Source organism: Ambystoma mexicanum, chromosome 2p (assembly GCF_040938575.1).
Source record: "Ambystoma mexicanum isolate Mex_15411 chromosome 2p, UKY_AmexF1_1, whole genome shotgun sequence".
In the NCBI taxonomy this organism is placed as follows: domain Eukaryota; kingdom Metazoa; phylum Chordata; class Amphibia; order Caudata; family Ambystomatidae; genus Ambystoma; species Ambystoma mexicanum.
In genome coordinates, this window is record NC_090923.1 from 656,600,934 (window position 1) to 656,745,112 (window position 144,179).

General features: G+C 45.8%; 1 protein-coding gene across 1 annotated transcript; it reads right to left on the bottom strand.

The window, feature by feature from the left end:
* Window positions 1-22,282: 22,282 nt before the first annotated feature.
* LOC138566655 (ADP-ribosylation factor 6-like) lies at window positions 22,283-96,054 on the bottom strand. Its single transcript, XM_069644211.1, has 2 exons — window positions 95,809-96,054; window positions 22,283-23,068 (listed from the first exon to the last, which is right to left on the bottom strand). Exon 2 carries the CDS (start codon window positions 23,031-23,033, stop codon window positions 22,506-22,508), a length of 528 nt encoding a protein of 175 aa, XP_069500312.1. The 5' UTR covers window positions 23,034-23,068; window positions 95,809-96,054; the 3' UTR covers window positions 22,283-22,505.
* Between the last annotated feature and the right edge of the window lie 48,125 nt (window positions 96,055-144,179).

Consider the following 144,179-nt stretch of genomic DNA (forward strand, 5'->3'; position numbering starts at 1 on the left):
TCAATTGTGACCCTTTAAATTCGAACAATTGTAAACAAACAATTTGGGTAATACCTCGTAATGAGGCCCAGTGGCTTGCTTCCTTCTTGGGTCCTCGCAATGCCAGAGTTGCTATTCACAATGTTTGTTCTTCCCCCACTCTTCTCACATGGGGTGTACCGCAGGGTTCCTCACTTTCTCCCACTCTCTTCAATATTTACATTCTTCCTCTCCTCATGATGCTCGATGACCTGGGTGTCTGGTATACTAATTATGCCGATGACACCCAGGTCATCATTGAATTGTCTGGTACCTACGTGCAGGACGTTGAGGCCATGAACGCCATTATTTACTCATGGATGCTGGAGAATTCTATGGCACTCAACACTGATAAGAATCTCAATCTTATCATGGCCTCTAAACATATGCTCATGAACCTTTCCTCGGAATATGCCTCCTTTGTCATCTCCAATGTCATCATGCCTGTTGCCAAGAGTGTTAAAACTCTGGGCGTCACGCTTGACGGCGAGCTCACCATGAGGCATCATGTGACTAAGACCTGTGCCTCCTGTGGCTGGATTAATAAGCAGCTGGGTTATTTGCATCCGTTCCTGTCTGTGAACAACATGTCCATTCTTGCATCTCGCGGATCAGCTACTGTAATAGCCTTTTGGCGGGCAATGCTCAGTCTAATCTTGCCGCCCTGCAGGTGACTCAAAATGGTGCTGTCGAGACGGCAGTCCATCACCGAAGCCAGACGATCCCTGCACTGGCTGCCCACTAGCACCGGGTCTGCTTTAAGATCTTGACCCTCACTTTCAAGTGTCTGACCCTCGCAGCGCCCGTCTAGCTTGCTGAACGCATCAAGTGTTACATGCTATCGCGATCACTTCGGTTCTTTGACCAGGCAAAACTCATTCAACCTAGATTTCGTTTAGTCAAATTTGGGAAGACAACCTTCGATATCGTGGCCCCAGTGACCTGGAACTCCATCCCGTTGGCTCTAAAAAAAAAAAAAAGATCACGTTGCTGGTCACCTTCAAAAAGAAATTAAAAATCTCTCTCTTTACTTCTCCTTAGATCCAGTTGTTGCCTTGTCTGACGCTGTTTAACTGTTTTTGTGATGTGTCTTCATCATTGTCCTTTATGTGCACCTTGAGGCCTCAGGGAGATTTGGCACGGTATCAAGAATTAAAATAAATACATTTTGGGTGGACATCGTCAGATTGGAGAGCAAGAACTGCTAGAAAAAGCAAACCAAGAAGCAGGTCCTTTCCTGCTACGCCCCTGGAATCTGGAACAATCTAGTGACTCACTTAAGGCTAGTCCCCCTTCCACCTACACTCCAGGTAAGGGCTGAACTCCACTCTTCAAAGATCATCCCACCAAATGCTAAACTCCCAATTTACACAACTAATCCTTGTCTCTCTACGTCAATGTAACTTCCTCCCACTTCATACTATCCAAACCCACCCAACCCTCTCCTTTGCAACTGCTACCCTCTTTTCAGCAGAGCTCATGGTCCATTGGTTTGTAATATATAATATAGAAGGGGCAGGTTAGGCCTGAATGCACACAAATTAATAATTCAAACACTTGACAGCCAAGAAAATACACTCTTTGCATTGTAAATTGGGTGTTGGCTAATAATCTCAAATTCCTAACCACTAGGGTAGGTTCTAATCAAATCCAAACTGAAGTCATCCAACAGTTAGAGTTCCAAGCATCTTGTGGGCCACTTAGGAAATCCATTTTTTTTTTTTAACTGCAGTCAAAGCGGAAGTTCACTCTGAAATGTTATTGGCCCAATCGATCACAGATGTATTTTTGAGCATACACAAGATAGTCATAGGCCCCTGAGACAACGAACATGGCTAAATTACCTGTTCTTTGGGAAGGTACCCACTTGAGAGTTCACTGCCACACTTTAGCTCACTGTACCTTTCACAGAAGGGAAATATCAATTTGCATATCGTTCTTTGTCCCGCCCACACGAGCATTACAGCACCGAAATGCTGTGGCAATTCTCTTCTGAACAAGATTATCAACAGCAACCCCAGACATGCGTTTCAGCCTTGTTGGGCCTCATCAGTGAGGTGGAGCTGTGCCTCACTGAGCACAGTGAGCAAGGGGTCCATGTATGGATGACCCTAGGAAGTCCCTTAAACAATCATAAAACAGGCATTTCAGTGGTGGACTCACTCATGTGGGCAGGACAGGTATGCAAATGGGTATTTTCATATCAGTCGCGCTCCAAAACATGAGCATGATATAAATAAAATATATCATATTTCCCTTCTGTGAAAGGTACAGTGAGCTGAAGTGTGGCTTCAGACTCTCGAGAGCTTACCGTCCCAAAGAACAGGTCGTTTAGCCATGTTCGTTCTCGCAGAGAGGGGCCTATGACTATTTTGTGATTATTTTTCAGCATATATACTGATTGTTAAAAAAAAAATCATGTGCATCTTACCTTCGTTTTTGCCACATTTACACATGCAAAACTGAGGGGTCAGTACCGCCATCTTCTGCTAAACTTAGCCGTTGATCCATTGCCCTAAGTTCAAGTGCCCTCACGGCAGTAATTCAGATCACCCGCCCTTCAAGCTGTCATCACTAGATGCTTACACCCCTTTTCACAACAGCAATGCATGTCTCACGTCAACGTCCTCTGTGCGCAATCTATTGATGTGTCTCCATGGAAATGACAAGACGCCTGTTTCCTCAATAGGTATAAGCAAACCCTTTCTGATCAGACAACATTGGAGATTCTTTTGCCTTCATGTCAGTCTATTTCATTCCGAGCCTCCACAACATCATTTTGCTCGGTCCAGCTATCTACCAAGTACGACATACTATTAGGTACTTATACTTCCTCAAACAAATTAACTCTGCAATCGCTTTTTATGTAATCATTTTTTATACATTGTACAAATGTCTTCAAACCATATTAAAATTCCATATTTACATGACTTCTTTCTTACATTTGTCAATGCGAAATTTCAAAGTTTGTGCCTATTATTCTTGTCTTTGCACTATAGCTTTTTGTAACACGGCTGTTTCTTCTCTTATTTTTCTTTTACATAGCATTTTAAAGTAATACCTCATTTCATTACTGCATACAAACAAAAACTTTATTTTCCTCACTGTTGATTTTATACTTGAATATTCAGGAATTATGGCAACAATTCTGCCCTATCTGGATGAGCCCGAATATTGAGAAGAGGAAAAGGTTGAAAGAGAAAAAAGCCGAAATGATGGCGAATCTAATGAAAGCTGTGCTGATCAATCACCTAAGCCAGATCCCAGTCACATAGAAAACGTTTCCACCTGGTGCAGCCGCCATCCTTGTGAGGTGATGCCATCTTTGGTGGAGAACTGCTGTTGCTGAGAAATCTCTGGCTGCTTGGCCTACATAGCCGAAGAAAACACACCACCACTATGCGTTACCCAGCTTCATAACTTCAGGGCAGCCTGCCTTACAAGATCTGCGTTGCGAATCACGATGGTCCATATGTGCGAACCCTGAGAAATAGTTTGCCCTCATAATCCAAGTAACGAGTACATTTACTCTTTATACGCTGTATGTTTGACAACCGAGAGCACCCACATTTTATGTTGTTCTCTTTCAACATTGTAACTTCGATGGTTCACCGACGATCGAATTGTTATTATATCTGAAAACATTTATTTTTATCAACTCAAGCCAACAGTGGTCGAAGTGGGCAGTAGGGGGCTCCTCTACTTTTTTTAAAATTAAGTTTTACTGTTCCCATAGTTTTATTTTCAAAATAAACCGTTCCGGAATGGTTTAGTTTTCAAATAAGAGTGTAGTAAGAAGTTGAAACTTGCACTTCACTGAACATTCCCTTAAACAGGTGCGTTTATGGGTTTGGAGCGGGGGCAAGCCAACAGGGAACATAGTACCACTACTTCTTTTCGTACACTTCGACCACTGCAAGCCAAAGTATTCAACATTATATTTAAAGCCTAGACAATTACATTTCTTTCACTTTAAAGTTAAAAGCAATATTTCCCTATGTTCCAAAATTATTTTACTGGAATGGGCATTCACATTTCTAATTCACCCCTACTTGAAAACAAAAGTATTAGGTACTTTAAGCATAACAATGCATTATTCTTTAGAAGATAGTGCTAACAAAAAAGATGCAATTATTGGATTCAGTCAAGTAAACTACTTCTGTATCTCTTACACAGATGGTACTGGCTTGTGGCCTACTGAGAGTTTACATGGTCGATTCATGGAAGACTGGGATTCTGCGTTTGATGAGTAATACCTGCCTGTGTGATTCGAGTCATTCATGAGAAAATCCCTAGTGACATCCGGACAATATGAGGGATTTATACAGACAACACTTCAACCACAGCAGTACAAAAATAAATGATGTAATATGAACATTTATTAAAACTTAATTGTAAGTGCCAAGCATGTCAAAACATCAAATATTTATAAATGTATGCTATAACAAGAACACTAGAAAAAAAAACAAATGATTCCGCCGGAATGTTACTAATCAGTATTGAAATAAGAGGAAATTTAAATTGGCAGTTACAATGAAGTTGCTAAATAATCACTTGTTTAATATGGGCAGAGAAACAATAAAAGGTTAAGTATGACGACAATGTTTCAATTAGTAGTAAGACACATGTATTATTCATTTGATGTGTATATAATAATAGGAAAAAACAAGTTAAATAATAAATTTAGTAGTTGACTGAAGCTCAAAGTACGATGAAGAGTCCACGAGAGTAAAAGACAGAAAAATGTTGTAACCTACACTGTGTATAGAAAAGGGAAAGAAAAAGGGAAGTGAATAATGTGCTAAACCAGTGAGATAGTATAGAAAATACAGCATCCAAAACAGGGGAGAAACCAGATATTATAAATTAATTCAGTGTTACATGCACTACAATTTTGAAAAACATATGCATGTTTTAATCATGCTCTAGAGAGTTCATTTCTTATTGGGTCTTCTCGACGTGAGTGAAAAACCATCACTAACATGTCTTCGTAGGGTCTGTCAAATTTATAAAGCCAGAAATATCAGATGTTCCCACTAGTTTAACATTTCGGTAGAGATATTATTGAAAACTGCCTTCATCAGGACTGGATTAGAGACCCATTTATTATAGCTCGATGCAGAGGGTCACCACTGGGGTGTAAAAAAAAAAATTTTAAAAAAAGAAAATCAAAAATCACAGGAACAGGTTCTGAAGGCTGCATTGGCTGATTGGTTGTTGGATGGGTGTGAATGAGTTGTCATTTTTTCCTTTTCGTTTCCTTTCCTTCTTTTGTTTGGTCACAGTTGTGAATCCACCTGTATTTAATTGTTGCTCCCCAGATAAATTGACAATTGTTTTGGGTCTTATGATATTGTATCAATTTAAATACATATTTTTGATACCTTTATACAATAATATCCTCTGGAATCTCTGTTCAATAAACTTTTGCATTGGCTGCAGAGCCTGTGCTGCAGATTCCGGGAACCAAAGAATGTTAGCTGAATGAGGCCTTCTGGTTCGAGTCCGTTCATATTCGGAACAACATATGACACCTCCCCATACAGTGTATCTGGGAATCCCTCGAGTAGGAGTATATAATGGATGGGTCTTTGTTATCAAATGTTAGGAGGGGGATAGTGGCCTCTAAATGGGATCCATTTGCTGCCTATAGCGCTTCCGACAAAGATGCCTCTTGTGACTGCTCATTAATGTATCGAATTCAGACACTCTCAAGGTGCTTTCACATTGGATTAATTGAATTAAGAATGACTGGGAAACACTTCAGATGCATTTCAATGGCTGCAGGGCCTGCTTTCATCGGTCTATGATTTTGGCAGTGCTTCTGTTTGGAGACATCCAGTCTGTCACTGCATTTGCCACACGGACGGTGAGAATACAAAATGCTATAAACAAGAAGATCATGAAAGACTAACCCAAGAACACTTTGAAAAACAGCAGTTACTGGACCAAGCACAAGTCGGCTTCAGACCCACAAGAGGAACAGAATCGGCACTCCTATCCATTTGGGACAACCTAAAAACAAATGTCGACTTAAACACAACCGCAGCCCTGATTCTGCTCGACCTCTCAGCAGCATTTAACACAGTAAGCCATGACGCTCTCATCAAGAGATTAGAAGATATAGGTATAACAGATTTAGCACTATTCTGGATCAAAGCATTCTAAGCAAACAGAACAGAAACTGTATGGATAAAGCCCTTCAAATCTACTCCACAAGTTAACGACTGGTGTACCATAAGGTACCTCACTATGACCATTGTACTTCAACATCTACCAGACTCCACTAATCAAGATCTTTAAAATATACAATCTTATGTGCTACAATTAACTACGCAGACGACACTCAAATCATCTACAAAAATCGAAGATGCACAAGCAGAACACTCAACTCTAGGAGAATGTCTAAAACAAATCTATGACTGGATAAGCACCAACAACCTAAAAATCAACCCAGGAAAGACAGAAATCATGATTATATCCAAAAACCAAGTGACACCACCTCCATACCGTGGCCGATAGAAGTGGGAACCGCACCCACACCATCAAAGGTACTCAGAAACCTAATGGACAAAGCACTAACCTTAGAACCACAAGTAAACGCAATAATTGAGAAATGCTTCTTCCTCCTTCACTCAACAAAAATAATCCTACCATTTCTGTCCTTCATCCACAAAACACTAAAATCGTCACCATCACATCAAGAATCGACTACGCCAACAGCCTCTACCTCAGGGTTGCCGGAAAACCTCCTAAAGAAATTACAATGCATCCAAAACGCAGCAGCCAGACTCCTTGTCAAACTATTTAGAAGAGATCACATCAGCACTAAAAATGCTACATTGGCTTCCAATCAAACAACGTATCGCGTTCAAAACAATGTGCATAACACACAGGGCAATCAGCAAACAGGGAGCAGAATTCCTGCAAAAGAAAATAACCATCTACAAGCCAACAAGACTCCTCAGATCAAGCAATGAAATCCGCCTGGAACCAAAGCCATACACCAGGAAAAAAACTAGGGGCCTCCTCTTTCTCCCACCTGGTGGCAAAAACCTGGAACAACCTCCCGAAAGGAAAGGAATAAGAAACACCAAAGACCACCTCAAATTCAGAAAACTACTAAAAACCTGGCTCTTTAACACCTAATAACAGACGGAAATGACTGAAATAATAAAACAGGAAATGCAAAAGGAACAGGCTGACAGAACCCATGACGGTACAGATAAGACACCTAGAACCGACAGAGGGAAACACCCACAAGAACAGGAGAGACAATGCTAGGTGGAAACGACCACGAGCGACAACCCAATCAGGACAGAACAATAGCTAACAAGGCTGACACAAACGGGCACTACTACCAACCCTACCTGCTCAGACAGAGCGATGAGTACGAGCGTAGGTCGCACGTAGATAGATCTGAGGGAATCGGTTTGTATCACCCACAGACTGGGATGCAGAGGCTGGCCTCAGTAAGAACAGAGTTACAAATGTAGAGATTAACTAATGCAACATAATGACAGAGATGAGAGACAGCTTTATCATGCTATCACTGTAAGGAATACCTGTTGTCTAAATCTCGAAAGACACAATAGGAGTGTGCGTTTTCTCTAGACAACAATGCTAAAAACCAAAAACCTCACCCCTCTTCACACACCGCTGAAACCCTAATTAAACACAACCATATCTCTTAAACCACAGCAACCCGCACGCACTTCACCACACCGCAACAACAAATGCACCACAGACCCTCACACAACAGCACACGACGGACTCCGACCGGATACCACACCAAAAAGCTTAACGAATGGCGTTAAATGAACAGAAGCTGCCAACGGCACATCACAGCTCCCTTGCGCTCTCTCCAAACTTTGTCCTACTAACGAGCCCTAATCTACCCCCCTTTCTTTCAGATCCGCCAGAGGCCCACTCCGGTGGCAATAGTGCGCAGTACAAATATCCTTTAACATTAACATAGCTGACAAAAGAAGTGAGCGTAACCGAAAAGTCACAGATTTTGATCTCATCATCAGATCCAAAGTCAGCCTTCTTCCTTTCGACAACCAGTGAGCCGGTGAGCTAGATAAAAGGAACATCCTTTATTCAAATCATTACACAATTGAAATAGAGCAGCAGCAATCGAATACAAAAAATATTAGAATTCATGGAGGACCTGCAGGGGTGCAATAGATTCACCTCTCCTGAATTAGACAACAGAGTCACCAGCCTGTGGAGTACAGCTGACGTGCAACTGCATAGGATTGTGCAAGCACTGTAAAACATTACGATGATGTGACATTTCTTTTGAAGGTAAATAGTAAATCCCTTCCAGCCTAGAACCAGTAATGCGTAGGTGGATAAATTGCCCCAGAAACAATTAAGCAGATAACTAGATTTTCACACGGGGGCGTGGCTTGGGCAGCTATGGAGTAGGACGTGCTTCCTGAGCAGCTCCGGAGGATCCGACATATGATCCGTGAAAACTACCTTTAAAAACGTGCCACTGGTTCCAGGATTGACCACACATGCATGGGAACGTGTGTTCTGCTCACTGTATAAAGACCGAGAGAATCATAAGTGGGATTCTGGAGGAATTGCTCAGCGAACGACGGCGGCTGCTCGGGCCATTGTCACACAAGATGGCCGACGACAAAGGAAACGAAACTAGAGCACCTGAAGAGGCGGAATAGAGGCGGCAGCCGCGGGGAAAGAATGATGATGGCGAAGTGGAGACGGAGCGAAACCCCTGTGGCGGTGAGCCTTGTGTCGCGATGGCTTGTGTGCTGACCTGGAAGGCAGGAGCCCGGGGGCAGCGGGGGTGCGAACAGATAGGCCGCACTACGATAGGCACGGGAAGCGCTCGCTCGGCATTGATGAGCAGTAAGCTGCGGCGAGAGGCAGCGGATGGTGCGACTGCTTGAAGATCACTATAACAGCCGAGAAGGGTGGAAAAGACAGTCGGGGCGGCACGCGGATGCTGAATTGCGACAGAGAGGCCCAATGAAGGCCGCAAAATGTCAGCGCGAGGGGCCGTGGGCAAGAATAAGAATAAACAACCCACAATGGATATTTTTGCCAAAACACAACATTCTCCTGCGGCCATCGCACCCAAAGGCCCGATGGTACCAGAGGAGGGCACCACAGCGTCTGATAATCATCAGATTTTAGAGACCATCACGGAGCTGAAAGACTCTTGGGGGGTTGCGATGCTGGACCTGCGCACTTCCCTGGAGGCTAAAATTGAAGCGGTGGGCATTGAAGTCTCTCTGCTGAGGTAAGATGTCAGGGGGCTGGCGGAACGAACAAGCAGCCTGGAAGGTGCGGTGAAAACGGACACCAGCATTAACAATGCAAAGGAGATCCATGTCCTTAAACAACAGGTGGCTAACTTGGAGTCTCGAGCAGAAAAAGCAGAAGGGAGAGCGAGGAGAAACAACATTCGTGTGGTGGGCTTGCCGGAGGGTGAAGAGGGCCAGGACCCGACAGACTACGTCGAGAACCTACTCCTACAAAGAATTGGGGCTGGCAAACTCTCGCAGGGATTTGCAGTGGAGAGTGCACACAGAGCCCTTATGAGGAAGCCGAGACTAGGGGGCCCTCCAAGGACGATAATCGCCAAAATATTGAACTACAAAGACCACAAGAAAATACTGGAGTACTTCCGAAAAGGTGAAACAATCGAAAGGGCCTCGAGCACCATCACGGGGTATCCGGATTATACTATGTTGGTCCAGAGGCAACGGTACAGCTATGTGACCATCAAAAGGAGGCTTCAGGCGGCTGGGATAACATATATGCTTCTGTACCCTGCGAAATTGAAGGTGGTGCACAAGAGCAAAATGTATTTTTTTGACACTCCGGAAGAAGCAACGACGTGGCTGGATCTGCAGGGCTGCCCGGAACAAGACACGGAAGGGACCCAAGATGGACGCGATAAGTGACTGGGATACGGTATGCATACTGTTAAGGTGGCGAGTGAGCATCCCAGGGGTGCCTAGACGAAGGCTAAGAACAATGGGTGCGGCTGTAGGAGGCTGATATTTTGATAAAATACCGCTGCTTGTAATGGACTTGAAGGACTGGAATATAATGGCGTGTACATATATTCAAATTGTATAGCAATTGTACATCAATCCGATGTGCCATAGGAGCGGCAGGGCGAAAGCACCCTACCCCCTCCCCCCCGAATTATAGTTGTGGTAGTAGTAAGTTGGCCACTAGGGCAGCCTCACCCTGCGGCGCTTCGAGTACAGGTGAGAGCCAGAAAGAGCTAGATGCGGGGGAGCCTGAGATCCAGGGATGGAGCTGGGCAACAGTTGGGGGGTGTGATGTTGGGGAAGGGACGGAAGGCGGGAGGGAGGGGGAGCGGGAAGTTTGGTGCGTTTTTGGTTAAAGGGAATTTAGAATGGGATGCGAGCCTATACAGATTGGATTGGAATTCAAAGTCAAACTGCACCTGTGGGACAGGCCTGGGGGACCTTAAGATACTTACATGGAATGTGCGAGGGCTCAATAGCTACTTAAAAAGGAACAAAGTTATGTTGTACCTGCGCAGGCAGAAAATAGATATTGCATTGCTACAGGAAACCCACCTTACACGAGAGAGGATGGACACGATCGCAGGGAAGTGGAAAGGGGTGCTGGTGGGCTCATCGTACTCTGCCTATGCAAGAGGAGTGCTTCTATGGGTGGCACCACATGTCCCTTTTCAGTGATTGCAAGTGGTGGTTGAGACAGACGGGGGGATGGTTATGCTGAGGGGACTGGTGGAGAACAGGGAGATGAGCATTGTTAACACGTATGCCCCGAACCAGAACACATCGGCGTACATTAGGACATTGAGTGCGCACCTGAGCGCATGCGTAGGAAGCGCGGTGATCTGGGGAGGGGACTTCAACTGTGTATTGAACCCGAGGGTGGACAGATCGGATGGGAAGATGGACAGACTGGCCCCTGCAGCTAGGGCGTTACAGACATTGCTGGATGACTTTGGGTTGGAAGATGCATGGAGAGTGTGGCACCCCAAGGAAAGGCAATATTCACATTATTCTGCCCCACAGCAGTTATCAACGAGGCTGGATTATGTCTTCGCATCACCTGTAATGATAGCAGAGATTGTACATATAGAGTATAAGGCCATGGTCCTCTCGGACCACTCGGCCCCGATTCTCGCATGGCAATACTGCCCCCTGAGGGCGAGTAACCCGACATGGCGCCAACGAGCAGAGGCGTTGCGGGACCCCTTTTTTAGAGAGGACTTGAGGGAGATCGCAAATTATTTTGAAACGAATACTGGGAGCGTGGACTCTGCGGGAACACTATGGGAGGCCTTCAAAGTTGTCATGAGGGGTGTGGCCATAGCAAAATCCAAGGGCCTACAAGGTGGGGTTTTGGCTGAACTGCAGGAGACGGAAGAAAAATTAGAAGAGGCCTTAAAGGGCAGAGAGGATACAGCGGAGAAGCTTAGGCGACAGCAAAAATGTGCGGAATATTGGGAGAGATTGTGTAACCTTAATTATAAAAAATACATAGAGAGACAGCATACGGGAGGTGATAAACCGGGGAGACTTTTGGCGTGGTTATTAAAGAGTGAGACCCCCAAAGTCACAATCAGAACTATAGAGAGAGAGAAGACGGTAGCGTAGTGGACACCCAGGAGGGAGTTAATCAAGCGTTTGTGGATTATTATAAAGTATTATACGGATATGATGGGGAAAGTAGCCGCTCTATGATGGAAGAAATGCTCGAGGATATGGGGTTGCCCAAGATAAGCGAGGAGAGAGAGGAACTAGACACCCCGATCACCTTGGAAGAATTGGGGGAGGTGGTGAGGCACTGCTGTCATGATGCCTACCCCCAAGGAGCCAGACCGGGCCCAGCAACCCGAGGTAGACATCATGTTCCAGAGGGAAGTCCCAGCGGCCCCAGGTAGGGGCCCTCTGGACTCAGTCCAGGCGCCATAGCCGCCAGGCTCATAAAGGATGACTTTGTGTTAAGAAGTGCTTGGTGTGAACTTACCTGATGCAGACCGTGCTGCAACATCCAGGCCACCTAGAGGCCTGAATGGGACTATTTTACCTATGGGACTACTTTACCACACGGGTGTGGCCGGAGGAAGAATACATACCTTAGAGGAAGAATACATACCTGGAACTACTTTGAAGGCTATTTAAGCCACTGCCAAGCAGCAACTCACGCTTCGCGTTGTTCTGCACCTAGCAGCTGGACGCTCACCGTGTCTGCTCCTGCATCCGGACTCCAGCCACGCCCGACAGCATCCTGGAACACCTGTAAAGGGAGAAGAGAGGAGAACAGGAGAAAGAAGAGACATTACCTGCTTAATCCGCATTCCAGAGTCATATCGCCGACGATCCTAAAGGGAAGACATTCATTTTTAAAAGCACATCGCATAGCTCGCTGCAGCGCAGCATTCCACTCACCTTTACTAGGCGCCTTCTTGCCCATCAGCGACCATCTGGATCTTCCGCCGCATTTCAGCGCCTAAAGGAGAAAAAGACCAGAACAAAGGTGAGCTAGGGAAGAGAATAAGAAAGGCTTAATTTCCACCATAAGACTTACCTGTTGGGTCAATCCCTCTTCACTTCGGGTCGGCGCGTTTCTTCGGCATTTCCGAACCCCGGCCCCTAAGGGGAAAAAGACACAAGCATTAGTGCATTAATGCCAGAACACTATAGGAACCACTCTTCAAAAACTCACCAGAATTTTCCTTCGACGGTTCCATTCCCTAACTCGGAATCTTCATTCAGCACCTGAAATAGAGAAAACAGACAATGGTTATTTAAAGCTTGAACTTGCAACAGAATTCTTACGATACCTTACCGGAAAAGTCAAGCAAACCTGAACTCTCACCAATCCGAGATCCAGTGAAGTAACTGGATAACAACGCGCCCCTGCATCAGAAGCAAGATGGAGGGCTCGTCCTTTCAGAACCTAAGGTGAGACTTCACGGGGAATCGCAGAAGGGTTTCGTGGAGGTTGAGAAGGGGAGTGGGAGGCCTACGCATTATCCCGCAGATTGTTAATACTCCCTTTTCACACACAGAAGGATATTTCTACGAGCTAGACAAGCCAGATTTGGGGGTCCGGTCCATTCCATCTTCTGAGTCCTGCGCATCACCCTAGAAGAGGCCACAGCAATCCAAACCAGGCCAGCGCCTCCCTGGGAGTCAGGTGAGCGTTACAGCTGTCTACTAGTAAAACCCCAGGGACAGATGGGCTCCCAAGTGAATTTTACAAAGTATACATAGAAGAGGTCCTCCCCCCACTGCTAGAGATGATAAACTAAGCGTTCGAGAAGGGACGCTTACCGGAGTCACAGAGAGGCTGTCATAATACCTCTCCCCAAATCTAATAAACCTGGACACAGCTGTGGTTCCTTTAGATCCTTGTCAATGCTGAATCAAGATGGCAAGATGTTAACTGCTATCTTAGCAAATAGACTGAAGAGGGTTATTAGAAAATTAATACATCCAGATCAAACGGGCTACGTCCCCCATAGAAACATTACCAATAATCATAGGCGACTCCAGAGAATCATTGAGTTTGGCAGAGAAAGTGATGAGGAAATGGCAATCGTGTCCTTGGATGCGATCAAGGCCTTCGACTCCGTTAAATGGCCATGGCTGCTGGCGGCCCTGAAGCACTACGGGTTAGGGCCTGGATATGTAAGGTGGGTGAAAATTGTATATAGCGAACCGCTGGCTAGAGTTAAGGCAGGATCTGTGATATCGGAGAGGTGGCAGCTCAGCAGGGGTACTAGGCAGGGATGCCCGTGGTCCCCAATGCTCTACATACTGGCCCTGTAACCTCTAGCAATACATCTGAGGCAGCAATATGACACCATAGGCATCGAGGTGAAAGGGGAGCGGCATTTGATCTCCCTATTTGCAGATGACATGCTGCTGTACGTGCGATTCCCAGAAGAAAACCTCCAGTACATTCCGGAAGTGCTCGGGAGATTCGCTGTGCTGTCCGGCATAGCGGTGAACCCCCAGAAGTCTAGCTTGTTCCCATTAGGGTGGTACATGGGGATTCCAGCGGAGCGGTTACCTGTATTGCAGGTACCGTGGGCGGTTAGCACATTTCGGTACCTGGGGGTAGACATATCACACCGTGGAGGAAGAGCATAGGTGCAATACAGAAGTAGCCATCAAGAAAATCGAGAAGTGCATGCAGTTTTGGGCAAAGCTGCCTTTGGCGATGATGGGGCGGGGAGCAATGCTAAAGATGGTGTTCCTGCCGAGGCTCCTACACTACGGGAACATAACATACCTGATTCCTAAGAAGTTCTTCACCAAATTGAATAGCATGTGTAGGGACTTTTTGTGGCATGGCACGCGAAACAGAGTGGCGTTATGGAAGCTTCAGAACTTCCATGACAGAGGAATAAACTTGCCAACTATGAGGCGTACTATGTGGCAAGCCAGTTGCAGTATGTTACCAAATGGCTCTCTGATGAAGGGACCTTTGAACTTAGGCTGTTTGGGCATGATTGTGCACCTTTTTATTTGAAAGAGATGTGGGTACCCAGGGCGGAAATGGTGGGGCGCCCTAAAATGATGCTACTGGGGTGGAAGGTGTGGCGCAGGGCATGTCAAATGATGGAGGACCCGTCCCCAGGCTCACCGCAGATACCATTGGTTGTATTGACGGGGGCAGACGCTCAGCTACGAATGATACTCAGGAACCACTGGGAACCGGCTGGGGTGGCAACAATGGGTAATATTTGGCAGGCGGGCTCAAGTATTACTTTTGAGGGGCTGCGGGAAGAAACTGAGTTGCACGAGGGCCAGTACATTACGTATCACACAGTGGTACAGTGGATTAAGAGAACATGGCCTGAGACTGTTGGAGGAAGAATTAGACGCCACCATAGACGTGATATATGACATAGCTGAGGGGGGTCACGAGATTTCCAGATTGTACGAAATGTTAATGTCTAAAGTGAGGAAGGAGGTCACGCAGTTGAGACTCGACTGGGAAATGGCGGTCGGGGCCCCAATGGGAGACGGGATGTGGGAACGGGCGCAGGGAATCATAAGGTGGGGTCTAGAAACACGAGGCTGAAACAGATTCAGCTGTACATAACACACAGGGCCTATTTGACGCCTGGGTGGATATCGAGGTTTGAAAATGCAGGGCGGCAAGCATGCCCCAAGTGTGATGAGAAGAACGCGGGCATGGTGCATATGTTCTGGGCATGCCCGATCATAGAGCGATTCTGGAGGGGAGTGAAAGAGAAACTGTAAGAAAAAGGGTCAAGATAGTAGTGGATACAGTGTGGGCCTGTCTGCTGGGGGGGGTTCCCCAGACCACAGAAGCTCAGGCATGCAAGAAAGCTGCGGGATCTGGCTTATGTGCTCGCAAAAAGAAGGATTGTCATGGGATGGAAGTCATGCCATGTGCCAAAGATAGAGGTGTGGTGGAAAGACTTGCAAAAATGGGCGGAAGCCAAAACCATGGCATGGCAAGAAGCGAGTAGGACAGGAGGGGCGGGGGGGAGCAGGAGAATGAGTCCCTGATGGCCAGCAAATCACTGATAGCCGAACTGTTTGGGTCATTAGCTGACCCGGCAGAGCCTGTAGAGGAGGGGACCGAACCACAGGATGCGGCAACTGAAGGTTTAATGCAATAGACTCGTAAAGGGGGGAGGTTTAGAGCGAGTAGTGGTTAGAAGTTAAGAAAGTGTAATGAAACTGTTGGAACACGCACTGTTTGTTTGATTGTTTGTAAAATTAAATATTTTTTTTTTTTTTAAACTAGATTCTCACACATGCTTGAGTTGGGATTAGCCTTTCACTTCTAAACGGGCACTTATTCGCTAGCACCATCTGTTGAACAAAAGGTTGCAGACATCCTTGGCTGGGTGACAGATGTTTTCCAATGTTGACTCTTCCTGGTGCATCGAAAATATTTGTGATTTTCTATGCACAGAGGTATTCTGTGACAGCACCTACCTTAACACCATCTACAGATCTTCAGAGCTCAACATCAGGACAGCTATGATTTAGAGAAAGCAGAATATATGCACCCTTGCATTTGCAGATGATGTGGTGCTGACACTGCTGATCCAGATATATATGTGACTTCATGGCCATGCCAAACATTTAAATGCTGCCCTGCCAAGCATAAGGTGCATGGTTAATCTCCCTGGCAACGTCAACTCATTTGGTCAGCAAGAGGGAAATTATCTTTGAGCGATCATGTCAGACAAGTTAAAGTAGGCAACATGTTATTTTATTTATTTATTCATTCATTCATTCCTTTGTAAAGCACACATAGCCCAAAGGCAACTAGGCGCTTATATTCAAACTACAGAGGTTGGACAGGTCAACAGTGCCATAAGCAATGAGACATGGTTCAATGCTAGCTCTGTCACTGCATTTGACACACTACTTTCCGAGGGCTACAAACTCCTCTGCAAGCTCATGTCTAAACGGTCTGGAGGCAGAGCGGCCCTTGTCTATACTGAATGGGTCCCTGCTTCTATCATACCCACTCAATCCTACTCTTCAGAATGTTTTGTCTGAAAGCTTTGCGTCTCGCTACCATCTACAGGACTCCTGGGCCAATCTACCCCTTCCTTTCGGAGTGGGCGGACCTCACCTCCTCTCTTCTAGCCTCTACCTCTACGCCTTAAATATTCATATGGATTTTCCTGATGGGGTCAACTTACTCTTCTGCAACTTCTGTGACTTCTGTGACTTTTTCCCCCCTCGCCATCCTTCCATCTGGCCCAACCCACTCAGCCAAGCCCACCTTGGACGCACTCATCTCAGCTGACATCCCCTTGTTTAACCCACACACTTCTCCCCTCTCCTGGTCTGTCCACGCACTCCTCTCCTTCCATCTGGAACTGCTGGGCTTCCAGGCTAAGCCTCTGCCCGCCTCCTTCTCAGTCATTCGACCGATGAAGTGAGTGTCAGTAGCTCCTTATTCATAATACAGCAACAATTGTGCCCTTAGAACTATGAAAGGTTTTTTTAAAAAAAGAATTGACCTGGATTTCGTTTGCAACATTTTATAATTACTGTATGGCTACAGGTAGATTTGTTCTTCACTTCACACACAATGGAATTTTACCTAGTTTATAAAATGAAAAATGTAGCTTTTATGCTTTTGTATTAACACGTTTTGATTTCTTTTCTTCGAAATAAAGATTGGCCTCAACAGGCTGATCATGCCAAGATCAGAGAACTGGACTTTCACAAATGGGTTTCTTTTCAGACAGTTGGGGTTAGCTTTACTCTTCTAAACAGGCACTTTTTATCTCAACCTGGTAAAATGCAATCTGCCGAACAAAGGACATCTCTGGCTGTGTCTCAGAATTTCTACAGGGTTTGACCTTTGTGACAGCGAAGATAGTTTTAAAATAAGACCACCAGATATACAAAACCACAACTATATGCAGATCTTCAGGTCAACTACGGAGCAGATGACATTTACAGAAAGCAGAATATTTGCTTGAGGATTAACAGTGGTTTTCCCCATGATCTAGGTTGGGTTCTGCAGTTACAGAAGCAGTCTAAATTAAGGAGAACAAAGATAATTAAGCCTCATCTTGGATGGGTTGTAAACAGGGGACTGAACCCATACTCCAAACTGTACAGAGTAAGGGCGGCAAGTGCAGTGCCCCCTTTCTTTTGCCCGAAATGTGTATTCTGATGCAAGTGATGCATCACATGTTTCATAATGCACCATTGTATCTGCCTATTACAGGGGTCTGCAACCTCAGCTCTCCATATGTTTTAACTAGGACACCCATGATCCCTCACCATTTACTATGCTGGCTAGGGCTGAAGGTAGTTGAAATCTTAACGTGGAGAGACAAAATTCAGAAGCCCTTAGCCTAGTGCGACGGCTGCAGAGCCATAAGTAAATATGTGGCTACCCAGTATATGTGCAGTGGGCTCTAAAGAATCATCTACACTGAACAGTTGTGGTGCAATTTGGACTCACATGCATGGTGCAATTTTGGCCCCATTGAAACATCAATGGCACTCAAAACCAGGATTGAATGGAAGATCCATGACTTCAAATCGAAGCACTCCCACTGCATATTTCCACTGACCCCACCCCCGTCTCCCATGCAGGCTGGGTGGGGTTAGAATTTGCCAACCTCATGCCAGCACTGGTTAGGGACAGTATAGGGTGTAGGGGTGGGCCAAATGATGTCATGGTGAGGGAGGCACGATGCACATCTGGTCTCCAGTCTCCAAACTTGACCCTCCCTCCGTTCTTGACTTGTTTCGTTGTTGAACTGCAGAGCAGGGCTATAGAGGAAAGCCTCCACCCACCATGGGCTAGCAGCACAGGTGGTGGTGGTTCAGGAGTAAAAACCCACGAAAATTAATAGGAGGCAGCCCAGGATTGTTCGTCCAAGTTCCCGTTTGCCAAGTAAGTGCTCCATCTTGTCCGATTCCACTCCAGCCCCACATTGACATGTGCAACAGGAGTACCTAGTCTGTGGTCAGAACGTGCATGAGAATGGTATGTGAAATAGTAATTGCATATGTGTGAGAGACGGTCGGGTAGCAGTGTTTCAATTGTTCTTCAGGTACACCTGCTTCACCCACATTTAAGGGTGTCCTTTTTAGGGCCTACTAAGCCACTGGTAGAAAGCGCCTCTCCCAAAAGGCACTTATGATCTGCAGGACACAGGCAGGATGAAAGTGGAAAGGGGCGCAAGTGAGTTCTCAAGCAAGCTGATAACCGTAGATCCCTGTTACATCCATTTGCTTTCGATTATAGTGATTCGACCCCCTCAGACTCCAGCATTTCAGAACAATCGCTCTACCACACAAGTGCAACAGTAACCGTACACGCTTCCCTTCCTGGAGCTCACAGCAGCACTGTACGCATTCAGTCGCATAACAAAGATTCTTGCTGTACACATGACAAGTCTTCTCCCATATACACACACTTTGTGCAACACAGGCTTTAAACTACCTCAATCATTTCCCTAAATATACAAGGGTGGCTGGGGGCAGATGGGAAATGTAACTCTTCCCCCACTTAAGAAGCTTTTTGGCGAAATACTACATTTTCAGTTTCATTTACTCTCTCTACACAAACACGTGAACCCCACCATCCGTATTTAATAATGAGCGGTTTTAAGTATTCATTACTTTTGGTTCACTCAAGCACACCCCGCGCTATCATTTCACCTGCTCACTTTCCGAGAAATAAACAAACTCAGTAGAGAACTAGATGGACTTTGCAATCACCTGCCATGTTGGCACCCCCAACCCCAGTGTATATTTATAGCTAATCAGCCTAATACTGTGAAGAGTTACGTGGCATCTATGGTACAGAGGTGGGCGATTCCTCTGCGTATAAGGAACTTAATCTATGGGTCTCATGTAAAGCATCTGAGCCATCCCTTTGTACTGAACCCTGGAGTGAAGGTGGTGGTAGTAGTAAGTCATATCAGCACTCACCGTTACTTGCCACATGCAAGTCAAACGAGGAAATCAAGTCTTTGGTGCTCCTGAGCAAAGGTATTGTGCTGTAGAGTGCTTGCAGAATCACAATGTATGTGTAGGACTCAAAGAGGAGGTCAAAATGTTCTTGCTCAGGGTAAGGCATCAGGTGGGCAAAAAGATAGCAGAAAAGGACATTGGTCTCCTCTCCGGGTCAGGCAGCGCCATTGTTTCAGCTCCTGGATAATCCTGTGGCATATATATTTCAGCCAGCATACTACAGAACGCAGATCATCTGGCTGCCAAAAAGTGCAAAATGCAGACGCTTCCTGAATCGTATGCAGGGGTATGTAATGAGCAGTTATCCAAACGCTTTGGTCCCTCCCCACTAACTTCTGGCTAGGGCAGATGGGAGTTCGGTGCAGGCCTCCAAGGCACTATGCAGATGAATTGGATTGATCTTTCCCCATACATGGACATTTGGTTCTGCAGCCAGGCCATGTATGTGACAAATTAAGCAGAGTGAGATCAGCTCTAACTTGCCCCGACTGTGGACTCTTGCAGGATGGCATTGGGCTCGCAAACATATGGGGTGTTGGGACACCATACACTGATTAAGGGGTCTCCCACTGGCTATGTACATATTAGCCAAGATATCTCCAACCCAGATAGTGGTTTGAGAGCATCTTTATCGCACTAACAAATACACAAGGTTTACAATATAGAACATACCAGATCAATTGCATGTAGCCTCTTGAACCTATTCCCAATCTTGTCTTTTATACCGATTACTTGCAGCTGCCGAGGTATTTGCTGTCCCCCAAGAAAGCAGAATCAAAATGGACAAGTCTTCAATGCAAGTTCCAAAAGGCCTAACAGTGCCACTCCAATCTCATTGAATGAGTAGGGTACACCGAGTGAACTCAGACACGCAGAACCCCAATCTAGGTTTTACCCAATTTCAAACCAACAGGGTGCTGTAAAAAGCACTAGTTGAACCCATTATTTCAAAAGGTTTCCTCTAGGAGAGAACCCTTGCTACACTCAGTCGTTTGCTTATTGCTGGGAAAGTGTTGCGCCTCTCCAGTTAAAAAATTCCACAGGGAGCACTGGTGCAAATAAGGCCCTTTAAGTACCCTTTAACTACCCAAAATAGAATTACTCTACGCACAATTGTATGGTTCATAATCGTGTCCCATGCCAAGGAAATTAAAAAACAGACTTTGGGCTACCCAGAGTAGGGAAGGACAGTCTGAAGTTTGCATTACCTTCACAGCTCCATCATCACTATAACCGAATTAATAAGAGCACGTTGGTTACCTCCTCTCCATCCAGTGCGTTTCTGCAGAGCGTACTCAACATTATTATTTTTTCTTTTTTAAAGACACAATTAGACACCCTTCCGCATCCCCAGAGTCATGGGAGACACAACCGACAAACTGAATAGAACTAGTGAAATCGATGAACCGAATGAAGTGGATGAAAGGAATGAAGTGGATGAAAGGAATGAAGTGGATGAAAGGAATGAAGTGGATGAAAGGAATGAAGTGGATGAAAGGAATGAAATAAATGCAGTAGGTGTAATGGATGCTGCGGATGAACCAAGGGAGTGGATAAACGGATGAAATGGATGGAACGTATAGGGTGTATGGAACGGACAGAGTGCAAGGAACGCGCAGAATGGACAGGGTGCGCCAAACACGCAGAATGGACAGGGGGCGCCAAACACGCAGAATGGACAGGGGGGGCGCCAAACGCGCAGAATGGACAGGGGGGGGCGCCAAACGGACACGGGGCGGATGGAACGGTAGAGCGGATGGAACAGGTAGAGCGGAAGACTGCATGAAATGGATAGAGTGCATGCACAAATAGATAGAGTGCATGGGATGGAGGGAGCACGTGGGACAGATGTTGCGCATGGGATAGATGGAGCACGTGGGATGAAGTGCATGGGACGGATGAAGCGCGTGGGACGGATGAAGCGCGTGGGACAAGTGTAGTAGTTGGAACGGATGAATCAGACGGATCGGGTGAAGTGAATAGATCAAATGGAGTGGGTGGTGCGGATGGAACGCATGGACCTGATGAAACGTATAGAGTGGATGGAACGGACGGAACGGATTGAAGGGACTAAACTGGCAGAAGTGGCGGAGAGGATGGAACGGACCGAATTGATGGAACGGACAATGGGGATGAAGTAGATGGGAGTGCACAGAATGCAGGGAGTACATGAAACGGATAAGTGCATCGAATGGATAGACTGCATGGAATGGACAGAGTGCATTGAATGGATGCAGTCCATGCACTCCATTCGTTGCTTCCACTCCATCCACTTGTGGAACGGATGGAGCTCAAATGTTCAGTAAGATATCAAGCACCTTGCTGAAAACCACCATACCTCATCACCACACTTACTCTCTCCTATACACCACCACTGAAATAGAACACAGTGATACTACGGCACATTCGGTATAGTTGTTCTAATACTAACTCGCGCCGCAAACTCCTCATCGCCCTAATTAAACACAGCTGGCTCACGACACCTGCTAGCCTATGCGTCTCCTCAGGCCTAACAGTCAGAAATCTGTCTGGGTAACAAACCACCAGAATGAACACATATTCCTGATCTCCCAACGACCACACCTACCGCTAAGAAGCAGCTATCATGCAAGCGCCACACCAGCTGCACACATATTCCCCTGCACCCACGCACCTTATCTATCTCTCTCTCTCTATAATACATAAGGCGCTATATAAATGCAAAGTAACATAACATAACTCCGAGACCACCATGCGTTTGACAAAATAAAATCATGTACCAATTTCTTTTGTAGCATTTCTGAGGAGATTGTGGCCTCAACTTTTAATGTTAAAAAAATAGAATAACTCTACAATGATTTGTAAATTGCCAATGCCTCAGCACTCTTGCCAGCTATCTTTTGGAGATTTCTTGCTACATCATTATTAAAGCAGATTAAAAAAAGAAATTACAATGTAAATAAGAAAAGTCTCATTAGTTGTGGTTGCTTCTGTACAACGCTAGGCCTAAGACTTGTAATTGGAGGTCAGCCACATAAGGCCCTCATAGAGTCCTTCCCCAGTGGAGGCACAGGACGGCTGCACATACCAATTACGGTCTCGGATGCGGGTCAAGCCCAGTTTCTCTTGAATCTCATGGGGCTTCATAGCATCAGGAAGATCCTGCTTGTTGGCAAAGATGAGGATGATGGCATCGCGCATCTCCCGGTCATTGATGATGCGGTGCAGTTCTTGTCTAGCTTCATCAATCCGGTCTGAATCAGCACAGTCCACTACAAAGATCAGGCCCTGGGTGCCAGTGTAGTAGTGCCGCCAAAGGGGCCTGATCTTATCCTGGCCCCCCACATCCCAGACGTTGAACCGGACATTCTTGTATGTTACAGTCTCCACGTTGAAGCCGACGGTGGGTATTGTGGTCACTGACTGGCCTAGCTTCAGCTTGTACAGGACTGTGGTTTTCCCTGCTGCATCCAGTCCAAGCATAAGTATGCGCATCTCCTTGCTGCCAAACACCTTGGACAGTATCTTCCCCATGGCAGCAGCAACAAAGTGGCATCCATAAAGTAAAGCTATGGAGAGAAGACACACAATGATTCAAGAGCAAAAAGCATCATCCAGCAGCCCCACCATTACTTTTAAAACATAGCACTATCATGCCCCGTCCGAAATATTGGACTATCACCAAAATAATACAGATGAAAATAGTCAGTGCTTCATTGGGGGCAGAGGGAGTAAGTGAGTAGCGTTGCACCGGTTTTAAAACCTGATTTACAGTGGATCAGCAAACAAAGACTGGACTAAAACTGACTGCTGCACAATGATATTCCCCTTCTGAACTCTGGCCAACACTTTGGCCTAGGCAAATGCAGGCACACCCACACAAATTTGGACAGGGTAAGGGGAAAGAACAGCAGGGGGACATTCAAGGTCTCCAAGAACAGGTTCACTAATTAAGCGAACAATCCATACACTTCCAATTATATAACAATAATTTCGACTAAATTATCATATATACAAATTAGGCATATCTCACTGTACTTGTGGTATGCAAATGCTCAGACCTTCAAATCAGTTTGTAAATGTAGTCTACACACATTCAAATACAATCAAAATTTGAAAAAGAATAGTTGACACAGTGGCTGAGGGACAGAGCAATGGTGAAGATGTGCAGTCATGTGCACAGACTTTATTCAACATTGTTCCTCGGCATAGTCCTTAAAAAATAATTTCTACCCCTCTAGTTAAGTACATTTGGTAACATCCCCCCACCCCCGCATCTTCTGAAAACTATTATTGAGATTGGAGTAGCTAAACCCCAAACGAGACAATGTCTGAAGAAGACTGGAGTAGAAAGTACTTTAGATCATGACCACTGTACAGAAATGCAAATAACTGCGTTTTAGTTTTAGCTTTCAGTGGTGAATTGGGCGCCACTGGTCACAAGCTAATGCACCGTCATTAGGGACTGCTAGCAAAGCCTGTACTAAGAATCAAATTGTAGACCACTAAATACAAGAACACACAGTGATATTGGTCCTTAAACGCTGAACTCTTCACTAAAAACCATGCTTTTGATGTATGGAGAAAAGAGCTTTCTGGGTGCCACTTGGTAAGCAATTCAGTGTAATGCATATACAACTTGCGAGCCAATTGCATAAAGATAAAGAAAGACCCTCTTAGACAGCAGTGAACATCGTAGTAAAAGCTGCAACTTTAAACATGCCAGACACTGCTAACGAGCACTGCTAAAGATTGCGGTAAATGAGGAATCGAGAGCTTTAAAAGCAATCAAAAACCTCTGAAGAGTGACAATTAATCAATGTATGTCAAGCCTTGTGATAACCAATGTGTAGGTTACCTCCGAATCGGAGGATTAATGCAAACAGAGTGCAATTGTTCCATGTTTGCCTTTCACACGTCAGTCAGCGTTCTATTAAGCCACGAGCCTCTTTTAAATAACCCTTTCATTCATTGTAAAAACCCTTTCATTCATTGTAAAAACACAATGTGCTGCTTTCCTCAAATTAATACCACTTCACAAAATTTACCTTATCCCTTTTTGAAACACAAATCTTGATATTCCATAACTTTTTACCCTGGGCACCCATATTTTAAACTCACAATTGGTGAATGTGTTATTAGTAATAGCGTTATGGGAAACTGTAAAACCAAATAAAGATTTGCAACATTACTAAATAAAATAATAGCATCAATAATTCACCTAAATTTAAAAATCCATCCCCTCGAAATTATACAGAATTACACACAGGGTTTAAAACTCCTTCATTACACGCTTTTGTTAAAAACTTCAATTTGCTTCAATCAGCAAATTGTGTGATCAAATTGTATTTACTGTATAGAGCTGATCCAAGTAAACATTTCTCTCTATTGTGAACCCTTAATATAACTCCAAATAAAAAATAAAAAAAAAAGTATACGAGCATTTTTGGCTTTGAAACTCAATGGCGAATGTGGACTTAAGATAATTCTAGCTGTATGGCATCTTGTGCCATTTCCCCTCACAGTTGTTTGCAAACCAAATCTTACTCATCACCTGCCCCCTTTATCAGGTGAACAGTTTATATGAAAAATTAAATAAAAATTCAAGGCCACCCAAAGTATGCCATTGGCCATACATTTGCTGCTCATATTTCACGCTATAAGGGAATTCCGATCAGACGTGAAAGCCACATTCACAAAAGTTATTGTTGGAAGATGTGTGTAAAACATTGCATGATCTAACCCATTCACACACTAGACCACTCCCAGTGAGGAAAGGAACCATTTGGAAGACTGTTAATCCCCTGTCGTCGTCGCCGCCGCCGCCACCACCACCACCACCACCACCACCACCTCCCCCCTGTGGCAAGTATAGTATTAGTGTTGCAGATAAATCTAAAATATTTGCTCCAGGTCCAGCTCGGGAAAAGCATACATGTGTAACTAACTGATCATCCGGTCACAAAGTTGAAGCAAACGTCCCATTATGCAATTAACCGTGGATATTCTTGTGCACCATTGTGGGACACTTGCTGCAGAGTGTAAAACAATGTTAAGATACTACAATTTACTCACACAAGTTTAGAAATGAAGGTCATTCTATGTAAGCTGTGGCCTGAGCACAGCATTTGAAAAAACATGTGCAATATTTCCAAGTCATCCTCGCATCAAAATATAGCGACAAAGCTAGAGATGGACATCTCACAAGAAAATATTCCGAAACAATGGAGAACTAAAAAAGGAAAAAAATTAACAAAAATAAAAAGTAAATCACATAGTAAAAAGTGATAGAGCAAAATAGATTTGGGCTGGCATTTTATGCTGCTGGGTGTGTTTATTTCCTTTATACAGATCAGGGGTCATGTTTATGAAACCTACAGATATTGAAAATGTGTACTTTGATGGAGTTTGATAGGCCAGTGCAATGCATAAACTGCTGTGTTTTACGGAATATTTAGGGGAATGGACACATTTAAAGAGAAAACAAGCTAATACAAAAAAAGAGAAACAGAAAAACATTCATGAATGCTGTCAAGAAAACCTGAATACCCTTCAGACACAATGCAGCTTAATGTCAGCCGTGACAATTTCTCTAGCCTCCTTTCTCAAACTATACAAATCCCTACATGAACATTTCAGAGATCAGACCACCTTATTAGCCATGAGTCATGACACATATCAAATTGATACATATTGAAATCGCATAAGCACGCTACAACAAAGACTGGGCAGTAAAACTACTTCAGAAAGCCTGTTGCAAAAACTGCTCCGTGACCATATGATTGAAATGGGAGCCAATACGACAATCCAACTAGATATGGCAAAATACATTTTGAAATGGGGCAAAGAATCCTTAAAAAGACCTCTGCTAAACCCAACAGTTACGATCAGGCCCAATAGTATCCTGCCCCACCTAACCCCAGTATCATCACTGGTGAAGTGGAAGGCATCACCTCTCCCAGAACAACTGAATCTTCTACATCAAATAACCAAGAACAACCAGCTCCTGTAATAACCGTTTCTAATATCACGACCACAGAAAACTTGATTGGTAACATGAAATGAACAAGTAAAATCCAAATACCCGCAGAACAGATTTAAGCTTCTGCCACGGACATTGAGCCCCTGCCACCTATGCTTGTGGACCCAACTGAAGACGCACTGCTAGTGGCTGAAATCCCAAATGGTAATAACTATGAAATCTTCTACTCCAGAATGAAAAACAAAAAAACAAATAGGATGCAACAATAAAACGTGCACAACAAAGAAAACAAAAAACATTCCAGATGAGAAAATACCAAAAACATCAAGGAGTCGTGACTTTGTTAGAAACCTATAGAACTTCCTACCATCTGCAGAGAAGATAACATCAAACATCAATGATGACACAGGGTGCCCCACAAAGACCAATACCAACATGGTTTCTCTAAAGGAAACAATATAGGTTGATGAAAGAAACATGGAAGGACCCAGTGCTGCACAATCTCAGAGTTTTGACTTAGATTTACAAGAAATATCAGTATACGTAGGAAGGTTTGGTAGAAGGAGAATACATTTGAACTATGGCAATGCCTGCAGCATCGAAGTATACTGGTGAAGTCCGAAGGACAAATATATCTGACTGAGCTGGTGCCCCAAAACCTACTTTAAATCATGATCCACTACAGGAATACCAATTCGAAACTCGAGAAAGTAGACGCATGCGGGCAATCGCCACAAACGATTACTCTGCAGCACTAGGAGTGGCAAATGCAGACCTTCGGCAATTCCCAAATCCCAAATCAATTTAAGGGTATGACTTGATTGTAACAAACTGGCAGTAAAACCAACAATAAATTGATCAAGCCAACTGAAAATCCTATACCGAAACAATTATCAGATACAAATGCGAGAGGTATGAGGAGCCAGTTTGAATTAAAAAACGTGGAAATTAAGCAAGAGGACAAAAACAGAAACCAACGCAAGAATGCTGAACAACCAAGGACAACAACAGCAGTGAAGAGCAATACTAGCCCCGGGATCTTTATAGAACGAATACTTTACATGGATAATGGTCCAATACTAAATTGGACAGACGGCTTCTGCTTATTCCAACATATACTGGTGTTACCCAATTTGGAATCTAGCGACATCACAGCAATAGAATTTCCTATACCAAATCAATACGACTATATGCGCATAAAATCCAAAATCATTTGCAACAAGCTTCTAGATGTGGCTGAGGCACTCTGGTCTCTAGGGTTCGATATAAAAGAACAGATATGAAAAAACGAAGACTTCTGGATAAAAAGCCTGAACCCATTTGTCCCACAACAGCACGCGTCCAGACAAAAGAGTATAGAAACTAAAATCAGCAACTTGCTGGCCCTAAAAGCACAGTGGCAAGAATAACAAACAATGTCCTAAGTGAGTCCAGAGACATATCTCGAGACATCACAACCCCCATGAAGATCACAATCACCAGAACAAGAGCCAAAATCAGCCTCTGCCCAGTCCGTCTAAATGAGGATAATAATGACACCGACTGGAGATGGCCATCTAAGACCTTGAACTCAAATAAAGACCAATAATGTGCAAATAACAGAAAATCCTATGCTGATTGGCTGCTGGAATACAAGCGGGTTCTCCCACCTCTTATGACAAAAGTTGGAACTGCCAACAATACAACATCCTTTGTTTACAAGAAACGTGGATGCAGAAAGCTCTGACAGTAGATGGGTATACTTTGTAACAGAATACTGCAAAGAAAGGCTTATGGGGGAGATCGCCCGCAGGTTTAATCACTCAGATTAAAGCCGGTTCAGGCCAGAGAGTGGCTCATAAAAATAATTTAAATCACCACATGCAAATGGTAGTGCTACGCCTGGAGAAAATGGCAGGCACGGATCCTGCATGATTAATCAATATGAATCTCTACTGGAATCCAGCAGATTGATATTGATATTTTATTTGGATCGCGCTCGTACATAAGTGTTTCAAAGCGCGAGATTGGAAAGAAATGTTTCACAGAAGTAGTAATAACCGCAATCGATGATGTAGAATACAATACAATGACCCAATGTTAATCCTATGTGATGATTTGAATACAGACCTTATATTTCAAACCACTGACTCAGCAACATTGAACGAGAAAACTAACCGACCCAAAAAATTATCGAGAGCCGTTAAGTGGTTGAAAAGAACTTGGTAAGACAAACTTTCATCTTTTAAGAATGGTTAAACTACGGGAGACATCCCTGCTGTGCCCACATGGAGACTAGGAACCCAAAAAGCAACCCTGGATTACTTCCTGGTCTCTGCAAATGTATCATCTTGGGTCCAATCATTGATAATTAAACAAAACACATACTGACCATGATATACTGGAATTAACCTTACAGACAAAGGATGCACAAAGAAACAAAGGAAGGTAGTCACAGCATTGAAGTCTGCCTGCGGACTGAAAGCCCAAGATGTTCAAGACTAACAAGCTTTAGCAAGCAGGCAGAACACAAAACATCGACATAGATTATACACCCTTGTTCGGCGAATTCTTTGCGATAAGAGGTAGAGGACAAAAACCTCAATGTAAACCAAAACATGTATACAAACAAGAAGTCATCCGGAAAAAACGTGACTTGCGTCATGATATAAAAGACAACTGTGCATAACCCAAAATTCAAACAAAACTCTCCTAATAAAAAGCAAAAACAACAATATAAAAATTGGACAATGAGCCGCAAAGTGTCGATGTCACAGAGAGATGCGGAACATATGTTAAAACATTATGTCATCCAATGACTCAAGATCCTTGTGGCTTCTCCTGAATGTCGCAGGAGGTTTTCAGAGCGGGTTTCAAGATAAACACAGTTGCAGAAGAGGTCTGGATGTGCTCCTTCAGAACCCTCTTTAAAAAAGGATGTACAGAAGCAGCCACACATAGGCAGTCCGAGTCAGCAGAGTTGACAATTAGGCTTGACAGAGAAGAAGAAATCCTTGATTGCAAAGAAAATAAAATGTTTTAAAAAGAAATCAATAAATCAAGAGCACCTGGCACAGATGTGTAGTCTAAAATCAAAAGCTAAAAGACTGCAAAGAAGAATAGGCTGACGTTTGTCTGTTCTCATTTGGTGCAATTATAGCGAAGAAAAAAAAAATCTGACTCCTGGAAAACAGTGATCGTCATCCAAATTTACAAAAAAAAGGTAATAAAATGTATCCAAAGTACTACAGACCTACTGCCCTGCTTGATGTCCTAGGAAAACTATATGCATCCCTGATCCTAGTGAGACTAAAAGAATGGGTCAAAGAATCCGGACACTCCGATCCTCGACAAACAGGGTTTGTCAAATGAGTGGGATGTGGCCTCAATTTATATTAAACATCCTCAAACTAATATCTTTGAAGGAATGGTTCAAAAATATATATCAACTGAACTTGCCCAAGTCTTTGACAGTGTGCACAGGGACTTACTTTGGAAGAAAATAGTTAAGTGGAAATGCCCGGAATGTGTTCTAGAACCAAATCAAAGCTTTATACACCAACACTTCCATTCAAGTTTGCCTGAACAAGGAGGGTGTATTAAGCAAAAGAATACCAACCTTCCGTCGCTTAAAAAGGGTTGCCCATTGGCTGCTGAACTGTTCAAACTATTCATCAAGGACATTAAAGAAATGAAGATGCTCGATGGTTCTTTTCCACCAAAAATAAACACGAAACCAGTAGGCTGAATGCTGTCCGTGGACGATCTCATCATTCTAGACATGACAATCAGCCTGAAGAGAAAACGGAATTTATTACAGTCCTACTTTGTAAACAATAGACTAAAAATGAACGCTCAAAATCTGCCGTTTTAGTATTTCAAAAGGTATTCAGAAAAAAAGGCACCTTTTGCTGGCATCTTTCTAACAATCACATACCACGAGTAAATACAATGAGATACCCGGGGATCGACTCAAAGTGTATGCGATAACTCCCGAAAAGTTTAAAAACAAACTTCTTGCCAACCAAGGTGCGATCATACATCAAAAGGTACGGGAAATTCTCATTGATACCCTGAGACATCCCTTTGTTTCTCATGGAAAGAGTGGCCGATACATGAGGGCATGTTCTGGCAGAACATTCTACGAGTCCCCAACTGTGTACCGATTGTTATTATGAGATATAAACTGGGGCTAACCTCAATCTCCATTACAGTGGTATGGAAAGACTTATTTCATAAGCTCTTTATGCCTAAACCATTGAGCCAATTTCAAATCTTTGAATCTGATGAGAAAGGACTGGGCTCAGAAAGTCTGGCTATCGCAGTGTCATGCAATCTTGGATGAAGCGACCACACCATTGGAGCCCACATATAGAACCCTGATGCTGCAAAAAATAAACTTTGGTTTTGGCTATGGGACTGGTCACAAACACAACAAAATAAATCACAATACAAGCTCTATGAAAATGCTACCCAAGAATCCAGTGCAGTAAACGTGATTCCAAAGTATTTGACGAAATGTCCTAGTGCCAATCATCGAACTATACTGTTGCGCACAAAACTAAATCTGTTTCTAACCAATCAAATTCTCAGTGCAAGGAATCTAAGTGATGACGACTCTGCCAATTGCAGGTGGTGCAACAACAACAACAGAAACGCTAAAACACCTTGCTCTGAGCTGTCCAGGAATAACCTCCATGAGAACCATCTACGTTGACCCATTAGTAAGAGAAAAAGCAATGTGGAGTCTGAGTGGTGGGCCAACAGGCGTCGTGGTGACCCTTTAAAAATGTGCAACTACCATGTTCTTCGACAAACTGTTTTCACAGAGTGTGTAAAGAATAATAGCGTTTTAGTATACGAAAACTGATTAGGTCCAATTTTCTTTTATACTGCTTTATTTTCTTTTTGTTTTCTTTTTATTCTGTTACTGCATCATTTTTACTTATGAAAACTGAATGCTCGTTTAATAACTGGTAAAGTTTTATAATAAACCATAAACCAATTTTTAAAAAAAGAAAAGAAAGAAAATGTCTCTTTAAAAGTTGCAAAGGTGAGAGAGACCAGGACTGAATTCTGACATTCCAACTAATCTCCCCCAGCAAGGAGATCCCATGCTTTCTCACGGAGATGAATGGGTGGGGTTGAGCCATAATGACAAGGACAGTCTCTGGGACTAAGTCATGGGGAGGCTGAACCTGCTATCAATTCTCAAGTGGCATTTTTGAGGGCTGCATCCGTTTATGTTGGGCTTAAGAGAATGAACACACAATGGGAGTTCAGCTTGACCAGCGGATCTGTTTTGCCTAATCTGAAATTTCCATCTACTAGGCTGCTCCAGAGGAAAGGGACCTTTATATCTTTAAAAAACAAAATGTTTGTTACAATGGGGATTAATCATTTGGTATATTATATTTTATATGGTGCCTACAGCTGCTGAACCATCAGTCATCAAGTGGGGCAGTGTTCCAACACAGAATCTGCCAGCATAATGTTTAGGGTAAAGTCTAGGAAGTGGTCCCAAACTTAGAGACAGTTACAGAAGGCAAGAGGCAGATTTGGGTGCTGGAGGTGGATGGGGGCCCATTTACAGGTGTACTTTGTACGAACCTTACATGCATTCAATGAATTCCTGTGGACATCTGTCCGGACCCACTTTGTAGTAGTGTTCATCTGAAAATCTACAAGACCCAGGAATTGGGTTGGTAAAATAAGCTTTCAGCCCGAGATGCTTTATTTAGTGGCACACTGTCCAATCACATTGGGGAAATTATACATACACTTCACAAAAGGTGGGTGTAACAGCCAGACTGCATCAGAGGCCATGCGAACACCAAATACCCGGAAACAACGGAGGGGCCCGTGGGAAGCAATGAGGCGGACACTGGAGAAGCAAAACTCAAACCTGAACGTACGGGCCGAAAGGAGGAGGAGGAAGACACTGAAGGAAGCAGTCATTTGTGGTCAGGGGCAGACCTGGGTGCCATCCGCAAATTGTGTTGCCCGAATGCGGATAAACCCTAACGCACGGCCGGTAGCGGGGTTGAGAAGTGGCGTGGGTCCTACGGGCGAGGAATTCAGAAACCACGACACAGGCGACCAGACGGAGCAAGGGTCTGCCGGCGTGTGCTGCGTGTACCGCAGCACGAACAACCAACGGGGGGAGGTTGTTGGGCCAAGACGCCACAAACGGGGAACGGAGCAAAGAGAAGCAAAAGAACCGTATAACCTCACACTCGTAAAACAGAGAAAGGAGACCAAAAAGAAGGATATTAGAAGGACTTTATCCTTACCAAAGCTAGGGACCTCCGACTGTATAAACCCCAATCTTCACCTTGTGGCACATGGCGGGGAGACATCATGGCGACTGGGAGCACGGAAGGAAGGGGGCGGGGTTTGGGAGGGTTTTTATATCCTCGGACATGAGGAGACACCTGAATGGGTCAAGAGTGGCCAGCCCCTACATAAAGCAAAGAGAGACGAAGGACTGATAGGGAGTTCTCTTTCTTCTTTCAGAATCGGTTTGGAAGCGAGGAGAACACAAGTCCATACCAGTGGGCTTACGAAGATTAAACAGAGATTTCTGCCTTACACTCGCAGAAACCCTATCAGTCATCTCGGCTGGGAAGAGAACTGATACTCGAATTAATATTTTCTTTTCATTTCTTAAAAAAGTCAATAAAGACTGACCTTTGTTCAACTTACCTACCTAGTCGCAGTGGTCTGTCACGGTGGGGTTTGGGGTCTATAAAAGATGTAATACTCACTGTGGGAGAGCACCAAGACTCACACGCACACTCACTCAAAGACTGATGGAAAGGAAGAAGAATTGAGAACAGGAAGGAAAAGGAATAGATTGCTCTCCTTTTTGACTCGGATGGATTATTAGAGACTACAAGTGAGGTCTACCCAGAGTTAAAGCCACCGGGCTTCTTCAATGGATGATATAGAAGACAGGCTGTGGAGGCAAGCTGATGCCATCTTGCGGACAGATGCCCACCTGAGGGGGAGAACTGAACCAGTTCTTAATATTGTGCCCACCTACCTGTAATAAAGCCAGAGTATGATCTAAGGAGGAAATAACCCTGACAGGAGTGATAAAGGGAATTAGATTAAATCCTGGCTCCGTTATTGGGAAGTACCGAGGGGCGGGGGTATATAAACTGATGTACATCATTGGATAAAAGAAAATATTTCCTAAGCTTATGTGCTTCTGGAATTATAGATTTTATTAAATAGATCCTATGGGGTGTGTGTGTATACATGGTAAGATCTATTCTGTGCAATGTACAAGCACAGACAAGCGTAGGACATCTAACTCTGTGCATACCTAGGCAAAGTAATTGAAGTCCCTTCCTGTGTATATATATTGAAGCAGAATATTGTTAATGCCACGTTGTTCCAGACAAAAGGGAAAGGGCGATACATTGCTGCACTTTTTCAAATTTTTAAGTTGCCCACTGAAAGGGTTTTTCCCCTTTCAGTGGGTAACTTACCTTTTACACAGTAAATAGAATCATCACTGAAGGGAATCTAGTCTACAATTTCCTTTCTATTGATTATTTATGCTGCACCACATACCCGAATGACTCAGAACGTTCACAAAAACTCACGGACACAAAAAGAAGGAAAAGAAATTGACTGGTAACGACAAATCAATATTTACCTCTATCGAAAAGGAAGGCCTTCAAGCACTTCTTAAACTGAGAGAGACAGGAACTCATCTTCAAAGAAAGCGGCAATACATTCCATAGCAATGAGACCCAAACATCAAAACGAGCACAACCATACTTTTTCAAGGTTAACCGAGGTTGAGCCAACACATTATCCTTATTAGAGCGGTAGGCTCTTTTAAAAAAGTACGTTCTTTATTTGTTCTGAAAGCTAACAAGGAGCGTCATCTGACAGACATTTGTAAACCAGAGGGAGGGCCTTATACTGCACCCTATGCTGCACTGGAAGCCAATGTAATTTTTGCCGAGCCATAGGAACATGCTCTAGTTTCCAAAGATCACAAACTGCTTGAAATGCCACATTTTGAATGATTTGTATCAGATCCAGGACCACTTTGGATAAGCATGAGGCAATGAGTGTCCCCAATATCTTAGCATACACATTAATTTGGGACTCACAATATGTCAGATCCTTTCTTGGTTTCAATAACACCGATTAATGCTTCCCGCATAGTTTCTGGTAGGGTGCCTTTTTCGTACGATGCTTCATACACCAGTTTCAATTGAGGGATGAATTCATCGGCATAGGTATGGCAGGATTCTACCGGCAACCCATCTGTACCCGGGGATTTATTTCATTGCATTGATCGTAAACCCCGTCTTCTCTCATCCTCCTCATTGTGATTGTCAAGGTAATTGTGCTATCTGTAATAAGTCCCCTACTTCCGCCTCCACATATGTACCCTCGCTTGTGTATAATCTTCTATAATAAGTTTGAAATAGATCATTTATTTCTGAAAAGTAGCTAGAGTCCCCTTTGAGTCATGAACCTGTGTGATCACCCCACTAGGGAATTATTTCCTTATCAGCCAGGCCAATAGGCGACTGGCCTGGTCCCCTTTCCCATGTATTCGTACTCTGTGTTGACTATATTCAAATTTTAATAGTGCCCCCCCCCCCAATGTTTAAGTAGTGTCTCCGCAAATCCCCTGCCCCAACCCCGTTTTGTCTGTTTAATAATGTGTCCTCTATTTGTTTAATTTCTTATTCCATCCGTCCCAGGGATTCATTCAATGTTTTATGCACCCGTGCCATTTTTGATATACATAAACCTCTCCATCACCTTGAAGGCCTCCCATATGGTTCCAGTCTCTGCTACTGAACCCTAATTGATCTCAAAATAGCCAGCAATTTCCTGCTATATTTACATGATGAACGGCTTCAGCATGTAAATATAACTTCCTGATGATGTCGGTGCGCGCGACGTGCACCTACGTCATCACAGCCACCCCCCGCACGATTAGGCACCAAAGGGGAAGTCCTCCCCTTCACTGCCTGCAGGTCGGGGAGATGTGAACTGCAGTGCTAAAAAAGACAAGGCATCTCGTCCTCAGCACTGCAAACTTAGTGCCGAGGACGAGATACCTTGTCCATAGCACTTAAGGGGTTAATGGTGATAGCTGGACAAATATCCCCTTTGTAGGCTTGAGTTTGTCAATAATAGCGGCCAACTAGTCTCCCAACGTTGGTCCAAAATTAAATTTGTATTCTGTAATTTTCTGCGATTTAAAAATGGGGGCGCGGCTTCTTGACGCACCAGCTTCCTGCTAGCCTCAATGTTCAATTTAATCAGCTGAAGTTTCTTCAACATGGCTTCTTGCATCGATGTACACCATATGGTGTCTTTTTTGGGATCGTTCTTTTTTGCTGGACAAATATTTTCTAACTCTTTTAGCACCTTAAATAGCTTTTTAGATTCATACTGTGCTTTGGGGATCATGTTATCCAACATTGTTTTTTTAGCACAGATCATTGCCAATGTATAAGCTTTGGAGGCAATGTCCTTCTGTAAAAGCTTAAAACATTTATTTCTTTTTGGCTTTAAGTTTCTAAAGATCTGATGAAAACCATGTATATACTTTGTTGGGTCCGTGAGTTGGTCTGAGAGTGGAATATGTAACCGTCTAGGGCTCCATTTCTTTCCCCACTGTTACTCACCTGGACTACTTTACCCCTGATCAATTCTGTGCCTTAAACATTTCTGTCAAACCAAACCTGTTTGTAGATTTCCCTCTTCCCATTCGTCCTCCACCTTTCCCTATTCCCTCCTCCCAATCCATAAATTGTCACTTCTTTCAACTCCACGCCCAACACCCTGCCCTCTCACCGCCCTGTTCCCCTTCACACTTAACCAATGCTGACTGTTCTTTTCCAGCAAATCCTTGTTGCCAATCCTCCTCACAAACTGAGCGACCACTAAATCCATCCATCCCTGCTAGGAAATCCCAAAGGGGTAACAGTGCAGCAGTGTGCAATCATCGCTCATGGCATGGCCTCAGAATCGCACGCAAGCCTTTTTTGTTGTACGATTCAACCCATCTGTCCCCAAATAGATGCCATTGTAAACCCTCAGGAACTTAACTGTGTTCTTTTACTCTCAGTTTTCTGATCTGGCAATGTCTCCCCACCTTTTGCTTCTCTCGAAACTCCAGTGTTTTCTCTTTTAGTGTCCAGCCAGGACCAGGCGCAGCAAGAAATAAATTAGTTTTCCCGTCTGCTATCACCTTTAATTTGCCTGGGAAAAAAAACATGCATTTCAAGTTACAGTCTCAGTTTCCTTTTTACTGCGCAAATGATCTTCTGTTTTTGGATTTCCTGGGTGAAATCCAGGAAAATGAGGATCCTTGCACTAGCCAACTGTAAATGGTTAGTCGCTTTGATCGCATCTCAACCTCTAAAATTCAGCAGTTCAGAACCATTGCCCTAGGGGATACACCCGGTGATGGTGGTCTCCTTGGTACTCTGTGGGCTCCCTCTACCATGAATAATTTAGAAAGGTTCCTGAAGTGCATTTTGTCCAATAGCAGCCTCTCCAAAAATAGCTTCGCGCAATTACCTTTCTCTCCCATTATCTGAATATTACACCTCCGAGAGCGCCCTTCCGCATCTTCTGCTCTTTCTTCTACGGTTCTTGTTGCCCCCCACCAGGCTTTTTACTTTTTTGTAGCAATGCTAATGCAGCTTCTACATCACTGATATTTTGTTCCACTGCTGTTACACCTTCCATTTGGCTTTTTCAAATCAACATACACCAGAGAGACATATACTCCTACTTTTCATTTTTCCTTTCAGGGAGACCCTGGAGTCTTGCATCGATGAAATTCGACTTTCCACAGTGACCGCTTCAGATCGGTGCTCCCCCCACACCACTGTCCACAGTCCGCTTTGCTGCACGTTTGCCGTGCCTTGATTTCACCCTTCTATATTGTTCCATTTTCTCTTTCTCAGAGGATGACTGGGATAAATGTGATGCAATGATCTTTGATCAGGACGACATCCTACTGGAAATAAAAATGTTGAGCAATTCAAGAGCCCCGGGAACAGATGGTTTGACTAATACAATGCTAAAAGCTCACTCGTAACGATGGGCTAAAAATATTATTTTTACACAGGTAATGAAAGCGAAAAGAAAACCCTCAATGGACAAAAATCAGTGGTCATTCCGATCTTCAAAAAGGGGGACAGCGAAAATTCTAAAATGTATTGGCCGATGGCCCTACTGGAGGCTCTGGGAAAATTGGTTGCACGACCATTATTGAGAAATCTGATAAATGGGTTAAAAACAAAGTTTATTTTGATATTGTCAATTAGGTTTTGCTATGGATCGGGGATGCCGATAAACTTGTTAACATTAGCTGCAATTTTTTTTTTTTTTAAATGGCTTTTATATCTATTTTAAGTTAGCAATCGATTCAATCCTTTTATTGTGGAAAAAGATGAGAAACGCGCAGACTGCCCGAAGTACATCTTGGGATTGATTTCACAGTTGCATTCTGATATGTCCATCCAGGTGAAACTAAATCAAGAGGGCCTCTTATCTAAATTAATTTGTACATATCGAGGCCTAAAACAGGGATGTATTTTGGCCCCAAGACTTTTAAAAAAATGTTTTGTAACGGACATGGGGGAGTAGCAGAATAAAACCAATTATTTTCCTCCAAAATCAGGGAATACCCCGATTTCATAGCTATTATAGGATTTAGTTCTACTTGATAAAACACGGATAGGGCTCCAGAGGAAATGAATGGCCGTGAAACAATATGCATTAAAAAAAGAAATCTTTAGTAATCAATGTGGAAAAATCTAATATTTTAATCTGAACTCAGAAAAGAACCTCACTGAAGTGGTTTATATACAAACATCCACTTGAGGTTCTTAATGAGTATGGACACTTGGTAGTGAATATGAATGACAACAAACAGGAAGCCCCTCATAGATTAGACATAAGACACAAGATGGAGATGGCAGCGGCGCAAGCCTCCATTATTCACAGGAAGTATGGGAAATTCTCCTGCTTGCCCATTATTATATTTTATAAGCAGTGATCTATGGGGCTGAGACAAAGTTGAGTGAACTTAGGCCGGATTGGGAGAAGATAGAGGGCCAATACTGCAAGAGGGTATTATCCCTCCCTCAAATTTAACCAATTCAAATTATTTGCTTTGAACTGGGTTTTTTCATTAAGGATCATGGTTAATTGGTGCAGGTTGGCATTGTTTAGGATATGTGTTTTAAGCCAGCAATTCAGTTTCCTTATTGCCAGTGATTGGCCAGGTCCTAGGAGAACAAGCAGATAAGTCCTTATAGACATAGGATTGCCTGGGACTGATGCTTGCTGCCGATATTCCATTAGAATTATTATTGCCAAACCCAGATCGGGCAAAGTTGAAGCTATGACATTATGATTGGAGAATGACCTGGGAAAAATGTAATGAACACAAATGGTTTAAAACTGGATATTTTGTAATGAAACCATTGAATCATATTCCTATAGATCTACAAAAATTCCCCGTTATAAATATCATAGTCTGTTTTTAAGACTTTGTTTTAATTTATGCCCAATCACAGAAGTAGAGGCTACTCATTTAAATTGGCCAGCTGAACACAGATCATGCAGATTTTGCCAGAATAGAAACGAATCTGAGACATTGAAACATTTTATTACTTTGCCCAAAGCTTTTCTCTCAGAGGAGATTATTTTTGTATCAATATTTTAGAGATTTTAGATTAACTGTAGATGAATTGTGAAATATGATTTTAATGGGAAACGTATTTCCTCGATTCTAGCGGTGGTGAATTTTACTGCATTTGAAGGTTTTACCAATGGCCACGGAGGAATCATTACATATTGTTAACTAGGAAATGTCTCAGGATACTTAATTTTTGATGAATGGATGTAAGGCAGGGGTCCCCAACCTCTTGTGCGCAATGAGCAAAATGTGCACATCAAATGAAATGGTGAGCAACATTAATTTTCTGATGTAACATATCCACGCTCAGTTGGTGGAAACATGATGCAACACAAATTAGAAATGTAATAAACTTAAGACTGCTAAAAGAATTTTTTAATTTGTGGTACTTAATAGTTATCAAGACCAACTGCAATTCTATTAAAAGGAAATCTGTAAAGCCTTTAACTTCATTTGACACAAAGTGGTTGTTTACAGGAAATGAAGTGGTCAGTAGGACATTTTTAGACAGATAGGACCAGTCAAGTTGTTCAAAAATATAGTAATACTAAAAAAACATGATATGGGGCATTAGATTTTCAAGCTTAATATTAGATATTTTGTGCAAATGTTCGGACAGTAAATTTGAACCCAAATGGAGCGCTCATTTTCAGGTGTGCTTTGGGAGTCTGCCTGGGGATGTTTGGGGTCTTTAGTGTTAAATGGTGCATTCCTAAGCATACAAGACCAGCAATACTTTTCCTCAGTTATTGATTACTCCTGTGGACTGCTTCTTCTTCAGGAATGTTATACATGTTTTCACTTCTGATTGAACAGAGAATGATCACTATCCTTTTGATTTCATTCTCCAGTGGCCAGAGGTAGGCATCACAAATAAAATGTGATAGCCAGAGGTGCTGGTTAGCGATGCCTAAACTTGACAAGGAGGCATTGGAAAGAAGTACTAATTCCAAAAAATTAAGATGTTCTCTTAAAACTGTTAAACAGTTCAGAGGCCACACAGGAAAGTGTCAGTTTTGAGTTTCTGGTTGAAAATATCCGGAACAGAGCAATTAGCAAACAGGGTCTCCAAGTTTAGGAGATCCGGGTCAAAGAAAGGGATGCCCCATGATGTCATATTCTGAATGTAGAATCGCCAAAAGAACATTAAACCACGAGTTAGTGAGTGGAGTGTACACAACTGGTCGGTTTTATAGATTCAAAAGGGCATATAAAAATAGCTAAAAGACATTATGCCATCACTTTGAACAAGTAGTCCTTGGATCAGCAGCCTCTCATGGTTATAGGACAATTTCATTACTGGATATTGCCAGCAAGATATTTTCCAACTGTTTGTTGCTCATGCTGGAGAAGTGGGCTCAAAGTGACAATATCTGGAAGCCCTCCCAAAAGGGTTTCAGGGGAGGGCTTAGTACAGTGGACCCCTGCTTCACTCTGAGCACCATCATGGAGAAATACAGTAAAGTTAGGGGGTGGAGGGGGGAAGAGATTAGTTGTGTTTCTTTTCAGATTTGGAGACAGCATTTGATTTGATAGAAACATATTGTGACATAATTTAAATGTTATTGGGGTACCTAATGGTTTATTAAATCTTATCCAACTGTGATACAGGCATCTCAACCTCTGTCCGATATACAATATGGGGAATTATACATTTGTTTTTCCCTACCAGTAAAGGTGAAAAGGGAATGGCAGTTGGCCCCCTTGGATTCCTTTCCGATTTTGAACCTAGTACTTATCTTAGCAAAGTTAGTCCAGGCTCTCTGAAGGGCTACTTTTTATAGCATGCTTCTTTATGTCGATGACGCAGCAATTTTGGACTTCACCCCGGCAGGTCTCCAACAGGGCCTGCTATACACAAATGACTAGTTTGAAATTAAATATGATGAAAACAAACTATTGTGTTCGGGAAAACAGTGAAACCTTGTAGTTAGTTTTTAAATGAATGTTCATATGAGGAGGTAGTCTCATTTTTATTTGAGCCTACTCTTCTCAAATAGCGGTGCTTGGGTCAATAACTGAGAAGACAGCTCAGCTGAAAGGGCACCATTAATGATCAAATGGCTTTTTACATTTTTATTTCAAGCTTGGGTATTCAGGTTGGACAAGTGCCTGGAGTTATACAGGGCAAAGGTCTGTTCCAAGATTTTTATTATAGCAGCAAAATCTGGGGTGTTTTGAACTGTTATGTCCTGGAGAGGTTATAAAATAAATTCCTGTGCCAAATAGCAGGTGTCCCTCCAGGTAAACCTTATGAGCTGAATTGAGGGTGTTCAGTTTGAAGTTGTCAGACCAGTTAAGATTTTTAAGTTATTTTTTAAAAGGACATCTGGAATTTCTGCAAATCATAAAGTGAATTTCAGTGCAAGTGTGATTGCAGCATCCCCTGGTAAAAATAAAAACTTGTGGTAAATGGGGTTATAAGGCATTGTCCAATTGGATGGGGTGGAGGTTGGTATAGAATTAAATTTGCCACATTAATTAAACTCAAAATAGCTCTTAAAGCAAGAGCGTGTCCGATGGGAAGAGAGACAGAAGTATAAAATATACATAAGCTGCCCTCTTTAGCTTTTTATGCACACAAGATGTCAAGGAGAACTCTGAAATAAGATCCCCAAAATGCAGGAGGCTGATGCTAATGGCATGTTGAAATTTACCCACCATTTAATAAATAGTGTAGGTGTCAATAAAGATTTGGTTCATTTTCTGCATCGTTGTTTCTCAGTTTTGCGAAAACGTGAACATGCATGGAAGCTATGTTTTATATAATTAATTGTAATGATCAGGTTTTTATACATAGCTTTTTTGAATATGTTAAACCTGAATATGTTAAACCAGACCTTTGCACTGCCATCTGCTCTAAACTTGTGTGTAAACGTGTACAGGGAAATAATAAAGCTGTTGTATTTACAAGCTTTTCATGCGTAAAAAGGCCTAGCACGCACCTTATCTGGATGCCTGGGTAAGACTTTATTGATTTATTTGTAGGGCACACATCTGCCCAGGGGCATCGTGGCACTGAAAGTAGGCTTACTTAGTACACAGCATACATGTTGCAGAGGTTACAGTTACACTGTAGACAGTTTTTACTTACCGGTACAAGAGGTACAGCATTTTGTGAGGACAACTCATAGGTACATACAGTTGTAGTATTAAGTGGTGAAGGGGCGAGTAGAGTCGGTTAGTTGAAAAGAGTAGTTTTGGGTAGTTTGCGGAATGCATGGTAAGATTTTTCATTCCTTAGTGCAGTGGGGAGTGCGTTCCAGTTTTTGGGTGCTAGGTGTTGGAAGCTGTATCTTCCAGCTTTGGTTCTTTTGTATGTGGGTACAAAATGTCTGATTGGTCAGGTGTGACCTAGTGGGTCTGGTGGATGTAATGCGGGTGATCCTTTCGGAGCGGTAGGGGGTGCTTCAGAGGTGAGGCATCTGTGGGTGATAGCCATAGATTTGAAGAGAATATGTTCTTTTATAGGTAACCAATGGGCCTCCTTTCTGGCTTGGGAAATGTGTTCCCTTTTGGAGATACTCAAGGCTGCCCTCAGTGCATGGTTTTGAGTGACTTACATTTTTTTTTTAGGTTTTTTGTAGATGTGCCTAGGAAGAGGGCATTGCTGTAGTCAAATTTGGTACCTACTGTGGCTCTGGCCATTTACAGGCAGTTTTTTGTGGAGAGGAAGGGTTTCACGGCATTGATTAATGTGGTGGTTAGCGCAGCGGAGGAGGCTATGGCATTAACTTGCAGTGTCACGGAAAGTGTGGAGTCAAGGTATACTCCTAGGGTTTTCATTGCGGAGGAGACAGTGATGGTGGAGTTATCAATATTGAATGAGTTGTATTTCGGCGGGAGTTTGTTCAGCGTTTCTTTAGTGCCAACTAGGAGGATCTCGGTTTTGTCTCCGTTTAGGCAGAGGCCGTTGGCTGCCATCCAAGTTTGGATGGCTGTGTAGATCTTAGTTAATGCCGCAGCATCTTCATCATAGAGGCCTGTGAGGGGTAGTAGGACTTGTGTGTCTCCCGCATAGTTAGTGTATGCTATGTGACGACGATCCAGATCATTGAATAGTGCGAGAGTGAAGATGTTGAAAGGGTGGGGCAGTGCAGGAACCTTGTGGGACTCCACAGTGGATTGTGGTGTAGGTGGCGCTTGCTGAGTCAGAGAAAACTTTCATAAGACGACCCTCCAGGAAGGAGGTGACCCAGGCAATGGCTTCAGGAGAGAAGTGGGCTTCATTTTTAAGTTGCGTGCCTAGAATGTCGTGGTTGACCAGATCAAAGGCCGCCAACAGATCTAGTAAGAGCAGGAGTGCTGGCTTGCCTTGGTCCATAATATTGTCGAGTTAAATCTTTAGATCTAGTAGAGCCAATTCAGTCTCGTGTCCAGGGCGAAAGCCGGATTGTCTTTTCCCTAAAATACGGTTTTCGTCCAAGTATTACTGGATTTGCGTGTAGGCCACCTTGTTCAGAATCTTGAGCAGGAAGGGAATGGTCGTGATAGATCTATAGTTGTTTGCGTTTTCAGGATCTAGGGTAGGTGTTTTGAGAAGTGGGCAAACCCAAGCTTCTTTTAGGCTGTCTGGGACGGAGTTGGAATTGAAAGAAGCATTAATGAAGGTTTTGAGGAACGGAGCAAGTGTTTCTATGTAGTCTTTAACTAGTTTAGCGTGACAGGCATCTCCTTAGCAGTTAGATGGTTTGATTTTGTTAACAATATCAATAACCTCCGTTTCAGAGATTTCTCTAAAATGGTGCACGTCACTACACATCCACTTTATGTTTGGCACAATGCTGCCACCCAGAGTCCAGCCATGCACAGTGAAACTTTTGACATTTACTGAAAACAAAGTAGATGTTAAATAAAGGTTTCAAACATCTCTTGTAACTGCTACTCACCCTTCATAAAATGTACTCAATTGAGTGGGCAAAACATCTTTGTGAGCCATGAATGAGTGTTTGTAAAATGTAAAAGGTTAGCTGCATGAATGGACACAAATAAATAGATATGATTGAAAAAGGCTCTGAAAACAGTTTAGCCAGCTGTCTCCTACAGGTGGTAATATATAGTACAATCATAAAGCAAAGCGAGCTCTAGAGGATAACTACAGTGTGTGTTATTGCAGTAGATCTGTAGATCTACAGACTTGATGGAACTATCGATCACTACTTTGCGTAAGCATTTAGTTCGCTTTGTGTATTTATTATGTAAGAGGAAAGAAAGACTAAGCAGAGTGGATGGTGTAGCAGGCAGAGAACTGGCCAAACACTAGGTGGAATATTGTAGTTTGTGGTCATCTCAATTTCAGGGTACGTGGTGTAAAGCAACAGGGTGATAATATAGAATGTCCAGGAGTGTGGGTTCGATCATGGGTTTGTATTTGTATTTTATTGTTTATATAGCGCTTTAATCCAACACGCTTTACAGTTTAACAACACGGGAACATTAAACATGGAACATAGAAGCAATAACGGTATATATGAGACACCAGAAAAACAAACAATTTGCATTTGAGGAGGAAGTAGAAGAATGGAGGAGGGAGGGGGAAGGAGAAAAGGGAGAGCGCGTCGGGAGTAGGAGGGAGGATGGAGATCATGGGGAGACAGGGAAGATAAGGAACGAGGAAGAGAGTATTGGAAGGGGAGAAAAGGTGTCAAGGAGGGGAGTGGAGAAGGCGTGCTTTCAAGGAGGAACAGAAGGAGGAATAGGTGGAAGTAGAGCGGATAGTGCAAGGAAGGGAGCTCCAATGGTTGGGGGGGGGCAAGGAGCTGAAACGAGGAGGCATAAGGTGATGGGGGGGTGGAAAGTAAGAAGCGATCAGCAGAACGAAGGGAGCGACGGGGTATAGAATGGAAGAAGAGGAGAGTTTAGGAGGGGCGAGGTCATAGAGATTTAAAGACAAGACAAAGGAAGCGAAATTTAAGTTGGGAATGGAAAGGAAGTCAGCCTAGGTTGGAAAGTGAGTTGGAGATGGAATCATGGGGAGAGAGAAGACAGAGGGTACGGATGGCAGAGTGGTAGAGGGATTTAGGGGGGGCAAGATGGGAGGCAGGGAGACCGAAAAAGAGAGAAGAACAGTAGAAAAGGCGAGAAAAGATAAGGGAGGGGATTAAGAGCTTGGTAGCATGGAAGGTGAGAGAAAAAAACAGACTTTACGGATATTGAAGAGGTGGTAGTCACAAGAGCGAGATGTAAGGGAAATATGGTGCGTAAAGGACAGGGATGAGTCAAAGTAGATTCCGGGCATGAGAGGAAATCGGAAGATTAGAAGGGGAGAAAATGAATAGTGGGAGAGGGAGGAGGAATTGTGTTAGAAGGGAAGAATAAGACCTCAGTCTTGTCAGTATCAGGAGAGAGATAGTAAGAGGACATCCACTTTTTAATGGCGGTGAGAGAGGAAGAGATTTAGATGTAGGTCAGAAGAGAAGGAAGAAAAGGAGAGGAAGAGCCGAGTATCATCAGCATAGAAATGGTGAGAAATACTGAATGATGAGATGAGGAGCGAGAAGTGAAGTATAAAGAGAGAATAAGAAGGGTCGGAGGACGGAGCCTTGTGGAACGCCGTAGTCCAGTGGGAAGGTGGAGGAGGTACGACCGCCCCAAGAGCACCAGTTGCAAGATGTACGCAACCTGCAAGTTACAGAACTAGGTTTGTCAACAAAAACATTTGATCATGTGATAATTTACATTTTCAAAAGTTCACTAGTCAATATGATGCATCTTCCCCAACAAAATGAAATATAGTTGGCACTATGAAATTCAGATACACTAACCTAAACTTTACTGTGAGGCGTGGATCGATGCAAGGTTTTACAGTTTCAATACTGTAAATAGCCTTCAGACCACCTTTTTCTTCAGACCCTGAAACACACGCATCAACCTATGTTATTACCGTCAAAGCAGCTATCAACGCCATTGCCCCGCTCAAACCTCGCAAATCCAAACCCACTACTCATTCCAACTCTTGGTTCACACCCGACCTCCTCACACTCCGCAACGAGAAAAAATCCAGAATCTCGGAAGCCCAATCTAGCACTAAAGAAATATTCGCCATTTTCAGAGAGCTCGAGACACCCACTCCCGCTCCCCCAGAATTTCATCAAAGACAAAGACTGGTGTGACGAAATACAAAAGGCCATGCAAACCAAATTAAGCCTCCTCAAAAACAAAATACTAGCCACTAAACAAGCCCTACCGAACAAGCACATCCCGGTCCCACCGCCTGCCCCTGATCCCCCCGCGAACCCTTCTCCTTCAAACCCATTCAGGAAAAAGACGTCATCAACATAATGAGGAACATCAAACCCTCTAACTGCAAAGGTGATGCCTGCCCAGCCTCCATTATCAAAGACTGCAGGGAAACACTAGCTCCCTTCCTAACAGCCTTTGTAAATGCTTCTTACCACAGGGAAAGTCCCTGCCTCCCTCAAGGAAGCTTGGGTCTGCCCTCTTCTGAAAAAGCCAACGCTCAATCCCACCTCCCCCAACAACTACAGACCCATCACCACTGTTCCTTTCCTCCTCAAACTATTGGACAAAGCAGCCTACCTGCAGGTTCAACACTTCATTGAAGAGAACAAACTCCTTGGACTCCGCCAATCTGGCTTCCGCCCCAGACACGGGACCGAAACAGCCCTACTTAACCTGAAAAACCAGATGGACGATGCTAGAGACTTGGGTAAACTAGCACTTCTCCTACTCCTCGACCTATCAGCGGCCTTCGACCTCGTGGATCATGGCGTCCTATGCCACCACCTTTCCTCCACTGCCAAATTTTCCCCAGAAGCCACAGCGTGGATCACCTCCTTCTTACAAGACAGAACCATGCAAGTATTCTCTGACCTAGCCGCCTCATCACCAACCATTCTACTCTGTGGGGTGCCCCAGGGCTCCTGCCTCTCCCCCACGCTATACAACATCTTTACACGCCCCCTCTTCCTCATCCTCGACGCCATGGGCATCTCCTACACCAACTACGCTGACGACACTCAGATCCTCCTCACTCTCACATGTAACTACAACACTGACTCCCTGATCCTCAACAACTTCTACACCAGCATCCAAGCCTGGATGGCAGACAACGGACTATGCCTCAACTCTGACAAGACGGAACTCCTCCTGGTAGGTTCCAGTTTCCGACTCTGTCAAAACTCTGGGATTCTATCTGGATTCCAGCCTATCCATGGACAGACAAGTCAATGCAATAGCCTCTGCAGCTGCATATCATGCCAAACTTATCAATGTAGTCAGACCCTTTCTCTCCAAAGAGAACTGCACCAACATAGCTAGAGCCATCACCGGCTCTAGGCTAGACTACTGTAACGTACTCTTTCTAGGAACCTCCAATAAAAACTTACAAGTAATACAGAACAATGCTCTCCGGGCAGCCCAAGGCATTGCTAAAAGAGAACACATCTCTGAGGCCAGAAAACTAGCCCACTGGCTCCCAATAAAAGAAGGGATCATATTCAAAGACCTGACACTGACCCACAAGTGCATTCACCTCACTGCTCCTGCATACCTCTCACAAAGGATACACCCAGTCTCCACTACCAGGACAACCAGATCACCGTACACCAACATGTTCTCTGTGCCACTAGTAAAAAGAGTAAAGCGGGTGGATCCAGCTTCCCTTATCTCACGCCCTCTCACTGGAATGCCCTACCACCCACTATCCGTGGTGAGGCCTCCCTCACCACCTTCCGCAAAACGCTGAAGACTACCCTCTTCACATAAGGCCAGACACATCAGCACAAATACTTTTCATGTATACTGTTTTATATGACCAAAAGCAATATCTGTAATAACAGTATGATTTCCTGTAACATTCACAATGTGTCAACAATCGCTACCATGGGGGCGTGGCCAACTGCGCGATGCAGTAGACGTGTGCTCTCGGAGCTCCCGCGACCTAACATCCTGGTAGATTCGACCATTTGCAGTGCTTGGAGGACCCCCAAGATAAGCCCCCCCAGTGCCCGATACCCTGGAGGGCATCTGGGGCGATTTCCAGCCCGAAACGCCCAGGAACCACGGAGGCAGCAGCGAACGCCGGTGCGGCCCGCGGAGGAAACAAGATGGCCGCCGGGGTGCGCTCTGGGTGAGCGGATCATCCCTGCATCTCCGTAGCCGGCGGGGACTGGGCGCCAGAGTGCCTGTGCGGGTTGGAGGCGCAGGCGAGCCCCCCGAGGGAACCTGTGAGGGAAGCCGCCCGCCCGGTCGAAGAAAGGAGCGGACAGCTGAACGCTGCGAGGGAGTCCCGTGCACGGCCGAGGCGGCCCCGCCGGTGAGTGCCTCCTGCTGTTGCTGGGGGGTCCCTGCGTGAGACTTGTCCCGCCTGCTCGGGAGACCCCAAATTCGCTGGGAATCCCGAAACCCGACATCCTGAGAGGCCGGCACGAGTACCGGGCACAACTCCCCCCCCCGGGAGCAGCCATCTTGAAACCCACGCCTCCGCGAGGCTTTGTTTGCTTCCCCGACCCCTGGGAGTTATTGGGTGATAACGTTGAGGGAGAAGGCGGCCCTGGGGCGCGCCGCCGGGCAACGCCTGGAGAGACGGCTGGGGGTCTCTGCAGCAGTCGAAGGGGCCATTCGGGTCTCTCCTGCCCCCCCCCCTGGGACTACAAGCACCGAGGATCTGATAACAGAAGGTGGGGATACGCCGATACGCGGCCTCCATCCCAACGGGGTATAACAACCCCCTAGCGCCGGTGATCGGGCCAACACATCCACTGACACGAGCTCGCCACCCGGCTCTCTACGCCCTTCCCCTCCCCCCACCCGCCTCGGTCGGGGGGGGCTGCCTGCGTCCACAGAAGGTGTGGGCAGCGCTCATAACCCAGCGCAACTGTCCTGGTGGGGCTGAACCGGTGTGCAAGAGGGCGCCCGTGAGGCAGTGACCATGGGGAAGGACAAGAGTAGAAGGCCGGCCACGCAAAACAGAATCGACCAATATACGGTTCCCTCATCGCAACCTCCTGACACTCCATTGCTGCCGTCGGTCGAAGAGGACTCTGCACCTGGGCTCTCCCTAAGGGATGTTATGGCAGCTATAGCGGACTCCCGCTCATCGATGGAGCAAAAGATGGACGGAATCAGTCTCGACGTCTCCCTCCTCCGACATGACCTGCAGAAACTATCGGCACGCACCGGGGAGGCGGAGCAGCGCATCTCCAACACGGAGGACGGGTTGCAAGTAATACAACAACAGCTCCAAGGAGTCACCGCCAAACTTAAAACTCTGGAAGCCAAAGTCGAAGAAGGGGAGGGCAGATCCAGGCGCAATAATATCCGCATCCTCGGTATCCCCGAGAACGCTGAAGGCCCCTGTATGGAGCTTTTCTTGGAGCAATGGCTGATGGACCTGTTCGACCAACGATCCTTTTCTAAATTCTTCTCTATAGAGAGGGCACACCGAATGCCCACTGGCAGACCAGTGCCCGGTGCTCCACCGCGAACGGTGATAGCAAAGCTACTGAACTACCGGGACCGAGACGCGCTACTGCACCTCGCACGAACCAAGGGCACGACCACATTCAACGGGTCCAAGATAGCCTTCTTTCCGGACTATACCCGTGAGGTCCAGAAAGCAAGGCAATCCTTTGAGAAGCTGAAGCGACAGCTGCAAGCGATGGGAGTCAAGTACGGCCTGCTCTTCCCGGCCCAGCTGAAAATATATCATAAGGGTACAACAGTCCACTTCAACGACCCAAGGGAGGCCTGGCGTTGGGCAGAGCAGCACATAGAAGGGGACTGGTCGGCGCCCCGGCCCAACAGGGACAGAAATCCCAGACCACCACCGGCACATCCTCCACATCCTCCGGATCCGGGTCAACCACCCTCACCGAACCAACCGGCGGCGGCCGGAGATTGAACAGGACTGCTCCCTACGGAGGGGTCTGCCCCCACAAGCGGGAGCACGCCCTAATTGATGTTGCAGGGGGTGTGGGAGAGTACCACAGCACTGCTACAAGTTGTCCAGGTCATTAATAGTGCGGTCTGCGGGGGCACTTCTTCCGTTGTAAGTGGGGAAAGCAGCGGGGGCCCCCCCCCCTCCATTCGTTAACTTTTTCTAGTGTTAAGCTGTACAGGGGTTTGTAAGGCTGACACCTTACATTGTTGAGGGTCAGCGATGTTGGGGCGACAGGTACTTCGTGTTGGGGTGGAGTATGGGGTGGGGGTGGGAAAGGAAAGTTTCAATGGGTTCACTGTTACCCCGGGAGCAATGCGTCTCCGCAAGCTCCGAGGTTTGTTGAAGTTGAAGTTCACGGCAATACGAGGCTACAAATGGTTCAGGCAGCACATCACTCAGCATTCATGGCACATACGGCGATACACCACTGTTGACGGGGATGCCCTCCTCGGAATACACCTGGTCAATCTCTTGTGTGAGTCCTTAGATGGCACCTTTACAACCCCAGTCGACTCCGACTGAACATCCCAAGTCTCTCAAGGTGCTCACCTGGAACGTAAATGGGATGGGCTCGGCGATCAAGAGGCGGTTGATTAAACATATTCTTAGTAGACACTCCCCCGATGTGGCCCTGCTATCCGAAACCCACTTGGCGGGTTCGAAATGTTTGCATTTCCAACGCACAAACTACAGGGCTGCCTTCCATGCGGGATATACAATGGGATCCAGGGGCACTCTCATCCTTATACATAAACGTGTCCCTTTCACCCTCCAGTGCTTAGAGCAAGACCCACAGGGCCGCTATGTGCTGATCCTTGGTACGCTTGGGAACGTAAGGGTCGCCTTCGTCTCGGTGTACTCCCCGCCCGGACTGGGGCGGGAGCTACTGGACGAATTGACTGCCCTCATAGGTAAACACCAACCTGACGAGCTGTTTCTGGGTGGAGACTTTAATGATGTCATGTGCAATTCCACTGATCGTACACATCTCAGACATCGCAACCCGGACACTCCCACAAGGCTCTCTACCTTTGCCTCTGCCTTGGGCCTGGGTGATGTATGGCGGGAACTGCACCCGGACGTCAGGGGATACTCCTTCCACTCTGGTGCCCACGGTTCCCTCTCCAGAATTGATTATCTCTTTGTCCCACATACAGATCTCTATAAGGCAACGGCGGCGGAATTTCTTCCCCGGGGCATCTCAGACCACTCGCCTCTGCTGGTGGAGATCCGCACGCGGGGTGCTTCCCCCCCTAGGACATGGAGACTGAATACTTACTATCTGGGTTTCCCCGAACTTGTTGATCACCTCACTGAAGTCTCTACCGAGTATTTTGAAATTAATGACAACGGAGAACAGGATCCAGTGGTGGTTTGGGAGGCCTATAAGACCGTTTTGCGGGGTGCCTTGATCTCCTGGGTGGCAAATAATAGGCGAGAGAGGCTCCGGGAGGTAACAGAAGCGGAGGGTGAACTGGCCCAATGCGAGAATAAGCACACCCTTGACCCATCCCCGCAGACCCAGCTCTCCCTTAAACGAGCCACCGAGCGGCTCCGAAACCTCCTATTAGATAATGCTAAACAAGCCCATTGGGACTCCAGAGCCAGAATTTATGAGCACGGAGACAAAGCTGGCCGAATGCTAGCCTGGTTGGAGAGGAGAGATGAGGGACAACGATGTGTTCGTGAGATTGTCAACTCAGGGGGTGAAAGGTGTCAGTCGGATGCAGAGATAGCTGAGGCCTTCGCCCAATTTTATGAAACACTTTATCGGGCTCCGACCTCGCGGCTGGACCCGTCCCCTCTAAATGACATCCCATTCCCGACTCTCTCAGTACAACAAAGGGTGAGGCTGGACTCTGATCTCTCAGAGACCGAGGTGGCTGACGCACTAGCCCAGCTGCAGACCGGGAAAACGCCAGGCCCGAACGGGTTTCCGGTGGAGACGTGGCAGAAACTGGGAGGGGTCAGCATAGCGTCATCTCTCCATAAAATGTTATTGTCAGCCCGGGAACAGGGGGTTCTCCCGCAGGATCTGTGCAAGGCCACCATCGTGGTCATCCCCAAACCGAACAAGCCCCAGGAACATTGTGCCTCCTATAGGCCGATCTCGTTAATCAATGGTGAGGCTAAGGTCCTCGCCAAGCTCCTGGCCAATAGGTTACAATCAGTGGCCGATACCCTAATACACCCGGACCAATGTGGCTTCATGCCACACAAACCGACCCGAATGAACCTGCGTCGACTCCACTTAGCGCTAGAGAGGGCTCCCGCCATTGACATTCCGCTTGCCCTTCTGGCAGTTGACTTTGAGAAGGCTTTCGACTCGGTCCGATGGGATGGCCTCTGGGAGATCATGACACGTATGGGCTTTGGGGAGGAGTTCATGGGATGGGTGAAATTGTTGTATACAAATATATGGGCGGAGGTCAAGGTGAATGGGTGGACCTCTCGCCCCTTTCGACTGGGACGTGGCACGCGGCAGGGGTGCCCCCTCTCCCCCCTTCTCTTCGCCCTGGCGATAGAACCATTGGCTATATGGCTTCGCCAGAGCACATCCTGGATGGGATTCACGATGGCCAGAGGGACACGAGGACCGGATATCTTTATATGCGGACGACCTCCTGTTATACCTGGGAGACCCTGCCCGAGCTTGCCCCATAGTGACCCAGATTCTTGTCCGATATGGGAGATTTAGCGGTCTAAGGATCAACTGGAAGAAATCTGTTTTCTTCCCAGTGAAGGGAGGGGAACAGCCCGACCCACAGGAATGCCCTTATCAAATAGAACAACTTGGTTTCCGATACCTTGGGATTTGGATCACATCGAACCTAACTGATTATAGCAGGCACAACCTCAGACCAATCCTGGATCGATTCTCTAATGATGTACAGCACTGGAAGCTTCTTCCCCTGACCCTCATGGGTAGAGCCGCTCTTTTTAAAATGTTGGCTCTTCCGCGATTCCTTTACGTCCTTCAGAACGCCCCTGTGCAGATCTCGGGGGCCGAATTTGGCCGGGTGGAAACTCTCCTTAGGGAGCTCTTGTGGGGTGGTGGACAAGCGCGCATAGCCCTGGCTACACTTCAGAGGTCGATCTGGGAGGGTGGGATCGGAGTGCCCCGCCTTCAGACCTACTATTGGGCCTCACAATTAGTGGTGGTCAATGACCTACTGCATGGGGACCGGGAACTACCCCACATTAAGGCCGAGGTGGCAACCATGCATGACACCGATCCACTACAGCTACTGTACGACACCCCCCCTAGATCCTCCCCACTAATGATGAGGGCACAGATCACTACCACTTGGAGGCAAGTTCACAACTTTGTGGGATGGGGGAACAAGATATCAGCGGCGCAACCCCTATGGAGAAATGCCAACCTGAGGGAAATGGCGAGGTTCGAACCTTGGCCGTGCTGGGTGAGAGCTGGGATACAGAAAGTGGGAGATGTTCTTAGCGGTGAGAATCTTGCCCCGTTTGCGGTCCTGCAGCACAGGTTTCGGCTCCCTGACACCGAAAGATACCACCATATGCAAATGTCCCATGCCCTAAGAGTCCACATAGCGCTGGACGACAGCATACCGGAGTACTCACCTATAGAACGTAACATTCTACCTGAATACATCCCCTCCAAATGCACATCCATTCTTTACAATGCCATTACATCCTTTGCGACTCCTGAATTGATCGGCTTAAAGGCCAAGTGGGAAACAGATGTAGGGAACATTGACCCTGAGGACTGGGTACGGGTACTAATGCACCCCAGGGAAACTGCCATCTCCTCGAGACTCAGACTAGTGCAACTTAAAATATTACATAGAGTGTACTATCCTAGAACTGCACTGTTTGGATGGAAGAGGGCAACAAACCCGAATTGTCTTAGATGTGGGAACGAGGAGGGGACCTTCTTTCACATTCTGTGGTCCTGTCCCCGCATCCGAACTTTCTGGGGGGCCTGTTGTCGGGAACTGACCCGGATACTCTCCACTTCAATAGAACTTGACCCGAAGGTCCTAATCCTGGGAGCGCCAGGGGAGTATGAACTGAATAAATGGGGAGAACTCTTATTGCATACGGCGACGGCCCTGATGAAGCGGAACATTGCACAAAAATGGGGAGTCCCCGAATCTCCGACGATGGAGCAATGGGCGATAGACATGGACACATGTGCTATGTTTGAAAGACGGGTCTATAATGCAAGAGGCTGCCCCAACAAAGCCTCTAAAATATGGGCGGCATGGGAGGAGGGAGGGCCTTGAGGCGTGTGGCCTTGAGAGATGCCCTTTTGAATATTTACACTGTGAATTGCAGGTGTGTCCCCTGTGAACGGTAATGATATACTACTACTGCTGAGTGGGTCATGTGGGCCTCATCTGATGTAGCTGCCTCTTTTTTCTCCTTTCTCTTTTCTTCTTTTGCGCCTCTCTTTTGGTTTTGGCCTATCATGTCTATGTTATGACTAAATGAAAATAAAGTTTTTTTTTTTTTTTTTTTTTTTTTTTTATAAAACATAATCGCTACCATGCCTGTACCATGTAACTAAGTTATTGCAAGTAACAGCGCCTCAATGCCCTTGGGCTGCTTGCGTGCTATATAAATGTAAATAAATAAACAAATAAATAAATAAATAAATAATGTATTATTTAACAACTTACATTTTAGGAATGGAATTGTATGACTCTTTCAATGATATAAAGTTGACACATACTTGTTTTTGCCAGACAGGATATAAAAAGCTCAATAAAAGAATCATGCCAATTACTTCTGGTTTGCAATGAATTATTTGGAAAATAAATTCTTTCACTCCTCCACATGCATTTGTTAGTTAAGAGTGGAGGAGAGGATTACTGCTGCACTTTCCCTCCATTAGCACTTGAAGTGAAAAGAGAAAAGAGGGTGAACAGTACACCAACGGCAAGAGAGTAAGGCAGGGCGAGGTGTGCTTTCATTGAAGAGGGCAACTTAAATAGCTAACTTTGCTACACAAGTGTTCATTTGATTAGCAAAACTACAGAATTGCATAGCAAATTGTTATGCAACACTGCTTATTTTATGCCTTGACTTAGTAGTAGATCGTATATTTTCAATATGGTGTGTCCGCCCTCAGCAATATCATATAAAATGTCTACTATCGAGTGCTTCTCCATCAACTCCCCGTATGTAGGCCACCCTCTCATAATCTCCCTTCTAAGAGTGCTATGAGGCAAATATTGTTCCCCGTACACTCCTGTCGGTTGTGCAAATTCTATGAAGGGTATTAAAAACAAGTTTCTTGCAACAGGTCCCCTGCATTGGCCACCACGTGGGTCTCCCAGTATTTCCGAATATTCATTGTTGCCCGAGGCGAGGATGCTACTATCGAACCAGGGGTGTCTGTTCCGACACCGGGTCTGTCATGGCTCTATCCCACATTTTTTGCCCTAGGATCACCAAGTGTGACTCCTGGCCTACCCGAGGTCTCCCAACCCACAATAACTCCTTCAATTAATAGCAACTATCAATGACCTGTAATATCAATGTGTCCTTGTAGGATCATCAGCGAGCCAATCTACCAGAAATTGAAACTGCCCCGCTACATAATACAATTCAGAATTTGGGGCCAGAATGCCACCCTCTGCATACGGTCTGTACAGCGTTGACAGTGCAATCCTGCTCCTCCCATTTTGACAAAGGAAGCTTCTTCAGATGCCTTCCAAGTTCCTGAAAAAGGATCCTGTGTTGCAGAATGGGACGTTCACAAAGCAGTGTAATACTCTGGGGAGCGCCACCATCTTCAACCAAGCCACCCTTCCCATCAAGGAGACGGGTAGTTTAGCCCAGAAACTCATGGAACCCCTGATGCCCTCTAGGGACTGCAGTGTTGTGTCTGCATTCAGCCTCTGGGCTATGATACACATTGACTCCCAAATACCCAAAGGGGCGCTCCTTCCAATGTAAGGCCAACATAGGCAGTGCTCCCCAGACCTCTCTGCCTTGACCCGCTATTGAAAATAACGCCGAATTATCCATGCTAATAGTGATTCCCTGACAGCTTTGCAGGAGTGCCGTTAGCTGGGAGCAGGGTGCGGGCGTGTGGGGAGAGCTCTCTGCGAGCATGGGGTTTTGCTTTAGCAAGCCGTCCTTCTGGCTACTCTAGTCCGGAGACTGACTTCGGCTCTCCCACATCCAGTGTAACAGCAGTGCTGATTAACCGGTTCGACCTGGCCTGGAAGCCTGCATCACAAGCAAGATTCATGACAAGGTCTTAGTGGGGCCTCTTATTTGCCCTGATGAAGGCGGTTCATTCAAAGTAATACGGTTCCGGCTGATGCAATTGGAGCTGGACATTTCCGCCGCCGAAACGTGTACCATACGCAAGGGGGTTATTCGTATCAATAAGGATGTTTTTGGGTCTATGGACTATTTATTACCAGACCTATATTTGAAACCAAGACTACGGTCCCCCTGCCACGTTGGCACCTGTAAACAACAACATCGAAAAATGTAGATGTTGTGTTGAATACGGTGTACGGGTAGCACCCTACACCCACCTTTTGCACTGAAGCATAGCCTTTATGACTTCATAAGTGTGCTACATGATCAATGACTCAGCACAGATATTTGTATGAAAGCTAAACTGTGATCTCTTTATCCATTTATGGTTTGATTATTTAAGTTTTCCACACACAAATTATTTAGAAATGTTTTCCTGTTCATGTCTGAATGTTTTTTATTTTAATTGAATAGGTTTCATCTTAATACAAACCACGTTTATTCACCATCATGGTTGTATGTGATCTTCTTTGCTTAATCCTTACTTTCTTTCTGGACATCCCCATGGAGTAGTAATTTAGAGGTTTTCCCCAAGAGTACACCAATACCAGGATTCCCATCATTATCATAGATTTGTTGCATTTATTGACAACATTTGGGGACACACCTGGTCAGTAGCAGTACTAACTTTTCTAGGTTCAAGCTTTGCAAAAAGCGGCAAGGCCCCTAACAGCAACTCCAAATTGTCCTCTGGGTTCTGGTCTATAACAGTGTATCATCCGCATACAAGGATATCAAGTGTCTGGCCCAGTCCATCTCAATACCTGCCTCCCAACATTCAGTCCTAAGATATTGGACGATTGGTTCCATGGACAGCACATACAGTAATGGTGCCTTTTTCTAGTTCCCATACGCCCGAAATACATCTGCCCGTTTTAACGTGAGCCATGCAACACCTCGTTAATCCCATTCGAGTGCAGCATATTTCCCCTTGCCCGTTATTGATTGCATGAATGGGACTTGGCTGTGCCTCTTTCTTATACAACCATGCTAATAAGCATCCAGGCTTATCCCCTTCCATGTGCTGACTCTCAGCATAGTTGGCAAAGCTATGCTTGCCTAACCTCCCCAAGCAATCCATACATTTTTGTTGTAGTTCCTTAATCCTCACCACCTTACCTTGGGATTGCTCCCGTGACTGCTGCAAAGTCCGCAATTGTTCCTCCGCTGAGGTCAGTTCCCTAGTGATATTCACCTTGGTCCTACTGGACCTTGCTATAGCGCGCCGCCTAACCACCACCTTCAATGCTTCCCAGAATGTCCCATCGCTGGGTACACCGCCTAAATTATGAAACACATAATCAGAAATGTTTTCCCTTATGTTGTCCCGAAACTTGGTGTCCTTAAGTGCTTCACTTCACAGTTTCCACGTGGGTATCGGGGCCCTAACAGGCACATACTGCCACTGCAGACTCAATGGGGCATGGTCCGACAGGAACCTTCCTTCATTTTGAGCGCGTGTAACATGGTGCACCAACTCTTTCCCTACAAAAAAGTAGTCTATCCTTGTATGTACAGCGTGTGGTGCCGAAAAACGCGAATAGTGTCCGATGTCTGGATGCAGCACTCCAGGCATATTCTAGAGCAAAGGCCTCCAGGAGCATTTGCAATGTCCTGGCGGGCGGGGCTGATTTAGTATATTTAGAGTCTGACCTGTCTAGGCTCGGATTCAACATACAATTTAAATCTCCCCCCACACCATGTTGTTGTCCCTGTAAGGACCCAGCCGTGGGTATAGAGTTCGAATAAATAAATAAATAAATAAATAAACTGCTCTATGGTTAGAGGCATACGCGTTTACGCAACATGCATCCACCTGCTCAAGGAGGCCCTGCACAAGCACCGTTCAGCCCTCATTATCTTGTTTCACATGAGTAACCTTAAAAGGGAATAGAGGGCGCCACCCATTCAAGACCCACCCCCACCAACCCCCCCCCCCACCCCGAGCATAAGCAGAATATGTGGACGGAAACAGATGCCCCCTACCCCCAATATGCCATGTGCGCCCTCTCAACAGTGAATCCCTGTGTGAGGTTCCCCAATACAATTTCTTGGAGCAGCATATTCTCCCATGCGTCACCAGGTCTGTCCCTTCTTTCCGTTCCGGCATGCCAACAATGCGTATATTTTATTCCTCCAAAACCTTCCTTTGGCTTCTTCACCTCCATTTTCCAGTAGCCTGACTTTCTGCTGTAGTACGAGGACATCACTCTGCATTTCTCGGAGTGCACCAGAGCTCGCACTCGCTTGCATTTCCAACATCGTGGTGCGTTCAGCCAAATTCTGCACGTCCTGATGCAAGAGCCCCCACATCCACTTTCACTGCTTCAATTTATGTCCCCAATGATGCCTTCAGATCCACTATTGCTAGCATCACCTGGTTGTGCAATTCAATGTTCTCGTCTCCTTTCCTCTGCTCAGGCTCCATATCCCCGTCAGGTACTTGCTTCTGCAGTTTAACAAAGCTATCCAGGGTTGGTGCAGTTTTTTTTTTTTTATTTGGCTGACGTTGGAGGCACTCAGACAGCTGCTCCTCTCACTTGTGATCCCTGAGCCTCCTATGGGCTAACTCTCACTTCCGTAGGAGACTGAGCTTGGGTGTAGCTATATGTGTCTCTTCATTATATTCAATCAATGTCAAGTGGGCCCCTGTACTGCAGCTCTCCTGCGTGGGCTCTGCACAGATGACCCAGACGATGGGTCTGTCCCAGTGTGCTTCTCGCCTCTGTGGCTGGTCAGTATTCCGGCCTTGTATTCCTGGACTATAATCTACGCATATTGTGGTCTCTTTTAAGTCCCTGACTCCTTCGCACCTCACAGTTCACAGATGCGTGCGTTAACCATGCCGTTGTGTACGTCGGCTGCCCTTGCCCCCAATCCACACCTCTATTCTGTTCCATCTGGCTTGCTTCAGCAGCGGCACAACCAAGAACCCCACCCAGGCTTCGCCACGTCCGGGGAATCCAGATTTCTGCACCACATACTGCCCTCTGCTCCCAGTGCCAGTTAAATCTGCTACGGCGGAAGGCCCTGCATGGGCACGTCCTCTACCTTAGATCCACTTGTCCTTTGTCCTCCGCACTGTCACTAGTGCCTGGGACTCCCCAGGTCCTCGGCCCACCATGCGCTGAGCTGCACCAGCCTTCCGCAAGTTCCTCGAGTGCTACGTTAGTCAGGCGGGCTAGCAACCACTCCGAGAAATAAAATAAAGGATCAGGTTTTCTTCAAGCTGCACACACTGTGCGCAGGCAGCCAGGTCTCGGCGCACTGATCTGAGGTCCAGCAGTCATCCCTCTATTCTGCCGCGTAACCTTCCGCACATGCCACGCACTTCCGCCTCCCTTCCACTTTGTGTTTCCTTCGTTGCCTTGGCTCCACTTCCCCTTTACTTGGCAACACGTCCCTCCGCCACTGCTCTCTGCGCACCGTCCAGGAGCAGACACCAGTGAGCCCTCAGCTGCTCCTTTGTTCCGCTCTGTTCACCCACACGCTCCCAAGAGGTTTGCACCGGTGCCCCTGCGCTGTCGAGCCTCAAAGCACCTATAAACTTGTCTTTTCCACGGATCAAGTAGGATTGGGCAGGAGCGGTCAAGGGAGCGGATCTACTCCATCAGCCAACAGCCACACTGATGCTGGCAATGCATTTGAGGGACAGGGCCTCCATGTCCTTGTCCTGTACTCCTTTTATCATGGGTATTTGTATTTTATTAGGCTTATATAGCACTTTAGACCAAAGCGCTGCACATATAACAATAACAGGATACAAGTAACGTAATACAAGTAACAATAGAAGCATTACTAACATGAATCAGTCAACAAAACAGTATGTAGAGCAATTAGATGAAGGGAAGGGGAGAGAAGTGGAGTAGAACTATGAGAAAGAGGGAGGGAGGTGGGAGGAGGAGGAAAGGGAGGGAGGTGGGAGGAGGAGGAAAGGAAGGGGAGGGGATGGGAAGGGGCAATGGAGGGAGAGGCATGAGGAGGGGAGAGGGAATGGTAGCAGAAGGAGAGGAAGAGAAGGGGAGGGGAGGGGGGATCATGGTGGGGAATGGGGAAGGAGAGACTTAAGAGATGTGCGGAAAGAGGAAAAGGTGGGGATAGAGCGGATTGCGAGAGGTAAGGAGTTCATGTGGAGGGGGGCCAGGAGTTGAAAGGAACGGAACCGGGAGGAGGCACAAGAGGAGGGAGGAACAGTGAGGAGAAAGTGGTCAGCGGAACGAAGGGAACGAGGGGGAGCGTAGAAAGAGAGAAGGGACAAGAGATAAGGGGGAGCAAGATCGTGAAGAGATTTAAAGACTAGGCAGAGAAAATGAAATTTAAGTTGAGAGTGAAATGGGAGCCAGCCAATGGAGGATAGGGAAGCAGAGATGGAGTCACGAGGGGAGAGGAGACAGAGGGTACGGATGGCAGAGTGATAGATTTGAGGGGGGCAAGATGTGATGCAGGTAGGCCAAAAAGTAAGGAGGAGCAGTAGAAGAGACGAGAGAAGATAAGGGAGGAGATTAAGAGTTTAGTAGCATGGAATGTAAGGGAGGAGCAAATTTTGAGAATATTGTAGAGGTGGAAGCGACAGGCGCGAGAGGTAAGGGAGATGTGATGGGAAAAAGTGTGTGTTCTGTGTTATTTTCTGCACAGGAGTCCATGTGGGACTCTTGGCAGTGCAGCTCTTCCTCTTTTTGGTTTTGGTGAACAGACCCTTGGGATACCCTTATGGGACCCATGGGTGGGGGAGGGTACAACCCAGTACCCCTAGTGTATGTTTTTGAGCACCTGTGCGTTGCCCACAGAGCAAGGTATGGGCTGGGGGCAGCTCCATGCTGAATTTGACAGGTGCTCCGAGTATCCTCCATTTTGAGATACCCAGGCCCTGCCATTGGAATCAGTCAATTCCTGATGGGAGACAAGATGGCCCCTGTGGCCTCTTGCTTTCCATTGCACGTTACCTTTTTTCCCAAAGTCCTGGGAAGCCCTGACTCGGTTTCTTTCTCTGACTGGCTGTTGGGTGGAAGTTTCAGATATGTTATTGTGGATAAGTCCAGGCCAGACTGGCAGGAGCCTTCCCAATGACTGTATGTTGTGGGTACGCCCTTGGGGTGGGACCTGGGTGAATGGAGTGTGTGACCAATATACATTTCATGTTATGGGTGTCTGGTTTCTGGTGTGTGACACAATGAATGAGACCGCCCTGTCCGAAACTAGTATGACTGCAGTGTGGAGTGCTGAATGGATGGGTACTTGTCCCAATCCACATCCATTGTGTCTGGATGGAGAAGAATGGCCTTAATGCACTGTAAGCCCGATTGGCTATCTGCCTGCCTGCTGAATGCCCTTCTGAATGATTGGCTGCTTGAGCCTGGCTCAGCAGTGTGGATGAGAGACAGAACAGTCACTTACAGGAATTGTTCAGAAGCTGAAGCTGAAGCCTAAACTTGATGCTCATCTTGAAGCCCAGCTGGAGGAAGGCTTTGCGGCTGCTTTCCTACGACGCAATCGGTAAGCTTGCGCGTCTCCAAGAACTGATCCAAGAAAGGACCTGGCTAGGAGACCTCTTCCCAAGCTTCGAGGGACCATCGTGCACCAGCTAACCTTCACCAAGACCCTGTGTAAGTCAGTCCTTGAAAGGCTGCTGACCGGAGACGGGGACCGCTTAGGAATCTGAAGCGAGGTGCCAGGACGCTGAGGCCATCGACGACCGCCACTGCCGACCGAGGGTCGGAGGACCCCTGTAACCACATCGACCGGAGCCGCAACGCTCCATTACCTAAGACATTTTGAAATCAAGGACTCCCTTGCTCATCACCGTCGAGCGCTTTGTCCCGCCGGAGAAAGTTAAGGACACAGATGAACCGAGGAGAATCCGCTGGTGGGTTTCCGTCTTCAAAGAGGAAGACGAAGTTCCGAAAGCCAGCCTTGCCATGGTCCTGAACGCCAACTGCTGACAACCCGACACCCTTGCTAGGCCAACAGTCTTCACTGATCTGCTTTGTGGCAACAAACTATTGTCGTCGAGGTGCAGCGCAGGCCTCATCTTCGCAGGATGTCCACGACCGATAGTTGACGAGCACCGCAAGGACTGAAGCTGCTGCCTCGACAACATTGTTCACCCCTTTCTTGAGGAATCTCAACAATCCGTGGCTCCTGCCTTAAAGGGAGTTCACTCAAGAAGGATCTGTCGACAATGTGTCGTCGAACTCGGCTAAACTACGTACATTGGGGTAGAGAACATTTGTAGAAGGAAATAAGACTCTTCTAAACAATCTATGGAGTGGGCTTGTCAATATACTTTATTTACAGGTTGCCCAGGTTGGGGGGGCGTGGGGGAGAATCCTCACACTGAACTGTGTCTGGGTAGCGAAACAAAGTATTCTGCCAATTGTTTAACCACTTATTTCCCTCCCATGTCTGGTGTTGGTTCACATTGTCATTGCAACTGTCAGCAGTTGGTGCATTTTAACGGAGTCAAGAGTTAACTGTGGCACCACATAGATATTGTACATATTCATCATTATAGCATTGCCTGCGCACAAAGTGTGTTATTGTGTGTGTGTATAGATTACTTGAACCTTATTTATATTAGATCTATTCCTTTGGATGATTAATGGTTCCATGCCTTCGGATTTTCCACCTCAATATACTTGCTTTGGACAAAAATACTAGTACAATACAAGTATTTTGGATTATTTCGTTGTGGCCAATTCATGCACTCCACCGACATGGGTGTAATCCACAGACTTGAAAGTGACCATGTTCCTCCCCTGGTTAGCTTGAACTGTTACTTGCCCAGATTGCCCATGACGTTTTACGGGGATCTTAGAGTCAACCCCTCTAGTAAATGTGCATCCTGGAACGACCATAGGTTGTCAATCATGCTACCTATGCAGGAGGCATTGATCTCTTATGCCAGGGACAGCATGGAAAGGCTGCTTGCCACTTCGGAGATGTGTGCGGTTGATGCCATTAAGGGTGTTGGCGATTTCAATGAGGCAATTATCGCCAAGACCTTTGTCAAAAGAAATTCCAACACTCAAGTAAACACGGAGAGACCCCACATTCACTTGTTCGACGAGCCAATAGTTAAGAAGAGGAAAGACATGGTTTCCTCCCTTCGTGAGCCATCTCGAATGTCATTGAACCCCGCAGAGTTTGCTATGCGAGTATTCAGTCCAAAAGTAATTATCGTAAATTGGTGAGGCACCGTAGGTACCAATTGGAATGTCTACGCTGTAGCTCCTTGGTGGGCTACGCATTAACTAATAAGTTTGTCAATTTTGGAGGACTATTCACGATGACTCCTCATTGACCCGTGATGTAGTAGGTGCCAGAGAACTGGCCTGGATTGAGCATATCACTAGTGATATGGGGAACAGTGATACGATTGTCTCCCTCCCATATTCCACCTCGGACAAATGGGTGTATTCCAAAAGGCACTGTTGACTTCCTGAAGTTGATGGAAGAAGTCAATCTTCCAGGGCTCTGGGTCCAGATGGTATATGTAGCTCCCTGATCAAATCTGATCCTTCCAACCGGGCTAGCACTCTCGACTGGCTCTTTTGCTGGATTGAAGAAGCCCAAATCAATACCACAGTGTTGGGGCAACAGCATTATTCTCCCCATTTAGAAAAAAGGCTGTTGCACCGATTCCAGCAATTATCGCTTGTTGGCGATGCTGGATGCCCCTCAAAATATTTGCCCAGTTTACTGTTGGATGAATTGTGGAATTGGGCTGTAAGCTCTAGCCTCATCCCTTTCAACCAGACAGAGTTTCAGAGGGGCTTGAATACTACCACTAATTGCCTCGCCTTGTTGTTAACAATCATCCAAACAGCATGGTGCACAAGCCAAAGGCCTGTGTGTGGCATTTATCAATTGCAGTGCTGCCTTCGACTGGGTTAACAGGACGAGGCTTTGGAACAAACTAGTCAACTGGAACATACCGGCAGGACTTGTTACTATGATAATTGCACTCCTTGAAGGAACCAAAGTTGAAGTCTGACTTGACAAAACTGGGAGGACGTCTCACTGGATAGCAAAGCCCCAGGGTCTAAAACAGAGGTGCATTCTCGCTCCCCTTCTTTACAACCTATACATGGCTGATATAGATTTGGACCTGATCAATCCCTCCTCTATACCTCAAAAATTGGTAATCTCCCATTCCAGTCGATGGGGTACGTGGGCGACATAGTCCCATTACATCTTACCCCAGCTGGGTTGCAGGCCACCTTAACCAAACACAATGAGCTTTCTGATATTAACAGTCTGACAATTAATATCAACAAAACAAAGGTCATGGTTTTTACCCCGCTCATTCGCCAAGACGCAATCTACAAACTTGCAGTGGGATGGGAGTATACGTGAGGTGGTTAAGGAATACAAATACTAAGTGGCCTATTTGACAAACTATCGGGCACCCAAAACCTCGATTTGCTTGAGCGCAAATGCCCTCAGGTCTTGGGTGGCCTGTGTAAGATGGCCTGCTGTGGAGATGGTTACTCCTTAGGGATTTTGATCCAAATTGTACACAGCAAAGATCTTAGCCATTCTGGACATTTTCTAACATACAAGCTTTAAACAAGCTGGAGAAACTGTTTGCCTGCCAGCGTGTATTTCAGTGTTCTTGAGCCACCCCGAATTTAACATGGCACTGTGTGAGGTAAGATTCCGGCTGTCCTGCGTAACACCTCATTGGAAATTGGCAAATGACCCTTGTGGCTCCTGAAATCATCATATTCTGGAAGCAGGGGAAGTCTCGCTGCATGCCAAAAAGCAATTGGCATTCTATGGATGTGGGCGAGTATTTGAGCCCCAATTACCATTGGCATAAACTCAATATGAGGCATCTAATTTTCCAAAATTACTATGAATGACAGATCGCAAAGCTCTCTGGGAAAAGTAACTGCGTAGCCGTTTGGTGTGTAGAACTCACTTCAGGAGCATTGCCCCAAATACACAAATCAGTTTGTTGGTACCTGGTGTGGGACCAACCGATAGGATATGGCATTTATAAGGCGCCTATACACAAGTGTTTCGCGGAACAAACTGAATGCAGGGAAGTCACTGGAGCTAAATGGAGCCTGGACTAATTAACCTAGATCTCTTCGACACTATCGCTTATGAAGTGAATTCATGCTTGAAACTGCTAAACACCTCCCTATGAGCTGTGAAGCAGTTGCGACCACGAGGATCGGTGCATGCAATGCTGCTGGTATACAGGTAGATGCTAATGCAGAGTGTGGGGACTGTTTATGGATGCAATCACGAATCTTGCATCATTTATTTTACTATCTTGTGGAGAAAATTGACATCCATCTTGAATTACCTTCGTGCACTTTTGATGGGAATTGTGAGTATCTAGGGAATAGCTGACATAGGTTGTTTAGATATTATCTGATTAATGGGCTACTTTTTTTTTTTTTTTTTTTTTTTTAAACGGAAGAGGTGGCGCTAAAACGCAGCCTTGCTACTTGCTAATAGAAGAAAACAAGCCTGGTCTATTTAACCTTACGCGAGTAGAGGTATTAGTATGGAGGGCAACGATCATGTTCACCAATGATGTAGGACAATCTCAGTTCTGTAGTTTATACCACAATTTGTTTTGGTCAAAGGCAACAGAGAAGTCAATAAGCGATGTATAGTGGCGTAGACTACTCCACTGATTCTCCGTCCAGCAGGGCTATAGGCCTATAATCTGCTGGATCAGCTCAAAGCCCCTTTTTATATACGAGTACTATTGCCGAGCATAACCGGGGATCTTTTAACAAGCTAGTAGTACTTCAAAAATGGCTAACAAGGCATTTGGCCAAAAGGCTACAATTCCCTTCAAAACCATTGTCAATAAGCCATCAGGCCCTGGGGCCCTCAAATTACCACTGCGAGAAATTAAAATTACACAAGTCATCAAAGGCCATATCTAGACGCCAGGTCTCCTCTGTAGTACACAGGATCAGTACCGGGTCATTGCTCCTAGTGGCAGATAAATACTTGGAAATGCCCTATCCGTTTGTCCTCTGAAATAGGGTTCACTTGGGCATTGTATCTCTCCAGGACTGAAATCTCTGCACTGGCTCCCAGTGGCTGCAAGGATTAAGTTCAAAACCCTCTGCAATGTACATAAGGCCTTCTGGGTTCAGGGACCGAAATACCTTTAACTCTCGCTACCTAAATATCTCCCTTCTCGAGCTCTTCGCTCATCTGCCTCCAACTCCCTTAGGGTCAGTCGCTTCTCCAAGCAACAAGTTGGTGGCAGATCACTCTTCAGCAGGGGCCTCTCTCTGGAACAGCCTTCCTGCCTCCCTGAAACTTGAGGAGAACCATCTCCGGTTCCAGAAACACCTCAAAACCCTCCTCTTTGCTTCCGCTTTCTCTCCTCCCCTCCCTTGCTGAATTCCTGACCGTAATTGCCCTGGTTACCTGGCCACCCTTTTGATCTCTGGCCCAGGCCCCGTCAATTACCCACCTGCACTGCCTTCCCTGGCAACCCCTACACTTGGGGACCGTTTTTCTGTATCCTTTCAGTAGCCTTACTAGCACTTACCTCTGCACTTCCTTGCACTTGCCACTAGCTGGCTGTTTATGTGTCATATGTATTCCACTTCCCCATGTACTGCACTTCCCCTCTCCCTTCCCCCTGCGCACTTTTCCTTTCCCCCTTCCCATGCACTTGCGCGATCTGAATGACACTTGGCCTAGTAGGATTGTTGTTTGTCCTCCCATTGTCCCCCCCCTTGCCTCGTCGCGCCTTGAAACACCTGTGTATAGGCGCGTTATAAATGCCATATCATATCATTATAGCTATTGAACAGATTCCTTACATATCTACGCTGGGCCATATCTGCCGGGTGTATTTTTCTGAAAGAGCTGCGCAATTTTCTAACTCTGTACCTCAGAGTTGCAAGCATGATTACGGACAATCCGTGGTTTGGCAGGTCTCTGCCTTACACCATATACCTCTTTAATTCATAATAGGGGAATTTTCTTAGTAGTTCATAAAACACTCTTTTGTGTGCATTGCAAATAGGGTGTCGTTAAAAACATTTACGTTATGCCCGTTAAATGATATTTGGTTCCCACCTTGATTAATCTCCAAGTTCTTACAATATAAATTTTGTTCAGCTGACTTAGCCTGCACCCTCCAATTCACAGTTAGGGAGGTGATTGCCAACACTGACATGCTAGATATTTACACACTTCACATTTATACAAATTTCTTCAGACACAAAGAAGTGATCTAAAACATTGGTTTTCGACCCTCTAAACCATGTGAAGTGGAGTACTTCGTAACACAGAACGTTTTTGTTCAAGATACAAAAGCCCCAAGCATCCATGAGCGATGCCCAAGCCAGCCCACTTCTCAGCACTGCTTTGTCAGAGGATGAGCAACATTGGTCCCCTACAATTGGTACACACAAAGTATTCAAATCACCACACAAAAATAATTGAGTTTTTGATATAAATGATTGATCGCACTTTAATTCCACCCCTTGCACAAACTGATTTGGTTGCATGTAAAGCGATGGTTGAGCATGAAGATAGTTATGGATTCCTACCATTAAACGCGAGGCTGGGCGCCCTGTATCACCTTTATATGCCAGGGAAAGAAGCAGAGTGAACCCCTCCTAATCAGGGGCTTTCTGAAGCCAAGTCTCCAGCAAACAGAAGATATCAAAAGCAAAAAGGTCCATACTCACTTTATGGAAAAGACAGGCAAAGCGCCTGCAATTTCAAGAAATTAATTGGATTTCTCTGCTTGTTACAAGAGCCCGTTGTTATTGAGAGAGTGATGGGGGGGCATCAAGGGCACTGACCAACCAACTCCAAGTTTCATTTTCATTAAGCTTCTGCTACCAGCAATAGGACTTACGATCTGCCTTTTTAAACCATCGCCTCTATAACATTTGACCTGTAATGGCGGTGCAGATGCAGGGCAGAATCTCGGTTGATTTTGTTTTAATATCGGTCTATCTTGCGTACACATAGTAGGTTTCGGAACAAATGTAGAAATGTCATATCCCCATGACCAGATATAATCTGCTGCGGCAGTGACGTGCGCCATTATTACTAAGTTAGAGGTGAATTGCAGCATCGCCTTGTCTAAACAACAGTCATTCCAAAATTCTACCCAAGATATGTCTTTGGTATTGATTTGAATGAGCACAGGATTCTCTTCAGAAACGCAATACATTTGCCCTAATCAACGCCAATGGTTCTTGATCTAAAAAGGTAGCTTCTCCAAAATTAAACGATTTGGAGAATGTGGACCAGCGACTATTTCAAGGTTTCTCTTTTTCATAGCTATATCTTTGGCTTGACATGTTAGTCCCCTTCTCTCTTCCAATGCCATAAAGCAAGTCACCACAGGCTGCTCATAACTTATTAGCAGGCAAGGAATTTCCATGCAATGTATTATCAGGTCCCCCTTATTCTCCCCTTGCTTTTCAACGACTTGTAAGTTTGCACTCATCTCCCCCTCAATTTCCTGGGACAATGAGGTAGGCTGGGCAGCCACACACATCGGGTGGATTGATAGATTTAGCGAGGGAACAATGTCCCCTTGCTGCGACCTCTCAATCCAGGTGCCACATCCCACTTCCACAGTCATCTCTGGGTGGTCGGACGGGAAAGAACCTCTACCACAGCTTGATTTTCTAAGGTGAGGCTGAAAGCCGGCTACCACATTAGATGTCGATGGTGGAGACCGGTTACGCAAGAATTTCCTAGATCCTCTAGAGGTCTCTATTTCTTTCCACCTTTTAATTTGATATTTTTCTGTCTCTCCTGTCCTCCCCTTTCTAGGTTTTCTTTGATGGAAAATTGGAAAATTCGCTCTTTCCTCAGCCACCTCCTCCACCACCACCACCAAAATACTTTTGTCAGTACTTCTGTCCATAAGCTCCTCTGCAATTTTCTCAACACTCAGATTTGGCGGAGACAAGGCCAAGAAATCTACTTGCTGATGTTCATTTAAAGTCAAATTTGAAAGCATGGTAAATCCTTTCAACCTCCTCAAAGGCTTTTCCCAACCTGCACAGTTGTCCATTATCCACCCAGTCATCTGTCTGGGGAGATACATCTATCATTGCTAAATCAGGTTGGGAATCTCTTAAAACCAGCAATGAAACACACAAAAAAAGCAAATTCGGTCTTTAGACAGGCTAACATACATGGATCATTACTCATTTAAACACTGCCCACCTTATCATGCAATTTCAATACTGTATTAAGTGCTAAATTTACAGTTCTAACCATCGGAATGTCTGCCTCTAAAGGCTCGCCAGAACATTGGTTCTTTGCCAAATTGCTAAACACAGGTTGGGTGGGCCAAAGACGGTTTGTGGAATAACCGTTACATACACCCATTGAGCAACCCAAGGTAGGGGGCACAATCGGGACACCTTTAGCCTCAACATTTGGAAAAGGGAAGCAGATAAATTCAGCGGGGGCCAGAGGGGTACAGTAGATGGTACATGAGGTAATGACAGGCTATTAAACACTCTGCCCAAGTGTACGGTCTGGATATTAAATCAGACGATTATTAGGATTCACCATAAGCTACGCCTGACACACGTTACTGCATCATGGGCGCCTGTGCAAAGGACAGGGGGGCGGGTGACAGCCACCTCCCCAAATGGCAACTTGGGGGCAGCCGGCGCGAATGTCGGCACAGGTGCAATGCCATCCTCATATGTCACACACAGGTGCCACTTGTGAGGTTTCAAGTAACACACAACTTCCTCATGCGAGTTTATGGCAGCTACAGATGAATTAGCTTGTGCCACGTTACAAACCACCTTTCCCTCCTTTCTTGTAGAAATACACAAAGGGTTTTCCACTCCAGACAATTTGATTCTGCCCAAAGCATCTAGCGTCCCATTTATCTAATTGGTCAAAATGAGTTGTAAGGTCCAAATCTGTGATTTCTTTTAAAAGCACTCTGCTTGCAGGCAAGAGAGCTTGAAATGAATCGTCCAATCCCGCCAAACTAGCCTCGCCAAATAAGTCATTTGTTTATGGATGGTGAACGGGGGTGGGCAAGCAGACATAGGGCGCATGTGGAGGGGATTTTGTCATAGAAGAGAATAATCGTAGTACCCTATAGTTAAAAATCACTGGTGGAGCATTTAGAATAGGAAATACTCAGTACCCTGGCAAGGGGCCGTTAGACCAGCTGCTTCACTATAATAAGTCATTTGATAAGTTATGCAGGTAATAGGCAGTTTAGAAACTGGCTAAACCTACAAATCACGGAGGCTCTTGAAAGGTAATTAGCACTGAGGTTGCGTCAAACGATGTCAAAACTCTGTTTTTTGTTTCTGCGTTGAACACAGCTTAGCACTCCAATGCACTCTGCATGCTCCACAGGTAACTGGCTTGTTAAACCTGTGTAGCCAACAAATTCGACCGGGCTCCAACACTGACCGCAGAATTCACTGCTGAGACACTCCAAAGTACTCCCGAGCATTATTGGCTTGGCCCCATATACTGTTGTATTACATCGTTATACACTCAACCAATGACTAGGATCAAGACAGGACAGGGCCTTTCACAAACCTTCCCGTTGGGCAAGGGCACCAGGCAGGCCTATCCGCTTTCCCCTCTGTGCCCTGGCAATTGAGCCACTAGCAGATCTGTTGAGAAGTAAACATGCGCATGATGCATCAGGCTGAATGGCACTCCGAACATAGTTTTGCTGTATGCAGATAATGTTTTAATATTCATCAGAGACCCAGACACTAACCTCCATCCGCAAAGGACGGATGTGATGAGCTTTGGGTAGCACTCTTTTCCTCTCACAGATTGTACAGCTCATCCTGAGGCTAATCTGAATCTTAAGTGGTAGCCTCGTGAGATCAAGTATAAACAGATGGGGGTATCCAGAGTGCCGTTAAATTGTTTGAGAAGAATAATGCAGCATTCACGAGGTTACTCCGGGCTTACATTGTGAGATGGAAGAGATTGCCTACCTCGGTAATGAGGAAAATTGCTTTGGTAAGAATGGTTGTCCTACCCAAAATTAATTTCCTTAAGATTCCCATTAAATTGCAGAAAAGCTTTTTTGCTGAATTAAATGCCCACATTATCCACTTTCTGTGGGACGCTGGTGGGACATGGATGATCATTACCGCAATGTGTCTTATGATACAGGGGTGAATTGCAAGTCCCGGATTTTGAATTGTATTACTTAATGGGGCAGGCTAGTTTTATGTCCTTCTGGGGACAGGTGGCACCTCTACTCTTCATGTGAAGATTGAAGCGAAGGCCCTGATGCGTCTCGGGCGACCATGATTAGTAAGGAATATGCTGACCCCCTGTCGATTTGGGCCACTGGCCGCCACGCTAGGAGCCTAGGAAAGGATGATGCAGCAAGTAGAGAGTGCAAACCTGTACAGCTGAAAAGGCAGCCATATGGGGCATATTGTATGCTCAACCTAGCCCTTGCGGCGACGTGGTCATGGGTGGTGTTCGGACGCCTGGGGTAATGGGGAAAATTCCTTTTCTAATGGTCATTTCATGATGCTGCTGGAACTGCAGGGGAGGCTGGGGCAGAGTGTGGACACAGTCTTCCAATACTTACAGGTCAGATCAATGATTGGGGCCAACTGGCTAGGTTTCCCCAGTGAACCGGTGGGGCACAAATTACATATTTATGTGTATTCATGTCGACATTTTGTTTCTACTTTTTACAATCCGATCCAGCAAGAAGCCAGGGAACCACTCTCGAATGAATTATACAATGTAATGCCGAGAGTTAAAGTGTTAAGAAATGTCCCATCAATTCCAACTCTAGCTCTGGATGAAGAGGGAGTCACCACTCAACATCCGACCACTGGAGCTGGCCCATTACTACCATTAAGGGGGAATCACTTCTCATCCTCCCTCCGAAGAAATCCTGTTAATGCTCAACCCCGCCCTCTCCTCCAAGAGAAATGCGTCCATCATCCTCCTACACTGGGGCGGGGGGTCCCCAATCACCTTCCTTACCTGCTTTTCTGAAGCAGTTTCACCAGCCGCAGTCATTTTCTGGACTAGTTCACAGTTGCCTTGGCTTCAAGGGCTTGACACAGTACCTATTTTTCAAGCGCTTTGGTCGTTACTGGCCTTTCAGTCACCTCTGTCCTCTCTCTGAAGCAACCTTCTCCACACCCAAGCTGTCTGCTCTCTTGCCAGACCAGGCCCAACCATCACCTTCAGTCATCCCTCTCTAGGAGGAGACTCAAACCCTGGCACTCTTTGCTGGAGGGATAAACATCCACTTCTTGTTCTGCCTCCCTAAAAAGGTGCAAACATACTACTCATCCCTTTTGAGGGGCGCCATTCAGTCATCATGTTATCTGGAGGAGGGTTGCTAGGTCTCCTCCCTCAATGGCTCAATGCACTCACGAGGTCTACAAAGAAACTATATTCTTATCTACCTGCCATAGATTTCAACATAGAAACACACACTCTGGTCCAACCCAGGCTCCAGGGCTCGTAATTAAGATTCAATGTGCAGGAGCTAGAACCAGCTCCTGGGTGTCAGGCATTAACCAGTAGGCAGGAGCTACCGTTGGGGGAACCAGGAGAGAGCACATGGCGCACAGCAAAAGGAGAGGCAAACTAACTTTTTGCCCTCTATGTGTAATCCATTGTGTTTAAAATGTGTGATATGTTTTTAATCATCTTAATTAACATTCTCAAATACTCAAAATTAATGTCACAAATGTATGTTTGTAAGGCACCAGTCCCAGAGGCCAATTCTTGCTGAATTCTAAGGAAGGCTGGGGAGTCCGCAACATGCAGACATGCATGTCACTAAACATCATACATGCACTACCTCTTAAAGAGAGGAAGAACGACAATGACACAAAAACATAAGCTTAAACCAGGCATGTGAGAAAATAAGATACACTCAAATATCAGACATCAGATTCAGTAAGGCATAAAGGCAAGACACTCAGTAGTGCTGCTGCAAACTGGAAATAGCAGACCGAAACCAAAGCATGATGATGATGATCAGCATCTGTCCAAGTGTCCCTATATTACTGTGCGATATAGCATTAACACTACCTTGTTTTTAGCTACAAGATGCAAGCTCACCATGTGTTTCTGAATGGTTGACGACACCATTTGAATGCCCGAGGAGAATACCTGCTGCCAAAAGGCTCTCAGTTACCATAAGGTATTGAAGCCCGTTTTATGCACATTTATCTAGTTGTTGGTTTGATACTTGCATTGCAAGCTCTCCATCCGTCTGCTAAAGGAAGGGGTCAATCCTTTTGAGCGAGTGTAACAGTAGAATGCCAACTAGAAGGGTGTGCAATTGGGAGTAAGTTTGCATGCTGAAAGCAAATAAATTATGATTCCAAAATCTTTGGGCTGCCTGTAAGAGTATTTGGCACCCATGTTCAATATACCTTTACCTGCTGCATGAATTCGTAGCTGATGAAGTACAGTTAAACTGCCAAAACCCAATTTGAAGTCATTTATCATTGCCACTGGATCTGCAGGGGCGAGACATTTTTCGATTGCATCCCTTGAAGGTTCATCCACTAAATTGTGGGCCTTGCCCATGAGGTTTTTTGTTTTGGGAAGTTCTGTCACCTTTCCCACGAGAACACAACATACCTCCTATTGGGGTGGGAGGAGGGCACAGAGTTTCAAAAGGTCCTATGCAACACAATGAGGAAGTCACACCAGGGAGAGGACCTGGACACTAGGGAAGAGCCTGCCATCATGGATTTACAAGCCCCCCACACTCCCACTTCTTGAGAACCCCTCTAACTTCCTGAAAACAAGGCACTCTGGGAGTGGACAAGACAAGGAATAAACTTTGTTACAACAGCAAGGCTGTGCCCTTTACAGAATAATTGGCACAGAGCAATCCACTGTGGCAAAGCGACTATATAAGAGGGCGAGACCCACCCCCTTAAGTGAATCCTCTTTGAGCCCTTTGTGTATGCACCATCTTAAAAAATCATGTTGGAACCATCCTGAAGATTTCACTGGAACCTTGTTGGGTGGGGAGGTGGGGGTAAAGGCTGCCCACTAACATCATCCACTGGGATAAACAAGTATTTTCAAGAAGAGCGAATTCCTCCCAAAGCTCTACTGGGAACATTTGAAGCAACCTGATAGAGGGAGGCCGGACTGCTGCTGGAAAACCTGTAACCAGGACTCTTCTTTAGGTGACAGCCCTACAAGCATCCCTGGCAGCCTTTCTAGCAGCCTTTCTCCCTGGGAAGTGCAAAAGACAGATTCTCCTTTCTACAGGGGAATGGCTCAGAGCACCACAAAGATCAAAAGAAGCTACCTTCGAGTAGTTTTGAGCCACCAAGAATGCCCTGAGCCACTGTGAGCTACTGCAAAGACCCGAACATTACCACCTATTTAAGCTGCTAGGAGCCATTGCCATTTGTCAAATTGCAAAGTTGTTGGATCCAGTCAAGAATCTCAGATTTCCTCGCAGCAGGACTCCACTGAGCCTTCAAGCGACACAAACCCAAACACTGCCATCTTTCAAATGAGCCAGACACATAGGAAGCATCCAGAATTACAGCTAGATAGCGTTGCGACCCGACAGATGAATACAAGTGGTTCTGTCCTCCTGGCATTGTACCGTGGGCCCTAGTGACACTCAAAACCTGCTTGATTCCTTAAATCATATTGTTGGAACTTATTTGACTTTTCTACCACACCATTTACCTGCAGACCACAGCTCTTCAATACCCAGAGTGGCCTTTTCTTCCAAAGTTTGCACACTGTTAACTTCATAACAGAGGTAGGTTGTTAGTGTTTAATTGATTGTCCTTCAAGTCTTATTTTTGTAGAACCCAGATTAAATATTTTTTATTTCGGAAATACCTGTGCTCATTTTATGGCCGAGATCACTGCTGTTCTAGTAGTAGAGCGGGGCAGAGAAGAAGTTAAGAAACCATCTAATCTCATCTCTACAGTCAAAAGTAAAGGCCGTGAGGCTTCTGCAACTACCTTATTAGGGTTCTCTCAATCGGCGCGTGCAGCAGCAGATACAGTTGTCCCCTTACGGCTGATCCAGCCTCAGAGACTACCTTCAGAAACCTGGTTCTCAGAGAATCTTAAGTCACTATGTTGAGACAGGTGGAACGCAAGTGGCGGATGGCTTATGATCCAAGCCTTACATTATATTACAAATCATATGTGGCAGCAGACTTTGCAGCTATTTTGACCAAAAAAAAAAAAAAAAAAATACACACCAAATATCTTTTTTTGCCCAGAAAATTGAATTAGTGATTTGTCAACCCAAAAATCGCTTTTTCGGTGGTGAGATTTTTCCTCCGCAGCTAGATGGACCCCCTCAGCTAGCGCAACTCATGATTTTTGAGATTTATTGGCACAATCTCATTACAAAAATTGAGACGATACGTACCAATATTGCGAGGGCTACAACAACAACTGTATTTAATTCTGTGATTGAAACACATGCTCCTTTGAGCCGAACAGCTTCAGAAGGTTGGTCCTCTTTTTCGCTGTTTACGGATTCAGATGCACTCACCACTATTCAGCGTATCAAGTCTGGGGCCCCGTCAGATGCTATTCCCTTTGCCGTCATGAAGGACATCTCCCCTGAGCTGCTGTGTGAGATTACGGGGGCAGTCAATAATTCGTGCCAGACAGGCAATATTCCATCTGAACTTAAGGCTGCCACAGTGATTCACTTACTTAAGAAACCTTCGTTTGATTGCCTGTTGCCTTCGAACTATCGCACAAATACTGTTTCTTATGAAACTTCTTGAGTCGTTGGTTTCTCCTATGTCGTCGTCCTATATAGAATCAAAAGGGTTTTTTGGTCCTGCCCAATCTGGCTTTAGGCCTGGTCGGGGGACAGAGTGTGTCCTGGTCTCAGTTTATGATGATAGTACCAGGCTGGTTGGTGCAGGAGGGGTTGGGGCCTTGATTCTATTAGACCTGTCAGCGGCATTTAACACCGTAGACGACCCCATCCTGCTTGACTGCCTGGCTCAGGACGGAATTTCGGGCCAGGTGCACACCTGGTTTACCTCATTCCTGGCCGAGAGAACCCAGACTCTTTCACTTCCTCCGTTTCATTCTACTTTCTCTCTTCTTTGTGGTGTCCCTAAAAGCTCTGCCTTGTCTCCTAGTCTCTTCAATATTTACATCTGGCCTCTTGTGCGTCTCATCCGCTCCTTCGCGTCAGGTGCTATTCATATGCCAACGACACTCAGATCCTCATCCGTTTAGAACTTGATCAGGCTGAGTTGTCGTTGTGCCTGCGGCGGTGCCTGGCGTCCATGGGAGACTGGATGAACCACAACTGGTTGAAGTTGAACGGAGACAAGACGGAGGTGCTGGTGGTGGGTTCGGCCTGATCCTTCTCTCTGGATATCTTCCTTCTGGCCTTCTTCCTTGAGCCCTCTTCCTGTCCCGGGTGATAAGGTTAGGAATTTGGGTACAATTGTCTCTGCCTCACTTTCCATGGAGTCACAATTCACTGCTGTCTGCAAAGCGGGCACTTTCATCTCAGAATTCTGAGGAAGGTACTCCTGCTGATATCTTCTCATTTACACTCTCCTGTAGTTGCTGCCCTTGTGCTCACTTCACTTAGACTATTGCAACTCACTAGATCTGTCTCAACCAAAGGACTTAATAAAGCGGCTTCAAAACCTTAAAATATGGCCCGGGTTGCTACTGGCCATATATCACCTGTGATCCGTTCTCTGCACTGGTTGCCTGTTACCGAGCGCATTGCCTTTAAGGCCCTCTGCTTGGTACACTGTTCCCTGCCGTGCCCTGCATGACCATGGTGCTGAATAACTCTGCAACAAGTTCACCCGTTACCTCCTACGCTGCCTTCACGTTCTGCTGCTGCAGGCTTACTTGTTGATCTCTCATTCCGCCGCTCCCGCATTGGTGGGCGAGCTTTCTCCGTCACCTCAGCTTGACTATGGAATAGTCTTCCGCTAATACTGAAAAATTCCCTAAATCATTTTACTTTCAGGTAAGCGTTGAAACCTTTCCGTTTTAGGATTGTGTGACTGTAGCTGATTCTGCGCTCTCTCCTCTCAGCGCCATGATGCCCTCGGGTGAACGAGCGCTTAATATGTTAACATATTCATCCATGTACGTTTGCAGGTCAATATAGTCATTTCATTTGCACTTATTTGAAGAACAGATACCAATTTCGAACAGAGAGGACAATTACATTTACAGACGGCAAAGGCATTCCCACAAAGTCACTCCCTGTATTTTATGAAGCATCCCTGCAGGCGGTGGTGGGGTCAGGTAGGGAGGATGGGGGGGGAGGCTGATTTCCCTCTTTAGCAAGTAGGTGAAGGGACCCGCAGTTGGGCTGGTTTTGAATATTATGTGTAGTGGCTTCCAGTGGAGTAGGGAGAGGAAGTGGAAGCGATAGGAGGCTCTGGGAGGATATGGGACGGTGAGATTGAGTGCACAGGAGGATTAGAGGGAATGAGATGGAGTGCACAGGAGGATTAGAGGGAATGAGATGGTGAGTAAACCGAGACACAATCAGACAGGTACTGAGGAGCAAGACGATTGATAGCTTTGTAGACTGGGAGAAGGGTCACAGCGATGGCGCAACACAGCCATTGAGGTCTGCTAGTGCTCTGCACCGGCACACCAATGGACCCCCGACATGAGCACCGTCCTCCCTCAATGGCACGATGTGCCAACTCCTCTCTGTGCAGTAAGGATGTGCATTCAGTTTCATTGTAAACACACTAAAACCTTTTGAAATGCTAATTTTAAAAATGAAGCTGTTTCAGACGTGGCTTGGAGCGTCAGCGATGTGGACGCTTCCTTGAAAGCTGCCATGAGGTGTTGTGAGAAACCTGGGGGTATTCTCCCAAAAGGACCTCGAGAATCCCTTATTCAGGTGGCCAAGGAAGGGCTGACCCGCTCAGATCCCAACCCTGAGGGCGAAAGAGCGAGAAAGGATTACCTGGATGGGGAAACCCAGGGTTGTGCTCGGGGGAAAATCACCCAGGTGAGACCAGTAGGATATCGGGGGGGGAAAAGGAGGAGGATGATGAGATCCCCAAGAACTTTGCAGGCTGTATTACATCTGCCCCCCTTCCTCCCATTGAATCTCTCTTGCAGCGACCCAACAAACCCTCCATATATAACAAATTCCCCAGAATCCCAAACCCTGTTAGACCTAGAAACCACAACTCCCAGAATCCCTGTTTTCCTGTTTCTACCCGAATACTCCCAATCATTCTCCACATCACTTCCGAAAACCCAGTCTACTTTGACTAAACACCACCGTTCCCACAATCCCCCCTGTTCCTTGCCTGGCATTCCCATTTGTTTCACAAACCCTACCAATCTCACCTTACCAACCCCTCTAGTATGAGGGTTATAATTCCATAAACACCTTTTCCCCCCCATCGTACCCCATAGGAGACTTGAAAACTCACCCTCCCCCCCTTTTACGACACGAACACTTTCCCATACCACGAAAAACAACAGACTAACCACAAAGCCTTTTACCCGACTTGTCCCAACCCAAGGGTCATACAAAGTCAGGCAATTGACCCGAATCACACACACCCGACTGGCCTTTCCTTTCCTTTCCCCACAGGGATAAAAGGCGCAGGACGAGAGCACAATACGAGCAAGGCAGAGCGCACAATGAGAGAGCTAACCCAGCACGGCAGATCAAGAGGAGGAGAAAGGCAGTCACACCGAAAGGGTTACAAGGAGAGATGCAACCTTGCCCTTTCCAACACAGGCCTGCGCAACCTCTGTGGAAGGAATCGTAAGACTGCAAACAATAGCTGGCGTATATTGCAGCAGATGTCAGCGGTACACAAGGCCCTCCACAGCAAGCCGGAGCAAGCCGGGAGAGACACTTGCCACGGTGGTACTGTCCTTGACTCCAGAGACAAAAAAAGGCAAGTCGCAGCCGGCGAGTCGAGAGTCGATAAGAAACCAAACTATGTTAAACAAAAGTAGTAACCGGCTAACTGAAGAAAAATACCAAGAACTGTTAATACAAGAGCGGAAAACCAGCTACAGAGGAGTTAAGCACCATGTGGGTGCTCACTCTGGGAAACTGTGGGCGATAACCCTATTGTTGAAACTACCGTTACCAGAAGGCCTTGGGAAAGGCACGAGAAAGGGGTCAAAGTGGTCATACAGGGGTCTAGTAAACTCCTCTGTACAGTCAAAAATCTTTGACCGGCAGAGGATTATAAAGCTAAGAGAAGTGAATCCCACATCATAAGAAAGTAGAAGGAATTATGTGATTGGCAAAAGTGAACCCGACAGAGGGATGTTCACAGTGAACGGTTTACAAGGACATTAAGATTTATGAATGCCAGAAGTGATATTGATTTGAAAAGCCATAGTGAACCAGACAGAGGGAGGCAAACATTTGAGAAGGGTCTGAGCCCGGAAGAGGGGGATCCGGAGGTGAAAATCCATTACGCAACAACATGTGAACTACACCAAATGAAATTTCTTTTTTAATGCAAGCCAGAGTGAACCAGACAGAGGGAGGCTGAGATTCGAGAGGTCTGAGCCCAGAAGAGGGGGATCCAGGGGTGAAGAATTATCACCCGAGTGCAATCAGAAAGGAACTTTTATTATTTTGAACCCATCAGGCCCTCGAAGCAAGAAACCTAACTAACGAAGGTCCTGGTATTGCTAAGAACTTCTTCTGGTTCTGAGCCCGGAAGAGGGGGATCCATGGGTGAAAGTGTATCACTCAGTTTACCAATATAAAGGAACCTTGTTATTTGGAACACATCAGGTCCTCTGAGGCAAGAGACTTTTTTGTAGAAAAGAGACAACCACCAACTTTCCTGATTGCAGAGAGCGAACTGTAGTCTTGTGCTGGGAAAGGTCAAATGTGTGCTGTGCCTTGAAGTCCCGCCTGGTCCCGTACTCAAAACGTGGGGAAGGGAGACCCCCAGGTACCACATACCGACTCATTTGTGAGCACTTTTCTTTATTGCGATCCCTATCCCACACCCTTTTGTGTATTTAGTTGTAAGAATTACCAATAGGTTTTTTAGGTAGTTCATTTGACCAGACGCCACTAGGGCTGCCTTATTATCATTTGATGGTTGTAGCGTGCTCCCATTTTAGATTTAGGTTTAAATTAGACGTTTCTCCAACCAGTATATACAGTTTAATAAACAACCTTAAACTGTGATCACTTGTGTCTGTTTTTACTGTTGCCACCATGAGTGCCTTACAGTGTCCAGTATTATGTTTCATCGATCACACGTGCTATGGTAAGTTTCCATAAATGCTTCTTTATTTTCTAGCCTTACAGCAGCCCCAAGCTTCTCCAGAAATTATAACAGTTCCTTCTCCCTTTTCAAACCACACATTCCACCCTAGAACTGCCTGATGCAGGATGGCTCTAGCTCATGCATCATCTACTATATAAGGCTAACGTGCAAGGACATTGCTGAACTATGTACAGTCCCCACATAGCTATGTACATGCCCATTACCAATACATAGTGGATGGTCCATCCTGTTGATGACCCAACCTAATACATGCATATATGTAGAAAAGTTCATTTCAGCCAAGTCACATTCCACAACGCTACCTAGTAGCCATCGCTGGAAGTTCACCTACAGTTCTGAGCCGCAACAGCATGGTGTTGAGGGTATGCAAATGAACTCAAATGCAAATCTTTTTCTCCAAGCATTGTGGAATGTGCGACTTGGCTAAAATGAAATGTTCTATAACATTTCAGGTGTACTTTTTTTTTGTAAACGTATGCACACACACCCATCTCACCCCCTTACCCCACCCCTTCCCTTTCAAGGTGTGGAACTTCGAACACAAAAGACAAAATAAGAAAATAATTTTATTCAACATCGACTTCAGCAACGCGATTAGACGCAATTGTCATTGTCCCCAACCACAGCCACTCTCTGTTTACTCCACCCTCTCTCCCTTACTAAGTAAAACAGGGTTTCCTAAATCCCTCAAAACCTTCAAAGGAGTTAAACATTTTTACAAGCCCTTTATCCACTCTCCTACCCTTCTTAACCTTGACCTTCATACCCTCTCAACACACATTCCCTCACACAATTCTTCTCATCATACCTCTCCTTTGACCTCCTCCGAGAGTCCAGTATCTTGTGGTGCAAAACCCCCACCTGCACTTCTTCCTGAGCACTAACAAATGTCTTCATTCAGCCCAGGTGCAACCTGGAATTCGGTACTCTTTATCTCAATGCTTCAAACGGAGAGATTCCAGTTACCTGATGTGTGCCAATTCTGTACAGCACCACACGCTCCATAACAGCATTTCCCAATCTCCCCCGAAGCAATGGCAATCCTAAACACTTCCATCCGTGTCCCGTTAAACCTTCTCCACAGTGGTATTTCCCTTAGGGTTGTACAATGCTGTTATAGAATGTCCAATGCCATTATCCTCCAATAACGCCTCCATCTCCCTCCCCACAAACTGGGGATCATTGTCCGACACCATCTTCCTGGGAAACCCCTCTCTCCAAAACACAGACTCCACAAGTTGTATAATTCTGCGAGAACTAACATCCCTCACAATGCACACTTCTGGCCACTTAGATAACAAGTCTACCAGAACAATCAGATATGCGTTTTGGGTTCCCCCCGACAGATCGGGACCCAAAATGTCCATGGCCACCACATCCCAGACTGAACTAGGAGGCTCCACTATCCTCATGGGAGGCACTCTGTTAACTAACACCTTATCACTGTCCTTACAGAACCCATATTCCTACAAAAACATCTCCATATCATGTTCGATACCCGGCCACCAAATAGCTTGATGTATCAGACCCTTTGTTTTACTAAGACCAAAATGTCGTTCATGGGCAACCCCAGTACAAGTTCCTCGTACCTTCTCGCACAACCACCCGCTCATTCAGAGACAGTATACCCTTCTCAATGCTTGCCTTACCTTCTTGAATCCCTTAAGATCTTCATCAAGCTCATCTCAAGGCATAAATTAGTTTTCAAAAATTGATTAGCAAAGTTTGCCAATTAAATTTTTCTTGATTAGCAAACAACCCCATTTGATTAGCAATTTTGTACTAATGTTTTTAATGCCACCAGAAGATACTTGTACCCAAGTTATAAAATGGGCAACAATATGCAGTTTTGTATACCATTGTAGTAAGACATTAGCGAGATAAGTCAGGTCTTGCAAATTCATTCTGTAAAATGGTGCATGTCACCACATTCCCACTTTAGTTTGGCACACTGCTGCCGCCCAGACGCCAGCCATGCACAGTGAAACCTATCTGACATTTACTGCAAACAAAGTAAAGTTTAAATAAAAGTTTCCAACATCCCCTGCAAATGGTACTTGCCCTTCCTAAAATCTACTCGACTATGCTAGTGGCCAAAAATACTTTGAGCCCTGGATGAGTGTCTTTTAAAAAAGATTAGCTACATGAATGGACACAAATAAATAGATATGGTAAAAAGGCTCTTAAAACAGTGGCCAGCTCTCTCTACTGCAGGTGCAAATATATAATGCAATCATCATCATAGAGCAAAGTGAGCCCTGAAGGCCACATATAGTGTACCTGTTTTGCAGTAGGTCTGTAGATGTAGAGACTGGATACTTTAAGTAAATATCAGTTAGCTTTGTGTAGTAATTATGTAAAAGACTAAGCAGAGTGGATGCCATAGCAGGCAGAGAACTGGGCAAACTAGGAGAATAGCAGCCATCTCACTTTCAGGGTAGCAGGTATAAACCAACATGGCAAGATAGAATGTCAAGGAGTATGGTATCAGCTTATGGGTTTAGCACCAGTTGCAAGCTGTATGTAACTAGCAGGCCACAGGACTGGGTTTGCCGTCAAAGCATTTGGCCGCGTGGTCATGTACATTTTCAAAAGGGTCCACTCGTCAATATGATACATCTTCCCCAACAAAATGAAATATAGTTGTCACTGAGATTTAGATGCACTTCACTTTAAAGCATGGAGACAATGTAGTGTTTTACAGTAGCAATACTGTAATTATGCATTATCTAACCTATTACATTTTTAGAAAAGGAATTGAAAGCCTTTTAAAAAAATAAATAACTAACATAGTGGTCTTTGGAAGACAGGATACAGTTAGCTTAATAACAGTATTATCCCGATTATTTCTGGTTTGCAATTATTTGAAAAATAAAATATGCGTAGCACTCCCACACAGGCCTTTTGGCACATGAGTGAAGGGGATGATTACTGCTGCGCTCTCTCTCCATTAGCCCCTTTGAACTTGCAGTGAACAGAGAAAAGAGGGTGAAGAGAGCTCTGAAGGCAAGAGAGGAATGCAGGGCAAGCTGTGCTTTCATTGAAAAAGGTAACTTAAATAGCTAACTTTGCTACACAAGTGCCAATTTAATTAGCAAACCTACAGAATTGCATAGCAAATTGCTCCGCAACACTGCTTATTTTATGCCATGCATCTTTAGACCACCCTGCCTCAACATACTTGCTCACCACCTTGTATGTTGTAGCTTTCTCACATTCCTGCCTCCAGTCACCTTCCTTGGCAACTTTACAGTTAACAAAACCCTTTCCTCCCTCCTCACATTTCATATTGCAGTCTTCCTTTATGGGATTGAGAGAAGGCATCAGCTATGACATTTAACTCATCTTTCACATGTCTCACTTCCATGTCCAAACCCCTGCATTAAGGATATCCCTCCTGACAATCCTCCTTGAAATTCCATCAAACCACTTCCTGTTAAAGATGCCCACCAATGGCGTGTGATCCGTCACCACAACACATTTCCTTCCCCAAACAAATTGGCAGAATTGTTTTTAATTCCCCACACACAAGCCAGAGCTTCCCTCTCAACAACAGAATACCGCCTCTCTTGCTAACTCCAGGACACGTGATGCAAAGGCCACTGTATGAAATATGTGACCTCTCCTCTGCATCAATACACATCCAAGTCAACTCTCTCTTGCATCAGTTTATAAGTGTACCTCCCAATCATCATCGTCAAATCGCTTCAAGATGGGTGCATTCCCCAAACAATCCCTTATGTCTTCAAACTCTGCTCCACACTTCCCACACCAATCAAATCTCACACCTTTCTTAACAAGGGTCCTCATTGTTTTCGTCCTCTGTCACATTTTTTACGAACTTCACATTAAAATTCAACTAACCCCAGATACGAGACCAACTCTTTTTTATACCCTGGAACCTTCTGCTTTCTGATTGCTTCTAAAAAGGTCGCATATTTGGGTTTCACGCCTTCCACAGACAACTCATGTCCCAAATATTGCACTCTCTACTCTGAATTTACATTTATCAACAGATGAAATTGTTCACTTTTCTTTCTGATCACACACAGATGGTGTCCTTTCCTCCGTTCACTTCTTCTATGGCGATTGACTGTGGAGTTCCACGGGGCTTGGCTCCTTCTCCATTGCTTTTTAATTTATATATGGTCGCACTGGTCAAACTTATTTCTAGTTTTGGTGTGCACTTTTTCACATACGCAGACGACACCCAGATTCTCTTCCGTTTAAACACCCCTAAGGAAAATCCTCCCCAACTACTGAGAGATTGCCTCTCAGCAGTAGGGACATGGATGGCCAACAATTGGCTCAAGTTATACTGAGAGAAGACTGAGATATTGTTAGTTGGCCAGGCTTCTGTTGGCCCCTGCTGGACCTAAGAGTACTGCCTAGCATGTCTTGGTTCCGGTCCCAAACCCTCTGCTGTAGTCCAGAGCCTAAGCATAAAAGTCATGTCCTCTGGCTCTAGAGAGGTGCAGATATCTTCAGTGCGTCAAACTGGCTTTGACAAACTGAAAGTTCTGAAGAAGGTTCTTCCCTTTCTCTCTAGCGAAGCCAGGGAGAAAATTCTAACTGCCTCTATCATGGCATCAATAGACCACTGCAACCAAGTCTATCTTGGTCAGCCAGTGGTGCTACTGGAGCGCCTTCAGATTCTGCAGAATGCAGTGGCCAGGGTCACACTTAATGCTCCCAGAATGTCTCACTCCTGTGATCTTCTTCAGCGCCTTGACTGGATGAATTTTATGATTTTGTGTATTGTTCACCGTGCTATTCATTCTGCTGGGGCTGAATTTCTTCAATCAAAACAGTCTCTCTTCCAACCTAACAGATCTCTTGGCTCATCCAATCAGTTTCTGTTGTCTGTCCCCCGTTTTCAAAGCGCTCATGCGGGGGGCAGATCCTTCTCTGCGCTGGCTCCATCCTTGTGGAATGCCCTCCCTTACCATGTACCTGCCATCCATGTTCTAGCCATCTTTCGTAAACAGCTAAAAACAGCGCAGTTTTAAATGTCAGCTGCCTCCTCACTCTCTCTGGTTTCCTAGTGCCTTGATGCCACCAGGCCTTTGCTGCACTTTACAAATACGATTACATTACATAGCGAAACCCGCTTCTGCTATTTTTCTTAACTCCTTCAGTTGCTCATCATGCTCTTCCAAGCTCTTCACCCACACCAATAGGTCATCTTGATAACAACACGTGCCTGCAAGTCCTTTGAGCAACATGCTCAAGAGCCTTTGGAATACACTTGACGAAGACACCAATCCAATGGGCATCCTCCGACAGCGGTATAACCCAAATGGTGTTATAAATACAGTTAAGTCCATCAGTATGGAACTTAACCTGATGGTAAGCTGCCTTCAGGTCAAGGGTAGAAAAAAAAAATGATATATAATAATTTCGCATTTATATAGCGCTACGAACCCTCAGGTATCTGAGCGCTGCTTATTATTACCCACGGTGTGTGGTGCTCATTTATCGATTTCAGAAAGATGAAAGGCGGGATTCGAACCTCCATTAGCAAGCTCTGCACAGATGTCAAAGCAAGCGCTCTACTCGCTATGCCACTTAACCGGCTCCTCCAATTTTAATCAGCAAATCATCAATTTTGGCAAGTGGAATCATGACTGGCATCACATTTCCATTAAGTCCTCTGAGATCAATGCATAATCTTACCATTCGGTTTGCGTACGGTCACAATCGGAGTTACCCATTCAGCCGCATCTGCTTCCTCTAGGATTCTCTCATTCATCATACGCTTCAGTTCATTTTCCATATACATTTGCAAAGCAAGGGGTATGGTATGAGCTCTCGATCTAACAGGCAGAGCCCCTGGCTTAAGTCTTATCAGGTGGACAAACACTTGGCATCACATCCTTTCAGTAAAAACCTTGAGAAACATCTTCATAACTCCAGTTTACTTGGACAGACGCTACCCCTCCTGAAGCCTTGTGTACAACTACCACCTGTGAGGGACGGTCAGGTTCAAGTCTCAGTCCATGATCAGCCTGGGCATCCCAGGATAATAGATTACCACCCTTCAAAGTTACCCCCACCATGCCGTGAGCACTACTCCTGCCATATCTGAATTGTGCCCAAAAAAACTCCCACAATATTAAATGGGGACATCCCCATTCGCATGCGCGCACTAGGGATGTAACGGTATTACGGTATACTGTTAAAGATACCGTGAACCACTTAATTGAACAATAATAACCGTCACATTGTTTATACCGGTATACCGTTCATACCGTTAAGTGTGCTTTTCAATCTGATTTGGAAAGGCTGCAGTAAGCAAGTGCTGCGCAGTCTTGGTCTTGCACTGTTGGATGTGCCGTCTGCCAAGTAGTTTCAGTTTGAGCAGTTTTTAATGCCATTCCATAAACCACACGTGCCTGACACAAAATCAATATGTTAGCAATAGGAAGAATAAATACAGTGGCAAGAAGGAAAAGGGTTTACTTTTTTTTTTTAAAGCGCTCACACAGCCCGCGGGCATCGAGGCGCTGTTAAAGAAATTGTTTTTGTCTTAGTTGCGTATTTATAACACGCTTAAACACCCAGAGGTTTCTAAGCGCCGACCTGGAGATCGAACCTGTGTTGCTTCGTGTCGTCTTGCTTCCAAGGCACGCACATTGCCGCTGAGCTATCCTCCCGGGACTTTGGGTTGGCGGCTTTGGGGTTTATATATTTATAATGGATAATGTCTTCTAAACATATGACAATGGGGGATTTCCCTGGTTCTATCATTGAATTTACATGTAATAAGTCACACTGTGAAATTTACCCATCTCTGTGGGTATTCCCTGCTGCCATACCAAAGGGTAACATGTCTGTGATTACTGAACACCTTTTGGCCCGGAAGTAAATTAAAGGCTGTAACGTAAAGAGAGAGTGCGTGTGCGTGTGTATGCGCACAAGCGTATACTACCATCAGACTCCATTGATCTGTGGCATGCAGGTTATCAAGATGGCAACATATTCATCTGCACCAGTAGCCAGTGGGAGAGCTAAAAGCCTAAATGACCACTTAAAAAAGCTATTCAGTTTGCTTTGCCAGTCGCAGCAGGGCTCCCCTCCTCCTCTCCACACGTGTGTTTCTGTTTGGTGGAAGCAAGGGGTGGCATTTCAGTGATAAGTATGTTGAAAAGCCCAATTCTGGCCCTGGGTGCCTGGTTTTGTTTGTGATGATAAATCTGACAATTTATGACCTTTTAGAAAATATTTGTTAAGATTAATTTACTCCACCTGCTATACCGCGATAACCATGATATACCGTCGTTTGGCAAGAAGGTTATTGTACCGTCATAAAACTAATACCGTGACACCCCTAGCGCGCACACACTAGCTTCCTGCAAATCACAAGAATTAAACCATTCACTCCACGTCTCCATGTTCACCAGGGTGTAATTTCCTCCACTATTTATCAATAGCTTTACAGGCACTGCATTCACTGTTATTTCTGCATGCGGTTTAACTCATTTGGGCATGGCGTTCCGGCAGCGTTTACCACGCAAACTTCCTCTCCGCTACTCCCATCATCCTGCCAAAATGTCATGCTATCCTGGACCATTTTAGCACTTCCACGCAACAGCGAGATATGTGGCCCCTTCATCCACAGTCCTTGCATGTCACATGGTGCGCAAAGCATTGCTCATCACTAGCTAAGATCAGGGTTTCCGCATCTGTAGCATCTCTTAATAAATGTCTTCCCGTCCATTTTTTGTTTGAAGTCCACCTTCTTCTTCTTCATCAGTTTTGCTTCTTCTTTATGTCCCTGCCGTTTACGTGCTTTGACTTGCTCAACAAGGTTTGGACTAACCAGGACAGTTTATCGGGTTCTGCATCTAAAGCCTTTGTGCACTTCTCTGTCTGCCCCACCATTTTCATGATTTCAATCCACATCACTGGCCCCCCCTCGCCACAGAGTGTCCCCTCACTTTGTGATCCACACATTTTATCATTAGCTGGTCCCTAATGTGCTCATCCTTTCCATGGCTATAGTCGCAATTGATAGCCAAATCACAAAGAATGGTAATACATTCCTCAATTGAGTGTCCTATTTCTGGTCCCCGATGGCGAAGTGGTATCTGGCCCAGAATGCATTCTCCTTGACAGTGAAGTGCTTGTCCAGCTTCATTAGAGTTTGCTCAAAAGTAGATAAATCCTCTGTCTCCAGGGACTGCAAGTCAGGCAACTTCTTGAATAGCGTTTGGCCTTCTTGACCCAGGCAATGATAAAGAAGTGAGTCCTTCGATCTACACCAAAGTTGCTGCCATAGACCCCAAGCAGATATCTCATGAAGCCCTCTTTCCAGTCTGCCCACTTGACCGTTGGTTCACCTGGATGGGCTAAGAACAACGCAGGCCCTGGAACATTGATTGTACACATTGCATTCCAGATGAACAACAATGACGGGTCCCCTGCAATAGACTCAGCTTGCCCAGTATACACTGCTTGCACAGTCTTAAATGTAATTCGCACCTGCACACCTTACAATGTAAATTGCCAACCCTTAGTAAGTCTGATGCAGATCATATCATTATTGTATTGTTTATTTATATAGTGCCTATACACAGGCAAGTGTTTCAAAGCGCTCAAGGAGGGTGGGAACACAGGGAAAAAACAACAGTCGCTCAGAGCCCTTGAAAACCCGAGACGATAATGGTCTGCAAAGGCAGAGTAAGTGCATAAAATACATTTAACAGTATGGGATATAGCAAATAGGCTGGATGGCGATTCTGCAATTTTAAACAGTACAATTAGGGGTGAAGACAGGGGAGAAACAGACAGACCATCCTCAGGCGTGGTGCGTACGGATCAAGCAAGTGCACAGAGGGTCACAGGGAGGGGAGGATCAGGTGCACCCGGTCGGTTGACACTGGGGTAAGTGCAGAGAGAGCCACACTATTTGGTTAATTTCTCAGTGCGTTGAGTGTGGTTGGGGTGAAGGGCCCTGAGGAAAATGCGAGAGAGGACATGCAGGGGTGCCGGGGACCAGTGAGACTCTGAGGTACACCAGGACGCCAGTCAGCATGCTGCAAGGAGTAGGAAGGAGAGAGGGAAAGGACAGGGAGCTAGGTTAGCAGGGTAGAGGGAGAGAGAAGGAAGAGGATGGTCTTGAGGAGTTACTGGAATTTCAGGAGATCGAGCTCAAGACATAGGGCGGCAGGCAGGCTATTCCAGAGGGAGGCACCTGCTGAGGATAAGGATCTCCCACCAAAGCTCTGCTTGGAGAACCTGCTCACTCGCAGAAGGTTGGAGGTAGATGAGCGCAGGGCTTGTGAGGGACAGTATTTAGGTAGGCAGCGTCGAAGGTAGGTGGGTCCCAGGCCCCAGAAAGCCTTGTGAACAATGCACAGGATCTTGAATTTAATCCTTGCAGCCACGGGGAGCCAGTGGAGGGATTTCGGTGCTGGAGAGATGCAGTCCCTGGGCTTGAGGCCAAGACCAAGTCTCATGGTGCTGTTCGGGATGAGTTGCAGAGGGCACAGGGCAGAAAAAGGGAGGTTGAGGAAGAGGCTATTGCAATAGTCCGGCCTGGAGAGAACCAGGGCTCTGGAGACAGTGAGAAAGGGTAGAGTACCTCTGAGAAGACGTATCTGATAGACTTTTTAGAGATGTCTGAAATGTGAGAGGAGGAGGAGAGAGTGGAATCAAAAGACCCTTAGGCTTCTTGCTTCACAGGAGGGTGCAAGTGCAGGGCCAAGGGAGGCCGGCCAGAGTGAAAGCGGGAAAGTGGGAGCAAGGGTCCCAATGTGAACAATCTCAGTCTTTGTGGTCATTGAGGCAGAGGTTGTTTGCAGCACACCATGACTGAATAGCGGACAGTCAGATAAGAGCGAGGAGGAGGAGGCGGCTGAGGGTATCCTGAAAGATAGTTGTGCGTTATCCACATAGCACTGGAAGTTAGAGGTGAAGGTAGCAATCATCCGTGCCAGGGCAGCCATATAGACGTTGAAGAACCAAGGGGATAGGTTAGATCCCCGGGGAACGCCACAAGTTGAGAGGGTGACAGTAGAGTGAAAGGCTCCGAGTTCCACCTGGGATGGGCGGTCGGAAAGGAAGGAGGTTAACCACGCCAGAGCCTGACCTGTGATTCCCTTGGTGTCAGAGACGTGCGATCAGGCTGTTGTGGTTAACCATGTCGAAGGCAGAGGAGAGGTCAAAGAGAATGAGGACAGATGGGGCGTTAGTGTCAAGATTTGAGAGCAGGTCTTCACAGGTGTTCAGAAGAGCAGTTTCCGTGCCTCTGGATGCTCTAAAGCCAGATTGATGATCATCTAAGCACAAAATAGATTCAGTGCGTAGAGTCAGTTGAGAGATAGTCAGTTTCTCCAGGAGTTTGCCCAGGAAGGGAGTGATGGAGATAAGGCGGTAGTTTGCCGGAATGGAGGGGTCGGCATAGTGCTTTTTGAGCAGAGGGTGCACAAGGGAGTGCTTCAGTGCAGTTGGGAAAACTCGAGTGGAGAAGGAGAGATAGCAGAGATCAGTCAAAGCTGGGGCGAGGGAGTTGATATTGTCTTTAATGGTTTTTGAGGGGCAGTTGCCCACCTGTTAAGATGAAGCCTTCATAGATTAGACCGGTCTGGTAATGGCGTCTGGTGTGACAGGTGAGCAAGAAAACAGGTTAAGTGGAGGGGGGGCCAAGGGAGGCTCCGGTGTTAAGTGTTTGCTGTGGTGTGGAAGAGATGGTGGAAAGGATGTCTTGGGTTTTTGTGGTGAACTTTGCAGCCAGTGCTGAGCAAAGGTCCTGGGTGGGTGTGACAGAAGATGCAGCTGCAGGATTGGCCAGCTTCTTGCAGACTTTGAAGAGTTAGGCTTTGTTTGATGCCGCAGAGATGCAGGCTTGTGCGGATGCAGAGTCGATAATGCCTTTGAAGGTGGCGGCAGGCCAGTTTGTCAGATGGATCGCCCAACACATTCCATTTCCCCTCAGCTGCCCCATACTTGCGTTTAAGGGCAGCCAGGTCGGAGTAGTACTAAGAGTTGCACTTTTTGGAAGGCTTCAGTCAGACCCTCATGACAGGGGCAAGAGTGTCAAGGGTGTTGGAGATGGAGAGATTGACGTGAGCAAGGGCTGTGTCAGGGTGGGAGTCAGTCGAGGGAGTAAGTGGAGGAGAGGGTATCAGGTAATAAGGTAATAAAATCACTGCAAAAATGTTGCCAGTAAAAATAAATAAATAAAATAAAAAATGAATTGCGGCAAAAATGCTGTGGTTTGACCCTGTAAAGGTGTACCCCATTATACCCTTTAAGGGGAGCGGGAGTTGCAGGGGGTCCCCCCTTCCCTTAAAGGGTATAATGGGTCCTGGGGTTGCGGGGGTGTCCCCCGCATCCTTTACATGATTGTGGCGGCAAAACCACAGCATTTTTGCCGCAATATTTTATAAACAGAGCCATTTTTGCCATGATTTTAAGACATGGAACCGAGGAGAGTAGGAGGCGACAAAAGCAGTCATTGTCATTTTATTCATGGGTCTGGTAACTTTGAAGCCCAGAGGCTGTGCCGGACGTATTGCTGCCAGAGGAGAGCTTAAGGTGTGTAGAGAGAACAGAGTGGTCAGTCCAAGAAAGGGAGGTAGTGAGAGAGGGATGCCAGTTGAGATGAGAGCATCCGAGGTGTGGCCCGCAGTGTGCGTGGGGTCAGAGGGAAGGATAGAAAGGACTTGAGAGTTGCAAAGGTTGTGGAATGGACCCGAGGAGTAAGGAGAGTCCAGACGGATGTTCACATCACCCATCAGAAGGAGTTGCGAGGAGGAGGAGAGCAGGGTGGAGACCAGGTCAGCCCATTCCGAGAGGAAGAGATTGGACTGGCCTGGTGGCCGATAGAAGGTGGCCATATTGAGCGAAGATTTTGGGTATAGTGAGAGTCTGCACACTAGGCACTCGAAGGAGGAGTAGGCCCGAGTAGGGATGATGGACACAGGTATCCATTCGGGGAAGATAAGCGCCACTCCCCCACCTGTCCTCTTAGACCTGGGTGCAGAGACGATTTTGTAGCTTTCAGGGAGGAGCGTGTCAAAGCTTGCGACAGAGCTCTCCTTGAAACAAGACTCAGTGATGGCGAGCACAGTGAGATTCATGAGTTCGAGGAGGTTGCAGATGGCAGTCGAGTGTTTGACGGCAGAGCGAGTGTTGAGAGTGGCAATGTGGAGCAGCTTACCAACTTTAAGGGTCTTCCTTGGGGGGGGGGGTGGTCCCCCCAGACAGGGTCAGGGGGATAGTGGAGGATGGCGAAAGAGCCAAGTTCAACAAGAGAGCCGGGACAGTATGGCAAAGCAGGGGTGCCCGCACAAAGGAGGAAGAAGGCACAGAAGGCAAGGGAGCCTGTGCAGAGGAGGAGGAAGGCACAGAAGGCAAGGGAGCGGTGAGATTGGAGAGGTGAGGGAGGAGCCTGTCGAAGAGAATAAGGTAGGTTTGAGGGCCCAGAACCATGATGATTCCATTTAGATAAACATTAATGATGACTATGGAAATGGCGAAGAGGTCAAGGAGAACCTCCCAGCGAGTGCCACCATTAATGGGAGAAGATACAATAGGAGAGAGAAAGACGTCCATGTAGCGCGCCCATCGGTTAGGTGAGTTAACAAAGAAGAAGAGGAGGAGGAGGAGGAGGAGGATGTCAGCGATAACCTCTCTGGAGGAAGCCGTGACATAGATGTCTGCAATGGGAAGGCCCGGGTTGGAGGCCAGAGTGGCCTTCTTAAGTTTCATCCGGACATATTTAGCAATAGGAGAAGGATAGGAGATAGTGAAGCAAGCAGTTGGAGAGGATAGGAGATATAGATAGCGACATGGTTGGCTGCAGCAAAGGGGGTGGGGGAGATACTTAGCAGTCAGAAGCACAGATGCACACTTGGAGGTAGGGAGAGGTGGAGGGCACAAGGGAGGAGGGGGAGACAGAGGGATCCATGCCAGCTAATGAGGAACACAGCAGCCACAAGGCACCACTAAATTAGATTTTCAGAAGGACAGGAGAAATACATGCAGAACTAGGCAGGCTAAGGTAGTGGAAGTTCACAGGAGGTGAAGTGAGGGTCGAACAGTTCCATGTGTGAAGGGAGGGGTTGAGAGGATAGATGGGGATCTGACTTTCAAAGAAATGTTAGGTGGGCCATTGTTTACGTGTGTCCTTAGAGCATGGAGTTTTCCTCGGCCTCCATGTGCACGTGGGGGGGGAAGAGGTCCCACAGACCCGACCAGGCAAGGGACAGGGGAACAGACAGGGCCTTCGAAAGTGGGCCTTGTAGTAGGGGGCCACCTAAAGCCTGCTGATCCCCAATAGGTCATGGACAAAGTGGTACTAGGTACCAGGATATTATCTGATCACGCACCAGTCACCAGTCTAAATGGACAGGAGAATGCAAAGCCACCTTTGCCCCCGCCAAGCCCCCATAAAAATGATATTACCCAGTTCTTAATGACGTGGCTCTTTGCGACTATACTGCCAAGACGATAGCTAACTATTTCAGCAAAAACTCATAGGGCGCACTGTCAGAAGCAACTGTCCAAGATGCAATAAAGGCAGTCATCCGAGGGGAGTTGAAAGCCCAGACCGCAGCCTACTCCAAGCGTAAAAAGCCAACTAAAGGATATACTAGCAAGCGCAGAACTAGCACATAGAGAAAATGCTCTTCCAAAACACAACAGTGTCTAAAAATGGCCTGAAACAAGCGTGAAGCACACCTAGCAGAGGAAACTGCCCAATCAATAACCAGAACAAAGTAAGGATACCATGCAAAAGGGAATGAAGCAAATAAATAATTGGTGAGGAAGTTAGCTAAAATTAAACATAGAAATGGGGTGGTGGGAATGAAAGACCTGGCAGGGACAATGCAATATACAGAGGGCTCCAAAGACAGATAGTGCAAAATTACTAGTGCAACATTACTGGTGCAACATTACTTAGGGGAGACTATGATGGCCATGGCTCACTCCCAACCGGCGCAGAGGCAATACATAATCGTCCAAGCTTCCGAACCCAACAGACGTATACAGAGAACATTTGGTCTACCCCATCAGTATTGAGAAGGTCGATGTAGTCATCAAAACTAGAGCCCCAAGGCCAAATGAATACATGCATGTATTTCACAAAACATTCAGGGTTGACCTCCTTCAGCTTCTCCCTACATTATTTAACTCATTCCAGCAAGCAGGGAAGTTAACAAGTTAAAGGGGCTACGAGGCTTGGCCGTTAAGGTTTCCCAAAAGAAATAATTGAATACACGCCTAACCCTTTAATGCAACAGAAATATTGTGAAGCAGAACGATCACCGAGTTTAGGATCCCGGGATAGCTCTAATTTTAGAATGTGACTTCATATTCTACACAATTCACATCAAACAAGCTTGCTAGTACCCACATTGCAAGGTTTTGTATGTAGCATATTAAAATTTAGCTCCATCGTATAGCAAGTTGCACACATTATTGCCAGCTACTTGCACAAAATGCCCGCTTTTGCCACCAGACACCAACAACTGGAAAACGTTGCAAGGTATTTAAATAATTTAAGGATGTACTTGGATTATATACCGGACGTTGGCACCATTTGCCAGATGTTGCCATTACATGGCCAGCTACTCACACCATTAGAGATTTTGCTATATTTTGACCAAATATACACATCATTAGCGACAACGTAACTACTTGAAATTAACAACTTAAAAACACGTTTCTCCTTCCTCCCCATATTGGTTTGAAGTACCTTTAAAGGAGTTCAGAAGTGTTAAGCATGTAATTTAACATCAACACTGCATACAAACGCCCCATTTTACTGATCCCTTAACTTTCGTTCACACCCTCTTTCCATTCCCTCCGCGGAGTACTTGGAACAACCTCTGGGAAATTGGTTAATGGCTACATAAGAAACCTACGAGTGTCCTTCATTGGAAAATTAACATAGACAGGCGAGGCGATAAAGAAAATGAATCCCGCTTTGGGACATTGCGGTCTTTGTTATGAGTGATCTTATTACTGAGCGTAATTACTAATCGAAACAAAAGAGGTTGTGTTGAAATTGCAGGGATTTCTTTCATTAGTTTGGTTAGAGATGGCAGTTCTGCGATTGTGACGTGAGCAAGGTTTGAGGGTGCGCAGTAGGGCGCTTCGCCCTGTGCAGAATATTTCCCCAAAACTGCCCTGCTGCCAACCCTCCCAGCAGGCAGACTTACCTCATCTAAATAGAGCAGTATGGAAGGGCCTTGTCATCACGGCCTATACAGGAGCAGCACATGAAGATATACACAAACTTTAGCCCTGCACAACAAGGGAAGTTTGAAGGGGGGAAATAGGAGTCTAATGCGAAAGGAAATCAATGCAGGAAGCATAAAGGGTAGGGTAGTGGCTAGTTTCCCTCAGAGAAAAGGACCTTAACAATGCCGCACCTCCTCTTCATCACGTGGGCTGCACGTTTGTACGTGACTTGGAAGTCACGTGCCTCATCCCGCGCACTTTATCCATTCGTCTTTGCTAGGCGTGGCACAAGAGACTACGCTGCTACTGCGTCGTGGATGAGAGCTGAAGAACACCGTTATTAAGTTACCGCATACTTGGTTGTTATTTCAGTGGAGCAGGACGATTTGGTCTGCCCTGAAGACGGTGTTTTAAGGTGCTATTTTGTGGATTTGTTATTTGCAGGGGCAGGGTTGCACAACGAAACCTAAACCAGGGTTCTAAGTGTACAAAATAAAGTAGTGGACACATGTTCCACATTCTGCGACCCCATGCTCATCCTTCCCACACCCCACCTCCTACGTGGGTACTTCCATTCTTCCACCCTGACCCACAATCGATTGTTTTACAGTAGTAAACACACAACCTTTGAACGAGCACAATTAGTAATTGTCACCCACAGCAAGCAGCCTCCCCTTTGTAGTCACCCACCATCAGCTCTTAAGGGTCCATTCCCAAGTCTATAGCCACACACACACACCCCCATTATCTATAATTCTTCTTCGTTTATAATGTGCTTAATACCAGCAAGTGGTTTCTATAATTATAATTCTTCTTTTATGATGCAGTTAATACCAACAAGTGGTTGCTAAGCGTGTGATCAGGATTCAAATCTGTGTTGCCTTGTGTGGTCTTGCTTCCAAGACAAGCGCGTTGACCCTGAGCCATCCTACCTCACTAATGTACAGACTGCTGCATCCAGATCACTACTGAGCAGACCTTTATCGCGCTAGGGAATGGGCCTTATGTCCCCAAGTAGTCTATACAAATAAACCAAAGAAACCCAGATCTTGAGTTCACTCAGTATGATGTGACACTGCATTGTTACCAGTAAGGTCCAGATTTGAATATCCATTGGAGGAGAAGAGCGAAGAGTAAAACTAACAAACATGCCTTTCTTTTCTGTTCTGGCATGGTATTCCAGGTGACATAAAGTAAGGGAACGATTGTGCCTTTCCCCAAAATGTTCCCACCCACTTTGACCTCTGACCTAAATTGGTGATGTAATGGGCCCCTTAAAAAACTGGGCGGTTGCAACCTTGGAGTCTCTGCCCGCCAATCAGGCATCCCCCTTTAAGCAAAATAGTCCACCAGGAGACGAGGCGGTAGTACAGTGTGCCACAAATCTAACTTTCTTATAAGATACTGTAGAGAAACCCCTCAACACTCGCACCAGAAAAAATGCAACCCTCTAGGGAAAAAGGCTGACACCACTTGTAGGGAGAACAAGTTTTATCTCCACAAAAGATAAAGGTGCGCCAGCAAAGAACTCTGCTACCACGGAGTGCTCTGGCAAAATCAAGACAAACAAGACCTTAAAAGGGTGTACAGCACCATCACTGACGTAAGTCACATCAGTTACAAATCCGAATGGCTGGTTGGTGCGACCCTATGCATAGGCCACCTGCTATTAAGGGATGCCCGTCCATTGGTCCCTGCCCCTTCTGTCCATCTTCTTACACATGGGCCACTTCTGGTATGTCATTGGATGCAAAGCTACATTTAATTGTCAATTAGGAACAAGAAAACCATGCATTCTCTATCTCTAAACTAATGTGCACCTGGTCCTCACCCCTATAGCCTCTCCACTCGTCTACAAAACACTGCAAGGCCTCTGCCTCAACCTGAACCTCTTGGGACCCAGGGCCGATGCCTCCCCCCCGCTTCCCAACATTCCCCTCTTTCGTTAATCCCTGTTAAGACGGATTTCTGAACTCTGTCCTGGTGGCGCAGAAGTTCAGAAGGCCAACCTAATTACTTGGAACAGGGTAACCTCTGGACGAGCCAGACCAATCAAGGTAGCGATCGCGGCGGTCAAGACTAGGTCTCAAGAGGGGTGAGGGTGACTGAAAGCCCGCAATGAGCACACAAAGCAAGATCACTTACAAACTACTCCAAACAGTTGGTATATTAAAAATATATACACATTTATTTCAAGGCCTTTAAAACAATGACCGTAGCGAGAAAATCACAATATAACAATATTAAACCAACACATACCATATCAACACAATATATATACAAATACGACAGTCGCAAGCGTTATATGCACGAAATGGGTAGTCCACCTAAAAGGGAAGGAAGACAGGCAGTGCGAAATAATGCTTGGACCCAGTTCACCTTCAGAGGCACCTAACTAGATGGAAGTCCGAGCCCTGCAAAGAGTGGAGCCTTGTGCTCAAAAGTACCTGCACGCGCTGGTGCCAACGGGCAAAAGGAGAAGCTCTTCGAGGGAAATCAGGCAGTTCAGTTTAGTGCACAAAAGAAGAAGAACAAGTTCCGCGACTCAAGCGCAGCCTCCACAGTGGGCAGAAGCAGAGCGCGAGTACGGAAAAGGGTGCTGGTTTACACAGCGGTGAAAAGCAATGGGCTCCTGCAGGAGGGCGACCAGATCCTAGCTATGCTACTCAACGGTCCCCGATGCAAGCAGACCCAGGCTTCTCCGCGTCAGTTTCAGCAGCTGGCAGGTTCAGAAGAGCAGGGAACGCCTCGTCGTCGTGTTGAGTAAAAAGACGTCCCAATCGAAGAAACCTGCACAGTTTGTTACCACAGCAGGGCAACGGAGCGGCCGTGTGTATCTGAGCCAAATGTACACTTCTCACTTCAGACTTGGGAACGCCAATTGTACGAAGCGTGTGAGAGTGCCAAGGGCTCGAAATACTACACAACCTGGCGGCGGTTACAGAGCAAGACTCCCGTGTAAACTGGTCAGTCAGCTGGATGGCCCAGAGACGCTTCCGAAGGCTTACTGGCAGGAGATGGTGAGGATGCCGAGAATAGCTGTTCCCGCTATTCCAAAGGGTCGATGTACCAGTACAGGCCTTCTGGTTCGATCAAAGGTGAAAAGGGTTTCACAAGGCGACAGCAGTGCAGAGAAGTCCTTCAGCGGGTCACCAGCGATTCCTCGGTCCAGCCTCTTGGTTGCAGGATACTTGGCTCCTGTATTCCTTCGTTCGTGAGAACTCAGGAGATCGACATGGTAGTGGTGTTTCCAGCCCCCTCTTATCCACGGTTCCCTTCGCGCCAAAACGGAGGGGACCCAATGGGAGATCCGCTCATCAACACTCACACCATTCGTGGACCAATCACGGACCACGGTGGTCCCAGGCATTCACACCACCCTAGACTCTCTGGCACCCAGGATGTGTATTGGGACCAGACATCCCAGCCCACATCCTGGAGGCACACAAAAGACATGTAGAAGCCCGCGAAAGCATCCGTGTTTCGCGGGAAAGTACATGCCCAAATAAGGAAGGCCCTGGGTCGGCTCGACCTGGGGAAGGTGAAGGGAGCAAGACGGTCAGCGGACAGGACAAAGGAGCCTCGTGGTCTGGCCATTTTGGGAGCCAGGCCACCATTTTGGGTTAAGCGCGAGAAACGCGCTTAGAACGCCAAAAGGAGCTCAAAACACAAGAAACGATCGCTGCCACCATTCCCGTCCCTGAATCACTTGCACCGATCAGATACAACGAGTATCTAGGGCCTGTAGAAGGCTAGAGACCCAAGAGAGCTGTAACTTAGCTTACAGTGCCCTCTTGTGTCATGTTGCACGAAAGCCGCAACATGATAAAAGAAACTACGGGAAACAGCGTTCCCCGGTACTGACTGTCTTAAGGGCATGTCAGTTTCCCCGTAAGAAAGGAGCGAAAGCCCAGAGGAGTGCGGCAGAAGGCTGCACTTCTCTGGCAAAGTCAAGAACAAGGTGAAAAACAACAGCAAAAAGTTTAGGGGTTGCCACATGGAAGGAAAATTACCTACAATTACGAAATCTTTCCTAACAATCCCACATTAACAAACTCCCAGGTAAGTCTCTTTCTCCTCTATCCTTTCCATCTCAGTCTCCAAATATGGTGGTGTCCCCACCTTTGGTACCCATGCTCTCCCCTGCTTGTGTATATTGCTTGGGGGTACATGTAATTTCATATATATATATATATATATATATATATATATATATATATATATATATTACACCCTCTGTCCCCTGCTAAGTCTACCCAGTGTTCCACATAGTTCTAAAGGTCTGGTGGGGGAATCGTGGTGGTGCCGGGAGGGTTAAGGTGTTGCTCAAACCTGACCATGCAGGGGTTGTCGGGGCCATCTGTTTGGACGGTGTTGTCTTTTGTACCGCAAGGTGCACCATGTATCCCAATTGAAACCATCATCGGTGTGGTGCTAGGCATTGCTTTGGCGCATCAGCGAAGTCCGATCTGGCATGTGCAGATGACCACCAACACAACACCATCACTTGAACCAGAATCTTAACGATCGGTCCGATCCACGATGGGGCCCAGGAGACAAGATCGTTGAACCAGTCACTTTTCTGGATATCTGCTTCTGTTTGCATGTTGGTGCAGAGAGTGTGCAGGGCCCCTATTATTTGCATCAGGGACCCGTTCCCTGTGTCAATTGAAGGTATGCAGGTACAGCATGAATCACCAATGTTGGACATGGCTCCTTCCATCGCTGTTAGTAAGTCTAGCACGTATCGGTTCTGCAAGGTAATCAACCTGATTGCCTGCATCTCAGCCTTGATGACGTTGAGGCCCTGCTCAGTGTCATTCATCAACTGTATCACTTCCCAGTGGACACTTTGGCACCCTTTGGCATTTGCGGCTGCTTTTATTCTGGGCACTAGCAAAGAGGCAAACAATGTCTCCTACTTGCTGTGCAGTCTATGTCCGGTATTTCTTTCAACAACTGTGATGAGTTCTGAGACAGATAATTTGATCTCCACTTTCTGCGCAACAGTTTCTTTGCTCTTTTCTGGCAGTGTAGTGAAAAGGGGAACCCGCACTTCCCTGAGGCCAACCCTTAGTGCAATAAAATCACCCCTAATCACTCTCCCACACAAGTAAGAATCTATGCGAAGCAAAATGAACTCAGTCTGGAGGAAAGCCAATCACACAGAAGATTTGATGCTTGCATTTATTTACTACATACACTAATTATAATCAAATAGCAGTTTTCAGTAATATGGGAATTAAAGTGCAAGCTGAATAATACAGATTATCAGTCACAGATGAATATGCAATTGGGAATCTTACGCTCCTCGGAATCGTAGATGGAGGTACGATTGAATCACTCCCAGGACCCACGCCACTCAGTGTGCCCGGCACCCTTGGAGGGGGGAACTGGCCTAGCCCCCAAAGGCCTGCACCAGAGCGGGTATGTGATGCAAGGAGTCTCGGCCCTCTGGTGCACGGCTGGTTGTCCAGGTGCTGTTTCTCTCTGTGTGCGCTTCTCCCGAACAGCCCAGGAAGAGTCCTCTCCTAGCTGGCCCAGGTAAAGTTCTCTTATTAGGGGCTGCATATCTAGTCTTCGCTCCCAGGCTCTGTGTACATTGTTTTGGGAAGGCCTTACATTCCTGTGTTATCAGTGCACCTGACTCGTAGAGCGATGAAGAGCAAGGCTGTGCCTGGCTCCTAAAGGCTGCGCAGAGCTTCTTGCAAAACTAGATGTTTGTCTTCAAGAAGGGCCTTCGCAGTTAACCCCTCACAAGCATGTGGGCTCATCCAGTTCGAGAGGGCTGGCTGGTTCAGCATTTTCCTCCACACTTCGAATAAGCTCTAAATACACGCAAGATAGATCAGTAGGTTAATGCAAGTGCAGGTTTCTGCAAGCGCCTAGAGGCTTTTCTTGACATTCCACCCCTTTCGAAGTGAGGCCTGAAAATGCTGACTCAGTATTAGGGAGATCAGCAGCCACAGCAAGGGATGCAACGTTATATTAAGCAGCCTTGTGGAGGAGGGAGACCATCCAGTGAATACATCCCACCAGTGTTGAGTAGCAACCGATTGCAGATGGTCAGCAGTTTTGATTAATTGATTCCTGTCCATCATCAACTTGCACTCTGCAGAGATAACTGAGGTACAGGGGCGTTGCTAGGGGGGGGCTAAAGGGGCTATAGCCCCTGATCTTTTGGTTGTAGCCCCGGATAGAATCTCAGGAGCTACAGCCAAAAGACTAGCTAGCCCCCAGTCCCAACAGTTCCGACATTAGCATAGCCCCGGGTCTTTTCCAGACCTAGCAACTCCCCTGCTGAGGTAGCTACAGTCTGGAAATCTTTCCAACAGTTTGAGCAAATTGTCTAATAGCTTGAAGCCGGGCAGTAATCACCCCATAGGGTAGAGTCCAGTTAAGCAGATGCGTGAGCTCGGCATGCAAAGTGGTGTGAGACCATCGGGTCAATGAATATAAGGTGTGAGTAACAATGTCTAAGATAGTTACGACCAGATCTACACAAATTACTTGAGTGTTTCCTAGCAACCTATAATTATTAATAAGCAAGGAATGATTAGTAACTATGCAGGCCTTGTGCTGGTCTATCTGGAAAATGTCACTCCCGTTAATGTGGTATTGCATCCAGGTGCACTCCCCGGCTATGGGATGCATGCATGGGTCTGGAATCCTCCCAGTTTGGGGACACACCCACCCCTGATCCCAGGGCATGCAGGTGTGACTGTGGATGGTGTAGTTTTGGCTATCTAACCATTCCCCTTGTATTTGCGAAACCCACCAGGAACCATTTATGGTCATAGGCAAGACTATAAAGGGACACCATATTTCTAAAGCATAAGCGGTTCTACTGACTTGCATTAAAGCGTGGCATGTGTTATTCATACAATCAAAAGCAAGCGGTTTAATCCCTATGTTTGCTGGTAGCTGTAGCTCTGTGTGCCAGTGGGTTGAGGATAGTCGGCCCCACTCGGAGCGAAAAGCCAACACCTGCTGATTTTAACAAGGTTTGCCATAAAATGCATCGAGTGTCTTTGGCAGTCTTATTGACCTGCCCTATGGCAGAAAATATTTCTTCATAGCTAAAATTCTGCCATCTCCAGTGGTTGCCAATACTTGTAGCAGTGTTTCGCAGGGTAGGGGTTATCAAGGGGCCCCACTGGGCCAGAAGTTTTATAGCAGCGCTGGCATCAGAACCCATAGTAGCTAACTTATTGCGCACAGTTTCTATGTCAAAAGCGCTTAAAGCTCCCGTTCCCACCCCCGCTGCTCCCGCAATTGATGAATCTAGGCCTCTAGCTACGCGCAATTTGGTGATGGGCCATAGAAATTGACTCCATTTGTAGCAGCTAGGTAGTAATAAGGAAACATTGCCTCGTGATAAATCTATGTCTAAGTGTACTTCTGTAATGATAGAAGCGTGCATTACGTGTTTGCAATTTAAATGTTGTCTTACTACTGGACAATCTAGCATGTTCACAGTTTCTACTTTGTGTGATTTAAAGAATACCATTCTCCAAGTGGGATGCCTGCCATATACAATATTAGTTTTAGATACAAACACCATACTGCCATCCGGTAGAGGCTGTTTCAACGCACAATTGTATGAAATGCATTTAGTCAAGTTATAGTCCAAAAAATCTTGGTGAGTACGCTCGCTGCAGTTCTTGGGGCAGAAAAAACATGAAACATCAAACAAATGATTGGATCCATTCACTGAAACGTTTGGGCCTAAGATTTCATAAGCGCCAGTCATATGAGTCAGTGACAAAAGATGCCTGACAATGTGCCAAGCCAGTACTTTAGCAGTTCATGTGGATACTCATTTGTAGCGCTTTTCTCACATGTTAGGATGCGGTTGTTGTCATCACACAGGACTGGAGCATCCGGTGTAGTGCATGCGATTCTCAGAGTCCATGTAGCGTCTTGAATCAATCCATTCTTTACAGAGAAAGCGTTTACTTGGCAGGTCAGGAGCACCCACAGCAAGGCAAGTTCCATTCCCTTCATACTGCTCTACGTTTATGGTGTGAGCCTAATAGCAGGGATATAAACAGGCATGTCAGAATTCTGCAAGAGTACAACATAAGTACTTTCAACACCTTGACTCAATACCTCCCCAGCCTCAGGCTTTTTGTTTGGATGGTGAACCCACACCTTTTTTCTCATGCTACCGAAGCCTCCTCCCCCCACCCCTCAGTGTAGTGTCTGGGGCTTGCTTACATTCAACCACTAGGGGAACAACTGCTTGCTCACAAATCAGTTGTGCAATTCGGTCATATTTGGTTAATGGTAATGCCGATGCGCCAGCATTATGTAAAAGTACCGAAACGGTCCCTCTATAATCGGGATCAATCACACCTCCCAAAATGTCGATGCCTTTTTTCGCCAGGCTGGATCGTGCAGCGATGCGTCCGTAAGTGTCTGCCGGCAATTTGATGCCAATACCCAGCGATATGGATTTGGTTGCCCCGCTGGTATAACATCATCTTCACAGGTAGATAAATCAAGTCCAGTGCTGCCTGCTGTGGCTTGCACAGGCAGCTATGCTTCTTTGTCGGTTTTCCACACAATAAGAGTCTTTGTGGATTCCACTTTCTCACTTGTCAGTCTCACAAAGGGTGTCTGCCGGTTTCCCAACGGCCGATTGTTCAGTTCAAACAGTTCTTGTGCCAGGTGTTTGGACCACCCCTTGATGGTTACCTCATTTCCTGTGTCTAATAGAGCCAAGACATGTTTCACTTTCTTATCTAAATACAATGTAAGTGGCACAAAAGGGTGTCTGTCTCTGGGACCGGTTCTCTTTATTAACCGTACCTCAAAGACCGAGCCAGCCCTTCAATCAAAAATGGGGTCTGGCACCTCTCACTTGTCCTTTGCCAAATCAGGGTAACCTTTTGCCCGTACTTTGGGCTTCAACACCTCTTCTTCAGAGGGTGCAGAAGGGCTAGTTTTGCCTGACCCCTGTTTCTTCCGTTTTTTCCATTTCTCAAGCAGTACAGGTGTAGGTTTACCGTCTATCTCTTCCTTTGGAATTCCTGCTTTTAGCCGGTCCACCCACATTTGCCTGCGCGTGATTTCAATTGTACCAGTTTTCTCTTTCGACTTTGCATTTTTGCCATGCTTTTCCTCTTGAGTCATTACTCGCCGCTACTAGGCGCGCTGCTTTGCGCACATCCAGCCCTTCTAATTGCCCTAGCAGCAGTGCAACCTCACCAATGGCTTTACCCTGCGCTGGACCCAGCAATGAAAGCAATGCTCCCTTCATATGACCGGGGTCATTCCTTAACAAGCGCGTGCGCATTCCAGCTTTGGACCACCCCTTGAGTGTGTGAGTCTTAGTCCGTTTCTTTATTTGTTGCTTGAGCAGCCCATTGCTGCGTTCCACCAGAGCAGAGGATTCTGGGTACTGACTGATGTGTCCATTTGATGCCTTGCTCTAGCGCCCAGTTCTGCACATTGTGTCCGGCAAAATGGCTGCCTTAGTCTGATTGGATTTCATCCGGAATGCCATAGTGCCTGATGAAGTATTCCATTCCTTGCAAAGTGGCCTGTTCATCTGCATGGGCAACTGAATAGGCTAACAGCAGTCCAGAATATGTGTCTACCATGGTCAACACATAATGTTTTCCATTCTCGGGCGGCAAAGGGCCAATGTAGTCAACTTGCCATACGCTAGTAGCTCTTTCACCTCTTCTCAAAGGGCCTTGAGGCTTCCTCTCCAGCAGGTAGTGCTTCACTTCGCAGCACACGGAACATTGGGAGGCAGCTTGCTTGGCATGATCCATGGTAATGGACAATTGTCTCCTCTTAGCCCATTCATAGGTTCCTGCTTGCCCTAGATGCCCTGAGGTTTGGTGTGCACAGTCCGCCATGCCTTGCAATATCTCAGCTTCTTCAGGTGTTGTCACTGGGCAAATCTTTGCCATTTGATCCACTTCGTTGTTGAACAGGGCAGCCAGTGAGGTGTCAGGGGACATGTGTGCATCGACATGCCCAATGTAGATTTTGCACCTCTCACCTTTGCACCACATCTCTTCCCAGATGTCCGGCCCACCCCAGATCGGAGTGTTGTTGATCTGCCAGCCGTCTCTTCTCCATGCCAGTGCCCAATGCGTCCGGCCTTGATATGCGGCCCAACTGTCTGTATATATGTATGCAGTCTCTGTCTCTTTCACCTGTTCGATCACAGAGGCCACTGCCTGCAGTTCAGCATATTGAATGGATCCTCCCACACCTTCTCTCATCAGCAGTGTTTCTCGGTGGGGCTGGAATGCAACAGCTTGCCAGTATCTTTGCCCTTTATCATACTTTTGCGGTGCCGTCTGTGAACCATGCAGACTTTTGTTCTTCCTCTGTCAATGTTTCGTAGGCTGGTGCGACTTTGAAGGGAGATTCTGACAACGTCACGGGGGTGCTCGGTTCAGGCATCGCTTCCAGATCCACTGCCTCCAGCATTTGTTCTTGCCTGTCTGGAAACCCCTGTGCGGCCAGCTTTCGCACGTTGCTGTAAATACCATTTCCATTTGACATGAGTGGCGTCTTGCGCCCTGCCACTTTTTCCGCTGGCAGCAGTGTCGCTCACCCAGCCCATAATCGGAATTTCTGTGCAAATTGTCACTGGTTGCTTGCTTGTGATTCTTTCAGTCTCAACTAGAGCCCAGTACACTGCAGCAACTTGTTTCTCAAGCAGAGTGTATCTTGTCATAGGATCTGTGAGCTTTCTTGACCAGAAACCTTGCGGCACTCTTTTCTGTCCTTGCTTTTGCCACAAGCTCAACACAGCAACATCATTGTAGACCAGAATTTCCAGTTCTAAAGGATCAGTTTTCGTCATGGGGCCCAGCGTTATGTACTTCTGCAAAGTCCCTAGCCTGCTGAAAGGTAGACTGTTGCTCTAGGCCCCATGTAAAATCATGTTTCTTTCTGATGTCTTTGTAGATGGGTTTCATATTCGGCTTAAATGAGGTATGTGATTTCTCCAAAAACCCAATGAACCTTTGTGCCTCTTTTTTATTTGCTGGTGGAGTCCTCTGCTGAACCATGTCAATTACAGGGACAGGAATTTTCTTAACTGACCCAGACCAGATTGCACCTAAAAATTTCACTTCTTGAGTGGGCCCCTGTACCTTTTTGGGATTTATCGCCCACCCCTGGTTTTGGATGTGTGTGATCAGCTTTTTCTACATGTTCTTTCTCCATACTGGTTAACATGATGTCATCAATATAGTGGGCAACATACACATAATCCAACTGTACCATCTTCAAGTCTCTGGCAATCAATCCATGATACAGAGTGGGACTTTGCAAATACCCCTGGGGCAATTTAGTAAATGTAAATTGTCTCCCCAAGTGATAGCAAATTGGTCTTGTGATTCAGCGTCAATATCAATGGAGAAAATGCATTGGCCAAGTCAAGGACCACATGCCATTCACCCACTTCTCTCGTAAGGTTTTCAATCAGAATAATGATGTCTGGCACTGCCACAGCTAAGGGGGGCACCTTCTAGTTCAAGGCGCGAAAATCAGTTGTCAGATGCCACGCCCAATCTGGGCGGCGGATAGGCCAGATCGGATAGTTGAATGGACTGACTGCCGCCCTCGTTATGCTAGCTTTCACCAATGACTCAATAGTTTCACCAATCTCTTTATGCCCTCCTGGCAACCTGTACTGTTTCACGCACACTGGCTCAGCAGGAGGAGGTAAATGCAACGGGGACCATTTGGCATACCCAACCACCACGGGGTTAACAACTCTCACATGGATTTTCCGATTACCAAAAACAAATTCACCTAAATCTGTAGTCACACTTTTGCCCAACAACACATCCATGCCCATTATATATTCCGGTATGTCTGCAATCAGGACATTTGGTGTGAAGGGCAATCCCTCGCCAATTGACATCTTTACATTGAATGCTTTTGCAACAGTTTCTGCTCCCCCATACCCATTGATCATCAAAACTCTGGGACCAGATAATTTACTGGGATTGCCATTCAAAATGGTTACCTCAGTTCCTGTGTCTAATAGAGCCAAGACATGTTTCACTTTCTTATCTAAATACAATGTAAGTGGCACAAAAGGGTGTCTGTCTCTGGGACCGGTTCTCTTTATTAACCGTACCTCAAAGACCGAGCCAGCCCTTCAATCAAAAATGGGGTCTGGCACCTCCCACTTGTCCTTTGCCAAATCAGGGTAACCTTTTGCCCGTACTTTGGGCTTCAACACCTCTTCTTCAGAGGGTGCAGAAGGGCTAGTTTTGCCTGACCCCTGTTTCTTCCGTTTTTTCCATTTCTCAAGCAGTACAGGTGTAGGTTTACCGTCTATCTCTTCCTTTGGAATTCCCGCTTTTAGCCGGTCCACCCACATTTGCCTGCGCGTGATTTCAATTGTACCAGTTTTCTCTTTCGACTTTGCATTTTTGCCATGCTTTTCCTCTTGAGTCATTACTCGCCGCTACTAGGCGCGCTGCTTTGCGCACATCCAGCCCTTCTAATTGCCCTAGCAGCAGTGCAACCTCACCAATGGCTTTACCCTGCGCTGGACCCAGCAATGAAAGCAATGCTCCCTTCATGTGACCGGGGTCATTCCTTAACAAGCGCGTGCGCATTCCAGCTGTGAACATCTCCATGCCAGGCCCTGCAAAATTTGCACTGTACATTGCACACTGTAAACCCATCTCTCTAAGTTGATCTGTCGCTTCGGTTACTGACCCCCAGGGGCCCCACGCTTCTTCCATATCCATTGGACTTGCATACAGATTTATTAAGGCAGTCTGAAGCCAATTAAGCAAAGAATGCGAGCCTTGCCACCCCAGCGCGCCGCGCAACATCTCTCCCAGCATTACATTTGTAGTGATTGAACCCATTTTTAATAGTTCTTCTCGGGTTAAGAAGATGCCATCCGCACCTGTGTCCCACCCTCTTAAAAGCCACTTCAAAATCGGTTCACCTGCTCTCTGTCTAAACAACTTGGCAATGTCTAAAAGCACTGTCTGTGTGTAATTGCGGACAACTTGTTAGGTTTATCCAACGCGCCGTTAATCACTATTTCCTTGGAGCACATTCCAGCTCCTCTCCTTCAGAACAGTCTAACTCCGCAACTCTGACTTCAACGGCTTCATCCCGGTCAAATGTCTGTTCGGTTTCGCTATCACTAATCTCACCAGACCATAAATTTGGGACCCAAATATCTTTCCTAATTAATGCACGAATCCTTATCTTTGACGGATTGCCCCACCCCTGTCTGCGCTTGTGTGTGGCTACACGGACAGCTAAAGAGGCACACCTGTCCTCATCTGATCGGCCCGCTTAACGGACGATTCAAGGGTCTCTCTCATAATGATTAGTTGCGCCTGGAGCAGGGAAATCTCATCCTGTAATTTACCAATCTGTGCATTTTTATGCAGTTCATTCTCATGCAACTTCCTGAACGCCTGCAGGAATAACCAGCCCATGTTTCCTGCTGCTTTTTGCTCCTGTCTGCATTTCCCAAGCGGTAAACTCTCCAAACTCTCACTAATTACCGCCGGGGAAACATCACTTTCAAGCATGTCTCATGCCCTTGGTGCCGATTACCGATGCAAAATGTCTGCCACACCTGACCAGGCATTTGTTGCCGGCCATCCTGGAATGTGACAGTGCACTATCCCCCTCATTGCATTCATCCTTTGCCTGTTTCTTCCAGAAAGGCATTGTGCTCGTAAATCCTGCAATCGACTACGCCAAATGTAGTGAAAAGGGGAACCCGCACTTCCCTGGGGCCAGCCTTTAGTTCAATAAAATCACTCCTAATCACTCTCCCACACAAGTAAGAATCTATGCGAAGCACAATGAACTCAGTCTAGAGAAAAGCCAATCAAACAGAAGATTTGATGCTTGCATTTATTTACTGCATACACCAATTATAATCGAGCGGCAGTTTTCAGTAATATGGGAATTAAAGTGCAAGCTGAATAATACAGATTATCAGTCACAGATGAATATGCAATTAGGAATCTTATGCTCCTAGGAATCGTAGATGGAGGTACGATTGAATCACACCCAGGACCCACGCCACTCAGTGTGCCCAGTACCCTTGGAAGGGGGGGGACTGGGCTAGCCCCCAAAGGCCTGCACCAGAGCGGGGATGTGATGCAAGGAGTCTCGGCCCTCTAGTGAACGGCTGGTTGTCCAGGTGCTGTTGCTCTCCATGTGCGCGTCTCATGAACAGCCCATTAAGAGTCCTCTCCTAGCTGGCCCAGGTAAAGTTCTCTTATTAGGGGCTGCATGTCAATCACTATGACGTACTAGCTCTTCGAGAATCTTCTGGGCCCAACCTTTATGCGGCAAAACATGTTTTCGCCTGGAAAGTTACAACTAGGAACAGCCAGTCTTGGCTCCCAGGCTCCGTGTACGTTGTTTTGGGAAGTCCTTACATTCCTCTGTTATCAGTGCACCTGACCTGCAGAGTGAAGAAGAGCAAGGCTGTGTCTGGTTCCTAAAGGCTGCGCAGAGCTTCTTGCAAAACTAGATGTTTATGTCTTCAAGAAGGGCCTTCGCGGTTAACCGCTCACAAGCATGTGGGCTCACCCAGTTCGAGAGGCCTGGCTGGTTCAGCATTTTCCTCCACGCTTCGAATAAGCTCTAAATACACGCAAGATAGCTCAGTAGGTTAATGCAAGTGCAGGTTACTGCGAGCACCTAGAGGCTTTTCATGACAGGCAGGATGCAGAATATTGGCGGTGGTGGGATCACTGAGGGGCATCCATCACTGGTGCTGTTGTTGGGGTGATGAAGTCCTGGGGTCCCACTATTGGGTGTTCTTCAGGGACCACAAGGAGAGCTGAGTGCAATGTGGCCAGCAAGCACATGCCCATCCATAGTACCAGGAGGTGCAGAAACACTTGCTGACAGCAGATCCAATAGTTGCCCATCACAGCAGCTGTACTTTTCTTGAGATCTGTATTGTATAATGTCTTGTTGCATTTGCTGTTGGCCCCCACCAAGACGCTTCCTTCATTATAGAAACACATTTCATATTCTTCCTGCTTTTGCACTTTCACCGGTTTTTCCATTGCCTCAATTCATGTGAGCTTTGCTGCATGCTCATTCCAGTACCCTGGGCACACATTATTAATCCTTTCGATAACGTCTTCACTGAATCCCACGAGGCCTCTTGCCATAAAGCTCATTGTAGTCTCCTGCCACCTGTTCACCACAAACTTCACCCCTTCATTCTTCATTTATGGCCTTTGTAACCACTGTACGCCCCTGGGATTCTGGGCCCACTGCAGTTCGCCTGGGTCAATCATCTTGAGTCATATGTTCCGTGCTTAAATAAGGCTTTGCAGCTTGCATAACGTCAGATGGACCAAACATTGATCCTCCAAAAGCAGAGTTTCCTGAGGAATTTGCACCTTGGGGGTGCCCCAACGTGTGTGTGGTATCCAGGAACAAATGTAATGGCTCCCATTAAGCCTCTTTTCCCCCACCAAGCTCACGTTTGCGTACAAACTATTGTTTAACTCTGGGTGGTGCACATTTTCTATTATGTCTAGACCAAGCCCTTTGTACTCGTCGTACTTGGCTCTTTTCACCTGTCTTTTAAAATGTTTTTGAGGCATTCACATTTGAATCAATAGGGAAGGAACTAGAATTTGCAATAATGTCGGAAAACACATTAGTAAACAATGATAGCATAAGTAAATTAGCAAGCTTCACCATATGTTGCTGGGTAGCAGGTATATTATGAGCAGTTGCATTAGTGTTTGTTTCTGTGGCCGCAGTATTGTACATTTTGGGCACTCTGTTTAATAGGAAGACATCAGTAACATTGGCATGTATTAGAGAGCTATTAGTAGTACTTACATTTGTTAAAATTAAATCCAAGGTATATACCTATTCCAAACAAAGAAAGAGCAAACAATCCAGCTACACAGTGCATAACATAGGTATACGTGGAAGAAAATACTGTTATAGAATAGTATTCATGTGAACGAGAGCATGACTGTTTGTCAATTGAATTGTTAGAGACGTGCATGTACATTGTGAGACAACAAAAAAATAGAAAGAGAACAAGAAAGAAAGAGATGGAGAACGAAAGAGAGAGAGTGCACTTTGTGCAAATAATGTGTAGCAGTGTTTGCATATTGAGGAGGTAGATCAGTTGCACAGGAACATTAAAAGTGGAACCACAAAACAATGTTCAGTTGCACGTTATAGGTATTCATAGATCTTTCTCCAGAAATATTAATCAAATCAATGGGTCAGTGCATTTTACAGTTCTGACATCTTCAGCATTTACTCAACTTGAGCAGGGGTTGCGGCATGGGGCACTCTTCGGACATCAGAAAGATGTATCCAATACCACTGCTCCCGAACCTTTACCACAAGGGGAGTGGCATGGACAACCTCAAAGGGGCCGTTGTATCTAGGCTCACTCGACCGTCGGACAACATTTTTTTAATATAAACAAGTTCTCCTGGTAAAAGCTGAAGGGGAGGTGACGTCTGTTAATCAGGTGCAGCACTGGTCCTTCTTCCGACCGTGGTGGCGCTATACATTTTTTATGCTTTTGTTTAGGCAAAAGGTAACTTCAATTCATCTCCTAGAATGGACTCAGCCCTGTGAGCATCTGATGCTGTTCTGATGGGAGGTACGGGCATGTACATTTGTCTCCCTGTCACTACTTCATGGGGTGACAAATGATGATCCTTACAGGGGTGCATGCACATGCTAAACAAGGCAAGGGGCATGCAGTCCACCCATTTCTTTTCAACGTGGTGCAGAGCTTTGTCAGTTTGCTTTTCAAAAGGCTGTTTATCTGTTCTACAACCCCATTGTACTGGGGACCCATCAGCTCTCGTAAACCCCCTCCTCTTCAAATGTGTGAGTCCTGAGTGCATCGTAGTGGTGACGTAGGCCGAGTTGGAATAGATGGTGAGAGCACCTCTCGGACATTTGGGGTGCGTCGATAAGTGCTATAAACTCTGCCACTTGGGCAGAATAGTGCATGGGCAATCATTTTTGCACTTGTACCTCATACACCTCGTCAACTAGGCAGACCAGGGCTGCACCATTATGCCTCAGATTAGTCCCCTGGTCAATAGTTGCTGTGCTGACCCATCAACAAAGAGTACTATCCCCCCGCCCCCCTCGATCGGGCTGTCCTTTGCCTTTGGCATGTCGTCCTCCTCCCCTTCAAATGTCACTCTGTTATGTCTTGCAAGGTCTTCATCAGTGCACATTTCGGTTAAAAGTTGGCAGGATTTACTGTTTTTCATCGCACTATGTGGATGTTTCGGCTGGGCAGAATCACCTCATATGCAGATGCTCTGCGTGATCAGAGTTGATTTAGATCGCTGAAGGATGGCAAATACGGCGTGCTCAACATACAGTGTTACGGAACACCCCATGAAAATTGTGGAGCTTTTCTCGATTGCAAACGTAGCAGCACCAAGCGTCTGTTCGCATTGGGAACTGGCCCTGCATCACCGAATCTAGCACTCCATTGTAGTACGCCAATGTCTTGTGGCCCATCGTGCTTTTCTGTGTGAGTACCACAGTCGTCAGCTGTCCATTGGAATGGGAAAACAAGTAAAAGTCTTGTGTGTAGTCACAAGTTGCTAACACTTGGCATTGCATATCCCTTCCTTTAGGTCATTGAAACTCGTCAGCATGTACTCTGCCCATGTTATATTTTTGTCTGCCTTTTGTGCTTCTTTGGGGCCTTGTGGGACGGGCCTAGTGTTTGCTGCATAATCTAGAATCCAGGCTCGGCAGTAATTGCAGAGCCAAGGAACTTCTGCATTTCCTTAACAGTGGTTGGCTGAGGGGCATTGTGCATCGATGTGGCACGTTCTGGTATGATTTTCTTACCATGGATGGATATCAATTGGCTAAAATAAAGCACTTCTAGGAAGCAATATTGCAGTTTAGCTTTGTCGACCTTGTAGTCTTTGTAGTCTTTGTATGCTTGCAGCTGCAGGAGAGTGACCGAGTCCTTCCAGCACTGCTGTTCGTTGTCACTACATACTATCAGCTCGTCAGCATACTGAATAATAGTACTGGGCACTTGGATGTTTCCCAAGTCAGCATGCAGTATTCTGTTAAAAATACTAGGGGATTTGCAGTACCCTTGTGGCAACCTTGTGTGTTCGAACTGCTGTCCGCCATGCGTGAACGCTGTGAGATACAGAAAAGAAGGCATTCTTCGAATCCACTACTGTAAAATACATTGTTTGTACAATGTAATTTAGGGGGTGGGGATCCTGTATCATTCTGCAGCTCCCCCTTTTGTCCTTTTATTGGATACATCGCTGTGTTGCATGGGGAGGTGGAGGGCACACTAATTCCCTGATTCAGGAGCTCGAAGTGGTGTAACGGTACACCGGTATACTGGTGTAATTATCGTGAACTCCAATTAATTTCATTAAAACAATCGTTTACATACCGGTTTACCATGAAATGCCATCATTTGAGTGCCATGTTTGGGTAGAGGCTGCAGTGAGTGCTGCACTGTACCTTTTTGACTTTGCACCCTCAGAGGCAGAAAGAACCTACTTGGCTGTCTTTGATCGGAACAGAGTTGAAGGTCTGAAGGTTTCACTGTTTTCTCCAAATTGCCTGCAGCTGACTAACACCCCCTTCTACTGAATTTTCTTTAAGATGAAAGGTAACACAAAAAAAAAGCAAATACTTTTTACTTGAAAGAAGCCTTGGGCGTACCAGAAAGTGTTGCAACAAGGGAGGAACACGGGATGGCAAATTATGTTCAGAGCAGACTAGTGTAAAGGGAGCAGGCTCTTTGCATAGCAACCATCATGCCAGCCATGAAGGGATTAATTTTGCCTAGGACCCCGCCTCAAATGCACACATTAGTTACCATCCTGCAGCACACGTTGCAAAGGATCTCGACTGGCGCAGTGCCAAGGACGGGCTGCTTTTCGTTGGCGCTCTGGTGGATAAGCAAATGCCAGTACAGTGACTGTGTCGCAAGTGATCACAGTGTGGATACTGGACTTTAATAACAGCCTGCCCACCATTGATTGCTAATGAAAGTGCTCCTGGCCTGGGCTGCATGAAAAAGAAAGGCTTACAATTGCATGATTTTCTGAACTATTTTATTCAATAATAACCAACACATCCTGGTTTTCAAAACAGGAGTGGGTCAGCATCATCGGGTCCATCCTTGGCCCTTGCTATACCTAATGACTATGCTATCATAAGATGCGATAGAAATACCAATCAAGTGAAGGGAGGCGGACTTGCCATCATCTTCAGAAACACCTTTGACATTAGAGTTATTCAGGACGTTCAAATTCCCTCTGCCGAATCGCTGTCCGTCAAATTGCCACTATCACCTAACCACACTGCAACAGTGCACCTCATCTACCGACCACCAGGACCCATTTCCTCTTTCATAGAGGATGTTGTATGCCTTGTATCCACCGACGCCAAACCTAATTCACAAACTATCCTACTTGGGGACTTCAACCTTGGTTTCAATGACCCCACGAATAACAATGCCCATGATCTAGCTAATGCCTTATCAGACTTGGGTCATACCCATATTATTCATGAGCCCACTCACATTAAAGGAAGAACATTGGACTGGCTCACCAACCTCAACTGCTCGATCGATCTTCTTTCCAATGATCCATGTATCTGGACTGATCATCATAAAATAACCTTCTCTATCAAAGCCAACACACAACACCCTGCTCCTGTCATCGCTCCAGCTACCCGCACTAGAAATAAGAAAGACATCACACCAGACAAACTTCTACCGCTAATACTTCCCCTTCTTGACAACGTGGCCACTTCTGACCCCACAGTCCTAGTAGACATTTACAATCAGGCAATACTGAAAGCCTTGAATACCATAGCCCCCCTAAAGTTGCGGAAACCTAAACCACAACGGCACCTGAACACTTGGTTCACGCCGCACTTCAGAGAACTACGTAAATCTAAGAGAACTGCAGAAGCACACTGGAAAAAGTGCCCCTCAGTAAACAATAAAAATGAACTAACTCTAGCAACTTCGAGCTATAAAGAAGCTATCATACTTGCCAAAAAGGACACTTACAATAAAAGGATTAAACAAGCGGAATCTAACACAAAAGAACTTTTTAAGATTCTAAAAGAATTAGAATCCCCTATTGCCCCCATTGATAAATGTGTCACAGATGCACTTTGGTGCAGTAACATCCAGAAGGCACTTCTAGACAAAATAGCCCGCTTACAATCTAAAATCAATGCGAAAAAAGACCTCTTACTTGCCGACCCTGAACACAAACAACCGCCCAACAAGTCACCTACCTTTGAGCCAACCTGTAAACCATTCAGTTTCTCACCCCTCTCCACCTGGGAAGTAGTAAATATCATTAGAAAACTCAAACCATCTAATTGCCAAGGCGACACTTGCCCTGCTCCGATTATCAAAGCAGCAGCACATGAGTTGGCACCATGTATTACCAACCTTATCAATGCCTCCTTCAAAACGGGAGTAGTGCCTGATAACTTGAAAGACGCCTGGGTCATTCCACTAATCAAAAAACCCACCCTTGACCCAGCCAACCCGTCTAACTACAGGCCGATAACAACTGTACCTTTTTTACTAAAGATACTAGATAGAGCAACCTATCTGCAAATACAGGCGTATCTAGAAACAAACAATCTGTTGGGACTAAGGCAATCTGGCTTCCGACCTAGACATGGCACGGAAACTGCCCTAATAGATCTCGCCACGCAAATTCAAATTTTAAAAGATAATGGCAAACTAGCACTGCTCTTATTGCTCGATCTGTAGGCAGCTTTCGACTTGGTCAACCACCAAACGCTTTGCCACCACTTGAAATCTGCAGCTCACTTCTCCGACGCACCCACTGCCTGGATCAGCTCCTTTTTGGCGAACAGAACTATGAGGGTCTTTTCTCCTACTGACTTGGCTGAACCTTCACCAGTCCCTTGTGGGGTCCCGCAAGGCTCTTGCGTGTCCCCAACGCTCTATAATGTATTTAAGAAGCCCCTTTTCGATATCCTTGATTATCTGGGTGTCACGTACACAAATTATGCGGATGACACCCAGATACTCATTCCTATCACGGGCGACTACGAAAATGATAGCAAAACCCTCAATGAAATATACGCAGTAATACAAGCGTGGATAGCATACCATGGACTTTGTCTCAATGACGAAAAAACTGAGTTGATTATCCTTGGCACGCACGCTAAGCTAAAAAAGCTAAATACTGTCTTCAAATCGTTCACTATTGATGGTAACCCCATCCTTGTCTCCAACAATACTAAAACCCTTGGTATCTACCTTGATGCCACATTATCCTTCACTAAACAAACCAATGCAGTGGTGTCATCAGCCGCCTACACATGCAAACTCATTACCGCATGCAGGCCGTTTATCTCCACACCTAACTGCATTACTCTCGCTAGAACGTTAGTCTTGTCCAAAGTAGACTATTGTAATGCCCTTTATTTAGGCACTAGTCGCAAAAATATTCACAAACTACAAGTAACGCAAAATAACGCCATTAGGGCAGCCCTCAACATCCCTAAGAAGTCGCATATCTCTGAGACTAGACGTAACCTGCACTGGCTCCCAATAGAGCACAGAATATCCCTCAAAGTTCTTGCCCTTACCCACAAAGCCAGGACTAACCGCGCACCATCTTACATCTCTAATAACCTTACCCCTCACACATCCTCAAGACCACTCAGAACAGCTCAAGTTAACACCATGTCCGTACCGAGGTTCAAACGCCATAATTCGGGAGGAGTCAGCTTCCCTGTACAAGCCTCAAAGCTCTGGAACACACTACCTGCTCCAATCAGGTCTATAACCTCCTTCAACCTTTTTAAACGTAACACCAAACGCTGGCTTCCCGACCGGGATACATCGTCAGCTTAACATCCTTAAGCTTAGACTTTCACCTCCCATTGTACATATTGTAGATATTATTACTGTCTGTCGCACCTTTGGCCCACTGCCTGAAATTGTAACATGTATGCCTGTACATTAATGTATGTATTTTTTCGTAACCACAACTATTGTAACTGTTGCCTACTGCTTCTAACGTAATTGTACTCCTATGTAACATGTTCAAAAACTCACACGCCCGTATGCCCCTGGGCCTGGTTGCGCTTTATAAATAAACCAAATCCAAAATCCAAATCCAAATCAAGTGTTTGCCAGGAATTATCCATTTCCCATCTTTGTACAGGTGCCTGAAAATGTGTGTGGGCACGTTTCAAAATGTTATTTGAGGAGCCCATAGCGTACAGCTTTTTAAAAACCTGCTTGCATATGTTAACAAATATCCAGTGTTTGTTTATGGTTTTCAAATGCAAAAAAGGGCAGAGGAAATTTTTGTAAAGGATGTTTTTATTACAAGCAATTGCAGGCGGTGTAGTTTATCATTTCATTTCATGGGTCTGCAAACTGCAGGTCTCGTACTACGACCCCCATGATCCCTCACCATTGACAATGCTGACTACAGCTGATGGGAGTTGTCGTCCAAATCATCTGGAGAGCCAAAGGTTCTAGACCCCGACATACCCAATCACAAAATCAATACATTATAAGGAATATTAACAATTAGTTCAGTACAACATAGGTAAAGGACTTCGATTGAGTGAGACCTCCTTGTGGTTTGTTATGGATTATATGTTTGATTGTAGTGGAGAATGTGTTTCCTAAAGCATATTGCAACGCGTGAAGTCCCATTGTTATACTGAGTTTGTATACTATGATCCACACTTCGAACGTAACTTATCTCTAAAAGCTTTTCCCTGCCCCAATACAAAACAGCCAAAGGCAGGGCAAAATTGTCTGTGATTATTGATCACCTTTTGGAAAGGTTTATATTTGGCCAGCAAATACATTTTTGAATTGATACAGCCTTTCCTTTTATGAAGATAAATGCTTCCTTAGGAAATGCATACCCACCACCCTCAGTGTATGCCGAAAGTCTGTAGTGGGTAGATGATTTACTGTCCTCTGCACTACAGAACAAAGAAGACAGCCGGCAGCAGCAACCCTAAATGACCACTTAAGTAATGTTAAATAAGCTTTCTTTGTCAGACTAACAGGGCCTTCAAAGACATTGTGGCCATTTCAATGGAATGGGTTGATGTTCCTGCCTACCCTTACCCTCGTACAGACATGCGTTTGTCTAGCATGGACGCAGGACTTATTTTGCATTGTGATGTGTAGCTAGTGTTTACTGTGCGCTCAGTGTAGGATCACTGCACTCGATAAAGGAAGAAGCAAGTTTGTCTTTCCAAATTAACAGTTCTGAGGAACAAGCTGTCCACTTTTGTTACATGTACTAAAACATATTTATAAAAAAGGGCATCTTCTTGGTGCTGTTTGTGGTGTGTCTTTGTGACCATTTGACTTTTCTCATTGAAGTATTAGGTAAGGTAATTAAAATGTGTGCTATACCGCGATAACCATGGTATATCACCATTTGACAACAAGGTTAACATACCATCAAGAAGTCTCTACCGTGACACCCCTCCTCTGCTTCTTTTGACAGTGGGTATTGTTTTGCTCGGGGCAGCACCGCACCAAGTTTGTGTTATTCGTACGGGGGCCACTCCCTGCCGGAGCCCCACATTGTGGGCACTAGTTGTCCACAACCTCTATGGGATCTGCTCTAGATGTTTCTCAGTAAAGGAGGGTGGAGTGGCAAGGACCATCAACGAACACTGCACCATGATCTCGCCACTTTTCCTCCCATCTTGATTGCTACCTCTTCTATATACGGAACAGTTGCTACAACAACAGAGAATCCCTGCGTGTTGAGCGTTTCACCTGATAATGGGAGATTTCCTTCACTGATGCATGATTTAGTGGCACCTGCGTTGACCATAAAGATGAATTGTTTATTTCCTATCTCGGCACCCACCAAGGGTTCCTCGCCAGGGTGGGTAGTCATGGACAGGACCAGGTACGCAAGAGCTCTCTGTGGGCTGTCCTAATCAGGATAGGTGTTTGTTCCCGGTAAGGTGAAAGGGTTACCTCCCATGACACTCGCACCCCCCACCCCTGTACGGAGCCACCATTCCATTGGGGACGGTATTGCCTCCGGGCACGGCGGCACCATACGATTGGTGTGGTCTGGTTTGTTGTGCCGGACTGTGCCTGCTATTGCATATGTGGAGGTTTTGTTGGCAACTTTGTGTATGCCTGGTGTATTTTGTATGTGCTATTGGGGGTGCATGGAAATGCTGCTGTTGTTGTTGTATCGGACCGGCAGGGATATATGGATTGTATCTTGCTCCCATTCTACTTCTACATTCCCTTGCATTGCCCCCACCTACTGACTGGGTCCTGTTCCCCCTCTCAGCCCCATCCCTCCAAATCCACCCCCAAACCCCTGCTTCGCTTTGGAACCCCCCTGTGCTCGCTGCTGAACTTCTTGATGCCACGCAGAATTTTCGGACTGAGATCTACCACTCCATTGCCCCTATCGTCGTCCTCGCCAAAGCGCCACTATTCTCGCCTCTGCTTGTGCCGCTACCTGCTCCGCTAGCTCTGTCTGAAGATTTATAGCTACCGCACCCTCAACTGCTATTCACCAACATTTTCTGTACCAGTTTCGCTTCCTCTGCCTGCCGCCTCAGCTGCTTCCTTCTCTCGTTTATCTGCTTACAGTGATGCATAATTATAGTCTGTATCTCGGCCCACCCATTCGTTTCGATACCCACTATCTTCTCGAGTGCCTTCTGCACCTCTTTGGGAAATCCGCTTTTAATAACAAAATGGAAAAGAGGAACTGATCGGCTTAACTGGTCTACTGTTTTTGCTCTCCATCTCCTGCGCTTTCAAAATGTACTGAGCAGGGTCTTCATCATCCCCCACGGTGTACTGCATTATGGACTGTAAGTCCGGTGTGTCGGGATATGCCTGACGCAACGCATCTCACACTTGTGCTCTGATATTGTTGAAGCGTGCCCCATTGTGCGCATCATCATCTAGCTTCACTCCTGGGTACTGTAGGGGAGGCATGGTATCACAAGTATGACACTGACACAAAAGGTACAATTTGTAAAACCTTTATTGAAGTTTCTGGGTTTGGAAAAACTCCTACTTAGTTACAACCCTATAACTAAGATGGGATTAATCTCAACCATCAAGCGATAAACAAAACTGTCCTAGTGGAGTCCGTCAAATCAAAATAACTAACAAAACCTAATGCCTGCCTGAAGGAGAAATGTATGTAAAGGAAAAATCAGTGTTCAAAAGACTGAAACAGCCCTCCTCTTCACATTAGACCAAACTGAGTAAGGCAGGCTCCGTTGGCAGAATGACACACTCTGGCGCGGTTTTTGTACACAAAACAGTTCAAGACGTGGATCTAGGCCCGCCTGGCCTTCCACATTTAAGTCTCTCTTTCCGGTCTTTTAAATAACGCTTCAACAAAAAATATCACTGCGGTCCTCCTCTGTCGGGCTCAGACCTTTCACAACAATGTTCACGGGGGTCCCCCTCTGTCGGGTTCAGTCCTCTCACAACAAAGTTCACTTGGGTACCCTTCTATCAGGCTCAGACCTACAATGTTCAACAATACTTGCCGGGGCTCCCTTCCCCAAACTTGTTACACTTCGGGTCTCCCTCAATCGGGCTCAGGCGGTTTTCGGATGTCGAAGACTTTCGATTGTGCATGGATTTCTTTACAAACCTCCGCAGGACCACTTCGACTCAAAGTTCAATGTTCAGCTTTTCACTCTCCCCTTCTCGCTGGGTTACATTTTGCTTAATTCACTTTTGCAGTTCATTCACTTTACCGTTACAAACAATGCACCTTTTACAGAGACTTTCGAGTAGGCTGCTTCCTTTCGCTGTTTCAATCCGTTACTCAGTATCTCTGATTTCACAGCTGTCCTTATTTCAAAGTTCATTCATAGGTCTGCCTTTCTTCGTGTCTCATCCACACGCATGCAGCATTCACTTAGGATAAAATGTTGGCACTTCAATCTTTCTTTAACACACACCGGTCTCTCGGGTCGCTTGCCTTCTCAGACTCTTATATCCATTTCCCACCCCAAGCAATGTGGGGACGGACTGCTTTGAACAGGTTGATTTTGTCCATTTCGGCCCAGGGGACATAATGCACGCTCCCAGGTCCTTTATGTAATAATGGCAACTGTGTGCCCAGTCCTTGCTTTGCTTTCCTTCCGTCATGTCCCTTTTTCCTAGCCGCCGCTACCTGCCCAAATCTATTCCTGAAGCCGTGGACCCCGGAATTGTAAGATCGGACCAAAAAAAAGGTCTGACCGTACAAAAAGTCAGAAAAATGCTACCACCAAAGCTTCGAACACCAAAAGTTCGAACCTTTGGTGGTAGCATTGTAGGTAAGTGTAAAAAAAATGGCAGCGGGGTGTCCCCCGCAACACCACGCTCACTATTGCGGGGGACACCCCTGCAGCTCCCGAGGGGAAAAAAAAGAAAAGGACCCTGCGGCGCTGGTTCCCGATCACGGAAGTGAAAGGGAACTGGCGCTGTAGGGACTCGGCGTGTAAAAAAGGCAAGTAGGGTTTGTTTATGTTGTGGGTGTGGGTATGTAGGGGTTTTGAATGCGTGTTCGCATGGGAAATGTGTGAACCTTTTGTGGTTCGCACATTTCTCATGCAAACTTTCCCTTCGCTGACTTTTCCGCGGCGGAAAAACCACGCAGATCCGTGGACCCCACAAGCTCTCTACCCTTAGTGTAATTTCTGGTGCCTCCTGTGCTTCCTCCTCATCTTCTAACCAATATTCCCTTCTAAAACCCTCTCGCCACTCCTCTCTCCTGGACCAACCACTTTCTTCTCTCTTCCCACTTGACAGTCTCTACCTCCCAAGTGATGCCGACCCCAGCACTGCCACCCACCTTCTCGGCCATACGGCCCATGAAACATGTCAGTGGAGGCTTTTGCCGCAACTTTCTCCCGTTCTCCTACACCTGCGGCTGACTTACACTCTGACACAGCCCTCTCTAACCTGCATCTCTCTATCACTAACATGCTTGATGGCCTTGCCACGGTCATGAGGATACGTTTGAAGCCCACCTCCAAGTGCAACTCTTGGTATGACTCTGACCTCGCCACCCTAAAACTCAAGCTCTCCTCTTTCCCTGTGTTCACTCAAGGCAATGTTTCTAGACGAGTCTGATTTATGAACGTATCGTCCAAGCAGGTGCTCCCCTGCTCCTCCAGAACCATCAAGAACCACATTGACACCCTCGCTCCAGGCTTGGCCAATTTCTGCAACCACTCTTTTGCCATGGGAACTTTCCCCTCCCCCTGAAGCACTCCCTTGTGCACCCCCTTCAGAAGAAGCCTGCAGCCGATCCTTCCTCACTGGCAAGCTACTGCCCCATCTCTATCACTCCCTTCCTGGGCAAACTCCTGGAAAATCTGGCCATCTCCCAGCTTACTCTTCACACCATATCTGTTGGTTGTCTCCATGTCCATCAGTCTGGCTTTAGAGCGGCCAGAACCACAAACTGCTCTCCTGAACACCTGTGAAGACCTGCTCTCAAATCTCGATGCTAGCCTTCTTTCTGTCCTCATCCTCCTCGATCTTTCCTTTGCTTTCGACACAGTCAACCACGCCATCCTGATCAATCGTCTCTGTGACCACCTGGGTATCACAGATCAGGCCCTAGCCTGGTTAACTTCCTTCCTCTCTGAACGACCCTCCCAGGTCCAACTGGGGTCCTTTCTCTCCACCACTTCTCCACATGTAGTGTTCCCCAGGGCTCTAACCGCTCACCCTGGCTCTTCAACCATTACTTGGCACCTCTGGCCCTCATCTCCCTTCTCTCCTTTCAGTGTTATGCAGTTGACACTCAGCTCTCCTTAAGGCTACCCTCAGCCTCCTCTACTCTCTCGCTCAATCCTGATTGTCTATCTGTGATTCAGGAATGGTGTGCCTCTAACGATCTCTGCCTGAACACCAGTAAGACTGAGATCTGTCTCATTCAGACCCCTGCTCCCACTTTCCCCCTTTCACTCCTACCGCCCTCCTTGGACCCCCTTCCTGCGCGGCAAAAAACCTTGTGTCATCTTCGACTCCACCCTCTACTTCTCTCTTTATATCATTTACATCTCAAAGAAGTCCCACCACCAGCTGCACCTCCTTTTCTCACTTTCCCCCAGAAGCTCACTGTCTCCCGGACCCGGGTTCTCTCTAGGCTAGACTACTGCAACACCCTCTTTCTAAATCTGCCTGCCTCTACTCATTGCCAGACTGAGAGTGGGGGGGTAGATCTCTCTCCTCGGCTGGTGCTTTGTTCTGGAACAGCCTCACTGCCTCTCTCATACTTGAGCAGGACCACCTCAGGTTCCGGATGCTATTCAAGACCTTCCTTTTCGCTTCTGCTTTCTCTCTCTCCCCTGCTGATATTCTTGTCTGCTGCACTAACCAGTAACCTGGCCTCCATCTGAACCTTATGGGTCCAGGCTCCTTCACGACCAGTAGCCCCATGCACTGCCCCCTGGCCTACCGCACACTAGGAACTGTATCTGCAACCCTACATTCCCTGCCTCTTTGCACTTACTTAGAACCGGCCACCCCGGTGACACTTACTTGAGCTATGCTATTGCACTCGATCTTTCCCTCCCCCTGGCACTTCTCTTCTCCCTTCCCTGCACGATCTAAATGACAAAAGGCCTAGTAAGATCATTTGTTTTGTCCTCCCTTGTCTCCCCTTCCTTGTCTTGTCATGCCTAGAAACACTTGTGTACAGGTGCGTTATAAATGACTTATCATATCCCATTCTCCTTACCACAAGTCTCTTTGCCTCATCTGCAACTATTCCCCTTCTCAATATGCACATCCTTTATTGCGGTGCTGTCTAATCTAAACAGAAAGTCTCCAGCCATCCACCCGTCCAACCCACGCCCCGGTTTGCTCTCTCCTTCCCTTAATGGCCTCAACTGTGCCAACTCCTCTTATGTTGCTTCTAACGCCTCCTCTAATTATTGCTGTGATTTGTTATCCCACAGTGTTGCAGTGTTAGATGTCGGTCAATATGGCGCATATGTTGGGTTTCTGTATACCGTGTCTGGGCGGGTGGTGAGCGGCTACAGCCCAAATCTAGGTGAGGGTTGCAGCTCTTCCTCTGGCGCTGTTGCTTTTACTTGGGTCGGCACTATCATCTCACTGGGGCTTGCACCCATCAGTGTCCTCGGTCGTCTACCGTTTTCCTTAAGTCTAGAATAGCTTTCCGTTTCTGAAGTTGTTTACCCTTGTTTTTGGCCGCAAGAAACGTGGACATATGTTCCAATATTCTGCTGTTATTTGTTCCCTGCTCTGGCCATGGGCGGGACATCTCTCCCCAGGTTTCCGCTACCCACTGCCTATGATACTTCTCTATCTTGTCCTTATACAACGGCAATGCACTGCACATATACTCCAACTGAGCAATTACCCCATATTGATAATCGTTCTGCTCAAACCACGCACAATTGTGTCATAGATATCCTTACCAGTCCTTGGTTCCCGCTTTCCAGTTGCCCCCTGTCCGCAATACCACCCTCATGCACACTCTCTTACTCCTCACACCCAACACCCACACTACTTCCACAGGCCCTCCCTCGGCCTCCACCTAATACACAATATTGTAAAACAACAAACTAAAATAATAAGCTGAAATAACAACCACTTCACCTGCTTCCCCCACCTAAAATATATTGTGCACAGGAATCAGAGCTCTCTAATTATACAGAGCTCCTACTTTTGTATCTCCTTTGTTATCCTTACAACAATAATAATATGAAAAAATACAAAAAGGCCACATGGTCTTTTGCACTCTTTTCACTCAATCACACCACATCTCCCATTCACTCTTGCCCTCTGTTGTCACTCGCAAGAGGTGTACTTACATCTGCATGTTCACCCGCGCTCCTCTGTCGCAGGGTCCCAATAACAGCCTGCACCTTCCTAGGAGCTGCGCCCTACTCCAAAGAAGAGATAGAATTCTGTGAAAATGGCTCCTATACACAACTATAGATTGCACGTTTGGGTCTGGTCACTGCAGGTGGGCACAGACCCTCAAGGAATGCGGCCCGGAAGCCTCTGTCTTTGCAGAAAACCTGGGATCACGTCAGGGTCATCAGAGAAATCCCTCAATGCTCACTGGGAAAAATTAACCCACTAGAGAAAAAGACTTGGCAAACCTTTTGCAAGGAGAACAAGTTTTATTTCCACAAAAGATGAAGATGGACCAGTAAAGAACTCTTCTGTCACAGAGCACTCTGGCTAAATCAAGACAAGCAAGACATTAAAAGGGCGCACAGCTTCATCAGTGACTTGAGTTGCTTAGGTTACATATCCGAATGGCTGGTTGGTGCGTCCCTATACATAGGCGACCTGCTCCAAAAGGGATGCCAGGCCATTGATCCCAGGCCCTTCTATCTGTCTTCTACGTGGGCTCCTTCTGGTACGCCATCGGGCGTGAAGCTACATTTAATTGCCAATTAGGAACAAGAAAACAATGCTTTCTCTATCTCTAACCTAATGTGCACCTGGTTCTGCAGACATGGGCCTGGAGGATACATTCGAGGTCACTACAACTTACAAACCCCGGCTCGGTCCCAGACGTGTCGGCGCCCTTACAAAGCTTTCCATCCTGGTTTTTAGGTTTGTTGCTTTGCCCCTCCCGGCACCTCGCAGCACAAATCAAATGACTTAGTGGTAGGGGAAGCCGTTCCTGCTTTCTGATCTTTCCTCAACGATTGATGATCTAGAGTTTTATGGTCAGTTCTGAAACTGGCTGATACCTTGGAATGCTGGGGTCTTTGGGCAGGGGCATCTGAGCACCATACTTTATCGCAGGGACTGGGAAAGGTCGAAAGCTCATGACCTTCTTCACGTGTGATAACTTTTCACAGGGAGTTCTCAGCTCCCTCATGCCCTTGCTGGGCACATTTCTTCTGGGATACGAATGCTGGCAGTATGAGACAATGGAAGGTTTATGAATCTCTGCAGCTCTGGCCTTTCTCACCGCTGCCCATGTTATAACCTATACCCGCATGCACATGCTTATTTCCACATTCGTGGCCTTAGCCTACTGCCTTAACTGCAGCGCAATGTTAGGCCTTGATTTCAATATGGCTTCTATTTCTAAAATGGGGTTTCACTCCCAATATACCTTATACCCACAAATGCACTAACTCGCCCATGATGCAGCTTCTGGCAACACCCCCTCTCCCCTATAGTCTCCCCAAGCATCTACAACACACTTCGAGGCCTCTGTCTCACCCTGAACCTCTTGGGCGCCTGGGACGATGCTAGCCCCGCTTCCCAACATTACAAACCATATCTTTCTGTTCATTATACCACTACATGCCAGTATACAAAAATGTTCACACTGGATGTGCCCCTACATTTCCATTCTGGCGGCACCAACGTATGCAAATATTCCCTTATATGTACATACTCCGGTTTGCACATAATGCCAATAATGTACTATAAGAAAACATGCCCATGCGGCTCTGCCAATATATGGCTGTATTCCCATGTAAGAACATATTTCTGATGGCTTTACCATTAAAAGTGCAGTATCACACTACAAAAACATGTCCAAAGTAGCTGCACACTGTGGGCCACTCTAGACACGTAATAACACTTATCATGCTTAATTTACAAGAGATGCACAGTAAAAAATGTCAAGCCACAAAAAGAAATGGCTAGATTGGCTGCACCAAAATGCCATTATAGCCACATAATAACACACATGATTACTTTATCATGGATGCCCCCACCTCTCCCTTTCTCACCATATATCTCTTACTGCTAGAGCTTGCCGTTTTCACCTCTACAACATCCGTAAAATCTGTAATCTCCTCACTTATCTTCTCTAGACTCTTCTACTGCTCTACTCTCTTCTTTGGACTCCCCTCCTCTCACCTCTCCCCACTCAAGTATATCTACCACTCTGCCATCCGCTCCCACTGCCTTCTCTCTCCCCATGACTCCATCTCCTCTTCTCTCTCCTCCCTAGTTTGGCTCCCATTTCATTCCCAGCTCAAATTCAATTTCCTCTGTCTTGTATTCAAATCCCTCCATAGTCTTGCCCCCCCCTATCTTTCCTCCCTCCTCACTTTCTACACTCCTTGTTCTCTTCACTCTTCCAATCTCTACCTACTCTCCTCTCCACCTCCCTCCTGTGCCCCTTCTCGCTTCCGCTCTTTCCAACTGCCTGTCCCTTACCACAGGAACCGCCTTCCTCTTTCCATCCGCTCTACTTCCTTCTTCACTTACTTTCATGCCTCCCTAAAATCCTATCTCTTTCATTCACCTTTGCTTCCTCTTACTTCTTTTAGTATTCTCTCCAACCCCTCCTTTTCCCTTCCTACTTCCCTTCACCCTCTCTCTCTCCTTTCTCTCCACTCTCTCCTTCCTTATGTCCTGTACGTTTCTCACCCTCCTCTCATACTTCTTCTCTCACCTTCCTCCCACCCACTATCTCTTCTCTCTCCTTGACCCCTCCCTTCTCTTCTTCCCCTTCCATAATGTAAATCGTTTTTGTACTGCTTTCTGGTCTAATTCAATTGTTACGTAATGCTTGCTGAATCAATAAAATCCAAGTAAAATGACATTTTGTGAAACTCCCCTTTGAGAGAGAGAGTCTCTCTATCTCGATCTTTTAGGTTTTTATTTTGTTTACTTCCAGGGGTGTTTTTGCAGTGTGTTCAAAAATGTTCAGAATCTTTATCAGTGTTTGCCCCTTACAAAAAATCGCAGACAACTGTTTTTCCAGGTGCAAACACAGAAATGTTCTTTTATTGCTTCATTGCGTGCATATGTAGGAGCTGTATTTCCTAACACACTGTCATGTAACCAAGTATGCCTTCTTCTGTAACCAGCTTTGACTCTATATGTAACAGGGCTGCTGCGCGGTATATAAATATTAATAAATAACATTGTTATATGTTTGCTCGTATACGCTGGGAGGGGGCTGATGTGTGCATTTCATTTTTCAAAGGCAGAGAGGTATTGGAAGCCTTTCTTAAAACTGGCAGGTTTAAAGTTGGGCTGCCTTTGTGCAAATACATTTTTTTGCAAGAACACAGTAAAACTTTACGCCACCAGTTTCAAGAAAGGCTTTTGTCAGTGCCTAACAAAAAGCAAGTGCGGATGTCCCTCCCATCAAGTCATATTTCGAGGAGGGGGTGGGGGGGGGGGGTGGGCACTGAAGCACAGTTAGCCCAATGGTGTTGCGCGCCTGCACCTCGATGTGTGTGTATATACACACATGCAAAATGTATTCTCTGGCCTCTCGTAATGAAATGCAAGCCCAGCACATTTCAAAGGCACAAGAACATTTCAGCAAAGGAAAGCGCATATATTTTTTTTTTTTCCAATTGGACAAATCAGTATCTATTTTTGGACATTTGATGCCCACAGCAATAATGTCCGCTGGAGACACTCCTGACTTGGATGAACAACTCAAAGAGAGCCGTTCTTACATCAGCAGCGCACATAAGCCCATACAGAGTGAACATATTTAGGTTTAGTAAGCTATATAGCCCTCTTCTAATAAAGCTTAGGAGCCGCAACATACACAATGTTTACTGCATTCTTTTTTTGGTGCAGTGTGCATGTGGGTAAGCACACTATTGAAGAATGCTCAGCCAATACCTAAGAACAAGCTAAAATCGTTGACTTTGTCAGTACTTGCGTTTTACACGACTTTTGCTTCGAGGAACAGATGTGGTTGAAGGCGCACTTAAGACAGTTTCATTTTACCAGTAACACATTCACAAACACAATTGAGCCATTAATGCTCAACAGACTACTAAGTAATAATACTGGCCTCAGCCACGGCCTTGTTTAATTAGTTGGACAATGTTTGTCGGTCCGTGGACCCGATTAATTTATTTATTTCTGCAATGTTGGTCGGGACCAAAATTGCAGAAATAAATAAATTAATCGGATCTACGGGACCCGACAAACATTGTCCAAATAAATAAATAAACAAGGCCGTGGCTGAGGCCTGTCACTGACTCTGGTGCCCCCCCCCCCTGCTTCCTCTCACGCACACTGAGAAAACAGCCTCTTCTATACTGTCTGCTCCACGTGTCTAGTCCCTCGTTGGGTGGCGTGGTCAGGTGGCACAAAGAAATTGACTGATTGGGAGCGAGGCTTTGTAGTTCAGAACCAGGGTAGGGTGGCTTTAAAAAGGCTGGTTGGCATTTTTTTTATTGTACCATGTGTATTGTGCATTTCTTTGGTGAGTTAAAGCCTCTGGAAGTGCACATTTCCGGGGCCTGCTTATTTGCCTTTTTTCTTAGGAATTTCGAAAAGCTTTTTCTTATTTGGTTTTAAGGCAAAATATGTGTTTTACATGTGCACGCTCTGCTGCTGAATAGGGGATGGGTGTCCACTTTGATGTCCTAGTTAAATGAGGGAGTTACTATTAGCATTTCTTTTTTGTTTTTTATTGCCTCCATTTCTAATTGCATCCCACTCCTTGTTCCCCAGAAGTGGGTGCGATTGAAACCCATGGAGAGAGTGCCAGCTGGATATTGGGGTTGTGGGGAGGGATTAGTCCTACTTGTCTGGGACTTGGGATTTGGGGGAACGACTCTAGTGAATCCCCAATATAGCGCTTCTAGGGGTCTCAGTTCCTTTGCAGGTCAATGGAATGAGTATGCCTGACGTTTGCCCTTGCAGGCTTCTGGTTGTTTTATTGCTTTGTCTGGACTGGAGTCTTGCTGCAGATTTTGCATATCTTGACCTGCCTCACTGTCTCGCGAGTCCCAGATTCCTGGATCAGGGTCTCTGTGCACTTTACTGGGGCCAGAAGTCCTAGTATCCCCAGGTCTCTAGTTCCATGGGCTTTGGATGTCTAGTCTCTGGTCTTCACAAAAATCTGGGTAGACTGGGTTTGCCAGCTTGTGGCATCCAAGTCGCACACCACGTTGTCAAAGGGGGTGGGAGGTACAGTGCAAGGGCCGTTGCTAGGTGAGGCGGGGGGCTATAGCCCCGGGTCTTTTGGTTGCAGGGGGCACCAGAGGCAGTAATAGTCCTGCCCACGTCCTGCTCCTCTGCCACCGCCCTGGTTATTTATTTATTAGTACAATGTTTTTCGGGTCCGTGGACCCGATTAATTTATTTCCGCGATGTTGGTCGGGACCAACATTGCAGAAATAAACACATTCATCGGATCTACGGACCCGACAAACATTGTCCAAATAAATAAATAAATAAACAAGGCCGTGGCTGAGGCCTGTAACTGCCACGGCATGCCACTTACACACCTGCAGAGAGGCAAAGCTGCCTACAATGCACGCCCACTCCCCACACTCCACTGCACCTCCCCTCCTGTTACAATGCTGGCACAAAACCATTCAGTGACTAAAGGCCCATCATTAGCAGTTTCCTGCCAGCATTGTGATGGGAGGGGCTAGTATTAGCTGCAGGGGGGACTGAACTGCCCTTGTTGTGCTTATGAAGAAATAAGCGCAACAATAAGGGTCTAACTGACAGAGGGGGAAAAAAAACAGTTTGCAAAATGCACTTAATTCACAATTCGGCTACAAGGTGACAATGGTGCATAATCATTTAAGGCATTAAATGCAACTTTTATAGAGCTGCCAGGATAGCTCACTGGCAATGCTTCTTTCTTGAATACAAGACATCACAGCTTCAAATCCCGCTCCCTGCACATAGTAAGTATGATTTAATGAATTACCAGGGTTTATCGGAGTCCCCCGAGTAATAAATATAAATGGGGTCTAGATATCGGTAATAAATATAAATGGGGTCTAGATATCGGAAAATCGGTAATCTCTGAAAACCAGACCCCTAACCATAATACATATTGCACACATGCATACATACATAATGACACCCTTTAACACTGCTAGTTTCTGGAAAGGCTTCCCTAGCCTCTCTGCCAAAGAAAAAGCAAGTGTGCATAACTGCCCCCTCCTCCTGGATGTGAAAGACCACATCATTTTGTTAGATGTTGGCTCGCATCCGTGGGGAGGGGACTGATGTATGCATTTGATTTTCCTGAGACACAGAGGTGATGGAAGCCTTTCTTGAAACTAGCAGATTTAATGTTTTACTGTGTTTGTGCAAATACATTGTTCTGCATGAACACAGTAAAACGTAACGCTGCCAGTTTCCTCAAAGGCTTCCCTCACCTCTCTGCCGAATAAAAAGCAAATGCGTACATTAGCCCCCTCGCCCCAGATGTGAAAGACTGCAAAATGTTGTTATACGTTGGCTTGCATCCGCGGTAGAGGGACTAATGCATGCATTTGATTTTTCCGAGGCAGAGAGGTGACCGTTTTGCCGAAATAAAAGTGCAGAAGCCTCGCCCCTCAACTCACATTTCAGGGGGGCCTCAGCCCAGTTAGCCCAATGACGTGGTGTGCCTATGCAATGGGGTACTTTGTGCAGTGAGGCTGAGCCATTCCCAGGTGAATTTGCAGTATACCAGTTTACAGTAATGCGGATCGGTATCTTTTTTGTTTCCTTGTGGAGAGGCTTTTTGTCTTGCCCGCAGGAGAGGGATATTTTGGGTATTTGTATTTTGCAACAGAGAGGTGTCTAACCAGTTAGTCCGGTATCTGTCATCCAGGTGACCAAGACACAGCCATCGCTTTTGTTTCCAGTTCTTCCTGGGGGGAGAACCAGTGCGGGAGGATCACCTGGATGAGGGGAGAGGAAGTGGGGGAATGGATGGTGAGACGAGGTATCCCCTTCCCTGTAACACTTTTCCCCATCCTACCAGGTACATACCTGACATGTCCCGATACCATGGTCAGGCAAGGTCAGGCAATTACTGATCATTAGACACACACCTGACTTCCATCACACTTCCCCACGTGGATAAAAGGCAGAGTACGAAAGCACACTCTGAGCACCGAAAAGCATACAGCAGTTCCAAGATGGCAGTTTAATACAGTTTAATACAAGGAGAAAGATGGTCAGTCCAGAAAGGGTTGCAAGGAGGGACGTGCCCTTGACCTGTAAAGGCTGTTACTTTTGCGAACCTTGGAAAGTAAGAAGCTTCAGACCGGGAACTAAAGCTGAACAAACCTACACTGTGCATTGGAGGTACCCGGGGCTCTCCTGCGTCGATAACCAAGGCAGGGAGGAGCGATTGCCGCCGTGGTACTGTCCTTGGCTCCTACAACAAAGCAGCACCAGTAAAGCGGGCACTAGCTTTGAGGCTGAACCAAGGTTGCAAGCGGCAACATTGTATGAAGAAATCCACAGAGGACAGTGTTTGAAGCGCATGTAATGAGCAAGGCGAATATAATTGGAAACCAAAGGAGTGAATGAACTTTGGGAGGCCAAGTGAGATACCGTATACAGAGTGATCCGGCGCCACGTGGGTGCTCATTCGAAGGTCTCTGTTAGGTATCCGACTGAACGGCAACTGTATTGTAAAACTGAAGTTTGTATCGAAGTGGGCCTGCAATGCGTCGGGTTAAATCATGTGAACATTCGAAAGTCTTCGATAAACCAAGGTGAACTACAAATTGGTCTGAGCCCGGCTGAGGGAGACTAATTGAAAAGGGGGTAGGATCTGAGCCCGGCTGAGGGGGATCCGGGGTAAACCATGAGTCACCCGAGAAAACTAATATTCTCTGAACTTTGTAATACCAGGGATCTGAGCTCGGAAGAGGGGGATCCGTAGTAACGATCGTAAAATAATAGGGATCTGAGCCCGGCTCAGGGAGATCCAGTGTGATGCACCCAAGTTGAATACTTGTGAGAAGAAAATAACTTTGTATCTTATTTTGTGTACATCGGGCCCTCTGAATCAAGAGACTTTGATGGGAAAAGAGACTTAGGCACAGAAGGCCCTGTTGCTGGAAATAGAACTGTATCCTCATTTCGAAGAAGCCAGAGCGTAAGCTTTGCTCAAGTGAGCCACCATACTCTGTGCTGAAAACGTGGGTAAGGGAGGCCAACTGGCCGAACATCCTGACATATCTTTTTGTGAACACTTCTTTCTTTTTCATGAACATTACCCCACACTATTTGAAAATTAGCGGTAAAGGATTGGCAATATGTTTCTTTAGTATAGGCCCTTTTATTTTGACAAGACTCCACTAGGACTGCATTATTATTATTTGATGGTCGTAGCTTGCTCCCATCTATAGATTTAGGTTTAGATAGGCGTTTATCACAACCTTGTGACAATTCAATAAACACCCTTGATCTGAGGTCACTTGTGTCCGTCTTACTGTTGATACCATGCCTTCCTTACAAAGGGGAGATCTGTTTTGTGCAATGGGACATACTTGAGTATGCTGTGCACAAGGGCACATTTGGGTACGAATTTCCAACATAACAGTTTACAGAAGGTGGATAGTTATTATTTAGATTGTTTTCACATACAAACGGTAGAGTGACCAGATTTTCAAGATGACTACCAAGGCAGACGCGCAAAATACCCCATTGCGCAGTATTTCTAGGATTACTAGGACTGGACTGCTATCCTGCATATAAAAGGTGCGTTGTTGTTTTATAATGTAAGCGCGTCATTAATAAAGTTTTTGCTATAATTGCTCCAATTAATATTACAAGCCTACCCATGTATTCGTTTTGGAACCAGGCTTTGGGGCACAATCAGGTAATGCTTGTTTTCGGTACCTAGGTACCAGAAAGGTTGGGGATTTGAGCCCCCATGCAATGTCAGACATCTGGTTAATGTAGCAAAGGGAAATACATAAAGGTTTTGATGCTTGTTTGCTTTATAAGTGTTGCCCACTATCAATATTCAATCATTTTGTGATGGAACTGTCAGTGGTCTCCTTCCCTTTCCCGAAAACTGGGACAGAGCTTTTAATTTAAAAAAACCTCTAGGGGTGGGGGGAGAGGCCTAATTCTAGGACAGTCCTGGTCACCCTATCAGGGGAGGGTGTTATTTTGTGGATTTCTTATGTGCAGCAGGAGGGTTGGGGGGGGGATGTTTTTTGTGCAGTGGGACATACTTGAGCATTGCAGCCCCCTTCAGTTTAGCACCTTGTCGCAAATGGGAAGGCAGGACCTTGAGACAGTGTTGTGGTCGAGAACTGATGAACACGGGCATACTTGAGAATGTATCCTGTGGAAAGACACATTTGGGTAGTGAAGAGTGCCGGACTGCTTGAACTCCAGTATAAAAGAGCAGTTTGTCCTGCGCAGAGGGCACATTTGGCCGTTTATGTGTAACAGCGGGGGCTATTTATTTTTTTTTTAATTTTTTGCAGTGATGAACTTAGGTATGTGTCCCGTACAGAGAATGCAAAAGTAGGTATTTGTCCTGTACAAAGAGCGGGGAAGTATGGGATTTGTTGTCTTGCTCAGCAGAGGGGTATTTTGGTATTTGACCAGGAGACAGGTGTTCTTTACAAGGTTTCTACCTCGACTCCATGCTATCTCTCAAAAAACAAGTTAATTCCTTAGCGTCCTCCACAGCTTACACCTGCAAATTAATCAGGGCCTGCAGACCCTACCTTTCCAAATCTAATTGCATCACCCTAGCCAATGCCTTAGTAATGTCGAAACTGGACTATTGTAACACCCTCTATGCAGGTGCTAGCAAAACTGTCATAAACAAAATGCAAATACTTCAGAACAACGCTCTTAGAGCAGCTCTGGACATACCCCGTAGAGCCCACATCTCTAACATCAGAAAAGGCCAGCATTGGTTAAAAATCAGTGATAGAGTTCTTCTTAAGACACTATCCCTCACGCACAAAGGCCTGAATAACAATGCGCCCCCATATATCTCGGCCAGACTGACAAGAAAATCCTCCACTCAACACACTAGAGCTTCTAACCACTTTCTGCTTGAAACACCCAGATTCAGACTATCCAAAGCGGGTGGGGCAAGCTTCCTGGTTAGAGCTGCTCACGCCTGGAATGCACTGCCCACCGCACTGAGAGCCAACCTACCCTACACCAGATTTAGATGCAAAGTGAAAAGTTGGCTTTGGACCAATGATGACCTACAATTGCGCTAGGCCAGGACCTATTAGAATTTTTAACCGCCTGCTACCTCTGTTACCTGACATTAGACTATACTAAACTAGTAACCTGTACTTCACTTATCCTGTACCTAATGCATTCTGTATACCGGCTCTGTAATTTCTTCATGTACTGCATTCCCTGTATGCACTCCATGTATGCAACCTAAGCTCAAATATTCTTATGACTGCTGCGCCCGGCTACCCCTGGGTTTTGTGCGCATTATCAAATAAACAATACAATACAATTGTACAGAGTTGGGGATTTACTCCATGCAGAGGGTGGGGTGAGGTTTTCCTGGCTAGAGGGGGTATTTGGAGATCCTGTGCGGCAGAAGTGTTGGATGGATGTTATTTGTCCAGTGCAGAGAGAGGCACATGTGTCGGCATAGATGTTTTCTGGTCCTGTGCTGAGTGGTTGATTTTCCCTGTACGTAGGGGCAGATTTCTTATGCTTTTGTGCAGAGAGGCAAATGAACCATGCTACATTTTGGTCCTGCGAAGAGCAGGCTCCACGGTATGAGGAACAGGTTTGTAAGTTGAAATGTGAAAGTTTAGCATCTGTGTGAGGCTTTGTAAAGGGGTCACATGATGTTTACAAAAGGATGGTCCTTGTAGAAGAGAATTGTAACTACCTCCTACAAAGGGGCATGTGGCTTTGTAGGGGTGGTTTGGGTGTTGGGGTCAGATTTGAGGAAGGGTATCTGGATAAAGCTTTGTAGTAGAGGAGTCCACATGACACCTTGTTGGAGTGGGTGCAGGATTGGATATCTGTATAGGTAATCTGGGTGAGGCTTTATAGAAGACACCAGGATTGGACTGTTTCAGAGCTTTTTTTTGTTGTGCAGGTATTTGTAGAGGAGCCTCAGGATAGCACTGTGCCAGATAGGTTTTGGTTGGGGTTTTATATGTGGGACAGGTTTGGACCTTGACAGGAGTTTTGGATGCCACTTTGGAGAGGGCTAATGTGACCCTGCAATGCAAATGGCCTCGGCTTTTTAGAATCGGGGATCTGGATGTGCCCTTGTCAAGTTGGTCTGGATTTGGGTTTGTAAAAAGGGCATGGATAGGAACTTCTAGAGGGTTGAGGACTTTTGTTGAGGTGGCATGGGTGGGCCTCTTTTGTAGTAGCGCCTTCCTCATGTCAATTTTTAAGAGTGTGTTTGGATAGTGATTTGTTTGATGGATACGTGGATGGTTTTATAGCGAAAGGTATGTATAGATCAGGGAAAACCAGTATATGGACTGCGTTTGTTCAGAGTGGGTTATAGGCGGGAGTTGTGCATAGATGTCTGTATCAGGCTGTAAACAAGGGGTCAAGGTGAGGCTGTGCAGCGGTATCTGTGTCTTTGTGGATGCCTCTGGATAGGACGTTGGCAGGTGTTTAGGTGCAGCACAGTGGTCGAGTTGGGGATTATCTCAGTAATCGGAAGGCTGATTATTTGTTTTAATTTTTATTATTATATTTATGTAGCACAAACCTAGCTCCGAAGCAGTGGAGCGTTGTACAGCTGAATAAGGACAAGGTGTTGAGGGACAGACAGTAACTCCGTATTGTGTGTCCACGAAACAATTAACACAATATTACTTTGTTGAGCTGCACATAGTCACTCTGTGACTGGTGAGTTGCCTCGGAGTCTAGGTAATGTCAAGGTCTGACGCAAATAGGAACGGTTTCAATTATTTAGAGAACAGAAGGAGAGAGGGAACAGTGCCTATTGCTGCTGCCATACAATTTCATAGTAAGCAAAACTGCTTTTGTTCACCCCCAAACTCAATCTCCTGAAAAAGGAAAAAAGACAGGCGGAGAGAACCTGGGCTAAAGACAAATCAACAGAAAATATGGAAAAATGGAAACGCTTAGAAAGAATTTTATAAAACTAAAACTCTTAAAGCAAAAAGACTTTTCTTTGATAATCAAATTAATAAAGCAGGAAATAGCATGTGAAAACTGTTTGAAATTTACAGGAACTGGGAAAAACTAGCAGCCCTATCCCTGTCTTTTTCTACGGACTGTGGTAGGGTCCAGAAAGCACTAGAGGACAAAGTGCTATTGGCACGCCAAAAGATCCAAATTTGCAGCGACTCACTCGACATACAATCTGATTTGGCATATGAGCCAGATCTCAGGAAAGAAGGTTTAGACTTAGGCTTGTCATTGCAAGCCATTTCCACGCTAGAAATGGAAGGCATCCTCGCTAAAATGAGACCCTTAGCATGTCCAGGAGAACTACTGCTGTCTAAAGTAGTTCTAGCAAATAACCTTTTTGTCCCTTTTCTGACAAGATTTTTCAATGCATCCATTAGACATAAGAGCGTTCCAAAACCATTAAGGAAGTGGTTATTCCCCCTCTTATCAAGAAGCCGGGCCTTAATCCAAAAGACCCCGGTAATCTGAGACCTATTACTAATACGCCTTTCCTATTAAAAATCTTAGATAAGGTTGCGTCCAAGCAACTACAGGCTCACTTTGAAACATCTACCATTCTACATCCCAGTCAAACAGGCTTTAGGAGCCATCACAGGACTGAGAGTACTTTGTTGAATTTACAGGCACACATACTGGAGAGATTAGAGGGAAGTAAAAGATCCTTTTGGATTTGTCAACCGCGTTTGACTTGTTAGATCGCTCTGATCTCCTCAAAACACTGACTTTTGTGGGGAAATGCTCCAGTGACGTCACTTGGATAAACTCGTTCCTTAGTGAAAGATACTCCAAAATCTGTTGGGCTACTGCATGCTCCAAGACAATCCTGACCAAATATGGAGTCCCACCGGGTGCATGTATCTCTACAGCCCTTTAAGGCCTTGTGTGACCAACCTAAAGCAAGGGGCCTGCAATGTACCAACTACGCAGATGATTTCCAACTTCTCATGGACTTTGGTGAGGACTACAATATGGATTTAGCAAACTTAACCTACGTTTACTCATCCATCCAGGAGTGGATGGTAAAAAACTGGATGTGCCTAAATGGGTCTAAACCGTAACTCATGATTTTTGGTACAAATTATATGATATTGAATTTACAACGCGCCTACACACAAGTGTTTCAAGGCGTGGGATCTAGCAAGAAACAAGCTAGACTCAGCATACTCTGAGTTCCGGATTGATATCTCGCAGTTCTCAGTAGTAAAAAAAGTGAAAACCCTGGGTACAGTGGTAGAAGCATCTTTTTAAGTTTTGACGTGCATGTAAATAACATCATTAAATACACCCCATACCACCTAAAAATCCCCAACCAAATAAATACAATTGTTTCACGCAAAAATTGCGAAACTCTGGTTGGTGCCATCATTATGCCACGGCTGGATTACTGGGGGCAAGCAAGGAGAGTATACACAGACTCCAGATTGTTCAAAGAAACGCAGTTAGAATAATTTGTAACATCCCCAGGAAAGAACATATCTCAAGTTATAGGAGAGAACTCCACTGGCTGCCCATCACAGAAAGGATCCGGTTAAAGATCCTCGCACTAACTGCCTGTTTGGCAAAGCCCCAACATACCTTAAGGAAATGCTAACTAGGCATGTGCCAACTGGGTCATTGCGCTCTAACACAGCAAACCTGCTTGTGGTTCCTTGAGTGAGAAGAGAAAGAGGGAAAGGCATCTCCTTCTTTAAAGCATCTATGGCTTGGCTCACCCTTCAGGAGCCCCTCCACAAGGAAGAAAATCTCATCTCATTTAGAAGGAAGCTGAAAACGTTACTGTTTAATTGTTTAATTCTGTTTTATGTTTTTTGTGTGCCCTCCCGGATAGTGCCCTGATGCCCGTGGGCTATGGCGCTCTATAAATAAATAAAATAAATAAATAAGTAGTAACAGAGCGTAGCAGGAGAATGGCTGTTTCTTAGTATTGTCCTTGCAGGCCCATCTAGTCACGAGTCAGGCAATGATCCTACTGCGCATTTGAGTCTTCTGCCGGAGGTGTTTAATTTAGCCGACAGGTAAGCTGGTGTGCCTGCTGAGGTAGCCTTGTAGGTGATACAGGCATCTTTTAACAGTATCCTAGCTGGTAAGGCTGTCCATTCAGGTTGCATAGAGTGGAGAAGATGTGGGGTCGAGTTTGCATGCAATGGTATTTAGGCGACCACTGTGTGGTGTTTCCTTAGGGAGGGGGCTAGCTACATGGCTGGGAGCTCTGCTTGTAGGGTTTTTCCCCATCTAAGTGATCAATTTCTCACCAGAGCCTACACTACTGCTCGGAAGTCCTGGGCAGTAGGAAGGGTATGATCTTGCAAAGTAGGCTGATTTGATGCCAGCCCTTTTTAGCTATCTGTTGTTGAAGGGATACTTTAATTTCTACAATTAATCTGAGAGATTTTCGCTAAGAAAGTGAGTTCCAGGGTAAATCTGTCCAAGTAAATGCCGTCTAGTCATCTTTGAGTGAGAGCCTAGGATAATGAATTCTGTCTTGGTAGGGTTAAGTTTCAAGTAGGATCATCACATCCATTTTGAATCGCAGTAAGGCCTGCGCAGAGGTGGTTGATGTCCTGGGAACTATGAAGAATCCTACTTATACCTCACTGAAACCCAGCCTAAAGTCTCCCAGTTGGCCAGGGAAAGGCATCCACTTCCTGATCCTGACCTTGGGGGCGGTGTACTGCAGGAGGATCACCTTGGAGGAGGCAAGGCCCAGGGTAGTGAGGAGATCCTGTGGTATAAAACACAGTATTTGTCAGCTGAAAGGAAGAACCTTTCTAGGTTGCCAAAACAGGTAATGCCTTATTATCATTATAATGTCCCTGACCCACATACCAGACCTATGGCTATGGGTGTAAGGACCATAAAATCTGAGCAAGCCTTACCCATAGAATGATCCTTCAAAGTAGTTCAGGATAAACACCTTCCTCAACCCAAAGGCAGAATGGAAAGAAATTTTGAAATAGTGCCTTAACTAAATTGTCTTCCCCTATAACAATACATTTTAATGATTCCTCTTTAAATGACTTTGAGGGAAGTAAGTTCACCCTCAAAATCAAACCAACAATGTATTTGTTGGGGACAGCATGTCCCATAATCCTATGAGTATAGGGACCAGGAAGAGTGCCGAGGATGCATGCTATGGCAGTAGTCGGGCAATGAAGCCTAACAGCCCACACCTGAAGGAACCTGGGAGGCAAAAAAGGCCCCCTCAGGTGCAGGTAATTGGATGGAGCTGGAACTGTGGCTGGAGTGAGGCTGTAGTAGCAGAGGCAGAAGGAAGAAGGCACAGTGCTGGCAAATCAAGCAGACGTGGGAGAACCAGAGGGACGCCGGAACATGGATGCCGTAGATTTCACCTGCTTGTTCTGAGAGGGTCCTGCTTCCTGTTAGGCCGAATCGCAGGTAGTACCCCTTGGGAACACTACATGCAATTAAGACTACAAGTGTAAGTACAATTTCACCTTTGGTACAAGCCTGTACTACACAGTAAGTACCTATCTAACTAATAAGTAGATTTCAACTATGCTGTAACCAGATTCTTAACTCTTCACAGCTGAGTTTTACCAAAGTCTTTTTAACAGTCTTTTCAAACTATCGGAGTGCTGCACTCCACCAGTAAGTCAACTTTTCTTGTCCCACGAAGATTCTCTTCTTAACCTGCTCACTCACCAACCAGAAATGGCTTATTGGGGGTAAATCTGGGCCTTTACTTAAGGAATACATAAAACAGGACCTTCCTGATTAAAGGTGAAAAATGAAAGGCAGTTTAGAATTCTCAAACTGCCTCCAAGTTCTCTGTCTCCAATCAATTTAAAGCATATTCTCATCCAATCAGCGCCCAGCCTCGAGACCACCATGTTAGCTTGGGGAGCCCTACTGAGAAACAGTGGCAGTTAAGGTAAATAAGACTAAGCAGAGATTAAACAAAGCAAAAGGTAAAATGGAACTGTGTTTGTGTATTCTTAATGTACCTATATTTACAAACTAAGAGAATGACCTCCAAAGCAGCAGCAAAACCTGACAGGTATTAAGGTTCCCCTAGCAACATCCTCTACCTTGAAAAATGATTCATCAACTACAGTTATGCTGGCCCTAGTGTGTCTGATGGCAGGGGTCTCCTGACCATTCACAAGAACACGGTCTTTGTAATACTCTTTAGTATTGTCTGGAATAGAATTGTAGACATCTAAGTTCTGTTGTTCCCACAGACCCAGGGATACTAAAGAAACACTGGCTGAGATTTTCATGGGTTCCTCAGCCAGTAAGTGAAAGTTTCCACTTGCCATTGGCATTTCTTCCTCTGGGGAGAAGGCTAAGGAGACAGTGTGGATCCCTGAAGGTTTACCCTTACATCTGGGATCCCCTTTCACATGGTCAGTTGACCCACAAGCATAACATTTTCCAAATGTCTTTTATGAAGGGGGGTGCACTAGCCTGATTCCGTTTCCCTGGTGGCTTACCCTTGTTATGTTTGAGGCCCTCTTTTGTAATGGAGGTATTGGAATTCTCTTTGGTATCTTTCTTGTGCTGCTTCCCCTCCTCCTTCTTCAGAGTTACCCCAGAATCCTTGTGAGTAGCCCTCTTGGCAACCCACAAGTCAGCAGCCCTTGCTAACTTCTTTGGATCAATTTCCTTAAAGTCAGCCAAGTGCTGTCTCGGCTCAGGAGAGCAGGCATCATAAATAGATTCCAACATAAACAGATTTCATATACCTTCATAAGTGTTCACTCTGTAATCCTTAACCCATCCATCTACATTTTTCAAACATTCAGTCACCCAGGTAGCCCAAGGGGTACCATCATGATTTTTGAGGGTCCTAAACCTCTTAAAATACTGAGGGGGTCTTCCCAAATCTAGCTATCAAGGCTAGCTTCACAGTTTCATACTCCTTTCTGTCTATATCCCCCAACTCCATTACCACATCAGTTGCAACAGGGGGTAGCCTAGAAAAAGCCAAGGAATCGGCTGATTCTCTGTAATGTCTTGAATCCCATGGTTATATTCAAAAGCAGCCAACCAATCCAAAATATCAAGCTTAACCTCATACATACTTACTGCATCTTTGGGCATGCAAGGCCTCTTAGGTTAGGACTGGAAGAACTAGAAGACTCTGGGAGAGAAGCAGTTTCAATAGACAACTTTTCATTTTTAGTGCATGACCCAACTCCATTTCTCTGAGTTTAAGTTCTTGATGTTTGCCTTCAGTTTGAGCTTGGATTCTTTTAAGCTCCAAATCAAGTCTCATTCTTCCTAAAGAGACAAATTCAGAACTTAGTCTTGGACCTGATGGGGTCCCTGTGGTCAAAGGTTGAGGCCTATGAGCAGGTAGAGGTAAACTGCCTCATCTAACTCATCCATAACATTTGAGCTGGGCTCAGAAACATCATCCTCATCCTCATCAACATTTTCCACATTTGCTGCAGGGGTCGGGGTTTCAGACCCATTCCTCAGACTTTGGTATTCTAACAACCTTTCTATCAATTCAACTGTTTTGCCTTTTACAGGGAGATTCCTAGCTTTACACATCTGTCAATTGATCAACTGTTAAAGTGACTAGGGTCTCCTGTCTGTAGCTTTCCATATCAGTCATGATAAAACAATTGCTTCTCTGGTGTTGCTTAGCCTTCTGATGATTATTTGAACAAAGGCAAAAGTAGCACTCTAAATGTAACAAGTATACTTTATCCTCCCCACTGTACACCAGTGTTAGGCAGAATCGCATTCAGTACCCTTTGAGAACACTACATGCAATTAAGACTACAAGTGTAAGTACAATTTCACCTTTGGTACAAGCCTGTACCACACAGGTTTGCTTTTGCTACAAAGTCTTTGGAGATTTGTAGATCTCCCGCATGTGGAGTTGCTTGTTCCCTGAAGAATTGTTCAATAATTTGGAGCTTGCCATCTTCCGAGGAGATGTACCTGCCTCCGTCATCCCGTAAGATGTCTATCCTGTTTTTTCTGTTTTTTTAATTTAGCCTCTAGCAATTTGTTGGCCTTGTTCCGCCTCATGTAAAAATACTGCTTAGTGAGCATCATATGGTAGGCTGCTTTGCCCGTGTGGTGTGCCTCAAGCGCCTTCTTGGCTATCCTCAGGTCTCTTAAGGAGCGCTGCAAGCCCTTTTCTTTATGTATTTCCTCAAACCTACGGGCTTCATTCTCTAGCTGCATATGCAGGAGTCTCCTGGCCTTCCCCGTCTGTGCCGCCTCCTCAATCAGATGCCCCTAATCTCTACCTTACTTGCTTCCCATATCGTACCCCAGTTCATGCCGCCTATGTCGTTATCACTATGATACAATTCCATTGTCTCTCTTATGAGTGCGGGTTAAAGGGTCTTCTGATAAGAAATCATTCAATCTCCAAGGGGGCTTTCGAGGTGGGGCTGCATGAAGTGGGGACATTAATCTCACTGGGGCATGATCTGAAAGAGCTTCTGGAAGTATTTCTGCATCTAT

What these genes read in the sequence shown, in the direction of transcription:
- LOC138566655 (XM_069644211.1), bottom strand. Translation starts at nt 23,033, where the DNA reads ATGGGGAAGATACTGTCCAAGGTGTTTGGCAGCAAGGAGATGCGCATA.